Here is a 144,179-nt window from a genome sequence, read left to right as displayed (position 1 = left end):
TTCGATTGAAGATGTTTGATATGAGTCTGGAAGGAGAGTTTGCAGTCTAGCCAGACACCTAGGTACTTATAGATGTCCACATATTCAAGGTCGGAACCATCCAGGGTGGTGATGCTAGTCGGGCATGCGGGTGCAGGCAGCGATCGGTTGAAAAGCATGCATTTGGTTTTACTAGCGTTTAAGAGCAGTTGGAGGCCACGGAAGGAGTGTTGTATGGCATTGAAGCTTGTTTGGAGGTTAGATAGCACAGTGTCCAATGACGGGCCGAAAGTATATAGAATGGTGTCGTCTGCGTAGAGGTGGATCAGGGAATCGCCCGCAGCAAGAGCAACATCATTGATATATACAGAGAAAAGAGTCGGCCCGAGAATTGAACCCTGTGGCACCCCCATAGAGACTGCCAGAGGACCGGACAGCATGCCCTCCGATTTGACACACTGAACTCTGTCTGCAAAGTAATTGGTGAACCAGGCAAGGCAGTCATCCGAAAAACCGAGGCTACTGAGTCTGCCGATAAGAATATGGTGATTGACAGAGTCGAAAGCCTTGGCAAGGTCAATGAAGACGGCTGCACAGTACTGTCTTTTATCGATGGCGGTTATGATGTCGTTTAGTACCTTGAGTGTTGCTGAGGTGCACCCGTGACCGGCTCGGAAACCAGATTGCACAGCGGAGAAGGTACGGTGGGATTCGAGATGGTCAGTGACCTGTTTGTTGACTTGGCTTTCGAAGACCTTAGATAGGCAGGGCAGGATGGATATAGGTCTGTAACAGTTTGGGTCCAGGGTGTCTCCCCCTTTGAAGAGGGGGATGACTGCGGCAGCTTTCAATCCTTGGGGATCTCAGACGATATGAAAGAGAGGTTGAACAGGCTGGTAATAGGGGTTGCGACAATGGCGGCGGAAAGTTTCAGAAATAGGGGTCCAGATTGTCAAGCCCAGCTGATTTGTACGGGTCCAGGTTTTGCAGCTCTTTCAGAACACCTGCTATCTGGATTTGGGTAAAGGAGAACCTGGAGAGGCTTGGGCGAGGAGCTGCCGGGGGGCAGAGCTGTTGGCCGAGGTTGGAGTAGCCAGGCGGAAGGCATGGCCAGCCGTTGAGAAATGCTTATTGAAGTTTTCGATAATCATGGATTTATCGGTGGTGACCGTGTTACCTAGCCTCAGTGCAGTGGGCAGCTGGGAGGAGGTGCTCTTGTTCTCCATGGACTTCACAGTGTCCCAGAACTTTTGGAGTTGGAGCTACAGGATGCAAACTTCTGCCTGAAGAAGCTGGCCTTAGCTTTCCTGACTGACTGCGTGTATTGGTTCCGGACTTCCCTGAACAGTTGCATATCCCGGGGACTATTCGATGCTATTGCAGTCCGCCACAGGATGTTTTTGTGCTGGTCGAGGGCAGTCAGGTCTGGGGTGAACCAAGGACTGTATCTGTTCTTAGTTCTGCATTTTTGAACGGAGCATGCTTATCTAAATTGGTAAGGAAGTTACTTTTAAAGAATGACCAGGCATCCTCAACTGACGGGATGAGGTCAATGTCCTTCCAGGATACCCGGGCCAGGTCGATTAGAAAGGCCTGCTCACAGAAGTGTTTTAGGGAGCGTTTGACAGTGATGAGGGTGGTCGTTTGACTGCGGCTCCGTAGCGGATACAGGCAATGAGGCAGTGATCGCTGAGATCCTGGTTGAAGACAGCGGAGGTGTATTTGGAGGGCCAGTTGGTCAGGATGACGTCTATGAGGGTGCCCTTGTTTACAGAGTTAGGGTTGTACCTAGTGGGTTCCTTGATGATTTGTGTGAGATTGAGGGCATCTAGCTTAGATTGTAGGACTGGCGGGGTGTTAAGCATATCCCAGTTTAGGTCACTTAACAGAACAAACTCTGAGGCTAGATGGGGGGTGATCAATTCACAAATGGTGTCCAGGGCACAGCTGGGAGCTGAGGGGGGTCGGTAGCAGGCGGCAACAGTGAGAGACTTATTTCTGGAGAGTAATTTTCAAAATTAGTAGTTCGAACTGTTTGGGTATGGACCTGGAAAGTATGACATTACTTTGCAGGCTATCTCTGCAGTAGACTGCAACTCCTCCCCCTTTAGCAGTTCTATCTTGACGGAAGATGTTATAGTTGGGTATGGAAATCTCTGAATTTTTGGTGGCCTTCCTGAGCCAGGATTCAGACACAGCAAGGACATCAGGGTTAGCAGAGTGTGCTAGAGCAGTGAGTAAAACAAACTTAGGGAGGAGGCTTCTGATGTTGACACCAAGGCTTTTTCGATCACAGAAGTCAACAAATGAGGGTGCCTGGGGACATGCAGGGCCTGGGTTTACCTCCACATCACCCGCGGAACAGAGAAGGAGTAGTATGAGGGTGCGGCTAAAGGCTATCAAAACTGGTCGCCTAGAGCGCTGGGGACAGAGAATAAGAGGAGCAGGTTTCTGGGCATGGTAGAATATATTCAGGGCATAATGCGCAGACAGGGGTATGGTGGGGTGCGGGTACAGCGGGGGTAAGCCCAGGCACTGGGTGATGATGAGAGAGGTTGTGTCTCTGGACATGCTGGTTGTAATGGGTGAGGTCACCGCATGTGTGGGAGGTGGGACAAAGGAGTTATCAGGGGTATGAAGAGTATAACTAGGGGCTCCATTGTGAACTAGAACAATGATAACTAACCTGAGCAACAGTATACAAGGCATATTGACATTTGAGAGAGACATACAGCGAGGCATACAGTAATCACAGGTGTTGAATTGGGAAAGCTAGCTTAAACAGTAGGTGAGACAACAGCTAGTCAGCTAGCACAACAACAGCAGGTAAAATGGCGTTGACTAGGCAACGGGGCCGACAGATAAAACATAAACAAGCAGAATGGAGTACCGTGATTAATGGACAGTCCAGAGTGCATCAGCTATGTAGCCAAGAGATCAGTGTCCAGGGGGCAGCGGTGGATGGGGCAGGGAAGCTGGACTGGCGAGTGTTATCCAGGTTGAAAAGAAAGTTAACAATGACTAAATAGCTTGTAGCTAGTTAGCTGGTTAGCTTCTGGAGGTTCTTGAGTGTGTTCTAAAATTAAAAATAATAGCGATTCCGTATCACATTGGGTGAGGCAGGTTTCCGGAAAGGTATAAACAGATTAAAAATCAAGAAGAGATAGAAAGTAAATATGGGTCCGGTGAGTGTTTGGGACGCGGCGATTCAGACGGTTAGCAGGCCTGTGCTAACAAGCTAACAGTTCGTAGGCCCGGGCTAGACAAGCTAGCAGTTAGCAGGCCTGTGCTAACAAGTAACAGTTAGGCCCGGGCTAGACAAGCTAGCAGTTAGCAGGCCTGTGCTAACAAGCTAACAGTTCGTAGGCCCGGGCTAAACAAGGTAGCAGTTAGCGGACCGGGGCTAGACAAGCTAGCAGTTAGCAGGCCGAGTTTAGCAAGCAGGGAGATAGCGAGGGCTAGAGAGTTGGCCTTTAGGGGACGTCGCGATGGGGTGAGTCTGTTTATTCCTCTTCATGCGGTGACATCGATAGACCGGTCGTGGGCCCGGGTATTGTAGCCCAGGAGTATGCTACGGTGGTAGTACAGGTGCGCTGGCCGGGCTAGCTTCACGCTAAGTGGGTGGAAGCGCTAGCCAGGAGTAATCATCCGGGGTTGCGGTTTAGCTAGATAGCTAGTTGTGAAGATCCAGCTGAAATGTTCCGTTTGCGGTGGGAATCCAGGGATGAATCCGGGGATGAAAAATAAATAGGTCCGTTATGCTCTGGTTAGAGTCGCGTTGTTCGAGCTGGCGAGAGCTTTCCGAGCTAAAGGTTAGCTTAGCTGATGACCGGTTAGCTGAAGACCGCTAGCATAGCTGGTGGTTAGCCGGCTAGCTTCAGTTGAGGGGTTCCGGTTCCGAAGTAAATATAAATACTTTAGGAAAAATAGCTACATTGGGTGAGGTGGGTTGCAGGAGAGTATTTGGAAGTATTTGGAAGCTTAGGTTTAGCAAAATGTTTTTGAAGAAAAATATGTAAAAAACGAAAAATAGACGATATATACAAGGGACACGACGAGACAGGACGACTTACTGCTACGCCATCTTGGAATTGAATTTGACAAAGGCCTTGTTCTTCCACCAGCTCAGAGGATCTGCAGATCTTTAGAGGAGGGGCTCCTCCAAATAGGATCGGACCTCCATTATGGCTACTGAGGGAGTCGTTCGTGCTGCATCCCAGTTACTCTCTCATCAAACAGCATCCAAACAGCAGACATTTGTGGCACTGCTCCATGTGATCCCTCTTCTTCCAGTTGCCCTGGTGCCTGAGTCACCTGGCTGCTGAGGCTGTCCCTCCCTGCTGCTGAGGTAATTCTTTGAAGAGCCTCATCAATCGCTGAGGCATCACTGAAGGCTTATTAAACCAGTAATCAAGTGCAATGGTTTCTGATAAAACGTGATTATATTCCATTCTCTGGAATTTTCTGTCCATTGATGAACTCAGGATGAATTTGCAGGTGCCTTGGTGGAAGACTGGTGGTAATCCACCTGGCCATGCTGCTGCTCCAGTTTCAACTTCCACCTGACTGTGCTGCTGCTCCAGTTCAACTGTTCTGCCTTATTATTATTCGACCATGCTGGTCATTTATGAACATTTGAACATCTTGGCCATGTTCTGTTATAATCTCCACCCGGCACAGCCAGAAGAGGACTGGCCACCCCACATAGCCTGGTTCCTCTCTAGGTTTCTTCCTAGGTTTTGGCCTTTCTAGGGAGTTTTTCCTAGCCACCGTGCTTCTACACCTGCATTGCTTGCTGTTTGGGGTTTTAGGCTGGGTTTCTGTACAGCACTTTGAGATATCAGCTGATGTACGAAGGGCTATATAAAAAATAAATAAATTTGATTTGAAATTTGATTTGATTTGATTAATATCTCACAGCAAGAACTGGCAAATCTGGTGCAGTCCATGAGGAGGAGATGCACTACAGTACTTAATGCAGCTGGTGGCCACACCAGATACTGACTGTTACTTTTGACCCTCCCTTTGTTCAGGGACACATTATTCAAGTTCTGTTAGTCACATGTCTGTGGATCTTGTTCTTTTTATGTCTCGGTTGTTGAATCTTATGTTCATACAAATATTTACACGTTTAGTTTACTGAAAATAAACACAGTTGACAGTGAGAGGATGTTTCTTTTTTTGCTGAGTTTATATATTTTTTATTTATTTTGTGATGTTGGTGGGAGGGGCACTTGATTCAGCAGCCCTGGTACCATGAAGGCAAAGTGTTCCCATTTTGAACCATTTCATGTTTCTGAAGGTAGTACTCCGTCTACCCGGCAGGGCCAGAGAGCAAATCAAACTCACCTATAGGTCTACCGCTGGCCAATCAGATAGCTCCGATCACCATGTCTGCCATAGACTGTAAAAAGAAGGAACACACAGCAAAGTTGATACTTCAGAGATTTTAAAATGTTTAAAACCTGAAAGAGACTCAACAAACACAGTGAGTTTATGTTTAAGTTGTTATTCAGCACTGTTCAACACATTGTGAAGACGGAAAAAAAGATTTCTGGATCTCCAGGACACAGCAGCCAGAATGTAACAGGGAGTACTGAATGAAGAGGTTCCCCCCTCCCAGGTTCCTGAGCATGTGTAGGGATCTGAATAGAAACTTGAATCTGACTGGAGGAGTACAGTTTTACTTTAAAGTTGGTCAGTTTCCCCCCATCCAGAAGGTGGCGGCATGCACCTTTAGTTGTTTGCGGGCCGCTGTAATACCATAGAAGATGATAGTACCACAGAGAACAACGAGCCAGATATTTCAGCGGATGTTTCAATGGGACGTTTCCACTCACTACGAAATATGCCTAGTGGCCGGCAGTGGGAGAAGATGGTACTACCAAATATGGTAGTGAGAGGAAGCCCGGGGGCCGGCAGTGGGAGCCACTGCCTGTTCACCCCGCTGTCATCCAAAGGCGAGGTCAGTACAGGTGCATCAAAGCTGGGACCGGAGACTGGCTTCTATCTCAAGGCCATCAGACTGTTAAACAGCCACCACTAACATTGAGTGGCTACTGCCAACACACTGTCAATGACACTGACCCGGTCCAGCCACTTTAATCATGGGAATTGATGGGAAATTATGTAAATATATCACTAGCCACTTTAAACAATGCTACCTTATATAATGTTAACCCTACATTGTTCATCTCATATGCAGACGTTGATACTGTACTCTATATCATCGACTGCATCCTTATGTAATACATGTATCACTAGCCACTTTAACTATGCCACTTGGTTTACATACTTATCTCATATGTATATACTGTAGTGATATCATCTACTGTATCTTGCCTATGCTGCTCTGTACCATCACTCATTGGGATAAGATGTACATATTCTTTATCCCCTTACAATAAGGTAGTTTTTTTTTGAGAATTGTTAGTTAGATTACTTGCTCGGTATTACTGCAGTGGGAGCAGATGGTACTACACTCGCATTAACATCTGGTATGTGTATGTGACAAATAAAATTTGATTTGATTTGATTTGATTTGATTTGATTTGGGAGAAGATGGTACTACCAAATATGGTAGTGAGAGGAAGCCCGGTGGCCGGCAGTGGGAGAAGATGGTACTACCAAATATGGTAGTGAGAGGAAGCCCGGTGGCCGGCAGTGGGAGAAGATGGTACTACCAAATATGGTAGTGAGAGGAAGCCCGGTGGCCGGCAGTGGGAGAAGATGGTACTACCAAATATGGTAGTGAGAGGAAGCCCGGTGGCCGGCAGTGGGAGAAGATGGTACTACCAAATATGGTAGTGAGAGGAAGCCCAGTGGCCGGCAGTGGGAGAAGATGGTACTACCAAATATGGTAGTGAGAGGAAGCCCGGTGGCCGGCAGTGGGAGAAGATGGTACTACCAAATATGGTAGTGAGAGGAAGCCCGGTGGCCGGCAGTGGGAGAAGATGGTACTACCAAATATGGTAGTGAGAGGAAGCCAAGTGGCAGGCCGTGGGACAAGATGCCGCGAGATGGATTTTGGCCGACATTCTGCACATTTTCTCATCAATGAAACATTTAACCTCCATACAGTTTTCTGTTTCCAAAACTAGAATCTGTAACTAACAGAGTGGACTGCAAATATGCAAATAAATGCTAGAACGCGTCAATAGGATCTCACTAGTGCTGGGTTCAGCCCACCTCTGTGCTTGTTCTGCCCACTATGATTAATTAGCTCCAGGCTTTGGTCTGTCTTGGGTTAGTTATAAAAAGCTTTGAAAGCACTCATCACGAGTTTTGATTGGTTTACAGTTTAGTACTCGGCGGCATTTGCTTGTCCAGTCAGCGAACATAAAAGTAAGTATATTAAATTGCAAGAATTGACAACAAATGGAAATATGTTCAGAATAACTAAATATACCCAATATGTGAAAACCAGCTCCTCCCATGACATACAGACAAAAGTGTGGACACACCTACTCATTCAAGGGTTTTTCTTCATTCTATTTTCTACATTGTAGTTTTTCTTCATACTATTTTCTACATTGTAGAATAATAATGAAGACATCAAAACAATGAAATAACACAAATGGAATCATGTAGTAACCAAAAAAAGTGTTAAACAAATCTAAATATATTTTAGATTCTTCAAAGTAGCCACCCTTTGCCTTGATGACAGCTTTGCCCACTCTTGGCTTTCTCTCAACCAGCTTCATGAGGAATGCTTTTCCAACAGTCTTGAAGGACTTCCCACCTATGCTGAGCACTTGTTGGCTGCTTTTCCTTCACTCTGCGGTCCAACTCATCCCAAACCATCTGAGGTCGGGTGATTGTGGAGGCCAGGTCATCTGATGCAGCACTCCATCACTCTCCTTCTTGGTCAAATAGCCCTTACACAGCCTGGAGGTGTTTTGGGTCATTTTCCTGTTGATAAACAAATGATAGTCCCACTAAGAGCAAAACAGATGGGATGGCGTATTGCTGCAAAATGCTCTGGTAGCCATGCTTGTTAAGTGTGAATTATAAATAAATTACAGACAGTGTCACCAGCGACGCACCCCCACAACATCACACCTCCACTTCCATGCTTCACGGTGGGAACCACACATACAGAGATACGTTCACCCACTCCGCGGCTCACAAAGACACAGCGGTTGGAAACAAAAATCGAACTTTTGGACTCATCAGACCAAATGACAGATTTCCACCTGTCTAATGTCCATTGCTCATGTTTCTTGGCCCAAGCAAGTCTCTTCTTCTTATTGGTGTCCTTTAGTAGTGGTTTCTTTTACAGCAATTTGACCATGAAGGCCTGATTCAAGCAGTCTCCTCTGAACAGTTGATTATGAGATGTATTGGTTACTTGAACTCTGGAGCATTTATTTGGGCTGCAATCTGAGGCTGGTAACTATAATGAACGTATCCTCTACAGCAGAGTCTTCCTTTCCTGTGGCGGGCTTCATGAGAGCCAGTTTCATCATAGCACATGATGGGTTTTTGCGACTGCACTTAAAGAAACTTTCAAAAATGTTGACATTTTCCGGATTGACTGACCATGTCTTAAAGTAATGATGGACTGTCATTTCTCTTTGCTTATTTGAACTGTTCTTGTCGTAATATGAACTTGGTATTTAACCAAATAGTGCTATCTTCTGTATACCACCTCTATCTTGTCACAACACAACTGATTGTCTCAAATGTATTATGAAGGAAAGGAATTCCACAAATACTTTTAACAAGGCACACCTGTTAATTGAAATGCATTCCAGGTGACTACCTCATTAAACTGGTTGAGAGAATGCCAAGAGTGTACAAAGCTGTAATCAAGGCAGAGGGTGGCTACTTTGAAGAATCTCAAATATAAAATATATAACACTTTTTTTTGGTTTACTATATGATTCCATATGTGTTATTACATAGTTTTATATCTGCACTATTGTTCTACAATGTAGAAAAGAAAAACAATTGAATGAATAGGTGTGTCCAAAATTTTGACTGGTACTGTAGTTCGATCATTTGTGCCCCCGTGTGACGCAGCGGTCTAAGGCACTGCATGTCAGTGCAAGAGGCGTTACTACAGTCCCTGGTTTGAATCCAGGCTGTATCACATCCAGCCGTGATTGGGAGTCCCATAGGGCGGCGCTCAATTGGCCCAGTGTCGTCAGGTTTGGCCGCAGTAAGACGTCAAGACGTAAATAAGAATTTGTCTGACTTACCTAGTTAAGTAAAGGTAAATAAAAAAGCTGGAAAACTAAAGCAGCCCATCACCTATGGGTGCCAATATAGCGAAGACGGTTTCTTTGACATTTTGCTTGTTGTATAGCGTTATTATTAGACATAAAGGCTCATACATGCTTACAACATGTTATGGAGTTTTACCAATTGTCACTGGTATGATGAATTGACAGTGATAACTAAACTGACACATGAGTTTTACTATGACCACCAGGGGGTGCTATGACACAAACCGATTTAATTTATAAGGTACTGAATTGCCATTTGATGAATTCCAGGAAGAAAAGGGACAGAGACCGTTTGACAAAATAGAGATAGTGTATTTAATATCTCTTGTCTGACAACTGGACATAGTGGCATATTTGGCGTATACTGTATTCTCAAGCTTTCTGTTTGGTGTCTCCGGTGGCCCCTTCCTCTTCAGAAGTGCTGTGTGTCTCCCAGCTGAGGCAGGTGTCAGAGTCTGAGTCATCTGAGTCGTCCTCGCCCTGCTCCACCAGGGAGGCTGTCTTGGTCAGCATCACGTCCAAACTCCTGTAGGCCGTCGGGTCAAAGCTGGTCCTCCCAGACCTGATAGAGAGAGAGAGAGAAATAAATGTGTATTTACTGCACAATTTAAAAGCATTACAGAGTATCACTGGCAGGGAGGTGGAATTATTTCAAACAATTCGCACATTTTAATATATGAATGAAACAAACGACGATTATAAATTCAAACACATATTTTCTTCTTATTCTGTACCTCCAGGCCTTGAGATCCTGAGAGATGTTCTTGACCAGGCTCTTCCCTCTCACGGTGCCCATCCTGCGGATGTCAATGCCGGACATCAGGTCCTCTACGTACTGACCCAGGGAGATGGACTCTCTATACTGGGCTGACCAGTCCACTGGCTCCAGGACCTGCTCCAGGTACAAAAATATAAAATACATTGTGGTCCTGTATAGTTGGTAGACCATGGCACTTGCAATGGCTGGGTTGGGAGTTCCAGGGCCCCCCATACGTAAAATGTATATATATATATATATATATAAATGTATACACACATGACTGTAAATGCTTTGGATAGAAGTGTCTGCCAAAAGGCAAATGGGCACTGGACAAAAACTGGTTGAATCAACATTGTTTCCACGTCATTTCAAACCCAAAATTCAATTTGATGACTTTGAATTTATGTGGAAAACTGATTGGATTTGCAAAAAGTAATCTGTAAATAACCCACCCAATCTACCTACCTCATCCCCATATTATTTGTATTTACTTTTTTGCAGACCAGTATTTCTATTTGCACTTCATCATGTAGAAATACTGACTTGCCTAGTTAAATAAAGTTTTTTTTTTTTTTTAATCTGCACATCTATCACTCCAGTGTTAATCTGCTAAATTGTAATTACTATGGCCTATTTATTGCCTTACCTCCTTCCTCCATTTGCACATACTGTATATAGATTTTTCTATTGTGTTATTGACAGTACTTTTGTTTATTCCATGTGTAACTCTGTGTTGTTTGTGTTGCACTGCTTTGCTTTATCTTGGACAGGTCGCAGTTGTAAATGAGAAGGTGTTCTCAACTGGCCTACCTGGTTAAATAAAGGTGAAATAAATAAATACAAAATAAATAAAAAAGAAGCAATAAAACCTGCCTTCTTTAGACTAGTTGAGTATCTGGAGCATCAGCATTTCTGGGTTCGATTACAGGCTCAAAATAGCCAGAAACAAATAACTTTCTTCTGAAACTCATCAGATTATTCTTGTTCTGAGAAATGAAGGCTATTCAATGCGAGAAATTGCCAAGAAACTAAAGATCTCGTACCACGCTGTGTACCACTCCCTTCACAGAACAGCGCACACTGGCTCTAACCAGAATAGAAAGAGGAGTGGGAGGCCCCAGTGCACAACTGAGCAAGAGGACAAGTACATTAGAGTGTCTAGTTGGAGAAACAAACGCCTCACAGGTCCTCAACTGGACGTTGAACTTACATCTGTGGGTTATTTCCAAAGGGGTCTATTGATTAAAAGAACAACAGACTGTTCGACTGAGGCTAAATGAGGATGGTGAAAAGAGCAGAAGATGCCTTACCCTCTCAGCCTCTCTGTGCAGACGCCTCTCCCCCTTCAGGAAGTCAACTGGGCTTTTACTGCCATCTACATGTTTCTTCATCTCAGTGTGGACCTTGAATGAATCAATGCATTTCATTAGATATTGTAGCAGGATATACTTTAGCCAACATATTTTAGTGTTCTGTTGTTATGTGTCTTGTATGTAACACTTCATCAACACACATGAAGTGAATTGAATTTCCAAGAAGGATAAGGTAACAGTGGATGCAATATATTTAATACAGGTTTGATACAATACCAACTGCAACAAGATAATAATAAACAGTTGGGTTAATGTTATTTCAGCCAAATACTTTTTATAACTAACCCAAAATAGACCACAGCCTGTCGTTTCCAATGGGAGCAAATTAATCATAGTGGGCAGAACAAACAAGGAAATGGGGAGAGCCAAGCACGAGCTAGCGAGATCGTATTGGTGCGTTCTATCATGTATTTGCATATTTCTGTTAGGGAACGCCTACTCTGTGAAATGCGCATGTGCAATAACTCAATTCACCGTTGCACTCCTTTTCTACATTATAGAATAATAGTGAATATATCAAAACTAGGAAATAACACATGTGGAATCATATAGTAGCCAAAAAAGTGTTAAACTAATTAAAATATGTTATATTTGAGATTCTTCAAAGTAGCCACCCTTTGCCTTGATGACAGCTTTGCACTCTTGGCATTCTCTCAACCAGATTCATGAGGTAATCATCTGGAATGCATTTGAATTAACAGGTGTGCCTTGTTAAAAGTTAAGTTGTGGAACTTCTTTCCTTCTTATTGCGTTTGAGCCAATCAGTTGTGTTGTGACAAGGTAGGGGTGGTATACAGAAGATAGCCCTATTTGGTAAAAGACCAAGTCCATATAATGGCAAGAACAGTTTAAATAAGCAAAGAGAAACGACAGTCCATCGTTACTTTAAGACATGAAGGTCAGTCAATCCGGGGAATTTCAATAATTTTCAAGAAAGGAATTTCTTCAAGTGCAGTCGCAAAAAACATCAAGCGCTATAATGAAACTGTCTCTAATGAGGACCGCCACAGGAAAGGAAGACCCAGAGTAAACTCTGCTGTAGAGGATACGTTCATTAGAGTTAACTGCACCTCAAATTGCAGCCCAAATAAATGCTCCACAGAGGTAACTCTAACTTAATTAGATGCCAACAGCCGTTAACTCCACCGAAGAAGACTGTGTCAATGTGACTTCTACCTGCTACACAGAGCATGTGGTTTAAAGAGGAGCAGAGGGGGAGAGCATCTTTACTCTATTTTCCCTCAGTGGTACTTGGTACCTGTAGTACTTGGTACCTATAGTACTTGGTATCTGTACTTTACTTCACTACATTTCTAAAGACAATGATGTACTTTTTACTCCATACATTTCCCCTGACACACAAAAGTACTCATTACATTTTGAATGCTTAGCAGGACAGGAAAATGGTCCAATTCACACACTTATCAAGAGGACATCCTTGGTCCGCCCTACTGCCTCTGATCTGGCGGACTCACTAAACACACATGCTTCTTTGTAAATAATGTCTGAGTGTTGGAGTCTGCCCCTGGCTATCTATAAATTTAAAAAAATAAACACATTGTGCTGTCTGGTTTGCTTAATATAAGGAATTTTGAATTATTTTGATACTTAAGTATATTTTTGTTACGGTTTTCTAGTGGTGATGAAGGAGAGTCGGACCAAACTGCAGCGTGTCGATTGAGATTCATGTTTATTCAAATAAAGAAACACGAACACTACACAAAACAATAAACGTAATCAAAACCGAAACAGCCTATCTAGTGCAAACTAACCGAGAGTACACATAGGACACTAAGGACAATCACCCACGACAAACTCAAAGAATATGGCTGCCTAAATATGGTTCCCAATCAGAGACAACGATAAGCACCTGCCTCTGATTGAGAACCATTCCAGACAGCCATAGACTTTGCTAGATAACCCACTAAGCTACATTCCCAATACCACCACCAAAACCCCAAGACAAACACACCACAATTACAAAAACCCCATGCCACACCCTGGCCTGACCAAATACATAAAGATAAACACAAAATACTTTGACCAGGGCGTGACAGAACCCCCCCCCCTAAGGTGCGGACTCCCGAACGCACAACCTAAACCTGTAGGGGAGGGTCTGGGTGGGCATCTGTCCGCGGTGGCGGCTCTGGTGCTGGACATGGACCCCACTCCATAATTGTCTTAGTCCACCTCCTTAGTGTCCCTTGAGTGGCGACCCTCGCCGCTAACCTTGGCCTAGGAAACCTAACAACGGGCCCCACTGGACTGAGGTAGCTCGGGACCGAGGGGAAGCTCGGGACCGAGGGGAAGCTCGGGACCGAGGGGAAGCTCGGGACCGAGGGGAGCTCGGGAGTGAGGGGAAGCCCGGGAGTGAGAGGAAGCTCAGGAGTGAGAGGAAGCTCAGGCAGGTTGATGGATCTACCAGATCCTGGCTGGCTGGTGGTTCCGGCAGATCCTGGCTGACTGGCACTTCTGGCGGATCCTGGCTGACTGGTGGATCCTGGCAGACTGGCGGATCCTGGCTGACTGGCGGATCCTGGCTGACTGGCGGATCCTGGCTGACTGGCCGATCCTGGCTGAATGGCGGATCTAACTGATCCTGGCAGACTGGCGGATCCTGGCTGACTGGCAGATCCTGGCCGACTGGCAGTTCTGGCGGATCCTGGCTGACTGGTGGATCCTGGCAGACTGGCGGATCCTGGCTGAATGGCGGATCTAACTGATCCTGGCAGACTGGCGGATCCTGGCAGACTGGCGGATCCTGGCAGACTGGCAGTTCTGGCGGATCCTGGCTGACTGGCGGATCCTGGCAGACTGGCGGATCCTGGCAGACTGGCAGATCCTGGCAGACTGGCAGTTCTGGCGGATCCTGGCAGTTCTGGCGGATCCTGGCAGACTGGCGGATCCTGGCCGACTGGCAGTTCTGGCAGATCCTGGCCGACTGGCAGTTCTGGCAGATCCTGGCCGACTGGCAGTTCTGGCAGATCCTGGCCGACTGGCGGATCCTGGCCGACTGGCGGATCTTGGTCGACTGGCGGATCCTGGTTGACTGGCAGTTCTGGCAGATCCCGGCTGACTGGCGGATCTGGAAGAGTCTGATTGACTGGCAGATCTGGAAGAGTCTGGTTGACTGGCAGATCTGGAAGAGTCTGGTTGACTGGCAGATCTGGAAGAGTCTGGTTGACTGGCAGATCTGGAAGAGTCTGGTTGACTGGCAGATCTGGAAGAGTCTGGTTGACTGGCAGATCTGGAAGAGTCTGGCTGACTGGCAGATCTGGAAGAGTCTGGCTGACTGGCAGATCTGGAAGAGTCTGGCTGACTGGCAGATCTGGAAGAGTCTGGCTGACTGGCAGATCTGGAAGAGTCTGACTGACTGGCAGATCTGGCGGCGCTGGGCAGACTGGCGACGCTGGGCAGACTGGCGACGCTGGGCAGACTGGCGGCGCTGGGCAGACTGGCGGCGCTGGGCAGACTGGCGGCGCTGGGCAGACTGGCGATGCTGGGCAGACTGGCGATGCTGGGCAGACTGGCGATGCTGGGCAGACTGACAGCTCCTTGCAGACTGACAGCTCCTTGCAGACTGGCTGCTCTATGCAGACTGACATTTCTGGCTGCTCCATGTAAGCTGACAGCTCTGGCGGCTCCGTGCAGACTGGCAGCTCCTTACAGACTGGCAGCTCCTTGCAGACTGGCAGCTCTGGCTGCTCCATGCAGACTGACAGCTCTGGCTGCTCCTTGCAGACTGGCTGCTCCATGCAGACTGACAGCTCTGGCTGCTCCATGCAGACTGACAGCCCTGGCTGCTCCACGCAGACTGACAGCTCTGGCTGCTCCATGCAGACTGACAGCTCTGGCTGCTCCATGTAGACTGACAGCTCTGGCTGCTCCATGCAGACTGACAGCTCTGGCTGCTCCATGTAGACTGGCAGCTCTGGCTGCTCCATGCGGACTGGCAGCTCTGGCTGCGCTGAACAGGCGGGAGACTCCGGCAGCGCAGGAGAGGAGAAAGGCTCTGGCTGCGCTGAACAGGCGGGAGGCTCCGGCAGCGCTGTAGAGGAGAAAGGCTCTGGCTGCGCTAAACAGGCGGGAGACTCCAGCAGCGCAGGAGAGGAGAAAAGCGCTGGCTGCGCTGAACAGGCGAGGCACACTGAAGGCCTGGTGCGTGGTGCTGGAACTGGTGGTACTGGATCGAGGACACGCACAGGAAGCCTGGTGCGGGGAGCTGCTACCGGAGGACTGGAGTGTGGAGGTGGCACAGGATGGGCTAGACCGTGAAGGCGTACTGGAGATCTTGAGAGCAGTGTTGGCACAGGACGTGCAAGGCTAGGGATGTGCACAGGAGGCCTGGTGCGTGAGGCTGGCACCAACTTCACCAGCCGACTAACACGCACCTCAGGACGAGTATGGAGCGCTAACCCAGGTGCCATCAAATCCCCAACACGTTCCGTCGGGCGAATTCCATGCAAAAAGCACCAACACAGCAACTCCCTCATTTCTCTCTCCTCCAATTTCCCCATTAACTCCTTCACAGTCTCTGTTTCGCTCACCTCCAACACCGGCTCTGGTTCTGGTCTCCTCCTTGGCTCCTCACGATAAACAGGGAGAGTTGGCTCAGGTCTGACTCCTGACTCTACCACACTCTCCCTGAGCCCCCCAATAAATTTTGGGGCTGATTCTCAGGCTTCCATCCGCTACGCCGTGCTGCCATACGTCCGGCGCCGACAGAGATGGCCGCCTCGCTTCGCGTTCCTAGGAAACTATGCAGTTTTTTGTTTTTTTACGTGTTATTTCTTACACTAGTACCCCAGGTCATCTTAGGTTTCATTACATACAGCCGAGAAGAACTACTGAATATAAGATCAGCGTCAACTCACCATCAGTACGACCAAGAATATGTTTTTCGCGATGCGGATCCTGTGTTCTGCCTTACAACCAGTGTAACGGAGTGGATCACATGCAGCGACCCAAAAAAACGACTCAGAAAAAGAGGGAAACGAAGCGGTCTTCTGGTCAGACTCCGGAGACGGGCACATCGTGCACCACTCCCTAGCATTCTTCTTGCCAATGTCCAGTCTCTTGACAACAAGGTTGATGAAATCCGAGCAAGGGTGATCCCTGCCTACAGACAGAAACTAAAACAAGAAGCTCCCACGCTGAGGTCTGTCCAACGCTGGTCCGACCAAGCTGACTCCACAATCCAAGACTGCTTCCATCACGTGGACTGGGATATGTTTCGTAAAGCGTCAGACAACAACATTGACGAATACGCTGATACGGTGTGCGAGTTCATTAGAACGTGCGTTGAAGATGTCGTTCCCATAGCAACGATTAAAACATTCCCTAACCAGAAACCGTGGATTGATGGCAGCATTCGTGTGAAACTGAAGGCACGAACCACTGCTTTTAATCAGGGCAAGGTGTCTGGTAACATGACTGAATACAAACAGTGCAGCTATTCCCTCCGCAAGGCTATCAAACAAGCTAAGCGCCAGTACAGAGACAAAGTAGAATCTCAATTCAACGGCTCAGACACAAGAGGCATGTGGCAGGGTCTACAGTCAATCACGGACTACAGGAATAAACTCAGCCCAGTCACGGACCAGGATGTCTTGCTCCCAGGCAGACTAAATAACTTTTTGCCCGCTTTGAGGACAATACAGTGCCACTGACACGGCCTGCAACGGAAACATGCGGTCTCTCCTTCACTGCAGCCGAAGTGAGTAAGACATTTAAACGTGTTAACCCTCGCAAGGCTGCAGGCCCAGACGGCATCCCCAGCCGCGCCCTCAGAGCATGCGCAGACCAGCTGGCCGGTGTGTTTACGGACATATTCAATCAATCCCTATACCAGTCTGCTGTTCCCACATGCTTCAAGAGGGCCACCATTGTTCCTGTTCCCAAGAAAGCTAAGGTAACTGAGCTAAACGACTACCGCCCGTAGCACTCACATCCGTCATCATGAAGTGCTTTGAGAGACTAGTCAAGGACCATATCACCTCCACCCTACCTGACACCCTTGACCCACTCCAATTTGCTTACCGCCCAAATAGGTCCACAGACGATGCAATCTCAACCACACTGCACACTGCCCTAACCCATCTGGACAAGAGGAATACCTATGTGAGAATGCTGTTCATCGACTACAGCTCGGCATTCAACACCATAGTACCCTCCAAGCTCGTCATCAAGCTCGAGACCCTGGGTCTCGACCCCGCCCTGTGCAACTGGGTACTGGACTTCCTGACGGGCCGCCCCCAGGTGGTGAGGGTAGGCAACAACATCTCCTCCCCGCTGATCCTCAACACTGGGGCCCCACAAGGGTGCGTTCTGAGCCCTCTCCTGTACTCCCTGTTCACCCACTGGGTACTGGACTGCGTGGCCATGCACGCCTCCAACTCAATCATCAAGTTTGCCCTCTCCTGTACTCCCTGGACGACACAACAGTGGTAGGCTTGATTACCAACAACGACGAGACGGCCTACAGGGAGGAGGTGAGGGCCCTCGGAGTGTGGTGTCAGGAAAATAACCTCACACTCAACGTCAACAAAACTAAGGAGATGATTGTGGACTTCAGGAAACAGCAGAGGGAACACCCCCATCCACATCGATGGAACAGTAGTGGAGAGGGTAGCAAGTTTTAAGTTCCTCGGCATACACATCACAGACAAACTGAATTGGTCCACTCACACAGACAGCATCGTGAAGAAGGCGCAGCAGCGCCTCTTCAACCTCAGGAGGCTGAAGAAATTCGGCTTGTCACCAAAAGCACTCACAAACTTCTACAGATGCACAATCGAGAGCATCCTGGCGGGCTGTATCACCGCCTGGTATGGCAACTGCACCGCCCTCAACCGTAAGGCTCTCCAGAGGGTAGTGAGGTCTGCACAACGCATCACCGGGGGCAAACTACCTGCCCTCCAGGACACCTACACCACCCGATGCTACAGGAAGGCCATAAAGATCATCAAGGACATCAACCACCCGAGCCACTGCCTGTTCACCCCGCTGTCATCCAGAAGGCGAGGTCAGTACAGGTGCATCAAAGCTGGGACCGAGAGACTGAAAAACAGCTTCTATCTCAAGGCCATCAGACTGTTAAACAGCCACCACTAACATTGAGTGGCTACTGCCAACACACTGTCAATGACACTGACTCTACTCCAGCCACTTTAATCATGGGAATTGATGGGAAATGATGTAAATATATCACTAGCCACTTTAAACAATGCTACCTTATATAATGTTACTTACCCTACATTATTCATCTCATATGCATACGTTGATACTGTACTCTATATCATCGACTGCATCCTTATGTAATACATGTATCACTAGCCACTTTAACTATGCCACTTGGTTTACATACTTATCTCATATGTATATACTGTACTCGATATCATCTACTGTATCTTGCCTATGCTGCTCTGTACCATCACTCATTCATATATCCTTATGTACATATTCTTTATCCCCTTACACTGTGTATAAGACAGTAGTTTTTTTGGAATTGTTAGTTAGATTACTTGTTCGTTATTACTGCATTGTCGGAACTAGAAGCACAAGCATTTCGCTACACTCGCATTAACATCTGCTAACCATGTGTATGTGACAAATAAAATTTGATTTGATTTGATTTGATTTGCCTCCTCATATCTGCGCCTCTCAGCTTTCGCCGCCTCCAGTTCTTCCTTGGGGCGGCGATATTCTCCAGGCTGCGCCCAGGGTCCTTTACCGTCCAGTTCTTCCTCCCATGTCCATTTCTCCAGGTGGTGCAGCCTCTCCCACTGCAGCTGCTGCTGCTGCTCCTGCTGCTGCTGCCTGTTAACACGCTGCTTGGTCCGTTGGTGGTGGGTGATTCTGTTACGGTTTTCTAGTGGTGATGAAGGAGAGTCGGACCAAACTGCAGCGTGTCGATTGAGATTCATGTTTATTCAAATAAAGAAACACGAACACTACACAAAACAATAAACGTAATCAAAACCGAAACAGCCTATCTAGTGCAAACTAACCGAGAGTACACATAGGACACTAAGGACAATCACCCACGACAAACTCAAAGAATATGGCTGCCTAAATATGGTTCCCAATCAGAGACAACGATAAGCACCTGCCTCTGATTGAGAACCATTCCAGACAGCCATAGACTTTGCTAGATAACCCACTAAGCTACATTCCCAATACCACCACCAAAACCCCAAGACAAACACACCACAATTACAAAAACCCCATGCCACACCCTGGCCTGACCAAATACATAAAGATAAACACAAAATACTTTGACCAGGGCGTGACAATTTTAGCAATTTATATACTTTTGATACTTAAGTATATTTAAAACAAAATACTTTTAGACTTTTACTCAAGTAGTCTTTTACTTGTCATTTTCTATTAAGGGATCTTTACTTTTACTCAAGTATAACGATTGGGTACTTTTTCCACCACATCCCCTACTGTACCATATGCATCCATTATGTACAGCTTGGTTCCAGTTTTTACTAAGTGCTCTTAAATCATTGCTAGTGGTTGTACTACATAATTATCCTTTAACATGTTGCTTTTGTTTACATTGTGAACATAGTCAATGTAGCTAACTAGAGTTTTCTGGTAGATAGTAGCTTCTTGACTTCATAACTCTTAGTAAAATAACCAGTGGTGCCTATTGGAGGCCACAGCCAGTGATGTCTATTGGAGGCCACAGCCAGTGGTGCCTATTGGAGGCCACAGCCAGTGGTGCCTATTGGAGGCCACAGCCAGTGGTGCCTATTGGAGGCCACAGCCAGTGGTGTCTATTGGAGGCCACAGCCAGTGGTGCCTATTGGAGTCCACAGCCAGTGGTGCCTATTGGAGGCCACAGCCAGTGGTGCCTATTGGAGGCCACAGCCAGTGATGTCTATTGGAGGCCACAGCCAGTGGTGCCTATTGGAGGCCACAGCCAGTGGTGCCTATTGGAGGCCACAGCCAGTGGTGTCTATTGGAGGCCACAGCCAGTGGTGTCTATTGGAGGCCACAGCCAGTGGTGCCTATTGGAGGCCAAAGCCAGTGGTGCCTATTGGAGTCCACAGCCAGTGGTGCCTATTGGAGGCCAAAGCCAGTGGTGCCTATTGGAGTCCACAGCCAGTGGTGCCTATTGGGGGCCACAGCCAGTGGTGCCTATTGGAGGCCACAGCCAGTGGTGCCTATTGGAGGCCACAGCCAGTGGTGCCTATTGGAGGCCACAGCCAGTGGTGTCGAGGTCATATGCAACCAAAATCAACTTTATTTCTCATTCATTTTAATTCCCAAGATAGAATGAACACGTATGTCAGCTGTCAAATTGAACTTCGGTGATTCTTGAGCTTGGGATGAATTGGAACGCCAACCACATCGACTGCGAGCCAGGCCTAATCACCCAACATCAGTGCCCGACCTCACTAATGCTCTTGTGGCTGAATGGAAGCAAGTCCCCGCAGCAATGTTCCAACATCTAGTGGAAAGCCTTCCCAGAAGAGTGGAGACTGCTATAGCAGGAATGTTCCAACATCTAGTGGAAAGCCTTCCCAGAAGAGTGGAGGCTGTTATAGCAGCAACGTTCCAACATCTAGTGGAAAACCTTCCCAGAAGAGTGGAGGCTGTTATAGCAGCAATGTTCCAACATCTAGTGGAAAGCCTTCCCAGAAGAGTGGAGGCTGTTATAGCAGCAATGTTCCAACATCTAGCGGAAAGCCTTCCCAGAAGAGTGGAGGCTGTTATAGCAGTAGGGGTGACATACTCCATATTAATGCCCATGATTTTGGAATGAGATATTCGACGAGGAGGTATCCACATACGTTTTGTCATGTCGTGTAGATAGATAGTATTAATGTGGAAACATTTCTAAAAACATTGCACATTATGAGGTATTGTGTCAGTGAAGGCCAGTGAACAAAATGTTTCATTTAATACATTTTAAATTCAGACTAACACAACCAAATGTGGAAAAGGTAAATGGGTGTGAATTGATTAAATTAAAAATGTTGTGTCACTGACTTAGACACAATACCCCATAATGTCAACGTGGAATTATGTTTTCAGACATTTTTACAAATTAATTAAAAATTAAAAGGCAATAAGCATTCAACTCCTTTGTTGTTGCGAGGCTAAATAAGTTCAGGAGTAAAATGTGCTTAACAAGTCACATGGACTCACTCTGTGTGCAATAATTGTGTTTAACTTGATTTTTTAATGACTACCTCATCCCTGTACTCCACAAATACAATTATCTGTACGGTCCCTCAATCGAGCAGTGAATTTCAAACCCATATTCAACCTCAAAGACCAGGGAGGTTTTCCAATGCCTCACAAAGAATGGCACCTTTTGGTAGATGGGTAAAAATAAAAATCAGACATTGACTATCCCTTTGAGCAGGGTGAAGTTATTAATTACACTTTGGATGGTGTATCAATACACCAAGGCACTACAAACATACAAGCGTCCTTCCTAACTCAGTTGCCGGAGAGGAAGGAAACTGCTCAGGGATTTCACCATGAAGCCAATGGTGACTTTAAAACAGTTACAGAGTTTAATGGCTGTGACAGGAGAAAACTGAGGATGGATCAACAACATTGTAGTTACTCCATGATACTAAACCAATTACAGAGTAAACAAACATATATGTTGGTTACTACATGATTCCATATGTGTTATTTCATAGTTTTGATGTCTTAAATATTATTTTACAATGTAGACAATAGTAAAAATAAAGAAAAACCCTTGAATGAGTAACTGTTTCCAAACTTTTGACTGGTACTGTACATCCTGTAGGATCCGAATAACTCAAATATCCCTGTAATGAACTTGTTTTTATCCTCACCTTCTGGGGAGCGCTGAGCTCGTCCATGCCATCCTGGAGGCAACGGCACCTCATGGAGCATTCCGTGTGGACCTTCGTGACCATGTGGCTCACCTTCCTCTGGATCTCCCAGATCAGACTGTCCCCCAGCTTCTTCAGGAAAGCCTCAATGTCCTTAGAGGACGAGAGGAGGTCCTGCTTCTGGCAAACCAAACCCTACAGAGAGAGATACAGAGATGGGACAGTTCAACATAGAGAATCTAACCCTAACCCTTAGAGGACGAGAGGAGGTCCTGCTTCTGGCCAACCAAACCCTACAGAGTAACACAGAGAAGACTGTCAGCTAATCTCTGATTTACACTGGGTCTTTTTCATTAGTGCACACCGTAGCAAAATGTTTCGGAACGGAAAATGATTTAATTTTCTTCCACCTGATTTCTACGACCCTGATACGATCCATTTCTGTTTGAAGTAATCTATTAAATCCAATCCAATTTTGTCACGTGCGTCAAATACAACAGGTGTAGACTTTACCGTGAAATGCTTACTAATGAGCCCTTACCCAACAATGCAGAGTTAAAAAGTAAGAACAATTTGCACAAAAAAAGGAAATAGTAACACAATAAAATATACAACTATATACAGGAAGTACCAGGTAGTAATGAGGCTATATACAGGAAGTACCAGGTAGTAATGAGGCTATATACAGGAAGTACCAGGTAGTAATGAGGCTATATACAGGACGGACCAGGTAGTAATGAGGCTATATACAGGAAGTACCAGGTAGTAATGAGGCTATATACAGGAAGTACCAGGTAGTAATGAGGCTATATACAGGACGGACCAGGTAGTAATGAGGCTATATACAGGACGGACCAGGTAGTAATGAGGCTATATACAGGACGTACCAGGTAGTAATGAGGCTATATACAGGACGTACCAGGTAGTAATGAGGCTATATACAGGACGTACCAGGTAGTAATGAGGCTATATACAGGAAGTACCAGGTAGTAATGAGGCTATATACAGGAAGTACCAGGTAGTAATGAGGCTATATACAGGAAGTACCAGGTAGTAATGAGGCTATATACAGGAAGTACCAGTACTGAATCAATGTGCAGGGTACCAGGTAGTAATGAGGCTATATACAGGAAGTACCAGTACTGAATCAATGTGCAGTGTACCAGGTAGTAATGAGGCTATATACAGGAAGTACCAGTACTGAATCAATGTGCAGGATACCAGGTAGTAAAGAGGCTATATACAGGAAGTACCAGTACTGAATCAATGTGCAGGATACCAGGTAGTAAAGAGGCTATATACAGTCGAAGTTGGAAGTTTACATACACTTACTTAGGTTGTCATTAAAACTCCTTTTTCACCCACTCCACAAATTTCTTGTAAACAAACTATAGTTTTGGTAAGTCGTTTAGGACATCTTCTTTGTGCAGACAGAAGTAATTTTTCCAACAATTGTTTACAGACAGATTATTTCACTTATAATTCACTGCATCACTATTCCAGTGGGTCAGAAGTTTACATACACGAAGTTGACTGTGCCTTTAAACAGCTTGGAAAATTCCAGAAAATGATGTCATGGCTTTAGAAGTTTCTAATTTACATAATTTGAGTCAATTGGAGATGTATCTGTGGATGTATTTCAAGGCCTACCTTCAAACTCAGTGCCTCTTTGCTTGACATCATGGGAAAATCAAAAGAAATCAGCCAAGAACTCAGAAAAAGAATTGTAGACCTCCACAAGCCTGGTTCATCCTTGGGAGCAATTTCCAAATGCCTGAAGGTACCACGTTAATCTGTACAAACAATAGTACGCAAGTATAAACACCATGGGACCACGCAGCCGTTATACAGCTCAGGAAGGAGACGCGTTCTGTCTTCTAGAGATGAATGTACTTTGGTGTGAAAGGTGCAAATCCATCCCAGAACAACAGCAAAGGACCTTGTGAAGATGCTGGAGGAAACAGGTACAAAAGTATCTATAGTCACAGTAAAACGAGTCCTGTATCGACATAACCTGAAAGGCTGCTCAACAAGGAAGAAGCCACTGCTCCAAAACCGCCATAAAAAATGCAGACTACGGTTTGCAACGGCACATGGGGACAAATATTGTAATTTTTGGAGAAATGTCCTCTGGTCTGATGAAACAAAAATAGAACTGTTTGGCCATAATGACCATTGTTATGTTTGGAGGAAAAAGGGGATTTGCAAGCAGAAGAACACCATCCCAACCGTGAAGCATGGGGGTGGCAACATCATGTTGTGGGGCTGCTTTGCTGCAGGAGGGACTGGTGCACTTCACAAAATAGATGGCATCATGTGGGAGGGAACTGCATTGTTGGTTAAGGGCTTGTGAGTAAGCACTTCACTGTAAGGTCTACTGTTGTATTCGGCGCATATGACTAATAAAATTTGATTGGATTTTGTTCTAAAAACTTTTGATGGGTAGTGTCCTCTCTTATAGAAACTTCTTAGAAACATACAACTTCCCAATACATTATAAAGAATTCAAATCTATATGCAAAGCAATACCCTCGGGGCTTACTCAATTAATGAAATCTCATTTGTGTTTTGTCCCCTGCTGTATAACAAATGTAATAATGCATTCTTAAGGTAACTTTAACTCAAAGAACAAGATCTCTCCAACATGGAAATTCTTCTGGAATGCAAATATTACTGATACTAAATGGAAGAAAGCTTGGTTGCTCACTCACACATTCTGTATAACTGACATTGAATGGAGAAAGCTTGGTTGCTCCCTCACACATTCTGTATGTCAATTAAAGTACCATCAATTCACTTTAAAATATTGCACAAAATATACCCTTGCAATACCTTGTCTAAATTCATGGAATTGGAGGACATATGCCTTTTCTGTGATAAAGAAGAAACTATTATACACATTTTTTATAAGTGTGACTTTATGAATGTAAAGCTGTTTTGAAGCAAGTTAAGTATCTACATGTTTTATTTAATTAATTAAAAAACATTCAAATGAAAACAATACTACTGAAATAGTAATTAATATCTTCATTCTCTCTGGTAGATTTTCTATACACAAATATTTGAAATCTGTCCCCAAATGCAATATATTTTTACTTGAAATCCAATATTTAATAAAATCTCTAGAATTAATCAATTAAAAAACCCACTGTATTCTTACAACTATCACAGGTTTCCACAGATGATGCCATCTCAGATGCACACTCCACACTGTCCTTTCCCACCAGGACAAAAGGAACACCTATGTGAGAATGTTATTCATTGACTACAGCTCAGCGTTCAACACCATAGTGCCCTCAAAGCTCATCACTAAGCTAAGGACCCTGGGACTAAACACCTCCCTCTGCAACTGGAACCTGGACTTCCTGACGGGCTGCCACCAGGTGTAAAAGGTAGGTAACAATACATCCACCACGCTGATCCTCAACACGGGGCACGACAAAGCCTATTCCCCCTCAGGAGACTGAAAAGGTTTGGCATGGGTCCTAAGATCCTCAAAACGTTCTACAGCTGCACCATCAAGAGCATCCTGACTGCTTGTATCACTGCCTGGTATGGCAACTGCTCGACCTCCGACCGCAAAGCACTTCAGAGGGTAGTGCGTACGGCCCAGTACATCACTGGGGCCAAGCTTCCTGCCATCCTGGACCTCAATACCAGGCGGTGTCAGAGGAAGGTCCTAAAAATGGTCAAAGACTCCAGCCACCCTAGTCAAAGACTGTTCTCTCTGCTACCGCACAGCAAGCAGTACCGTAGCACCAAGTCTAGGTCCAAGAGGCTTCTTAACAGCCTCTACTCCCAAGACGTAAGACTCCTGAACATCTAGTCTAATGGCTCCCCAGATTATTTACTTATCTATTTTTTACTTTAACACTTATTTTTTCTTAAAACTGCATTGTTGGTTAAGGGCCTGTAAGTAAGCATGTCACTGTTGTATACGGCTCATGTGACAAAAAACATTTGATTTGTACATTTTTAAACCCTGATTTTATTTTCTTTTAGGTACTTTATCTTTTGTAATTCAATTGATGTGTAGTGTTTTTATTTTATTTGACTTCAATGTTATGTTCTGTTTCTTCAGAGAAAAGATGTGTATTGATGTCCTATGTTTTATTGTTGTTGTAATTTCAAATGTCATAACAAAATACATCATATGAAATGCAACTGAATGAAACGTAGCATCGTCTATATCCTAATATTTTCACTAGCATAGGATTTTTCTCTCGTTACTGCGTCCTCCTTAGCCACATTAAACAACATATTACCACAGAGAATAACTGCAGTAGAGTCGCTGACATTATGCAAATAGTTCGGAAAAGTGGAGGGGGAAAAAACCCATCGGACTTGGTGTGAATGGTTTACTTTGTCAAAATCGGAGATCTGTATTTATTTTCTGAATTCCTCTCCAATCTGACATTTCTTAATTTGTATACTAGACTAATATTTAGAGGTAATAACGAATAATAATGAAATGCTACTGATAATAATGAAGTATAATAGTATAATATAAAAGTATAAAGTTGCAGGGAAAAGCCAAGTGTTTCTTTGGAGCCCCCCCGGTTAATTACCATAATCTCATATACCAAGATCTTCACAGGTAAACGTGACAAGACAATCAGGATTCTCATATAAAAAAGAGACCTACCTCAATGCATTTTTTGTTTGCTTCATGTTTGTCCAGCAGACTCTTCATCTGTTTGGCGAAGCCCTCCTTTCTCTGCTCGTACACATCAAATAGCTTGGACACTGCATGGGTGCTGTGGTGGCCAAACAGTTTACATCCTGCGCAGATCAACGTGTTATCCTGCAGACATACCTGGAAACAACCAGACAACAAAAGTTTACACTTACATTTGAGTCATTAATCAGCGGCACTCATCCGGAGTGACTTACAGTTAGTAGTGTTTTATATATAAATAGGTAGTGTTTATATGTAGGTATTGTTATATAGAGGTAGTGTTATATATATAGGTTATGTTATTTATATATATATATATATATAGAGGTAGTGTTTTATATAGAGGAGGTGTTATATATATATATATACATATATATATATGTATATATATAGAGAGAGAGAGAGAGAGAGAGAGAGAACGCTACCTGCCTGAATGCATAGTGACAACTGTAAAGTTTGGTGGAGGAGGAATAATGGTCTGGGGCTGTTTTTCATGGTTTGGGCAAGGCCCCTTAGTTCCAGTGAAGGGAAATCTTACCCCTACAGCATACAATGACATTGTAGACGATTCTGTGCTTCCAACTTTGTGGCAACAGTTTGGGGAAGGCCCTTTCCTGTTTCGGCATGACAATGCCCCCATGCACAAAGCAAGGTCCATACAGAAATGGTTTTTCGAGATCGGTGTGGAAGTACTTGACTGGCCTGCACAGAGCCCTGACCTTAACCATATCGAACACCTTTGGGATGAATTGAAATGCCGACTGTGAGCCAGGCCTAATCGCCCAACATCAGTGCCCAACCGCACTAATGCTCTTGTGGCTGAATGGAAGCAGGTCCCCACAGCAGTGTTCCAACATCTAGTGGAAAGCCTTCCCAGAAGAGTGGAGGCTGTTATAGCAGCAAAGGGGGGACCAACTCCATATTAAGGCCATGATTTTGTAATGAGATGTTCAATGAGCAAACTTTTGGCCATGTAGTGTACTGTATATATAGAGGCAGCCTATATGGTCTTGATCAGAGCATTGTGTTCTCATACAATAGAAAATATGGTATAGTCCCAAATGACACTATTCCCTATATGGAGCCCTATGAGCCCTGGTCAGATGTAGTGCATTATATAGGGAATTAGTGTTGACTGAGAACACATTCTCATTTACAGCAATAACCTGGGGAATAGTTACAGGAGAGAAGAGGGGAAATTAATGAGTCAATTATAAGCTGGGGATGATTAGATGGCCATGATGGTATGAGGGCCAGATTGGGAATTTAGCCAGGACACCGGGGTTAACACCCCTACTCTTACGAGACATTTGGATGAATGTGAACACTAAACATACCAGATTCATGATGTCATTATGATCAGGGCACATGAATTCCTTCAGAGCTTGCTGCTTAGCCTCGTTACTCTCTGTCCTTTCTTTCAATATCGCCACAACGTTCTCAACAAACATGTTCCTCTTCAACCCATTGAGTCCCTTGTCAGGTAACATGTTCACCTACAATAGACAGGTTGGTTAGAATCATATCTTACAACACAGTGATTTGATTTGGCCAAATGTGTAGGTTGTCAGATACCGTATCACCAAGGAAAGGGGGTGTTTACAGAGGACACTGGAGTAGGCAACAACAGGCATTATGGCAACACACATTATGGCATTACTTTTTTACCAATATTAGTGCACGATACTGGAACTATGGTACCATTTGGAAGAATAGAGACAGCAGCTTCACGTACCTTTCTACACATGGGGCAGATGAACTTGTCCTGGGGCTTGTTGCAGTTCTGGGCGATGAGGGTCTGGTGAATACACTTCTTGCAGTAGTTATGACTACAACACAACTCTATAACAGGTGGACTGAAGACGTCTAAACACACAGGACAGCTCAGCTCTTTACCTAGTTGGACTTCCATTCTCAACACTGCTAATAGATACCTGTCCAGGCTGAAGCTTCAGGATGATCTGAGGAGAGGACAGGTGCATTCCTAGTAGTATGGTCCCTGAAGGTTCCGGAACACTCCTGTCACTCATTGTGAGCACTTAGCCACATTATGATTATAGAATCCATAGAATTATAGAATTCAATTATTTAGTCATTCTAATTCTATTGAAAGATGAAGATAATGGTTTCCTAGCAACACACCATTATCTAGATATTTTGCCAGGGGTTAGACATTAGACAGCTTCTATCTCAAGGCCATCAGACCGTTAAACAGCCATCACTAACATTGAGTGGCTGCTGCCAACATACTGACTCAAATCTCTAACCACTTTAATAATTAAAAAAATTATGTAATAAATGTATCACTAGTCACTTTAAACAATGTCACTTTATATAATGTTTACATACCCTACATTACTCATCTCATATGTATATACTGTACTCTATACCATCTACTGCATCTTGCCTATGCCGTTCGGCCATCACTCATCCATATATTTATATGTACATATTCTTATTCATTCCTTTACACTTGTGTGTATAAGGTAGTTGTTGTGAAATTGTTAAGATTACTTGTTAGATATTACTGTGCGGTCGGAACTAGAAGCACAAGCATTTCGCTACACTCACATTAACATCTGCTAACCATGTGTATGTGACCAATAACATCTGCTAACCATGGGTATGTGACCAATAACATCTGCTAACCACGTGTATGTGACCAATAACATCTGCTAACCATGTGACCAATAACATCTGCTAACCATGGGTATGTGACCAATAACATCTGCTAACCATGTGTATGTGACCAATAACATCTGCTAACCATGTCTATGTGACCAATAACATCTGCTAACCATGTGTATGTGACCAATAACATCTGCTAACCATGTGTATGTGACCAATAACATCTGCTAACCATGTGTATGTGACCAATAACATCTGCTAACCATGTGTATGTGACCAATAACATCTGCTAACCATGTGACCAATAACATCTGCTAACCACGTGTATGAGACCAATAACATCTGCTAACCATGTGTATGTGACCAATAACATCTGCTAACCATGTGTATGTGACCAATAACATCTGCTAACCATGTGTATGTGACCAATAACATCTGCTAACCATGTGTATGTGACCAATAACATCTGCTAACCATGTGTATGTGACCAATAACATCTGCTAACCATGTGTACGTGACCAATAACATCTGCTAACTATGTGTATGTGACCAATAACATCTGCTAACCACGTGTATGTTGCCAATAACATCTGCTAACCACGTGTATGTGACCAATAACATCTGCTAACCATGTGTATGTGACCAATAACATCTGCTAACCATGTGTATGTGACCAATAACATCTGCTAACCATGTGTATGTGACCAATAACATCTGCTAACCATGTGTATGTGACCAATAACATCTGCTAACCATGTGTATGTGACCAATAACATCTGCTAACCATGTGTATGTGACCAATAACATCTGCTAACCACGTGTATGTGACCAATAACATCTGCTAACCATGTGTATGTGACCAATAACATCTGCTAACCACGTGTATGTGACCAATAACATCTGCTAACCATGTGTATGTGACCAGTAACATCTGCTAACCATGTGTATGTGACCAATAACATCTGCTAACCACGTGTATGTGACCAATAACATCTGCTAACCATGTGACCAATAACATCTGCTAACCATGTGTATGTGACCAATAACATCTGCTAACCATGTCTATGTGACCAATAACATCTGCTAACCATGTGTATGTGACCAATAACATCTGCTAACCATGTATGTGACCAATAACATCTGCTAACCATGTGTATGTGACCAATAACATCTGCTAACCATGTGTATGTGACCAATAACATCTGCTAACCATGTGTATGTGACCAATAACATAACCATGTGACCAATAACATCTGCTAACCACGTGTATGAGACCAATAACATCTGCTAACCATGTGTATGTGACCAATAACATCTGCTAACCATGTGTATGTGACCAATAACATCTGCTAACCATGTGTATGTGACCAATAACATCTGCTAACCATGTGTATGTGACCAATAACATCTGCTAACCATGTGTATGTGACCAATAACATCTGCTAACCATGTGTACGTGACCAATAACATCTGCTAACTATGTGTATGTGACCAATAACATCTGCTAACCACGTGTATGTGACCAATAACATCTGCTAACCACGTGTATGTGACCAATAACATCTGCTAACCATGTGTATGTGACCAATAACATCTGCTAACCATGTGTATGTGACCAATAACATCTGCTAACCATGTGTATGTGACCAATAACATCTGCTAACCATGTGTATGTGACCAATAACATCTGCTAACCACGTGTATGTGACCATTACCATCTGCTAACCATGTGTATGTGACCATTACCATCTGCTAACCATGTGTATGTGACCAATAACATCTGCTAACCATGTGTATGTGACCAATAACATCTGCTAACCACGTGTATGAGACCAATAACATCTGCTAACCATGTGTATGTGACCAATAACATCTGCTAACCATGTGTATGTGACCAATAACATCTGCTAACCATGTGTACGTGACCAATAACATCTGCTAACTATGTGTATGTGACCAATAACATCTGCTAACCACGTGTATGTTACCAATAACATCTGCTAACCATGTGTATGTGACCAATAACATCTGCTAACCATGTGTATGTGACCAATAACATCTGCTAACCATGTGTATGTGACCAATAACATCTGCTAACCATGTGACCAATAACATCTGCTAACTATGTGTATGTGACCAATAACATCTGCTAACCATGTGTATGTGACCAATAACATCTGCTAACCATGTGTATGTGACCAATAACATCAGCTAACCATTTGTATGTGACCAATAACATTTGATTTGATTTTTGACTGTACTTATGTGTCCACCCAATGGAACCCTATTCCCTAAGTAGTGCACTACAATTGGGCCACAAAAAAGCCTATTTTTAATACAATCAGTGTGAAATAATTTGAGTCCACACGCAGCATCACATGTTAAGCACATTTAATGTATTTATAACGAATGTAACAATGAAAGAATTGTGCTTCTTGAACAGTTAAACAGTACAACGTTGCTACAACGTACATCTGAAATCACCATCCCTTTAATGGAGCTGCAGCTCCTGTCCCTTTAATGGAGCTACAGCTCCCGTCCCTTTAATGGAGCTACAGCTCCCGTCCCTTTAATGGAGCTGCAGCTCCCGTCCCTTTAATGGAGCTGCAGCTCCCGTCCCTTTAAACTGGAGTTTACGTCCCTTAGTTAAACTGGAGTTTACGTCCCTTAGTTAAACTGGAGTTTACGTCCCTTAGTTAAACTGGAGTTTACGTCCCTTAGTTAAACTGGAGTTTACGTCCCTTAGTTAAACTGGAGTTTACGTCCCTTAGTTAAACTGGAGGTCTTCTGTCAGTGTTACACGTCTGCAGTGGGCCACCGGCCCATCAAACAGACCTACATTACGTTGACAAAGTGTTGTCATTACGTTGACAAAGTGTTGTCATTACGTTGACAAAGTGTTGTCTTTACATTGTCTCCTGGGCCTGCATCCCAAATGGCACCCTATTCCATATATAGTGCACTACTTTAGACCCAAAGGGAATAGTAGTGCACTATAAAGGGAGTAGGGTGCCATTTGGGACGCCAGTCCAGTAAGTGAGGTCAGAGTAGTCTTAGCGGCTACGGTGTTCAACAATCTACAGTGTTTCCTTTAGAGACAACAGTACAGATCCCCTATCAGGCCATTATAGTAGTTAACTAATAAACACAGTGACAGTACAGATCCCCTATCAGGCCATTATAGTAGTTAACTAATAACCACAGTAACATTATAGATCCCCATATCAGGCCATTATAGTAGTTAACTAATAAACACAGTGACAGTACAGATCCCCTATCAGGCCATTATAGTAGTTAACTAATAACCACAGTGACAGTACAGATCCCCTATCAGGCCATTATAGTAGTTAACTAATAAACACAGTGACAGTACAGATCCCCTATCAGGCCATTATAGTAGTTAACTAATAAACACAGTGACAGTACAGATCCCCTATCAGGCCATTATAGTAGTTAACTAATAAACACAGTGACAGTACAGATCCCCTATCAGGCCATTATAGTAGTTAACTAATAAACACAGTGACAGTACAGATCCCCTATCAGGCCATTATAGTAGTTAACTAATAAACACAGTGACAGTACAGATCCCCTATCAGGCCATTATAGTAGTTAACTAATAAACACAGTGACAGTACAGATCCCCTATCAGGCCATTATAGTAGTTAACTAATAAACACAGTGACAGTACAGATCCCCTATCAGGCCATTATAGTAGTTAACTAATAACCACAGTAACATTATAGATCCCCATATCAGGCCATTATAGTAGTTAACTAATAAACACAGTGACAGTACAGATCCCCTATCAGGCCATTATAGTAGTTAACTAATAACCACAGTGACATTATAGATCCCTATATCAGGCCATTATAGTAGTTAACTAATAAACACAGTGACATTATAGATCCCCATATCAGGCCATTATAGTAGTTAACTAATAAGCACAGTGACATTATAGATCCCCATATCAGGTCATAACTAATAACCACAGTAACATTATAGATCCCCATATCAGGCCATTATAGTAGTTAACTAATAAGCACAGTGACATTATAGATCCCCATATCAGGTCATAACTAATAACCACAGTAACATTATAGATCCCCATATCAGGCCATTATAGTAGTTAACTAATAACCACAGTGACATTATAGATCCCCATATCAGGCCATTATAGTAGTTAACTAATAAGCACAGTGACATTATAGATCCCCATATCAGGTCATTATAGTAGTTAACTAATAACCACAGTAACATTATAGATCCCCATATCAGGTCATTATAGTAGTTAACTAATAAACACAGTGACATTATAGATCCCCATATCAGGCCATTATAGTAGTTAACTAATAAACACAGTGACATTATAGATCCCCTATCAGGCCATTATAGTAGTTAACTAATAAACACAGTGACATTATAGATCCCCATATCAGGCCATTATAGTAGTTAACTAATAAACACAGTGACATTATAGATCCCCATATCAGGCCATTATAGTAGTTAACTAATAAACACAGTGACATTATAGATCCCCATATCAGGCCATTATAGTAGTTAACTAATAAACACAGTGACATTATAGATCCCCTATCAGGCCATTATAGTAGTTAACTAATAAACACAGTGACATTATAGATCCCCTATCAGGCCATTATAGTAGTTAACTAATAAACACAGTGACATTATAGATCCCCATATCAGGCCATTATAGTAGTTAACTAATAAACACAGTGACATTATAGATCCCATATCAGGCCATTATAGTAGTTAACTAATAAGCACAGTAACATTATAGATCCCCTATCAGGCCATTATAGTAGTTAACTAATAAACACAGTGACATTATAGATCCCCTATCAGGCCATTATAGTAGTTGAGGCAGAGAGCGTTTAAATGCAGAGGTGGTTGGAGGCAGGTTTTGATGAAGTCGTCCTAACCCACTGGGAACACACTGGTTGAATCAACGTTGATTACGTCTATGCCCAGTGGGAATGACCTTTTATACAGTACAATGTTTTCTCATGTCTCAGTCAGGTGTTTTTGGTGTATTATTTAAGATGAGGACAAAAATTACAGTATTGCTTTAAAAGGACAATTCCTGTGACCAGCTAGTTTGCATTACTTACGATAGAAAGAGCATTTCCAGTTGCATTTTAATCTAGCCAAGCAATTTACTAATTAACATATCAAGTTCTGCATTTTGTCGGCTTGCATCCCAAATGGCACTCTATTCCCTATATAGTGCACTACTTCTGACTAGAGCCCACAGCACAATATAGGGAATAGGACTCTGGTCTAACGTAGTGCACTATATAGGGAATAGGACTCTGGTCTAACGTAGTGCACTATATAGGGAATAGGACTCTGGTCTAAAGTAGTGCACTATATAGGGAATAGGACTCTGGTCTAACGTAGTGCACTATATAGGGAATAGGACTCTGGTCTAAAGTAGTGCACTATATAGGGAATAGGGGCCTGGTCTAAAGTAGTGCACTATATAGGGAATAGGACCCTGGTCTAAAGTAGTGCACTATATAGGGAATAGGGTCCTGGTCTAAAGTAGTGCACTATATAGGGAATAGGACTCTGGTCTAAAGTAGTGCACTATATAGGGAATAGGGCTCTGGTCTAAAGTAGTGCACTATATAGGGAATAGGGCCCTGGTCTAAAGTAGTGCACTATATAGGCAATAGGGTGCTATTTGGGACATCCTGTTTCATCATGTTTTTCTAATCAAGTGAGAAGTTCAATAAATAAGACATTAGTTTTAGACAGTGAAAATATATTTTGGTTCAAATTAAATCAAGTTTTTATTTTTTTCCTCTTCTTCAGCTGAGCAAAGCAGAAGTTCAATTCTTCACTGAAATAAAATAACATTTACATTCATTTCATCAGGATTCCCTTTCCAGTCAATGCTGACAAAAACCAACGTACCGACCAACACCCTATTCCCTATATAGTGCACTACTTTAGACCAGGACCCTATTCCCTATATAGTGCACTACATACTCTTGACAATGACCCATTGGGCTCTGGTCTAAAGTAGTGCACTATATAGGGAAAAGGGCCCTGGTCTAAAGTAGTGCACTATATAGGGAATAGGGCCCTGGTCTAAAGTAGTGCACTATATAGGCAATAGGGCCCTGGTCTAAAGTAGTGCACTATATAGGGAATAGGGCCCTGGTCTAAAGTAGTGCACTATATAGGGAATAGGGCCCTGGTCTAAAGTAGTGCACTATATATGGAATAGGGCCCTGGTCTAAAGTAGTGCACTATATAGGGAATAGGGCCCTGGTCTAAAGTAGTGCACTATATAGGGAATAGGGTGCTATTTGGGACTACCATCCGTTTCCACAGCAACACCTACAGTAGTAGATGGATGAGATCAGAACACTAAGTCATGTAGCTGAAACATCACCTGGCACATTAACACAGTATGGCAGTTTTACATTTAAAAAAACTAACAGTAAGAAATAGCTAAAAACAAACAAAAACAAACCTTGATGCTGAAATCACATCACGTTGTCATACAACATCATAATTATTTCATCTAAAGCTTGGTAACAGTAGGGAACGCAGCACAGCAGCACTATCGTCCGTTAGCTAGTCAGGACAGAGCTTAATGGAAAACTCCACATAAAAACTATCTTTTGGTATTTGTTTCATTAGTCCAGTGTTGACATAGTCCCAAACGGTTTTGCTTGTCAGCAATCAAGTTTTTAAGTTATGTAACTTTCAAAATGCAGAAATCATCCCCATATAACGCATAATGTGGACTAATGGACTAATGACTAATGAAACAAATACCAAAAGATAGTTTTGGGTGGAGTTTTCCTTTAACGTTGGGCCAGGAGAGAGAAAGAAGGGGAGGAGAGGCGGGAGGAGGTTAGCTGGTCAAAACAGAGCTGGGTTAAACTAGAAGCGAAGAACAGGGGGGGTGGGGGTAGAGAAGAGGTCCAAGGGAACATCAGGAGGAGTGGTTGGTCGACTCCATCTCCTCCTCAGCTCTGTCTCTCAACTGATGCAGGATGGGAGTCAGGGTGGCCATCAGTGTCTGGTGTAGAACATGGTCACTCTCTGAGGAGATCTGGGAGATAAGACATAGAACACGGTCACTCTGAGGAGATCTGGGAGATAAGACATAGAACATGGTCACTCTGAGGAGATCCCAGATCACATGGTCACTCTGAGGAGATCTGGGAGATAAGACATAGAACATGGTCACTCTGAGGAGATCTGGGAGATAAGACATAGAACATGGTCACTCTCTGAGGAGATCTGGGAGATAAGACATAGAACATGGTCACTCTGAGGAGATCTGGGAGATAAGACATAGAACATGGTCACTCTCTGAGGAGATCTGGGAGATACGGGGCGGCAGGGTAGCCTAGTGGTTAGAGTGTTGGACTAGTAACCGGAAGGTTGCAAGCCCCCCAGCTGACAAGGTACAAATCTGTTGTTCTGCCCCTGAACAGGCAGTTAACCCACTGTTCCTAGGCCGTCATTGAAAATAAGAATTTGTTCTTAACTGACTTGCCTAGTAAAATAAAGGTAAAATAAATATATAAAAAAATAAGACATAGAACATGGTCACTCTGAGGAGATCTGAGGGATAAGACATAGAACATGGTCACTCTGAGGAGATCTGAGGGATAAGACATAGAACATGGTCACTCTGAGGAGATCTGAGGGATAAGACATAATGAACATGGTCACTGAGGAGATCTGAGGGATAAGACATAATGAACATGGTCACTCTAGGGGATCTGAGGGATAAGACATAATGAACATGGTCACACTAGGGGATCTGAGGGATAAGACATAGAACATGGTCACTCTGAGGAGATCTGAGGGATAAGACGTAGAACATGGTCACTCTGAGGAGATCTGAGGGATAAGACATAATGAACATGGTCACTCTGAGGAGATCTGAGGGATAAGACATAATGAACATGGTCACTCTAGGGGATCTGAGGGATAAGACATAATGAACATGGTCACTCTAGGGGATCTGAGGGATAAGACATAGAACATGGTCACTCTGAGGAGATCTGAGGGATAAGACATAATGAACATGGTCACTCTGAGGAGATCTGAGGGATAAGACATAATGAACATGGTCACTCTAGGGGATCTGAGGGATAAGACATAATGAACATGGTCACACTAGGGGATCTGAGGGATAAGACATAGAACATGGTCACTCTGAGGAGATCTGAGGGATAAGACATAATGAACATGGTCACTCTAGGGGATCATCACACCAATGCTAGTAATGGATATGTTCCAAACAGCACCCTATTCCCTATTTAGTGTGTACCTTTGACCAGGACCCACAGGGCTCTGGGTGACAGTATGTTAGTATGGGTATTCAGCTCAGGACCCACAGGGCTCTGGGTGACAGTATGTTAGTAGGGGGTATTCAGCTCAGGACCCACAGGGCTCTGGGTGACAGTATGTTAGTATGGGTATTCAGCTCAGGACCCACAGGGCTCTGGGTGACAGTATGTTAGTATGGGTATTCAGCTCAGGACCCACAGGGCTCTGGGTGACAGTATGTTAGTATGGGTATTCAGCTCAGGACCCACAGGGCTCTGGGTGACAGTATGTTAGTATGGGTATTCAGCTCAGGACCCACAGGGCTCTGGGTGACAGTATGTTAGTATGGGTATTCAGCTCAGGACCCACAGGGCTCTGGGTGACAGTATGTTAGTATGGGTATTCAGCTCAGGACCCACAGGGCTCTGGGTGACAGTATGTTAGTATGGGTATTCAGCTCAGGACCCACAGGGCTCTGGGTGACAGTATGTTAGTATTGGTATTCAGCTCAGGACCCACAGGGCTCTGGGTGACAGTATGTTAGTATGGGTATTCAGCTCAGGACCCACAGGGCTCTGGGTGACAGTATGTTAGTATGGGTATTCAGCTCAGGACCCACAGGGCTCTGGGTGACAGTATGTTAGTATGGGTATTCAGCTCAGGACCCACAGGGCTCTGGGTGACAGTATGTTAGTATGGGTATTCAGCTCAGGACCCACAGGGCTCTGGGTGACAGTATGTTAGTATGGGTATTCAGCTCAGGACCCACAGGGCTCTGGGTGACAGTATGTTAGTATGGGTATTCAGCTCAGGACCCACAGGGCTCTGGGTGACAGTATGTTAGTATGGGTATTCAGCTCAGGACCCACAGGGCTCTGGGTGACAGTATGTTAGTATGGGTATTCAGCTCAGGACCCACAGGGCTCTGGGTGACAGTATGTTAGTATGGGTATTCAGCTCAGGACCCACAGGGCTCTGGGTGACAGTATGTTAGTATGGGTATTCAGCTCAGGACCCACAGGGCTCTGGGTGACAGTATGTTAGTATGGGTATTCAGCTCAGGACCCACAGGGCTCTGGGTGACAGTATGTTAGTATGGGTATTCAGCTCAGGACCCACAGGGCTCTGGGTGACAGTATGTTAGTATGGGTATTCAGCTCAGGACCCACAGGGCTCTGGGTGACAGTATGTTAGTATGGGTATTCAGCTCAGGACCCACAGGGCTCTGGGTGACAGTATGTTAGTATGGGTATTCAGCTCAGGACCCACAGGGCTCTGGTCTAAAGTAGTGCACTATGTAGAGAACAGGGTGGCATTTAGAACACGCAAATGGCTTTCTTATTCTGAATAACAGGGATGTCCTTCTGTCCAGTACTGACCTTAGTGAACACCTTGATGGTGTGATTGAGGAAGTCAGCTTCCTCCTTGTCAGGTAAGGCCAGCAGATGAGCAGCACAGTCCAGGATGCAGAGCAGTGTCAGTCTGTGGCCCTGGAGGAGAGGGAACAACAGACATAGAATTAGGGTTCCAAAATTCCTGCTTGGAGGAATCTGGATTTCCTGTTTATTTCCCACCTGGGAAATTCTGAAAAATCAAAGAATTTGGGGAATGTTACTGGAAAATTTAAATTTGATTATATATATATATATCACCTGACCCGGGAAGGAAGGTATAGAGGAACGGTTACCTTAACCACACAATAACCTGTTCCTTTGTAGCTCCGTTGGTAGAGCACTGCGCTTGTCACGCCAGGGTAGTGGGTTCCACTCCAACGACCACCCATACGTAAAATATATGTATCCATTATTAAATCAGTCTGCTAAATGCATAGCATGTATTATTTGTTATTAATTCTACGGTTTACACACTCTATGTGATAAGCCACACCAACCACGCGGCAGCCCATACTAACTACGCGACAACCCATATTAACCACGCTGTAGCCCATATCAACCACGCTGTAACCCATATCAACCACGCTGTAGCCCATATCAACCACGCTGTAACCCATATCAACCACGCTGTAACCCATATCAACCACGCTGTAGCCCATATTAACCTCTCTGTAACCCATATCAACCACGCTGTAACCCATATCAACCACGCTGTAGCCCATATCAACCACGCTGTAGCCCATATCAACCACGCTGTAACCCATATCAACCACGCTGTAACCCATATCAACCACGCTGTAGCCCATATCAACCACGCTGTAGCCCATATCAACCACGCTGTAACCCATATCAACCACGCTGTAACCCATATCACCACCATCAACCACGCTGTAGCCCATATCAACACGCTGTAACCCATATTAACCACTCTGTAACCCATATCAACCACGCTGTAGCCCATATCAACCACGCTGTAACCCATATCAACCACGCTGTACCCCATACTCAACCACGCTGTACCCCATATTAACCACGCTGTAACCCCATATTAACCACGCTGTACCCCATATTAACCACGCTGTAACCCCATATTAACCACGCTGTACCCCATATCAACCACACTGTAACCCCATATTAACCACGCTCTACCCCATATTAACCACGCTGTAGCCCATATTAAACTCTCTGTACCCCATATTAACCACGCTGTAGCCCCCCATATTAACCACGCTGTACCCCATATTAACCACGCTGTACCCCATATTAACCACACTGTACCCCATATTAACCACGCTGTAGCCCATATTAACCACGCTGTAACCCATACATAACCACGCTGTAACCCATATCAACCACGCTGTACCCCATATTAACCACGCTCTAGCCCATATTAACCACGCTGTACCCCATACTAACCACGCTGTACCCCATATTAACCACGCTGTACCCCATATTAACCACGCTGTAACCCATACTAACCACGCTGTACCCCATATTAACCACGCTGTAACCCATATTAACCACGCTGTACCCCATATTAACCACACTGTACCCCATATTAACCACGCTGTACCCCATACTAACCACGCTGTAGCCCATATTAACCACGCTGTAGCCCATATCAACCACGCTGTACCCCATACTGAAAGAGCTGCAAGATCTGGACCCCTACAAATCAGCCGGGCTAGACAATCTGGACCCTTTCTTTCTAAAATGATCTGCCGAAATTGTTGCCACCCCTATTACTAGCCTGTTCAACCTCTCTTTCGTGTCGTCTGAGATTCCCAAAGATTGGAAAGCAGCTGCGGTCATCCCCCTCTTCAAAGGGGGGGACACTCTTGACCCAAACTGCTACAGACCTATATCCATCCTGCCCTGCCTTTCTAAGGTCTTAGAAAGCCAAGTCAACAAACAGATTACCGACCATTTCGAATCCCACCATACCTTCTCTGCTATGCAATCTGGTTTCAGAGCTGGTCATGGGTGCACCTCAGCCACGCTCAAGGTCCTAAACGATATCTTAACCGCCATCGATAAGAAACATTACTGTGCAGCCGTATTCATTGATCTGGCCAAGGCTTTCGACTCTGTCAATCACCACATCCTCATCGGCAGACTCGACAGCCTTGGTTTCTCAAATGATTGCCTCGCCTGGTTCACCAACTACTTCTCTGATAGAGTTCAGTGTGTCAAATCGGAGGGTCTGCTGTCCGGACCTCTGGCAGTCTCTATGGGGGTGCCACAGGGTTCAATTCTTGGACCGACTCTCTTCTCTGTATACATCAATGAGGTCGCTCTTGCTGCTGGTGAGTCTCTGATCCACCTCTACGCAGACGACACCATTCTGTATACTTCCGGCCCTTCTTTGGACACTGTGTTAACAACCCTCCAGGCAAGCTTCAATGCCATACAACTCTCCTTCCGTGGCCTCCAATTGCTCTTAAATACAAGTAAAACTAAATGCATGCTCTTCAACCGATCGCTACCTGCACCTACCCGCCTGTCCAACATCACTACTCTGGACGGCTCTGACTTAGAATACGTGGACAACTACAAATACTTAGGTGTCTGGTTAGACTGTAAACTCTCCTTCCAGACCCATATCAAACATCTCCAATCTAAAGTTAAATCTAGAATTGGCTTCCTATTTCGCAACAAAGCATCCTTCACTCATGCTGCCAAACATACCCTTGTAAAACTGACCATCCTACCAATCCTCGACTTTGGCGATGTCATTTACAAAATAGCCTCCAATACCCTACTCAACAAATTGGATGCAGTCTATCACAGTGCAATCCGTTTTGTCACCAAAGCCCCATATACTACCCACCATTGCGACCTGTACGCTCTCGTTGGCTGGCCCTCGCTGGCTGGCCCTCGCTTCATACTCGTCGCCAAACCCACTGGCTCCATGTCATCTACAAGACCCTGCTAGGTAAAGTCCCCCTTATCTCAGCTCACTGGTCACCATAGCATCTCCCACCTGTAGCACACGCTCCAGCAGGTATATCTCTCTAGTCACCCCCAAAACCAATTCTTTCTTTAGCCGCCTCTCCTTCCAGTTCTCTGCTGCCAATGACTGGAACGAACTACAAAAATCTCTGAAACTGGAAACACTTATCTACCTCACTAGCTTTAAGCACCAACTGTCAGAGCAGCTCACAGATTACTGCACCTGTACATAGCCCACCTATAATTTAGCCCAAACAACTACCTCTTTCCCAACTGTATTTAATTAATTTATTTATTTTGCTCCTTTGCACCCCATTATTTTTATTTCTACTTTGCACATTCTTCCATTACAAAACTACCATTCCAGTGTTTTACTTGCTATATTGTATTTACTTTGCCACCATGGCCTTTTTTGCCTTTACCTCCCTTCTCACCTCATTTGCTCACATTGTATATAGACTTGTTTATACTGTATTATTGACTGTATGTTTGTTTTACTCCATGTGTAACTCTGTGTCGTTGTACCTGTCGAACTGCTTTGCTTTATCTTCGCCAGGTCGCAATTGTAAATGAGAACTTGTTCTCAACTTGCCTACCTGGTTAAATAAAGGTAAAATAAAGTAAATAAAAAATATCAACCACGCTGTACCCATATCAACCACGCTGTAGCCCATATCAACCACGCTGTAACCCATATCAACCACGCTGTAACCCATATCAACCACGCTGTAGCCCATATCAACCACGCTGTAGCCCATATCAACCACGCTGTAACCCATATCAACCACGCTGTAACCCATATCAACCACGCTGTAACCCATATCAACCACGCTGTAACCCATATCAACCACGCTGTAGCCCATATCAACCACGCTGTAACCCATATCAACCACGCTGTAGCCCATATCAACCACGCTGTAGCCCATATTAACCACGCTGTAGCCCATATCAACCACGCTGTAGCCCATATTAACCACGCTGTAACCCATATCAACCACGCTGTAGCCCATATCAACCACGCTGTAACCCATATCAACCACGCTGTAACCCATATCAACCACGCTGTAGCCCATATCAACCACGCTGTAGCCCATATCAACCACGCTGTAGCCCATATCAACCACGCTGTAGCCCATATCAACCACGCTGTAGCCCATATCAACCACGCTGTAGCCCATATCAACCACGCTGTAACCCATATCAACCACGCTGTAGCCCATATCAACCACGCTGTAACCCATATCAACCACGCTGTAGCCCATATCAACCACACTGTAGCCCATATCAACCACGCTGTAGCCCATATTAACCACGCTGTAGCCCATATTAACCACGCTGTAGCCCTTACTAACCACGCTGTAGCCCATATCAACCACGCTGTAGCCCATATCAACCACGCTGTAACCCATTAACCACGCTGTAACCCATACTAACCACGCTGTACCCCATATTAACCACGCTGTACCCCATATTAACCACGCTGTACCCCATATTAACCACGCTGTACCCCATATTAACCACGCTGTACCCCATATTAACCACGCTGTACCCCATATCAACCACGCTGTACCCCATATTAACCACGCTGTAGCCCATATCAACCACGCTGTACCCCATATTAACCACGCTGTACCCCATATTAACCACGCTGTACCCCATATTAACCACACTGTAGCCCATATCAACCACGCTGTACCCCATATCAACCACACTGTACCCCATATTAACCACGCTGTAGCCCATATTAACCACACTGTAGCCCATATTAACCACACTGTAGCCCATATTAACTATGCTGTAACCCATATCAACCACACTGTAGCCCATATCAACCACACTATAGCCCATATCAACCACGCTGTACCCCATATTAACCACGCTGTAGCCCATATTAACTATGCTGTAACCCATATCAACCACACTGTAGCCCATATCAACCACACTATAGCCCATATCAACCACGCTGTACCCCATATTAACCACGCTGTACCCCATATTAACCACGCTGTACCCCATATTAACCACGCTGTACCCCATATTAACCACGCTGTACCCCATATTAACCACGCTGTAGCCCATATTAACCACGCTGTACCCCATATATCTACAAGTCCATGCTAGGTAAAGCTCCGCCTTATCTCAGTTCACTGGTCACGATGGCAACACCCATCCGTAGCACGCGCTCCAGCAGGTGTATCTCACTGATCATCCCTAAAGCCAACACCTCATTTGGCGCCTTTCGTTCCAGTACTCTGCTGCCTGTGACTGGAACGAATTGCAAAAATCGCTGAAGTTGGAGACTTTTATCTCCCTCACCAACTTCAAACATCAGCTATCTGAGCAGCTAACCGATCGCTTCAGCTGTACATAGTCTATTGGTAAATAGCCCACCCATTTTCACCTACCTCATCCCCATACTGTTTTTATTTATTTACTTTTCTGCTCTTTTGCACACCAATATCTCTACCTGTACATGACCATCTGATCATTTATCACTCCAGTGTTAATCTGCAAAATTGTAACTATTCGTCTACCTCCTCATGCCTTTTGCACACATTGTACATTGTATATAGACTCCCCCTTTGTTTTCTACTGTGTTATTGACTTGTTAATTTGTTTATTCCATGTGTAACTCTGTGTTGTCTGCTCACACTGCTATGCTTTATCTTGGCCAGGTCGCAGTTGTAAATGAGAACTTGTTCTCAACTAGCCTACCTGGTTAAATAAAGGTGAAATAAAATAAAAAAATAAAAATAAATATTAACCACGCTGTAGCCCATATTAACCACGCTGTAGCCCATATTAACCACGCTGTAACCTATATTAACCAAGCGATAACCCATGTGAAATAAGTGATAACCCATGTCAACCACGTGATAACCCCCATGATAACCCATATTAAGTGATAACCCACATCGACCACGTGACAACCCATATCAACCACGTGACAACCCATATCAACCACGTGACAACCCATATCAACCACGTGACAACCCATATCAACCACATAACCCATATTAACCACATGACAACCCATATCAACCACGTGATAACCCATATCAACCATGCGATAACCTATATCAACCACGTAATAACCCATATTAAATGAGTGATAACCCACATTAACCATGCAACAGCCCATATTAAATACGCAACAACCCATATTAAAAGAGTGATACCCCACATTAACCATGCAACAGCCCATATTAAATACGCAACAACCCATATTAAATGAGTGATAACCCACATTAACCATGCAACAGCCCATATTAAATACGCAACAGCCCATATTAAATGAGTGATAACCCACATTAACCATGCAACAGCCCATATTAAATATATATTAAACCTGTTTTCACTATCATTATTGGATATTGTGTGCAGATTTTTATTTATTTAATCCATTTTAGAATAAGGCTGTAACGTAACAAAATGTGGAAAAAGCCATGGTCTGAATACTTTCCGAAGGCACTGTATATGACATCATCATACCTTCTCCAGAGAACTGAGTGCATGCTGAGAGTTGTAGTTTTTCTGGCCCAGGGCCTGGACATCCTGAGAGGAGATGATTGGCTCTTTGAGCTGCTCCAGCCAGGACCACATGAGACCAGCTAGCACCATAGGGTCTCTCTCTAGACTCAGCCTCTCCCAGGCTCCTTCTCTGGAGTTCAGCTCTGTCTGCAGGACCACACACACTATCGTATTAGTAGTCAACATCACACCTGGGTTCAAATACTTCATCTGTGTTTCATTGAGCTGCCTATTGCAATGGAAGCAATAGAACAATTCAAATGGTGCCAACCTGGCACGCCAACCTGGCACGTCAGCCTGGCACGCCAACCCTGCACGTCAGCCTGGCACGCCAACCTGGCACGCCAACCTGGCACGTCAGCCTGGCACACCAACCTGGCACTCCAGGCAGGCTAAAGCAAACGCTGAAAGTATTTCAAATAGTATCTGTCAAACTGTCATGTCTTACCTGCCACGTCAGTCAAACTGTCATGTCTTACCTGCCACACTGAGACCTTGTAGTGGAGATCTTCATCATTCAGGCCCAAAGCCAGAGCTCTGGCCACCAGCAGACGTCTGGCTTCCAGGGACAGCTCAGCATACAGGGTGATGACAGGGACCTCTGTCAGCCTCTCCCTGTCCTCTCTGTCCTTCCGTTCCTCTCTGTCCTCTCTTTCTCCAGCCTTCCCCCTCACTCTTTCCTCTCTGTCTCCAGCCCTGTCTACCCCACACACAGACTCCTCTCCTCCTGTAAGGCTCATCACAGGCATATCTCCTCTCCACGGCCTCCCCTCTGACAGCTCTTCTCCTGAGGGCTTGGACAGACTACCCCCAAACCCAAAGGACAGACTTCGCTGGCCCTCGCAGAGCTGCTTCCGTCTCTGGAAGAGAGGAGACATGTTCTTCTGGGTGTGGTGATCACTCTCCTTAGAACTCCTTTCCTGTCCTCCTCGCCTCTCCTCCCTTGTCTGCTCTCCCATGGAGAAGGGGTGGTGCTGTGGAGGGAGGCTAGGGGATGTGGGAGGCTCCCAGGCTGTGGCTAGCTGGTGCTGGGTCAGAGGATTGCCGCAAGGGATGCTCCAGATGTGGTTCTGGTTCTGCTCCTGGTCTGGGTCTCGTCTGGGGTCTAGCTTATACAAGGCTGAGTCACTGTAACTCAGCAAGCGTTTCCCCGGATGCAGAGGCTTCAGGAGGGAGGCTGCCACCCCATTCTGCCGCTGCCACAGAGGGTCCAGCTCCTGGTCACTGGACAGAACCGGGTCGTGGGCCAGGGCTGGGCTGAGAGGGGGCTCTAAGAGTAACGATGGTTCCTGGAGTAGTGCGAGGTTTGGAGTGAGAGGTCGTTCCATGTGTAGTGTGTGGGTTAGGGCTGTCTCAGGGCGGGGACAAGGCTGGATTAGGGCTGTCTCAGGGCGGGGACAAGGCTGGGTTAGGGCTGTCTCAGGGTGGGGACAAGGCTGGGTTAGGGCTGTCTCAGGGCGGGGACAAGGCTGGATTAGGGCTGTCTCAGGGCGGGGACAAGGCTGGATTAGGGCTGTCTCAGGGTGGGGACAAGGCTGGGTTAGGGCTGTCTCAGGGTGGGGACAAGGCTGGGTTAGGGCTGTCTCAGGGTGGGGACAAGGCTGGGTTAGGGCTGTCTCAGGGTGGGGACAAGGCTGGGTTAGGGCTGTCTCAGGGCGGGGACAAGGCTGGGTTAGGGCTGTCTCAGGGCGGGGACAAGGCTGGGTTAGGGCTGTCTCAGGGTGGGGACAAGGCTGGGTTAGGGCTGTCTCAGGGCGGGGACAAGGCTGGGTTAGGTCTGTCTCAGGGCGGGGACAAGGCTGGGTTAGGGCTGTCTCAGGGTGGGGACAAGGCTGGGTTAGGGCCGTCTCAGGGCGGGGACAAGGCAGGCGGGGTGAAGGCACAGGGATGCCCTTCCCTCTCATCTCCTTCCCCAGCAGCTGGATGGCCTGCTGGGACACTGTCTTCTCCACCTCCGCCGTCAGGTCTGGAACCTCCAACACCGCCTCCTCTACCACCACCTTCAATCACATCATCATCATCAACAGTCAGGTCTGGAACCTCCACCACCACCTCCTCATCCACCACCTTCAATTACAACAATATCATCATCATAATCAGGTGTGCAAACATTTAAACGAAATTGAGATCCTTAACATTAAGAAAAATCCCTAAACAAAATGCAGTATTTTTTTAAATGTATGTAGATGCAGAAAGTAAACAGCATAGTGGGTCAATTCCCTCAACAACTAAGAGCATTGAATCGCATGTCTCAACTTCTCTGCTGTTTTGGTGCCCTGCCTACCACGCTGTGAACAGCGTGAAGCCAACCTGTGCACATGCGCAGATACTGTGTGTGAATGTGTGAGAGCGGAGCGTTGCATCTCGCTCAGCTCAATATCCTAGCCTATTAATGATGATAGGCCCTGCTTTACTGAAGATGTGAAACATTGCAAGCCAAGAAATTGCAAGATATAGCTTCTGATTGATGATAGATAGGCATAGTACACAGTTCTGACTAGGTCTGCCTGGTGGCCAACCTACCTATACTGATAGATAGGCATAGTACACAGTTCTGACTCGGTCTGCCTGGTGCTCAACCTGGCTACTGTGCCCCTCCCCTCACTAGCTTGCTATGCCAGGACAACAACCTCTCCCTCAACGTCAGCAATTCAAAGGAGCTGATTGTGGACTACAGGAAAAGGAGGGCCGAGCACACACCCATCCACATTGATTGGGCAGTAGCAGAGTGGGTCAAGAGCTTCAAGTTTCTCGGCGTAGATATCACAAAGGAATTAACATGGTCCACACACACCCACACAGTTGTGAAGAGGGCTCGACAGCGCCTCTTCCCCCTCAGGAGGTTGAAAAGTTTTAGCATAGGTCCTCAGATCCTCAAAAAGTTATACAGCTGCACCACTGAGAGCATGTTGACTGGCTCCACCACCGCTTAGTAAGGCAATTGCAAGGCACCTGAGGAACTACAGAGGATGGTGAGTACGGCCCTGTACATCACTGAGGCCAAGCTCCCTGCCATCCAGGACATCTATACCAGGCGGTGTCAGAAGAAGGCCCAGTACATCACTGAGGCCAAGCTCCCTGCCATCCAGGACATCTATACCAGGCGGTGTCAGAAGAAGGCCCTAAGAACTGTCGAAGACTTAAGCCACCAAAGCCATAGACGATTATTTAATGCTTACCCATCTGAAAGGGACGCAATGTGAATTCACATGGTATTTTATGGATTTTTATATCATTTGAACGAAAAAACGGAAAAAAAAACCATTTTAAACATGAAGATACAATTTCAATTTGTCGTATCACTATAATCCCCATCAACAGTCAGGTCTGGAACCTCCACCTTCAACCACAAAATCAACAGTCAGGTCTGGAACCTCCACCTTCAACCACAAAATCAACAGTCAGGTCTGGAACCTCCACCTTCAACCACAAAATCAACAGTCAGGTCTGGAACCTCCACCTTCAACCACAAAATCAACAGTCAGGTCTGGAACCTCCACCTTCAACCACAAAATCAACAGTCAGGTCTGGAACCTCCACCTTCATCAACAAATCAACAGTCAGGTCTGGAACCTCCACCTTCATCAACAAATCAACAGTCAGGTCTGGAACCTCCACCTTCATCAACAAATCAACAGTCAGGTCTGGAACCTCCACCTTCATCAACAAATCAACAGTCAGGTCTGGAACCTCCACCTTCATCAACAAATCAACAGTCAGGTCTGGAACCTCCACCTTCAACCACAAAATCAACAGTCAGGTCTGGAACCTCCACCTTCAACCACAAAATCAACAGTCAGGTCTGGAACCTCCACCTTCAACCACAAAATCAACAGTCAGGTCTGGAACCACCACCTTCAACCACAAAATCAACAGTCAGGTCTGGAACCTCCACCTTCATCAACAAAATCAACAGTCAGGTCTGGAACCTCCACCTTCATCAACAAAATCAACAGTCAGGTCTGGAACCTCCACCTTCATCAACAAAATCAACAGTCAGGTCTGGAACCTCCACCTTCATCAACAAAATCAACAGTCAGGTCTGGAACCTCCACCTTCATCAACAAAATCAACAGTCAGGTCTGGAACCTCTACTTTCAACAACAAAATCAACAGTCTGCCTATAATACCATAATAATGTATTACCTGTCTATTATACCATAATAATGTATTACCTGCCTATAATACCATAATAATGTATTACCTGTCTATTATACCATAATAATGTATTACCTGTCTATTATACCATAATAATGTATTACCTGTCTATTATACCATAATAATGTATTACCTGTCTATAATACCATAATAATGTATTACCTGTCTATAATACCATAATAATGTATTACCTGTCTATTATACCATAATAATGTATTACCTGCCTATAATACCATAATAATGTATTACCTGTCTATTATACCATAATAATGTATTACCTGTCTATTATACCATAATAATGTATTACCTGTCTATTATACCATAATAATGTATTACCTGTCTATTATACCATAATAATGTATTACCTGTCTATTATACCATAATAATGTATTACCTGTCTATTATACCATAATAATGTATTACCTGTCTATAATACCATAATAATGTATTACCTGTCTATACCATAATAATGTATTACCTGCCTATAATACCATAATAATGTATTACCTGCCTATAATACCATAATAATGTATTACCTGCCTATAATACCATAATAATGTATTACCTGTCTATTATACCATAATAATGTATTACCTGCCTATAATACCATAATAATGTATTACCTGTCTATAATACCATAATAATGTATTACCTGTCTATAATACCATAATAATGTATTACCTGTCTATACCATAATAATGTATTACCTGTCTATTATACCATAATAATGTATTACCTGTCTATTATACCATAATAATGTATTACCTGTCTATTATACCATAATAATGTATTACCTGTCTATTATACCATAATAATGTATTACCTGCCTATAATACCATAATAATGTATTACCTGTCTATTATACCATAATAATGTATTACCTGTCTATTATACCATACTAATGTATTACCTGTCTATAATACCATAATAATGTATTACCTGTCTATTATACCATAATAATGTATTACCTGTCTATTATACCATAATAATGTATTACCTGTCTATTATACCATAATAATGTATTACCTGTCTATTATACCATAATAATGTATTACCTGTCTATAATACCATAATAATGTATTACCTGTCTATACCATAATAATGTATTACCTGTCTATTATACCATAATAATGTATTACCTGTCTATTATACCATAATAATGTATTACCTGTCCAAGCATTTCGCTACACTCGCATTAACATCTGCTAACCATGTGTATGTGACAAATAAAATTAGATTTGATTTGATTTGATTTATACCATAATAATCTATTACCTGTCTATTGGCAGCGATGTCCAGGAGGACCTTGCAGACCAGCTGGACGATCTTTGGCACGTTCTTCATCTGCCGCGCCTCGTACCCGTGCAGCAGGTGGCGTTGGCGAGTCAAGTACTGGGACAGCGTAACAGCGTGGGCCCGGGGTTCTGCGCAGGAGAACACGTTCCTCAACGGAACCAGGAACTGGGCGAACTCCCGGACACACAGCAGCTGGCCTCGGGTCTGGATGGAGTTGGGCCGCTTGGCTCTGACAAACAGGATGGCCTGGTCCGCACTCATACGAGAGGTGAACACCAGATAACACGCCAGTAATACACCTGGTAAATAGAGTAACACACCAGTAACACACCTGGTAAACCCAGAAACACACCTGGTAAACACAGTAACAGGTAAACACAGTAATACACCTGGTAAACCCAGAAACACACCTGGTAAACACAGTATCAGGTAAACACAGTAACACACCTGGTAAACCCAGAAACACACCTGGTAAACACAGTAACAGGTAAACACAGTAACACACCTGGTAAACCCAGAAACACACCTGGTAAACACAGTAACAGGTAAACACAGTAACACACCTGGTAAACACAGTAACACACCTGGTAAACACAGTAACACACCACGTAAACCCAGTAACACACCTGGTAAACCCAGAAACGCACCACGTAAACACAGTAACACACCTGGTAAACCCAGAAATGCACCACATAAACACAGTAACAGGTGAACACAGTAACACACCACGTAAACACACCTGTTAAACACAGCAAAACTCCCGGTAAACACACCAGTAACACACCTGGTAAACAACCAGTGACATCCTAGTAGCCACTGGGCGGCAGAGAGCCTAGCGGTAAAGAGCTAGTTTCTCGAGGCAAATAACACTGAAACATACATGATAGCACCAGCTGTTCCGGGAGACTGTGTGATCAGGCTCTTCGCAGCCGATATGAGTAAGACCTTTAAACATGTCAACATTCACAAGGCCGCAGGGCCAGATGGATTATCAGGACGTGTACTTAGAGCATGCGCTGACCAACTGGCAAGTGTCATCACTGACATTTTAAACCTCTCCCTGTCCGAGTCTGTAATACCAACATGTTTCAAGCAGACCACCAAATTGTTATTGGGCACAGGCACTCCTGCCTAAATGACTACCGACCCGTAGCACTCACATCTGTAGCCATGAAGTGCTTTGAAAGGCTGGTCATGACTCACAATCAACACCATCATCCCAGAAACCCTAGACTCACTCCAATTTGCATACCGCCCCAACAGATCCACAGATGATGCAATCTCTATTGCACTCCACACTGCCCTTTCCCACCTGGACAAAAGGAACACCTATGTGAGAATGCTGTTCATTGACGACAGCTTAGCATTCAACACCATAGTGCCCTCAAAGCTCATCACTAAGCTAAGGACCCTGGGACTAAACACCTCCCTCTGCAACTAGTTAAATAAAGGTACCTGTCCTGTACCTGTCCAGGACCTGTCCTCCCCATCCCATTATAATGTACCTGTCCTGTACCTGTTGTGTACCTGCCCTCCCCATCGCATCATAACGTACCTGTCCCCCCAAGCCCATTATACTTACCTGTCCTCCCCATCCCATTATAATGTACCTGTCCTGTACCTGTCCTGTACCTGCCCTCCCCATCGCATCATAATGTACCTGTCCCCCAAGCCCATTATACGTACCTGTCCTCCCCATCCCATTATAATGTACCTGCCCTCCCCATCGCATCATAACGTACCTGTCCCCCAAGCCCATTATACGTACCTGTCCCCCAGCCCATTATAATGTACCTGTCCTGTACCTGTCCTCCCCATCCCATTATAATGTACCTGTCCTGTACCTATCCAGTACCTGTCCTCCCCAGCCCACTGTAATGTACCTGTCCTGTACCTGTCCCCCAAGCCCATTATACGTACCTATCCTCCCCATCCCATTATAATGTACCTGTCCAGTACCTGTCCTGTACCTGCCCTCCCCATCGCATCATAACGTACCTGTCCCCCAGCCCATTATACGTACCTATCCTCCCCATCCCATTATAACGTACCTGTCCTGTACCTGTCCTGTACCTGCCCTCCCCATCGCATCATAACGTACCTGTCCACCCAGCCCATTATACGTACCTGTCCTCCCCAGCCCATTATAATGTACAGTGCCTTGCGAAAGTATTCGGCCCCCTTGAACTTTGCGACCTTGCCACATTTCAGGCTTCAAACATAAAGATATAAAACTGTATTTTTTTGTGAAGAATCAACAACAGTGGAACGACATTTATTGGATATTTCAAACTTTTTTAACAAATCAAAAACTGAAAAATTGGGCGTGCAAAATTATTCAGCCCCCTTAAGTTAATACTTTGTAGCGCCACCTTTTGCTGCGATTACAGCTGTAAGTCGCTTGGGGTATGTCTCTATCAGTTTTGCACATCGAGAGACTGAAATTTTTTCCCATTCCTCCTTGCAAAACAGCTCGAGCTCAGTGAGGTTGGATGGAGAGCATTTTTGAACAGCAGTTTTCAGTTCTTTCCACAGATTCTCGATTGGATTCAGGTCTGGACTTTGACTTGGCCATTCTAACACCTGGATATGTTTATTTTTGAACCATTCCATTGTAGATTTTGCTTTATGTTTTGGATCATTGTCTTGTTGGAAGACAAATCTCCGTCCCAGTCTCAGGTCTTTTGCAGACTCCATCAGGTTTTCTTCCAGAATGGTCCTGTATTTGGCTCCATCCATCTTCCCATCAATTTTAACCATCTTCCCTGTCCCTGCTGAAGAAAAGCAGGCCCAAACCATGATGCTGCCACCACCATGTTTGACAGTGGAGATGGTGTGTTCAGGGTGATGAGCTGTGTTGCTTTTACGCCAAACATAACGTTTTGCATTGTTGCCAAAAAGTTCAAATTTGGTTTCATCTGACCAGAGCACCTTCTTCCACATGTTTGGTGTGTCTCCCAGGTGGCTTGTGGCAAACTTTAAACAACACTTTTTATGGATATCTTTAAGAAATGGCTTTCTTCTTGCCATTCTTCCATAAAGGCCAGATTTGTGCAATATACGACTGATTGTTGTCCTATGGACAGAGTCTCCCACCTCAGCTGTAGATCTCTGCAGTTCATCCAGAGTGATCATGGGCCTCTTGGCTGCATCTCTGATCAGTCTTCTCCTTGTATGAGCTGAAAGTTTAGAGGGACGGCCAGGTCTTGGTAGATTTGCAGTGGTCTGATACTCCTTCCATTTCAATATTATCGCTTGCACAGTGCTCCTTGGGATGTTTAAAGCTTGGGAAATCTTTTTGTATCCAAATCCGGCTTTAAACTTCTTCACAACAGTATCTCGGACCTGCCTGGTGTGTTCCTTGTTCTTCATGATGCTCTCTGCGCTTTTAACGGACCTCTGAGACAATCACAGTGCAGGTGCATTTATACGGAGACTTGATTACACACAGGTGGATAGTATTTATCATCATTAGTCATTTAAATCAAATCAAATCAAATTTTATTTGTCACATCATGGTTAGCAGATGTCGAGTGTAGCGAAATTTAGGGTCAACATTGGATCATTCAGAGATCCTCACTGAACTTCTGGAGAGAGTTTGGTGCACTGAAAGTAAAAGGGGCTGAATAATTTTGCACGCCCAATTTTTCAGTTTTTGATTTGTTAAAAAAGTTTGAAATATCCAATAAATGTCGTTCCACTTAATGATTGTGTCCCACTTGTTGTTGATTCTTCACAAAAAAATACAGTTTTATATCTTTAAAGCCTGAAATGTGGCAAAAGGTCGCAAAGTTCAAGGGGGCCGAATACTTTCGCAAGGCACTGTACCTGTCATGTACCTGTCCTGTACCTGTCCTCCCCAGCCCATTATAATGTACCTGTCCTGTACCTGTACAGTACCTGTCCTCCCCAGCCCACTGTAATGTACCTGCCCTCCCCATTGCATCATAACGAACCTGTCCCTGTCCTCCACAGTCCATTATAACATACCTGTCCTTTACCTGTCCCCCTCCCAACCAATTTTAACATCCCTGACCTCCCCATCCCATTATAACATATCTGTCCTGTTCTGCCCAGCCATGTGACTTTATAGGTTGAGTGATGCTATGATTGGGTAGATTTGATGTACCTGTCCTCCCTAGACCGGCGTGACAGTGCACGGCCATCTTTCCCTCCTGGATGGCGAACGACATCACCTTGACCATGTCCAGTATAGTAGTCAGGGACGCCACGCCGTAGTCCTTCCAGCCAAAATTATAGAAATAAACTGGAAACAGAGGAAAGAAAACATGACTTCTCACAGGCTGAACATGACGGGCATCCCAAAAGACACACTATTCCCTATATAATGAAACTATATAATGAAACTACTGACCAAAGCGATGCACTATATAGAGAATAGGGTGCCAATTGAGACGCAGTAAGAACATAAACTACAATCTACCCCAATGATGTGTTATACATTGTTACAAAGAAGGAAACATAGAGGTGGATCAGAGAATCACCAGCAGCAAACTACATTGTTACAAAGAAGGTCCAGAAGTAAGAATGGTGTCGTCTGCATAGAGGTGGCACATTGTTATATACAGAAGAGAATAGAGAATCACCAGCAGCAAGAGTGGTGATGTGATATACATTGTTACAAAGAAGGTCCAGAAGTATACAGAAGTCTAAGAACATGAACTACAATCTACCCCAATGATGATGTTATACATTGTTACAAAGAAGGTCCAGAAGTATACAGAATGGTGTCGTCTGCATAGAGGTGGATCAGAGAATCACCAGCAGCAAGAGTGGTGATGTGTTATACATTGTTACAAAGAAGGTCCAGAAGTATACAGAATGGTGTCATCTGCATAGAGTGGTGATGTGTTATACATTGTTACAAAGACCTGATTCAACCTGAAGAATGATGTTCACAGTGTTCTGAAAGTCAAGGGAGCATCTGAGCAGTCTACACTACTGCAGACTCGCAGCACCACAGACTCCGTGAATCATTTATTTGGGCTGCAGTCTGAGGTGCAGTTAACTCTAATCAATCTACACACAATCTACACACAACACCCCATAACAACAAAGCAAATACAGGCTTTTTTGAAATTTGTAAAATAAAAAAAATAAAAAAAGAAATACCTGATTTCCATAAGTATTCAGACCCTTTGCTATGAGACTCAAAATTGAGCTCAGGTGCATCCTGTTTCCATTGATCATCCTTGAGATGTTTCTGCAACTTGATTGGAGTCCACCTCTGGTCAATTCAATTGATTGGACATGATTTGGAAAGGCACACACCTGTCTGTATAAGGTCCCATAGTTGACAGGGCATGTCAGAGCAAAAACCAAGCCGTGAGGTCAAAGGAATTGTCCGTAGAGCTCCGAGACAGGATTGTGTCGAGGCACAGATCTGGGGAAGGGTACCAAAAATGTATGCAGCATTGAAGGTCCCCAAGAACACAGTGGCCTCCATCATTCTTAAATGGAAGAAGTTTGGAACCAACAAGACTCTTCCTAGAGCTGTCCGCCCGGCCAAACTGAGCAATCACTGGAGAAGGGTCTTGGTCAGGAAGGTGACCAAAAACTCAATGGTCACTCTGACAGAGCTCTAGAGTTCCTCTGTGTAGATGGGAGAGCCTTCCAGAAGGACAGACATCTCTGCAGTACTCCACCAATCAGGTCTTTATGGTAGAGTGGCCAGATGGAAGCCACTCCTCAGTAAAAGGCACATGACAGCCCGCTTGGAGTTTACCAAAAGGACTCTCAGACCATGAGAAACATGGTCTAATGAAACCAAGATTGAACTCTTTGTCCTGAATGTCAAGCGTCACGTCTGGAGGAAACCTGGCACCATGAACAGAGCAAAGTACAGAGAGATCCTTGATGAAAACCTGCTCCAGAGCGCTCAGGACCTCAGACTGGGGTGAAGGTTCACCTTCCAACAGGACAACAACCCTAAGCACACAGCCAAGACAACGCAAGAGTGGCTTCGGGACAAGTCTCAACGTCCTTGAGTGGCCCAGGCAGAGCCCGGACTTGAACCCGATCAAACATCTCTGGAGAGACCTGAAAATAGCCTTGCAGCAACACTCCCCAACCAACCCGAGAGGATCTGCAGAGAAGAATGTGATAAACTCAGGTGTGCCAAGCTTGCAGCTTCATAACCAAGAAGAGTTGAGGCTGTAATCGCTGCCAAAGGTGCTTCAACAAAGTACTGAGTACAGGGAATGAATACTTACATAAATGTGGTATTTCAGTTTTTTCTATATAAATTAGCAAAAAATGTCTAAAAACCTGTTTTTGGTTTGTCATCACGGGGTATTGTGTGTCGATTTAATCCATTTTAGAATAAGGCTGTAATCTAACAAAATGTGGAAAAAGTCAAGGGGTCTGAATACTTTCCAAAAGCGCTGTATAGACATATGGAATGGAATGTTTACTGTTCATTTTTCATTGTTTATTTCAATGTAGTATCTATTTCACTTGCTTTGGCTATGTAAACATATGTTTCCCATTTATTTATTTATTTTTATTTATTTCACCTTTATTTAACCAGGTAGGCTAGTTGAGAACAAGTTCTCATTTGCAACTGCGACCTGGCCAAGATAAAGCATAGCAGTGTGAACAGACAACACAGAGTTACACATGAAGTAAACAATTAACAAGTCAATAACACAGTAGAAAAAAAAAGAGAGTCTATATACATTGTGTGCAAAAGGCATGAGGAGGTAGGCGAATGATTACAATTTTGCAGATTAACACTGGAGTGATAAATGATCAGATGGTCATTGTTACGGATACAAGTATCCTGTGTGTGTATCCTGTGTGTGTATCTTTTCTCTCCTTCTCCCCTCACAGGTGAACATCATCACTCCCCAATCAGTCAACAATCAATCATCAATCAGAAGACACACCTCCTCCTATTTCCTACCCTATCACAGTTCCTTTCCCTTGGTTTAAAAACCCCATCAGTTGTTTGCTCTAGAGCTCAATCTCTCTGTAAATGCCATGTATGTAGATCTCTGTGTTTCACTCTCTCTTTGTGTCTTAACCTCTCTTTTGTTTGAGCACCTCCAAATCACTTTGTCATCTCCTGTGAGTATTGTTTTTGGTTATGGTGTTTGTTTGATTGCTGGTGGGAAAAGGGGAAACCAAGACAAGTCGCCCATGGGCATACACTACCCGTAGGTGAACTTTGTTAAATACACTAGTTAGAACTGGGGGGACCACCCACTGTATTTTTGGTTAGTTAGTTAGCTGTTAAATTAGGCTAGTCTAGCTTAGGGGTGTTTTGGATGCTTATTGTTTCTTTCCTTGGGTCCAGCTCAGCCCCTTTTCCTGCTCCCCCCATTACCGTGTGTTTTACAATAAACCCTGAGTTTGACGGTATAATTTCAGTTGTCGTGGTTATTTCGTTCACACTTTTACTTTGTCACAATTATAATTTGCATGAGTTATGTTACGGGTCTCATTACCATCCCCCCCTAGACTGCCGGGCCAAAAGGGATTCGTAACAGTCATGTAGAGATACTGGTGTGCAAAAGAGCAGAAAAGTAAATAAATAAAAACAGTATGGGGATGAGGTAGGTAAAAATGGGTGGGCTATTTACCGATAGACTATGTACAGCTGCAGCGATCGGTTAGCTGCTCAGATGCCAAGAAAGCCCTTTGAATTTAATTGATTCAGAGGCAGAGATACTCACTGCCAGCCTCCATGAACACCTCAGGTCTGTAGGTGAATCCAGAGTCATGTTCCAGAGGGTTGCCACAGCTGGCGTGTTCCCCGGGACGCTGCAGGTTGATCACCGTACGAAGGCCACACCTGGAGGGAACATGTTGCCAGTTATCAACACTACCAATAGGCCTACACATCACACCTGAAAACACCAGGAGAACACTAGCTGTCACTAGCTATTATTATAGCTAGTGGTCTCCTGGTGGTGCTAGTGGTCTCCTGGTGGTCTCAGGTGTGTAGGCCTATTGGTGGTGCTAATAACTATTGACAGCTAGTGTTTTGTCTTCTAAAATACCAAATACCTTGTAAACTGCTCTATGATATTGTATTTCTCGAGGATTTCAGTAGAAGGCCTTGCCATCGCCAGCAAGTTGTCAGTTATCCTGCAGAGAAAGAGACACAGAGCGAGAGAGAGATAGCGGAATTACATGGTGATCACACATCAGGACAGTTCACACACCGTTAATGAATCACATGCAGTACATGTAATATGAATTATTTGAACAGAGCAGCCCAGAAAACAAGTGGATGAATGATACTACCATTTAAGCTGTTGAGCGTTAGTTACTGGCCATGTGTGGCAGTGGAGGAGAGTAGAAAAGGGTGAGGAGCGTGTACTGATTACTTTGTGTTTACTTATTGATCAGATATCTGTTTACAATAGGACACCACCCAGCTGGCTGCCTCAGACATGGGAGGAGCAGTGTAGCACAGGACTTACAGGAAAAGTACAGAATATATAGGATACCCAGAGAATACACAATACACAGAGAATATAGAATACACAATACACAGAGAATATAGAATACACAATACACAGAGAATATAGAATACACAGAGAATATAGAATACACAATACACAGAGAATATAGAATACACAATACACAGAGAATATAGAATACACAATACACAGAGAATATAGAATACACAGAGAATATAGAATACACAATACACAGAGAATATAGAATACACAATACACAGAGAATATAGAATACACAATACACAGAGAATATAGAATACACAATACACAGAGAATATAGAATACACAATACACAGAGAATACACAATACACAGAGAATATAGAATACACAATACACAGAGAATATAGAATACACAATACACAGAGAATATAGAATACACAATACACAGAGAATACACAATACACAGAGAATATAGAATACACAATACACAGAGAATACACAATACACAGAGAATATAGAATACACAATACACAGAGAATATAGAATACACAATACACAGAGAATATAGAATACACAATACACAGAGAATATAGAATACACAATACACAGAGAATACACAATACACAGAGAATATAGAATACACAATACACAGGGAATATAGAATACACAATACACAGAGAATATAGAATACACAATACACAGAGAATATAGAATACACAATACACAGAGAATACACAATACACAGAGAATATAGAATACACAATACACAGAGAATATAGAATACACAATACACAGCGAATATAGAATACAGAGAATACACAATACACAGAGAATATAGAATACACAATACACAGAGAATATAGAATACACAATACACAGAGAATATAGAATACACAATACACAGAGAATATAGAATACAGAGAATACACAATACACAGAGAATATAGAATACACAATACACAGAGAATATAGAATACAGAGAATACACAATACACAGAGAATATAGAATACACAATACACAGCGAATATAGAATACAGAGAATACACAATACACAGAGAATATAGAATACACAATACACAGAGAATATAGAATACACAATACACAGAGAATATAGAATACAGAGAATACACAATACACAGAGAATATAGAATACACAATACACAGAGAATATAGAATACAGAGAATACACAGAGAATATAGAATACAGAGAATACACACAGAATATAGAATACACAATACACAGAGAATATAGAATACAGAGAATACACAATACACAGGGAATATAGAACACAGAATACACAGCGAATATAGAATACAGAGAATATAAAACACAGAGAATATAGAATACACATATAAATGTAGAATACACAGATAATATAGAACAGCGGTAGGCCTGATCACTGACAACGATGAGACCGCCTATAGGTAGGTCAGAGACCTGACCTTGTGGGGCAAGGACAAAAACATCTCCCTCAAATCAAATCAAATTTATTTATATAGCCCTTCGTACATCAGCTGATATCTCAAAGTGCTGTACAGAAACCCAGCCTAAAACCCCAAACAGCAAGCAATGCAGGTGTAGAAGCACGGTGGCTAGGAAAAACTCCCTAGAAAGGCCAAAACCTAGGAAGAAACCTAGAGAGGAACCAGGCTATGTGGGGTGGCCAGTCCTCTTCTGGCTGTGCCGGGTGGAGATTATAACAGAACATGGCCAAGATGTTCATAAATGACCAGCATGGTCGTATAATAATAAGGCAGAACAGTTGAAACTGGAGCAGCAGCACGGTCAGGTGGACTGGGGACAGCAAGGAGTCATCATGTCAGGTAGTCCTGGGGCATGGTCCTAGGGCTCAGGTCCTCCGAGAGAGAGAAAGAGAGAATTAGAGAACGTACACTTAGATTCACACAGGACACCGAATAGGACAGGAGAGGGACTCCAGATATAACAAACTGACCCTAGCCCCCCGACACATTAACTACTGCAGCATAAATATTGGAAGCTGAGACAGGAGGGGTCAGGAGACACTGTGGCCCCATCCGAGGACACCCCCAGACAGGGCCAAACAGGCAGGATATAACCCCCAAGCACAGCCCCCACACCACTAGAGGGATATCTTCAACCATCAACTTACCATCCTGAGACAAGGCCGAGTATAGCCCACAAAGATCTCCGCCACCGCACAACCCAAGGTGGGGTGCCAACCCAGACAGGAAGACCACATCAGTGACTCAACCCACTCAAGTGACGCACCCCTCCTTATGACGGCATGGAAGAGCATGCTGGTCATTTATGAACATTTGAACATCTAGGCCATGTTCTGTTATAATCTACCCAGCACAGCCAGAAGAGGACTGGCCACCCCTCATAGCCGTGTTCCTCTCTAGGTTTTTTCCTAGGTTTTGGCCTTTCTAGGGAGTTTTTCCTAGCCACCGTGCTTCTACACCTGCATTGCTTGTCCCCATGTGCAGTTGCAAACCGTAGTCTGGCTTTTTTTGGCGGGTTATGAGCAGTGGCTTCTTCCTTGTTGAGTGGCCTTTCAGGTTATGTTGATACAGGACTCGTTTTACTGTGGATATAGATAGTTTTGTACCTGTTTCCTCCAGCATCTTCACAAGGTCCTTTGCTGTTGTTCTGGGATTGATTTGCACTTTTCGCACCAAAGTATGTTCATCTCTAGGAGACAGAACGCGTCTCCTTCCTGAGCGGTATGACGGCTGCGTGGTCCCATGGTGTTTATACTTGTATACTATTATTTGTACAGATGAACATGGTACCTTCAGGCATTTGGAAATTGCTCCCAAGGATGAACCAGACCTGTGGAGGCTGATTTCTTTTGATTTTCCCATGATGTCAAGCAAAGAGGCACTGAGTTTGAAGGTAGGCCTTGAAATGCATCCACGGGTACACCTCCAATTGACTCAAATGATGTCAATTAGCCTATCAGAAGCTTCTAAAGCATGACATAATTTTCTGGAATTTTCCAAGCTGTTTAAAGGCAAAGTTAAATTAGTGTATGTAAACTTCTGACCCACTGGAATTGTGATACAGTGAATTATAAGTGAAAAAAATCTGTCTGTAAACAATTGTTGGAAAAATGACTTGTGTCATGCACAAAGTAGACCGACTTGCCAAAACTATAGTTTGTTAACAAGAAATTTGTGGAGTGGTTGAAAAACTAGTTTTAATGACTCCAACCTAAGTGTATGTAAACTAGTTTTAATGACTCCAACCTAAGTGGATGTAAACTAGTTTTAATGACTCCAACCTAAGTGTATGTAAACTTCCAACTTCAACTTTATAATACAGAATACACAATAGTTATAGAATACACATACAATATAGAATACAGTATACACAGAGAATATAGAATGTAGTATACACAGAGGATATAGAATACACCAGTGGTGTAAAGTACTTAAGTAACAAAACTTTCAAGTACTACTTAAGTACTTTTGGGGGGGTATCTGTACTTTACTATTTATATTTTTGACAACTTTTAATTTTACTGTTAGTACTTTTTACTGTACTTTTTACTCCATACACTCAAAACTACAAAAGTTACATTTTGAATAGAAAATGGTCCAATTCACAAACTGATCAATAGAACATCCCTGGTCGTCCCTACTGCCTCTGATCTGGAGGACTAACTAAACAGAGAACATCCCTGGTCATCCCTACTGCCTCTGATCTGGAGGACTCACTAAACAGAGAACATCCCTGGTCATCCCTACTGCCTCTGATCTGGAGGACTCACTAAACAGAGAACATCCCTGGTCATCCCTACTGCCTCTGATCTGGAGGACTCACTAAACAGAGAACATCCCTGCCCATCCCTACTGCCTCTGATCTGGAGGACTCACTAAACAGAGAACATCCCTGGTCATCCCTACTGCCTCTGATCTGGAGGACTCACTAAACAGAGAACATCCCTGGTCATCCCTACTGCCTCTGATCTGGAGGACTAACTAAACAGAGAGCATCCCTGGTCATCCCTACTGCCTCTGATCTGGAGGACTCACTAAACAGAGAACATCCCTGGTCATCCCTACTGCCTCTGATCTGGAGGACTCACTAAACAGAGAACATCCCTGGTCATCCCTACTGCCTCTGATCTGGAGGACTCACTAAACAGAGAACATCCCTGGTCATCCCTACTGCCTCTGATCTGGAGGACTCACTAAACAGAGAACATCCCTGGTCATCCCTACTGCCTCTGATCTGGAGGACTCACTAAACAGAGAACATCCCTGGTCATCCCTACTGCCTCTGATCTGGAGGACTCACTAAACAGAGAACATCCCTGGTCATCCCTACTGCCTCTGATCTGGAGGACTCACTAAACAGAGAACATCCCTGGTCATCCCTACTGCCTCTGATCTGGAGGACTCACTAAACAGAGAACATCCCTGGTCATCCCTACTGCCTCTGATCTGGAGGACTCACTAAACAGAGAACATCCCTGGTCATCCCTACTGCCTCTGATCTGGAGGACTAACTAAACAGAGAGCATCCCTGGTCATCCCTACTGCCTCTGATCTGGAGGACTCACTAAACAGAGAACATCCCTGGTCATCCCTACTGCCTCTGATCTGGAGGACTCACTAAACAGAGAACATCCCTGGTCATCCCTACTGCCTCTGCCTCTGATCTGGGGGCCTCTGATGTCTGGAGGACTCATCTAAAATGATGAACATCCCTGGCTATCTGTAAATGATCCCTGAGTGTGCCCCTGGCTATCTGTAAATGATGTCTGGAGTGGACTCATCTGTAAATGATGTCAGTCCCTGAGTCATCCCCTGGCTATCTGTAAATGATGTCTGGTGGACTGGCATCTGTAAATGATGTCAGTCCCTGAGTGTCCCCTGGCTATCTGTAAATGATCTGAGGACTATCTGTAAATGATGTCTGAGTGTCAGTGTCCCTGGCTATCTGTAAATGCCTCTGATCTGGAGGACTGGCTATCTGTAAATGATGTCTGAGTGAACATCCCTGGCTATCTGTAAATGATGTCTGAGTGTCTGAGGACTCATCTGTAAATGATGTCATCCCTGGCTATCTGTAAATGATGTCTGAGTGAACTGGTGCCCTGGCTATCTGTAAATGATGTCTGAGTGTCATCCCTGGCTATCTGTAAATGATGTCTGAGTGTCTGAGTGTGGCTATCTGTAAATGATGTCTGAGTGTCATGCCCCTGGTCTGTAAATGATCCCTACTGCCTCTGATCTGATGAGGACTCATCTGTAAATGATGTCTGAGTGTCATGCCCCTGGCTATCTGTAAATGATGTCCCTACTGCCTCTGCTATCTGTAAATGATGTCTGAGTGTCTGGGGACTGGCTATCTGTAAATGATGTCTAATGCTGGCTTCTGTAAATGATGTCTGAGTGTCTGAGTGTGCCCCTGGCTATCTGTAAATGATGTCTGAGTGTGCCCCTGGCTATCTGTAAATGATGTCTGAGTGTGCCCCTGGCTATCTGTAAATGATGTCTGAGTGTGCCCCTGGCTATCTGTAAATGATGTCTGAGTGTGCCCCTGGCTATCTGTAAATGATGTCTGAGTGTGCCCCTGGCTATCTGTAAATGATGTCTGAGTGTCTGAGTGTGCCCCTGGCTATTTTTTTTTACATTGTGCTGTCTGGTTCACAAAATATAAAGGCATTTTAAATGATTTATACTTAATTAGGTATATTTTATTGATTACATTTACTTTTTTTTTTATACATTATATTTACTTTTGATACTTACCCGTCATAAGTTTGGACACAGGTTTTTCCTTTATTTTTACTATTTTCTATAATGTAGAATAAAAACTATGAAAACTATGAAATAACACATATGGAATCATGTAGTAACCAAACAAATCTAAATGTATCTCAGATTTGAGATTCTTTAAAGAATCCCTTTGCCACTGTTCTTTGTTGTTCTTATACATTTAGCATATTTATTTATCTGTATTACTATTATTTCTTAGGGTATCAGCGTTAATATGCGGACAGATTATCGTTCAATAAATGCCATTGTCTGGATAATTTCCAATCCCCTTATATTTTGGGGGTAAATATATATATTTATATACATATCCACATATATTTAAGCAATAAGGCTTGGGTGTGGTATATTGCCAATATACCACAGCTAAGGGCTGTTCTTGGCATGACGCAAAGCAGAGTGCCTGGATACAGCCCTTAGCCGTGGTATATTGACCATATACCAAAGCCCAGAGGTGTCTTATTGCTGTTATAAACTGGTTACCAACCTATTTAAAGCAGTAAAAATAAATGCTTTGTCATACCCGTGGTATACGGTCTGATATACCAGGGCTGTCAGCCAATCAGAATTCAAGGCTCGAACCACCCAGTTTATAAATATATATATATATATAAATAAACATGCATACATATACATACAAATACGCATACATAAATACACTTTTTATTTTGCTACTCTTGGCATTCTCTCAACCAGCTTCACCTGGATTGCTTTTCCAACCATCTTGAAGGAGTTCCCACATATGCTGAGCACCTTGGCTGCTTTTCCTTCACTCTGCGGTCTAACTCATCCCAAACCATCTCAATTGGGTTGAGGTCGGGTGATTGTGGAGGCCAAGTCATCTGATGCAGCACTCCATCACTCTCCTTCTTGGTCAAATAGCCCTTACACAGCCTGGAGGTGTGTTGGGTCATTTTATTGTTGAAAAAGTGAAAATAAAAAAATGATTGGTGCGTGCATATGTATTCACCCCCTTTGCTATGAAGCCCCTAAATAAGATCTGATGCATACAATTACCTTCAGAAGTCACATAATTAGTTAAATAAAGTTCACCTGTGTGCAATCTAAGAGTCACATGATCTCAGTATATATACACCTGTTCTGAAAGGCCCCAGAGTCTGCAACACCACTCAGCAAGGGGCAACACCAAGCAAGCGGCACCATAAAGACCAAGGAGCTCTCCAAACAGGTCAGGGACAAAGTTGTGGAGAAGTACAGATCAGGGTTGGATGATAAAAAAATATCTGAAACTTAGAACATCCCACAGAGCACCATTAAATCCATTATTTAAAAAAAATGGAAATAATATGGCACCACAAGGTGTTGGTAAAGCCCCACCTTATCTCAGCTCACTGGTCACCATAGCAGCACGCGCTCCAGCAGGTATATCTCACTGGTCACCCCCAAAGCCAATTCTTTCTTTGGTCGCCTCTCCTTCCAGTTCTCTGCTGCCAATGACTGGAACGAACTGCAAAAATCTCTGAAGCTGGAGACTCTTACCTCCCTCACTAGCTTTAAGCACCAGCTGTCAGAGCAGCTCACAGATCACTGCACCTGTACATAGCTCATATGTAAATAGCCCATCCAATCTACTTCATCCCCATACTGTATTTATTTATTCATCTTGCTCCTTTGCACCTCAGTATCTCTACTTGCACATTCATCTTCTACACACCCTACCATTCCAGTGTTTATTTGCTATATTGTAATTACTTCACCACCATGGCCTATTTATTGCCTAACCTCTCTTATCCTACCTCATTTGCACATGCTGAATATAGATTTTTGTACTGTATTATTGATTGTATGTTTGTTTATTCCATGTGTAACTTTGTTGTTGTATGTGTCGAACTGCTTTGCTTTATCTTGGCCAGGTCGCAGTTGCAAATGAGAACTAGCCTATCTGGTTAAATAAAGGTGAAAAACAACAAACCTGCGAAGAGAGGGCCGCCCACCAAAACTCATGGACCAGGCAAGTAGGGCATTAATCAGAGAGGCAACAAAGAAACCAAAGATAACCCTGAAGGAGCTGCAAAGCTCCACAGCGGAGATTGGAGTATCTGTACATAGGACCACTTTAAGCTGTACACTCCACATAGCTGGGCTTTATGGAAGAGTGGCCAGAAAAAAGCCATTGCTTAAAGAAAGAAATAAGCAAACACATTTGTGGTTCGCCAAAAGGCATGTTGGAGACTCCCAAAACAAATGGAAGAAGGTAATCTGGTCAGATGAGACTCAAATGTTGCTTTTTGGCCATCAAGGAAAACACTATGTCTGGCGCAAACCAAACACCTACCATCACCCCGAGAACACCATCCCCATGGTGGTGGCAGCATCATGCTGTGGGGATGTTTTTCATCGGCAGTGACTGGACAACTGGTCAGAATTTAAGGAATGATGGATGGCGCTAAATACAGGAAAATTCTTGAGGGAAACCGGTTTGTCTTCCAGAGATGAGAGACTTGGACGGAGGTTCCCCTTCCAGCAGGACAATGACCCTAAGCATACTGCTAAAGTAACACTCGAGTGGTTTAAGGGGAATCATTTAAATGTCTTGGAATGGCCTCGTCAAAGCCCAGACCTCAATCCAATTGAGAATCTGTAGTATGACTTAAATATTGCTGTACACCAGCGGACTCTATCCAACTTGAAGGAGCTAGAGCAGTTTTGCCTTGAAGAATGGGCAAAAATCCCAGTGGCTAGATGTGACAAGCTTATAGAGACATACCCCAAGAGACTTGCAGCTGTAATTGCTGTAAAAGGTGGCTCTACAAAGTATTGACTTTGGGGGTGGTGAATAGTTATGCACGCTCAAGTTCTGTTTGTCTTATTTCTTATGTTTTACAATAAAAATGCATATTCAAAGTGGTAGGCATGTTGTGTAGATCAAATGACACAACACCCCCCCAAGAGACTAATAGTTTATACTTGTAATGTGAAGAAAGAGACTAATAGTTTATACTTGTAATGTGAAGAGAGAGACTAATAGTTTATACTTATGTGAAGAGAGAGACTAATAGTTTATACTTGAAGCTAAACGTTCTGATCTGTTGCATCAGCCTCATTGAGTAAAACATTTTTTTTTAATGCTAGTGGTTGTATTAATTTGGGATCTATCGCAAACCACAACTGTCCCAGACTATGTTTGGAATATTTATTTATTACACAGAATAGGTAAACTGTTGTACTATTGAAGATAGCAGACTGACATAGGCTAGTACTTTTGATGTTTGTTAGGCCTAGTCATCTTGTTGGCTGACGAAAAGTAAATGTGGACCGTTATCTTCAATGTGCATGTCGGAATTGGATAAGGATGCATGCAGTTGCATCCCCAATGTGTCGGTCTTCACTTGTAGCCTGTGAGAAAGACCAGATCAGGTGATGGAGAGCCGTGTGAGTGAAGTGCGTCGGAGCAGGCAGAAGGGCTGCAGGCAGCAGGGAGAAGGGCAGCAGGGAGAAGGACTGCAGGCAGCAGGCAGCAGGGAGAAGGGCTGCAGGGAGAAGGGCTGCAGGCAGCAGGGGCAGGCAACAGGGAGAAGGGCTGCAGGCAGCAGGGAGAAGGGTAGCAGGCAGCAGGGAGAAGGGCTGCAGGCAGCAGGGAGAAGGGCTGCAGGCAGAAGGGCTGCAGGCAGCAGGCAGCAGGGCTGCAAAAGGCATGGATTTGTTAAAGGGTGCATTATGGCCACACAAAGGGGATGCCACCAGGAAATTTGAGGCATTATTAGAAATGTGTTTGATTTGAAATATGAACCCTGGTAATATGATCAAATATTTTTTTATTTTATTTAACTAGGCAAAAACTAGGCAAATACTTATTTACATTGACAGCCGACCCTGGCCAAACCCGGACGACGCTAGGCCAATATTGTGCCGCCCTATGGGACTCCCAATTATGCCCAGATGTGATGAAGCCTGGATTCAAACCAGGGACTGCAGTGACGCCTCTTGTACTGAGATGTCTTAGACCGCTGCGCCACCTGGGAGGCCTGAACACTGGTAATATGATAAAAAGTAGAACAGTAAGTTATGTTAGATGTGAACACAGGTGATATTGATTGATTTAGGAATCAACCATTCTGTTTTAAACAGGGTGCCTGTGAGAATCATGTGGGTTGTTTTTACTGGTGGGGATTGCGGTAGTAGTGGTCACCTGGGATGGGGTTAGCGGGTGCTGCAACATTGCCCACTCCTGATTCTGCAGCTGCGAGCTGGTCCTACAGGTGATGCCCATTCTGAGGAAGAGGCTGGTCCTACAGGTGATGCCCATTCTGAGGAAGAGGCTGGTCCTACAGGTGATGCCCATTCTGAGGAAGAGGCTGGTCCTACAGGTGATGCCCATTCTGAGGAAGAGGCTGGTCCTACAGTTGATGCCCATTCTGAGGAAGAGGCTGGTCCTACAGGTGATGCCCATTCTGAGGAAGAGGCTGGTCCTACAGGTGATGCCCATTCTGAGGAAGAGGCTGGTCCTACAGGTGATGCCCATTCTGAGGAAGAGGCTGGTCCTACAGGTGATGCCCATTCTGAGGAAGAGGCTGGTCCTACAGGTGATGCCCATTCTGAGGAAGAGGCTGGTCCTACAGTTGATGCCCATTCTGCCGCAGAGGCTGGTCCTACAGGTGATGCCCATTCTGCCGCAGAGGCTGGTCCTACAGGTGATGCCCATTCTGAGGAAGAGGCTGGTCCTACAGGTGATGCCCATTCTGAGGAAGAGGCTGGTCCTACAGGTGATGACCATTCTGAGGAAGAGGCTGGCCCTACAGGTGATGCCCATTCTGAGGAAGAGGCTGGTCCTACAGGTGATGCCCATTCTGAGGAAGAGGCTGGTCCTACAGGTGATGCCCATTCTGAGGAAGAGGCTGGTCCTACAGGTGATGCCCATTCTGAGGAAGAGGCTGGTCCTACAGGTGATGCCCATTCTGAGGAAGAGGCTGGTCCTACAGGTGATGCCCATTCTGAGGAAGAGGCTGGTCCTACAGGTGATGCCCATTCTGAGGAAGAGGCTGGTCCTACAGGTGATGCCCATTCTGAGGAAGAGGCTGGTCCTACAGGTGATGCCCATTCTGAGGAAGAGGCTGGTCCTACAGGTGATGCCCATTCTGAGGAAGAGGCTGGTCCTACAGTTGATGCCCATTCTGAGGAAGAGGCTGGTCCTACAGTTGATGCCCATTCTGAGGAAGAGGCTGGTCCTACAGTTGATGCCCATTCTGAGGAAGAGGCTGGTCCTACAGGTGATGCCCATTCTGAGGAAGAGGCTGGTCCTACAGGTGATGCCCATTCTGAGGAAGAGGCTGGTCCTACAGGTGATGCCCATTCTGAGGAAGAGGCTGGTCCTACAGGTGATGCCCATTCTGAGGAAGAGGCTGGTCCTACAGGTGATGCCCATTCTGAGGAAGAGGCTGGTCCTACAGGTGATGCCCATTCTGAGGAAGAGGCTGGTCCTACAGTTGATGCCCATTCTGAGGAAGAGGCTGGTCCTACAGGTGATCCCCATTCTGCCGCAGAGGCTGGTCCTACAGGTGATGCCCATTCTGAGGACGAGGCTGGTCCTACAGGTGATGCCCATTCTGAGGAAGAGGCTGGTCCTACAGGTGATGACCATTCTGAGGAAGAGGCTGGCCCTACAGGTGATGCCCATTCTGAGGAAGAGGCTGGTCCTACAGGTGATGCCCATTCTGAGGAAGAGGCTGGTCCTACAGGTGATGCCCATTCTGAGGAAGAGGCTGGTCCTACAGTTGATGCCCATTCTGAGGAAGAGGCTGGTCCTACAGGTGATCCCCATTCTGCCGCAGAGGCTGGTCCAGGTTTCCATCATCATCCTCAGGCTCTACAAAGTCCTGGTTGCTGAGGCAGACATGCAGCATTCAACCACCTCAGACACAAAGCTAGGCTTCACCTCCAGGCCTTCATGATGGAGCTTCCACCACATTCATTGTATTTTGTACTACAATTGTATTGTACTACAATTTGCATTGTAGGTGGCCTCCACTACACCCATCACTGGCTGCCTGTAGGGTCATTATACAGATGGGCTCGGCCAGGCAGAGTCCATCCCTTAGGATGGAGGGTAAAGGACTGTTACAGGACCCTGGCGTCGTGCACAGACCCGGGGAAGGCAATGTAGATGAACCTGTACCTGTGGTCACAGATGGCCTGTAGCTGATATGAATAAAACTCTTCATGATCCCACCACTGACCCTATGGATGACATGGAGCACTGTGGTCCGGTGGACATCAAATGCCTCGGACACAACACGATACGAAGTGGCACTGGCCAGCCATTAGAGAAACAGGAGGCTTCCAAGGTCTGGCCCCAGCCATGGTCCTGGTCTTCATGCTGCAAGGCCTCTACCAGCCTGTCAAAAGAGGGTCATTCAGAAGTGGGGCTTGAGGTCAAGGTCGTCTAGGATGGGTACATTGGGATTTAGCAGTAGGGTCCTCTGCCACCAGTCTGTGATGAGAAAAGGCAACTTTACCAAATTGAAACAAAATAAAAAGCTTTCACATGATTTGATATGTAGGCCTATTCTGCCATGTGTGTATATTATTGAATGTAGCCTATAGGCTACACTAAACGACATGTTCTAATATTATAATCCAAGTACATGTATCAAATTGACAATGAACTTGGCTACATACAGACCAGTACAGTGTAATAATTGACTTAGAATGTGGCCTACCTACATTTGCATTTTGGTCAAGGAGAATACAGCGCCTCAACAGCGCCCTCCTTTGACCAGATGCCTGTCGTCTCCTCCTCCTTCCAGCCTCGGTCTTCTGAACAGCCAACGGCAGTTCATCATTATAGCCAGGACAACAAATACAGCTGCCATGAAAGCTAAATATATGTCTAACAACGACAGATAGACAGCAAGGACTATGAGATGTGGTGAGTTGCCACTGCAGGTAACGTTAAAGTGTGTGGTATGTCTCATACAGTGAACGGTGTGCCGAGTGGAGTCACAGAGGGTTTAACATACTATAACAATGGACACAAATGGACACTTCCAATACAGACGGAGGAAAACAGACACAAACAACGACACATCCAATACAGACGGAGGAAAACATTGATTGACTTGATTATTCACGTCATTCTCAGCTAAGCGGTATAGTCGTTGTGTGTTCTCAATGGACATTGTTAATGAAGTTGTAAGATGTCTAGCTAGTCATTTGTTATGCTAACACGCTAGCATCAACCTCCAATAGACAGGCGAAGTGCTAGTACACTTGACTGAAAGGACACCGTGCGTTTACAGTATACTAAAAATGAACTAATAGTATATACTCATGAAGTATGTAGTATACAGTATGTTAGCATGGGAACACAGGTCTTTGTTTGTCCTTGGCTGTCCCTTCGATGCCCCCTCAACTGAACCTACACTGCCTTTACAGACTAACTTGCCTCAACTTGATCCCAAACCGACCGACATGCTTTCAATCTCCGTCATTTACATATTTGTTTGTTGTCTTACTTTTGATGCGCTTTGAGATTCTTTGAAAAGTTAAAGAATGTATTAATTATTATATCTGTAACTCAAGCAGGCCTAGTAGGTATACTGTGTTTGTTAATGCTTAGAGACATTTATTTAAGAGAACCACAATGGAAATACCGTTTCAAACTTTGTGTCATCCTCAACGATTTAAAATGGCTTTATCCACATGAGGTTTTATTGTGTTTTAAATGATCAAATAGATCTAACTACATATCTATCAATCATACTACGTATATATCTATCTATCTTACTACCTATATCTAACTACCTACCTATCTATCTTACTACCTACCTACCTACCTTACTACCCATCTATCTATCTAACTACCTACATATCTATCTATATATCTATCTATCTTACTACCTAAATCTATCTATCTATCTTACTACCTACCTACCTACCTTACTACCCATCTATCTATCTAACTACCTATCATATCTATCTATCTTACTACCTAAATCTATCTATCTATCTTACTACCTACATATCTATCCATCTATCTTACTACCTACATATCTAACCATCTATCTTACTACCTACATATCTATCTTACTACCCATCTATCTATCTATCTATCTTACTACCCATCTATCTATCTATCTATCTATCTTACTACCTACATATCTATCCATCTATCTTACTACCCATCTATCTATCTATCTATCTATCTTACTACCTACATATCTATCCATCTATCTTACTACCTACATATCTATCCATCTATCTTACTACCCATCTATCTATCTATCTATCTATCTTACTACCTACATATCTATCCATCTATCTTACTACCTACATATCTATCCATCTATCTTACTACCCATCTATCTATCTATCTTACTACCCATCTATCTATCTATCTTACTACCCATCTATCTATCTATATATCTATCTACTACCCCCATCTATCTATCTATCTATCTATCTATCTATCTATCTATCTTACTACCTACATATCTATCCATCTATCTTACTACCCATCTATCTATCTATCTATCTTACTACCTAAATCTATCTATCTATCTTACTACCCATCTATCTATCTATCTTACTCATCTATCTATCTATATATCTATCTTACTACCCATCTATCTATCTATCTATCTATCTATCTATCTATCTATCTATCTATCTATCTATCTATCTATCTATCTATCTATCTATCTATCTATCTATCTATCTATCTATCTATCTTACTACCTACATATCTATCCATCTATCTTACTACCCATCTATCTATCTATCTATCTTACTACCTAAATCTATCTATCTATCTTACTACCCATCTATCTATCTTACTACCTACATATCTATCCATCTATCTTACTACCTACATATCTATCCATCTATCTTACTACCTACATATCTATCCATCTATCTTACTACCCATCTATCTATCTATATATCTATCTATATATCTATCTATCTTACTACCTAAATCTATCTATCTATCTTACTACCTACATATCTATCCATCTATCTTACTACCTATCATATCTATCCATCTATCTTACTACCTACATATCTATCCATCTATCTTACTACCTACATATCTATCCATCTATCTTACTACCTACATATCTATCCATCTATCTTACTACCTACATATCTATCCATCTATCTTACTACCCATCTATCTATCTATCTATCTATCTATCTATCTATCTATCTATCTATCTATCTATCTATCTATCTATCTATCTATCTATCTATCTATCTTACTACCTACATATCTATCCATCTATCTTACTACCTACATATCTATCCATCTATCTTACTACCCATCTATCTATCTATCTATCTATCTTACTACCCATCTATCTATCTATATATCTATCTATCTTACTACCTAAATCTATCTATCTATCTTACTACCTACATATCTATCCATCTATCTTACTACCTACATATCTATCCATCTATCTTACTACCTACATATCTTCCCATCTATCTTACTACCTACATATCTATCCATCTATCTTACTACCTACATATCTATCCATCTATCTATCTATCTATCTATCTTACTACCCATCTATCTTACTACCCATCTATCTTATACCCATCTATCTTACTACCCATCTATCTTACTACCCATCTATCTTACTACCCATCTATCTATCTATCTATCTATCTATCTATCTATCTATCTATCTATCTATCTATCTATCTATCTATCTATCTATCTATCTATCTATCTTACTACCTACATATCTATCCATCTATCTTACTACCTACATATCTATCCATCTATCTTACTACCCATCTATCTATCTAACTACCTACATATCTATCTATATATCTATCTATCTTACTACCTAAATCTATCTATCTATCTTACTACCTACATATCTATCCATCTATCTTACTACCTACATATCTATCCATCTATCTTACTACCTACATATCTATCCATCTATCTTACTACCTACATATCTATCCATCTATCTTACTACCCATCTATCTATCTATCTATCTTACTACCCATCTATCTATCTATCTATCTATCTACATATCTATCCATCTATCTTACTACCTACATATCTATCCATCTATCTTACTACCCATCTATCTATCTTACTACCCATCTATCTATCTATATATCTATCTATCTTACTACCTAAATCTATCTTACTACCTACATATCTATCCATCTATCTTACTACCTACATATCTATCCATCTATCTTACTACCTACATATCTATCCATCTATCTTACTACCTACATATCTATCCATCTATCTTACTACCTACATATCTATCCATCTATCTTACTACCTACATATCTATCCATCTATCTTACTACCTACATATCTATCCATCTATCTTACTACCCATCTATCTATCTATCTATCTTATCTACCCATCTATCTACCCATCTACCCATCTATCTATCTATCTTACTACCTACATATCTATCCATCTATCTTACTACCTACATATCTATCCATCTATCTTACTACCCATCTATCTATCTATCTATCTTACCACCCATCTATCTATCGATCTATCTATCTTACTACCCATCTATCTATCTAACTACCCATATATCCATCTATCTTACTACCCATCTATCTACCCATCTATGTACCCATCTATCTACCCATCTATCTATCTTACTACCCATCTATCTATCTATCTATCTATCTATCTATCTATCTATCTATCTATCTATCTATCTATCTATCTATCTATCTATCTATCTATCTATCTATCTATCTATCTATCTATCTACCCATCTAAATATCTATCCAACAACATATCTATCTATATTACAACCCACCTACCTACCTACCTACCTACCTACCTACCTACCTACCTACAGATCTACCTACCAACCTATCTATCTACAGATCTATCTAGCTATCTATCTATCTTACTACCCATCTATCTATTCAATTCAAGGGGCTTTATTGGCATGGGAAACATGTGTTAACATTGCCAAAGCAAGTGAGGTAGATAATATACAAAAGTGAAATAAACAATAAAAATTAACAGTAAACATTACTCATACAGAAGTTTTAAAATAATAAAGACATTACAAATGTCATATTATACACACATATATATATACATATATATATACTGCTCAAAAAATAAAGGCAACACTTATACAACACAGTGTAACTCCAAGTCAATCACACTTCTGTGAAATCAAACTGTCCACTTAGGAAGCAACACTGATTGACAATACATTTCACATGCTGTTGTGCAAATGGAATAGACAACATGTGGAAATTATAGGCAATTAGCAAGACAACCCCAATAAAGGAGTGGTTCTGCAGGTGGTGACCACAGACCACTTCTCAGTTCCTATGCTTCCTGGCTGATGTTTTGGTCACTTTTGACTGCTGGCGGTGTTTTCACTTTAGTGGTAGCATGAGACGGAGTCTACAACCCACACAAGTGGCTCAGGTAGTGCAGCTCATCCAGGATGGCACATCAATGCGAGCTGTGGCAAGAAGGTTTGCTGTGTCTGTCAGCATAGTGTCCAGAGCATGGAGGTGCTACCAGAGGACAGGCCAGTACATCAGGAGACGTGGAGGAGGCCCTAGGACAATTTTGTTTCTGGTGTCCTTTGACAGCTCTTTGGTCTTGGCCATAGTGGAGTTTGGACTGTGACTGTTTGAGGTTGTGGACAGGTGTCTTTTATACTGATAACAAGTTCAAACAGGTGCCATTAATACAGGTAACGATTGGAGGACAGAGGAGCCTCTTAAAGAAGAAGTTACAGGTCTATAAGAGCCAGAAATCTTGCTTGTTTGTAGGTGACCAAATACTTATTTTCCACCATAATTTGCAAATAAACTCATTATCAAAATGTGATTTTCTGGATTTTTTTTCTCATTTTATCTGTCATAGTTGAAGTGTACCTATGATGAAAATTACAGGCCTCTCTCATCTTTTTAACTTGCACAATTGGTGGCTGACTAAATACTTTTTTGCCCCACTGTATGTATAGTTTTTTGTGTGCTCTAGGGCAACAGTGTCTAGATGGAATTTGTATTTGTGGTCGTGGCGACTGGACCTTTTTTGGAACACCATTATTTTTGGTCTTACTGAGATTTACTGTCAGGGCCCAGGTCTGACAGAATCTGTGCAGAATATCTAGGTGCTGCTGTAGGCCCTCCTTGGTTGGTGACAGAAGCACCAGATCATCAGCAAACAGTAGACATTTGACGTCAGATTCTAGTAGGGTGAGGCCGGGTGCTGCAGACTGATCTAGTGCCCTCGCCAATTCGTCGATATATATGTTGAAGAGGGTGGGGCTTAAGCTGCATCCATGTCTCACCCCACAGCCCTGTGTGTTTTTTGCCAATTTTAACCGCACACTTGTTGTTTGTGTACATGGATTTTATAATGTTGTATGTTTTTCCCTCAACACCACTTTCTATCAATTTGTATAGCAGACCCTCATGCCAAATTGAGTCAAAGGCTTCTTTGAAATCAACAAAGCATGAGAAGACTTTGCCTTTGTTTTGTTTGTTGGTGTGCAGGGTGAACACGTACATATGGTAATTTGGTCAAAAAAATTTACATTTGCTCAGTACATTGTTTTCATTGAGGAAATGTAGGTTGGAGGGTTTTTATTTTGTCCTGTAGCTCATTCAAGGTAATTGGAGAATCCAATGGGTTCTGGTAGTCTTTAATAGTTGATTGATGAAGATTTGTATTTGATCATGTATATGTTTTTGCTCTTTATACTTTGTTATAGAGCCAAAAAGATTGGAGAAGTGGTTTACCCATACATCTCCATTTTGGATAGATAATTCTTCGTGTTGTTGTTTGTTTAGTGTTTTCCAATTTTCCCAGAGGTGGTTAGAGTCTATGGATTCTTCAATTACATTGAGCTGATTTCTAACTTGCTGTTCCTTCTTTTTCCGTAGTGTATTTCTGTATGGTTTTAGTGATTCACCATAGTGAAGGCGTAGACTCAGGTTTTCCGGATCTCTATGTTTTTGGTTGGACAGGTTTCTCAATTTCTTTCTTAGATTGTTGCATTCTTCATCAAACCATTTGTCATTGTTGTTAATTTTCTTCGTTTTTCTATTTGAGATTTTTAGATTTGATAGGGAAGCTGAGAGGTCAAATATACTGTTAAAATTTTCTACTGACAAGTTTACACCTTCACTATTACAGTGGAACGTTTTACCCAGAAAATTGTCTAAAAGGGATTGAATTTGTTGTTGCCTAATTGTTTTTTGGTAGGTTTCCAAACTGCATTCCTTCCATCTATAGCATTTCTTAATGTTACTCAGTTCCTTTGGCTTTGATGCCTCATGGTTGAGTATTGCTCTGTTCAAGTAGACTGTGATTTTGCTGTGGTCTGATAGGGGTGTCAGTGGGCTGACTGTGAACGCTCTGAGAGACTCTGGGTTGAGGTCAGTGATAAAGTAGTCTATAGTACTACTGCCAAGAGATGAGCTACAGGTGTACCTACCATAGGAGTCCCCTCGAAGCCTACCATTAACTATGTACATACCCAGCGTGCGACAGAGCTGCAGGAGTTGTGACCCGTTTTTGTTGGTTATGTTGTCATAGTTGTGCCTAGGGGGGCATATGTGGGAGGGAATGCTGTCACCTGCAGGCAGGTATTTGTCCCCCTGTGTGCTGAGGGTGTCAGGTTCTTGTCTGGTTCTGACATTTAGGTCGCCACAGACTCGTACATGTCCCTGAGCCTGGAAATGATTCATTTCCCCCTCCAGGATGGAGAAGCTGTCTTCATTAAAGTATGGGGATTCGAGTGGGGGGGATATAGGTAGCACACAGGAGGACATTTTTCTCTGTTAAGATCATTTCCTTTTGAATTTCTAGCCAAATGTAAAATGTTCCTGTTTTGATTAATTTAATGGAGTGAGTTAGGTCTGCTCTATACCAAATTAGCATACCCCCTGAGTCCCTTCCCTGTTTCACACCTGGTAGTTTGGTGGATCGGACTACCAGCTCTCTGTGACCTAGAGGACAACTAGTGGGTCTGTCTCCTCTATACCAGGTTTCTTGCAGGATGACAATGTCTGTATTACCGATTTCTTTGGTGAAGTCCAGGTTCCTGCTCTTTAGGCCAAAGGCAGATTACCTCAGGTCTTGGATATTCCAGGATGATATAGTGAAGGCTTTGTGTTCCATAAAGTGTCCAATGTTGTTGGTCGTGTGGTTTGGCCCCAGGTCAGTAAGTGTGAGCAGAGCCTGCTGAGCATCTGGTACATGCCATTGGCTTGGGCTAGTGTAAGAGTGGAGGTTATCTATATGTCTATCTTACTATCTAACTATCTACCTACCTTACTATCTATCTATCTACCTTACTATCTATATCTATATCTATATCTATATGTCTATCTTACTACCTAACTATCTATCTACCTTACTATCTATCTACCTACTACTATCTATCTACCTTACTATCTATCTATCTACCTTACTATCTATCTATCTATCCATCTACTATCTATATCTACCTTATATCTATCTATCTATATATCTATCTTATCTATATGTCTATCTAACTATCTATCTATCTACCTTACTATCTATCTATCTACCTTACTATCTATCTATCTACCTTACTATCTATCTATCTATCTATCTTACTACCTATCTATCTATCTACCTTACTATCTATCTATCTACCTACTATCTATCTATCTACCTTACTATCTATCTATCTACCTAACTATCTACCTACCTTACTATCTATCTATCTACCTTACTATCTATCTATCTACCTTACTATCTATCTATCTACCTTACTATCTATCTATCTACCTTACTATCTATCTATCTACCTTACTATCTATATCTATATATATCTATATCTTACTATCTATCCATCTATCTAACTACCTACCTCACTACATGTCTATATCTAACTACCTGTCTATCGATCTAACTATCTTACTACCTATCTATCTCACTACCTATCTATCTTAGTACCTATCTATCTATCTATCTATCTATCTACCTATCCAGAGCTGTATGATCTATCTATCTATCTATCTATCTATCTATCTATCTATCTATCTATCTATCTATCTATCTATCTATCTATCTATCTATCTATCTATCTATCTATCTACCTATCAGAGCTGTATGATCCTATCTATCTATCTATCTATCTATCTATCTATCTATCTATCTATCTATCTATCTATCTATCTATCTATCTATCTATCTATCTATCTATCCAAAGCTGTATGATCCTATCTATCTTACTACCTATCCATCTCAGTACCTATCCATCTAACTACCTATCCATCTAACTACCTATCCATCTAACTACCTATCCAAAGCTGTATGATCCTATCTAACTACCTATCCATCTACCTATCCAAAGCTGTATGATCCTATCTATCTATCTATCCATCTACCTATCCAAAGCTGTATGATCCTATCTATCTTACTACCTATCCATCTCAGTACCTATCCATCTAACTACCTATCCATCTAACTACCTATCCAAAGCTGTATGATCCTATCTATCTACCTATCCAAAGCTGTATGATCCTATCTATCTATCCATCTAACGACCTATCCATCTAACGACCTATCCATCTAACTACCTATCCATCTAACTACCTATCCATCTAACTACCTATCCATCTAACTACCTATCCATCTAACTACCTATCCAGAGCTGTATGATCCTATCTATCTATCTATCTAACTACCTATCCATCTAACTACCTATCCATCTAACTACCTATCCAGAGCTGTCTGATACTATCTATCTATCTATCTATCTATCTATCTATCTATCTATCTATCTATCTATCTATCTATCTATCTATCTATCTATCTATCTATCTATCTATCCATCTAACTACCTATCCATCTAACTACCTATCCATCTAACTACCTATCCAGAGCTGTCTGATACTATCTATCTATCTATCTATCTATGAGCCCAGAAGAGAGACAGGACAGACACGGGATGTTAGACAGAGACTCACCATGAGGAGTACAGTCCCTTAACGGCCTGCTCCTTGTCACTCCAGCGGGCCGGGTTCTCGTATTTACAGGCCCTCCCTCCACACGCCATGGAGCACTGCATGTGACCTGGGATCACATGTCTCAAAGTCTCCCCCACCTTGGTGTACTTGGCTGTGGGGACCCGAGTACTGACTGCAGAGCGAGAGAGAGAAAAGAGGAGAGATCAACAAGCACATCCCACTAGACTACATACTAGCTGCATTCTGTGTGACTAGGCTACATCATCCCCATTCTGTGTGACTAGGCTACATCATCCCCATTCTGTGTGACTAGGCTACATCATCCCCATTCTGTGTGACTAGGCTACATCATCCCCATTCTGTGTGACTAGGCTACATCATCCCCATTCTGTGTGACTAGGCTACATCATCCCCATTCTGTGTGACTAGGCTACATCATCCCCATTCTGTGTGACTAGGCTACATCATCCCCATTCTGTGTGACTAGACTACATCATACCCATTCTGTGTGACTAGACTACATCATCCCCATTCTGTGTGACTAGACTACATCATCCCCATTCTGTGTGACTAGACTACATCATCCCCATTCTGTGTGACAAGGCTACATCATCCCCATTCTGTGTGACTAGACTACATCATACCCATTCTGTGTGACTAGACTACATCATCCCCATTCTGTGTGACAAGGCTACATCATCCCCATTCTGTGTGACTAGACTACATCATACCCATTCTGTGTGACTAGGCTACATCATACCCATTCTGTGTGACTAGGCTACATCATCCCCATTCTGTGTGACTAGACTACATCATCCCCATTCTGTGTGACTAGGCTACATCATCCCCATTCTGTGTGACTAGACTACATCATCCCCATTCTGTGTGACTAGACTACATCATCCCCATTCTGTGTGACTAGACTACATCATACCCATTCTGTGTGACTAGGCTACATCATCCCCATTCTGTGTGACTAGGCTACATCATCCCCATTCTGTGTGACTAGACTACATCATCCCCATTCTGTGTGACTAGGCTACATCATCCCCATTCTGTGTGACTAGGCTACATCATCCCCATTCTGTGTGACTAGGCTACATCATCCCCATTCTGTGTGACTAGGCTACATCATCCCCATTCTGTGTGACTAGGCTACATCATCCCCATTCTGTGTGACTAGGCTACATCATCCCCATTCTGTGTGACTAGACTACATCATCCCCATTCTGTGTGACTAGGCTACATCATCCCCATTCTGTGTGACTAGACTACATCATCCCCATTCTGTGTGACTAGGCTACATCATCCCCATTCTGTGTGACTAGGCTACATCATCCCCATTCTGTGTGACTAGGCTACATCATCCCCATTCTGTGTGACTAGGCTACATCATCCCCATTCTGTGTGACTAGACTACATCATCCCCATTCTGTGTGACTAGACTACATCATCCCCATTCTGTGTGACTAGACTACATCATCCCCATTCTGTGTGACTAGGCTACATCATCCCCATTCTGTGTGACTAGACTACATCATCCCCATTCTGTGTGACTAGGCTACATCATCCCCATTCTGTGTGACTAGACTACATCATCCCCATTCTGTGTGACTAGGCTACATCATCCCCATTCTGTGTGACTAGGCTACATCATCCCCATTCTGTGTGACTAGGCTACATCATCCCCATTCTGTGTGACTAGACTACATCATCCCCATTCTGTGTGACTAGGCTACATCATCCCCATTCTGTGTGACTAGACTACATCATCCCCATTCTGTGTGACTAGGCTACATCATCCCCATTCTGTGTGACTAGGCTACATCATACCCATTCTGTGTGACTAGGCTACATCATCCCCATTCTGTGTGACTAGACTACATCATCCCCATTCTGTGTGACTAGACTACATCATCCCCATTCTGTGTGACTAGGCTACATCATCCCCATTCTGTGTGACTAGACTACATCATCCCCATTCTGTGTGACTAGGCTACATCATCCCCATTCTGTGTGACTAGGCTACATCATCCCCATTCTGTGTGACTAGACTACATCATCCCCATTCTGTGTGACTAGACTACATCAGACCCATTCTGTGTGACTAAACACATCATCCCCATTCTGTGTGACTAGCCTACATCATCCCCATTCTGTGTGACTAGCATCTCAGCATCATACCCATTCTGTGTGACAAGACTACATCATCCCCATTCTGTGTGACTAGGCTACATCATACCCATTCTGTGTGACTAGACTACATCATCCCCATTCTGTGTGACTAGACTACATCATCCCCATTCTGTGTGACTAGACTACATCATACCCATTCTGTGTGACTAGACTACATCATCCCCATTCTGTGTGACTAGACTAAATATTCTCCTGCTGTATTTCATGTTGGCTTTTCTCTCCAACAACAGACACCTCTTTGAAAACACACATTCACAGACAAAACATTTCCCTAGCAACTGAACCAGCCAGGTTCCCCTCAGAGAGATGTTAGCATCTCAGCATCTGAACCAGCCAGGTAAATGTTAAACAAGACAGAGAGATGTTCTGAAGGATCGTTAGCCCAGGTTAACAGAGATGTTCAGACCAGATCTGAACCAGCCCTTCAGGTGTTCAGACAGATCTGACCAGCCAGGTTAACAGAGAGATGTTCAGACAGCTCCTCTGACCAGCCAGGTTCAACAGAGAGATGTTCAGAAGATCTGAACCAGCCAGGTTAACAGAGAGATGTTCAGACAGATCTGAACCAGCCAGGTTAACAGAGAGATGTTCAGACAGATCTGAACCAGCCAGGTTAACAGAGAGATGTTCAGACAGATCTGAACCAGCCAGGTTAACAGAGAGATGTTCTGAAAGATCTGAACCAGCCAGGTTAACAGAGAGATGTTCAGACAGATCTGAACCAGCCAGGTTAACAGAGAGATGTTCAGACAGATCTGAACCAGCCAGGTTAACAGAGAGATGTTCAGACAGATCTGAACCAGCCAGGTTAACAGAGAGATGTTCTGAAAGATCTGAACCAGCCAGGTTAACAGAGAGATGTTCTGAAAGATCTGAACCAGCTCGGCCAGCAGTGGATCTATACAAAGCAAGAGAAGCCTTGATTGTGATCTAGCAGTGTCATTACATTGGCGTGGTCCCGTGGCGGTGCCTGTGTTGCCATCGGAGGGCTCCTCAGCCATATCTGTCCCTGTCTCTGTGTTTAACCCTCTGTGAGGCACCCAGCGTCTAGCTTAGCGTCTCAACCTGTGACAGGTTCAACAACCCCGTCTCTCCCTCACGGAGACATCATTGATAGTCCCTATGTGTCCTGCTGCATGCAGACCCACCCGACTGTCTGCCTCTCTCTGTCCTCAAGGTCCCCCTGCGTGTCCGCTGTCCTCAAGGTCCCCCTGTCCTCAAGGTCCCCCTGCGTGTCCGCTGTCCTCAAGGTTCCCCTGTCCTCATGGTCCCCCTGCGGCTCCGCTGTCCTCAAGGTCCCCCTGCGGCTCCGCTGTCCTCAAGGTCCCCCTGCGGCTCCGCTGTCCTCAAGGTCCTTTTGTCCTCAAGGTCCCCCTGCGGCTCCGCTGTCCTCAAGGTCCCCCTGTGGCTCCGCTGTCCTCAAGGTCCCCCTGTTCTCAAGGTCCCCCTGCGGCTTCGCTGTCCTCAAGGTCCCCCCGTCCTCAAGGTCCCCCTGCGGCTCCGCTGTCCTCAAGGTCCCCCTGCGGCTCCGCTGTCCTCGAGGTCCCTTTGTCCTCAAGGTCCCCCTGCGGCTCCGCTGTCCTCAAGGTCCCCCTGTGGCTCCGCTGTCCTCAAGGTCCCCCTGTCCTCAAGGTCCCCCTGCGTCTCCGCTGTCCTCAAGGTCCCCCTGCGGCTCCGCTGTCCTCAAGGTCCCCCTGCGGCTCCGCTGTCCTCAAGGTCCCCCTGCGGCTCCGCTGTCCTCAAGGTCCCCGCGTGTCCGCTGTCCTCAAGGTCCCCCTGTTCTCAAGGTCCCTCTGTCCTCAAGGTCCCCCTGCGGCTCCGCTGTCCTCAAGGTCCCCGCGTGTCCGCTGTCCTCAAGGTCCCCCTGTCCTCAAGGTCCCCCTGCGTGTCCGCTGTCCTCAAGGTCCCCCTGTCCTCAAGGTCCCCCTGCGTGTCCGCTGTCCTCAAGGTCCCCTGCGTCTCCGCTGTCCTCAAGGTCCCCCTGCGTCTCCGCTGTCCTCAAGGTCCCCCTGCGTCTCCGCTGTCCTCAAGGTCCCCCTGCGTCTCCGCTGTCCTCAAGGTCCCCCTGCGTGTCCGCTGTCCTCAAGGTCCCCCCTGTCCTCATGGTCCCCCTGCGTGTCCGCTGTCCTCAAGGTCCCCCTGTCCTCAAGGTCCCCCGTGTCCGCTGTGTCCCCCTGCTGTCCTCAAGGTCCCCCTGCGTGTCCGTCCCTGTCCTCAAGGTCCCCCTGCGTGTCCGCTGTCCTCAAGGTCCCCTGCGTGTCCGCTGTCCTCAAGGTCCCTCCGTGTCTCCTCGGTCCTCAAGGTCCCCCTGCGTGTCCGCTGTCCTCAAGGTCCCCCTGTCCTCAAGGTCCCCCTGCGTGTCCGCTGTCCTCAAGGTCCCCCTGCGTCTCCGCTGTCCTCAAGGTCCCCCTGCGTGTCCGCTGTCCTCAAGGTCCCCCTGTCCTCATGGTCCCCCTGCGTGTCCGCTGTCCTCAAGGTCCCCCTGTCCTCAAGGTCCCCTGCGTGTCCGCTGTCCTCAAGGTCCCCCTGCGTGTCCGCTGTCCTCAAGGTCCCCCCTGTCCTCAAGGTCCCCCTCGTGTCCCCCTGTCCTCAAGGTCCCCCTGCGTGTCCGCTGTCCTCAAGGTTCCCCTGTCCTCAAGGTCCCCTGCGTGTCCCCTGTCCTCAAGGTCCCCCTGCATCTCCGCTGTCCTCAAGGTCCCCCTGCATCTCCGCTGTCCTCAAGGTCCCCTGTTTCTCCGCTGTCCTCAAGGTCCCCCTGTTTCTCCGCTGTACTCAAGGTCCCCCTGTCCTCAAGGTCCCCCTGCGTCTCCGCTGTACTCAAGGTCCCCTTGTCCTCAAGGTCCCCCTGCGTCTCCGCTGTACTCAAGGTCCCCCTGTCCTCAAGGTCCCCCTTCGTGTCCCCTGTCCTCAAGGTCCCCCTTCGTGTCCCCTGTCCTCAAGGTCCCCCAGTGTCTCCGCTGTCCTCAAGGTCCCCTGTCCTCAAGGTCCCCCTTTGTTTCCGCTGTCCTCAAGGTCCCCGTGCATCTCCGCTGTCCTCAAGGTCCCCCTGTTGCTCCGCTGTCCTCAAGGTCCCCCTGTCCTCCCACTATCTAGAGGAAGTAAAAGTCGTAACAAGGTTTCCGTAGGTGAACCTGCGGAAGGATCATCTCCGCTGTCCTCAAGGTCCCCCTGTGTCTCCGCTGTCCTCAAGGTCCCTCAGACTCCTTGTCTAACTGACACTGTGCTCCTAGCTGCCTCAGTCTAATCCTGTGCCATGGACTTAGTACAGCCGGCCTCTCCCTGCCCTGTCTAACCAGCCCCTCTCTCTCCCCCTGCCCTGTCTAACCAGCCCCTCTCTCTCCCTGCCCTGTCTAACCAGCCCCCTCTCTCTCCCCCTGCCCTGTCTAACCAGCCCCCTCTCTCTCCCCCTGCCCTGTCTAACCAGCCCCTCTCTCTCCCCTGCCCTGTCTAACCAGCCCCTTTCTCTCTCCCCTGCCCTGTCTAACCAGCCCCTTTCTCTCTCCCTGCCCTGTCTAACCAGCCCCCTTCCCTCTCTCTCCCTCTCCCCCCTGTCTAACCAGCCCCCTCTCTCTCCCTCTCCCTGTCTAACCAGCCCCCTCTCTCTCCCTCTCCCTGTCTAACCAGCCCCCTCTCTCCCTCTCCCTGTCTAACCAGCCCCCTCTCTCTCCCTGCCCTGTCTAACCAGCCCCTCTCTCTCCCTGCCCTGTCTAACCAGCCCCTCTCTCTCCCTGCCCTGTCTAACCAGCCCCTCTCTCTCCCTGCCCTGTCTAACCAGCCCCTCTCTCTCCCTGCCCTGTCTAACCAGCCCCTCTTCTCTCCCTGCCCTGTCTAACCAGCCCCCTTCTCTCCCTGCCCTGTCTAACCAGCCCCTCTTCTCTCCCTGCCCTGTCTAACCAGCCCCTCTCTCTCCCTGCCCTGTCTAACCAGCCCCTCTCTCCCTGCCCTGTCTAACCAGCCCCCTCTCTCCCTGCCCTGTCTAACCAGCCCCCTTCTCTCCCTGCCCTGTCTAACCAGCCCCTCTTCTCTCCCTGCCCTGTCTAACCAGCCCCTCCCTCTCCCTGTCCTGTCTAACCAGCCCCTCTCTCTCCCTGCCCTGTCTAACCAGCCCCTCCTCTCTCCCTGTCCTGTCTAACCAGCCCCCTCTCTCCCTGTCCTGTCTAACCAGCCCCTCCCTCTCCCTGTCCTGTCTAACCAGCCCCCCTCTCTCTCCCTGCCCTGTCTAACCAGCCCCTCCCTCTCCCTGCCCTGTCTAACCAGCCCCCCCTCTCTCTCCCTGCCCTGTCTAACCAGCCCCTCTCTCTCCCTGCCCTGTCTAACCAGCCCCCCCTCTCCCTGCCCTGTCTAACCAGCCCCCTTCTCTCCCTGCCCTGTCTAACCAGCCCCCTTCTCTCCCTGTCCTGTCTAACCAGCCCCTCCCTCTCCCTGTCCTGTCCCTGTCCTAACCAGCCCCTCCCTCTCCCTGTCCTGTCTAACCAGCCCCTCTCTCTCCCTGCCCTGTCTAACCAGCCCCTCCCTCTCCCTGTCCTGTCTAACCAGCCCCTCTTCTCTCCCTGTCCTGTCTAACCAGCCCCCCCTCTCTCTCCCTGCCCTGTCTAACCAGCCCTCTTCTCTCCCTGTCCTGTCTAACCAGCCCCTCTTCTCTCCCTGTCCTGTCTAACCAGCCCCCTCTTCTCTCCCTGTCCTGTCTAACCAGCCCCTCTTCTCTCCCTGTCCTGTCTCTCCTGTCCTGTAACCAGCCCCCCCTCTTCTAACCAGCCCCCCTCTCCCTGCCCTGTCTAACCAGCCCCTCCCTCTCCCTGTCCTGTCTAACCAGCCCCTCCCTCTCCCTGTCCTGTCTAACCAGCCCCTCTTCTCTCCCTGTCCTGTCTAACCAGCCCCTCTCTCTCCCTGTCCTGTCTAACCAGCCCCTCTTCTCTCCCTGTCCTGTCTAACCAGCCCCTCTTCTCTCCCTGTCCTGTCTAACCAGCCCCCTTCTCTCCCTGTCCTGTCTAACCAGCCCCTCTTCTCTCCCTGTCCTGTCTAACCAGCCCCTCTTCTCTCCCTGCCCTGTCTAACCAGCCCCTCTTCTCTCCCTGTCCTGTCTAACCAGCCCCTCTTCTCTCCCTGTCCTGTCTAACCAGCCCCTCTCTCTCCCTGTCCTGTCTAACCAGCCCCTCCTCTCTCCCTGTCCTGTCTAACCAGCCCCTCTTCTCTCCCTGTCCTGTCTAACCAGCCCCTCTTCTCTCCCTGTCCTGTCTAACCAGCCCCTCTTCTCTCCCTGCCCTGTCTAACCAGCCCCCCTCCTGCCCTTCTCTCCCTGCCCTGTCTAACCAGCCCCTCTTCTCTCCCTGTCCTGTCTAACCAGCCCCCTCTCTCTCCCTGTCCTGTCTAACCAGCCCCTCTTCTCTCCCTGCCCTGTCTAACCAGCCCCCTTCTCTCCCTGCCCTGTCTAACCAGCCCCTCTTCTCTCCCTGTCCTGTCTAACCAGCCCTCTCTCTCCCTGTCCTGTCTAACCAGCCCCTCCCTCTCCCTGTCCTGTCTAACCAGCCCCCCTTCTCTCCCTGTCCTGTCTAACCAGCCCCCTCTTCTCTCCCTGTCCTGTCTAACCAGCCCCTCCCTCTCCCTGTCCTGTCTAACCAGCCCCTCCCTCTCCCTGTCCTGTCTAACCAGCCCCTCCCTCTCTCCCTGTCCTGTCTAACCAGCCCCCTCCCTGTCCTGTCTAACCAGCCCCTCTCCCTGTCCTGTCTAACCAGCCCCTCCCTCTCCCTGTCCTGTCTAACCAGCCCCTCCCTCTCCCTGTCCTGTCTAACCAGCCCCTCCCTCTCCCTGTCCTGTCTAACCAGCCCCCCTCTCTCCCTGTCCTGTCTAACCAGCCCCTCCCTCTCCCTGTCCTGTCTAACCAGCCCCCCCCTCTCCCTGTCCTGTCTAACCAGCCCCTCCCTCTCCCTGTCCTGTCTAACCAGCCCCTCCCTCTCCCTGTCCTGTCTAACCAGCCCCTCCCTCTCCCTGTCCTGTCTAACCCTCCCTCTCCCTGTCCTGTCTAACCAGCCCCTCCCTCTCCCTGTCCTGTCTAACCAGCCCCCTCTCTCCCTGTCCTGTCTAACCAGCCCCTCCTCTCCCTGTCCTGTCTAACCAGCCCCTCCCTCTCCCTGTCCTGTCTAACCAGCCCCTCTCTCTCTCCTGTCCTGTCTAACCAGCCCCTCCCTCTCCCTGTCCTGTCTAACCAGCCCCTCCCTCCCCCTGTCCTGTCTAACCAGCCCTCTCTCTCCCCTGTCCTGTCTAACCAGCCCCTCCCTCTCCCTGTCCTGTCTAACCAGCCCCTCTCTCTCCCCTGTCTAACCAGTCCTGTCTAACCAGCCCCTCCCTCTCCCTGCCCTGTCTAACCAGCCCCTCCCTCTCCCTGTCCTGTCTAACCAGCCCCTCTCTCTCCCTGTCCTGTCTAACCAGCCCCTCTCTCTCCCTGTCCTGTCTAACCAGCTGTCCCCTCTCTCCCTGTCCTGTCTAACCAGCCCCTCTCTCTCCCTGTCCTGTCTAACCAGCCCCTCTCTCTCCCTGTCCTGTCTAACCAGCCCCTCTCTCTCCCTGTCCTGTCTAACCAGCCCCTCTCTCTCCCTGTCCTGTCTAACCAGCCCCTCTCTCTCCCTGTCCTGTCTAACCAGCCCCTCTCTCTCCCTGTCCTGTCTAACCAGCCCCTCTCTCTCCCTGTCCTGTCTAACCAGCCCCTCTCTCTCCCTGTCCTGTCTAACCAGCCCTCCTCTCCCTGTCCTGTCTAACCAGCCCCTCCCTCTCCCTGTCCTGTCTAACCAGCCCCTCCCTCTCCCTGTCCTGTCTAACCAGCCCCTCTCTCTCCCTGCCCTGTCTAACCAGCCCCTCTCTCTCCCTGCCCTGTCTAACCAGCCCCTCTCTCTCCCTGCCCTGTCTAACCTGTGTATTGACAGTCAGTGAGGCTGCATGCTGGCTAAACGGAGGGATCCAGTGACTCATCGCAGTACAGTAGCCCGCTGGCACAAAGAGAGGCCAATACAATCCATCATTACTTTCATCACACAGTCACTGTCCCCATGACAACCAACTCACTCCTAAATCCTCAGTGGGTGGGAGCCGGTATGCCGGTGTGTCTGTATGTTGCTGTGTTCATTATGGAGTGACAGTGGTGATGGGGTACTCCCATCACAGGGATCTGGTCTAAAGTAGTGCACTACATAGGGAATAGGTCCCATTTGGGGTCAAAAGTAGTGCACTACATAGGGAATAGGTCTCATTTGGGGCCGCCTTCAGCGACTAAACACAATGGGTTTGGAATGAAGCTGTTATTCTAGTGTTTACATCTCAACAACAATAAGAGTGGTTTATGTAACAGAAGAACACAAAGAGATGTTGTTCTGATAGAGAGAGAGGCTGCTGTTCAAACCTCCAGAGATCAGAGAGTTATAACGAGAGAGAGAGAGAGAGAGGGGCTGCTGTTCAAACATCCAGAGATCAGAGAGTTATAACGAGGGAGAGAGAGAGGCTGCAGTTCAAACCTCCAGAGATCAGAGAGAGAGACAGACCTGTTGCCACAAGAAAAGGGCAACCAGTGAAGAACAAACACCATTGTAAATACAACCCATATTTATGCTCATTTATTTTCCCTTGTGTACTTTAACCATTTGTACATTGTTACAACACTACATATACATATATATATATATATATATATATATATATAAATATTTTGACATTTGTAATGTCTTTATTGCTTTGAAACTTCTGTATGAATAATGTTTACTGTTAATTTTTGTTTGTTTCACTTTTGTATATTATCTACCTCACTTGCATTGGCAATGTTAACACATGTTTCCCATGCCAATAAAGCCCCTTGAATTGAATTGAATTCAGAGAGACAGAAACAGCATCATGCTGTGGGGATGTTTTTCAGTGGCAAGGATTGGTCAGGTTTAGGAAAAGATGAACAGAGCAAAGTACAGAGAGATCCTTTGATGAAAACCTGCTCCAGAGCGCTTAGGACCTCAGACTGGGGTGAAGGTTCACCTTCCAACAGGACAATGACCCTAAGCACACAGCCAAGACAATGCAGGAGTGGCTTCGGGACAAGTCTCTGAATGTCCTTGAGTGGCCCAGCCAGAGCCCGGACATAGAGAGAAGAACAGGATTAACTACTCAAATGCAGATGTTTTATTTCACCTTTATTTAACCAGGTCGGCCAGTTGAGAACAAGTTCTCATTTACAACTGCGACATGGCCAAGATAAAGCAAAGCAGTGCAACAAACAACAACACAGAGTTACACATGGAATAAACAAGCGTACAGTCAATAACACAATAGGGAAAAAAAGTCTATATACAGTGTGTGTAAATAGTGTGAGGTGGTAACGCAATAAATAGGCCATAGTAGGGAAGTAATTACAATTTAGCAGATTAACACTGGAGTGATAAATGAGCAGATGATGATGTGCAACTAGAGATACTGGTGTGAAAAAGAGCAGAAAAGTAAATAAAATAAAAACAGTATGGGGATGAGGTAGGTAAAATTGGGTGGGCGATTTACAGATGGACTATGTACAGCTGCAGCGATCGGTTAACTGCTCAGATAGCAGATGTTTAAAGTTGGTGAGAGAAATATAAGTCTCCAACTTCAGCGATTTTTGCAATTTGTTCCAGTCACTGGCAGCAGAGAACTGGAAGGAAAGGCAGCCAAATGAGATGTTGGCTTTAGGGATGATCAGTGAGATATACCTGCTGGAGCGCGTGCTATGGGTGGGTGTTGCTATGGTGACCAGTGAACTGAGATAAGGCGGGACTTTACCTAGCAGAGACTTATAGATGACCTGGAGCCACTGGGTCAGGTGACGAATATGTAGCGAGGGCCAGCCAACGAGAGCATACAGGTCACAGTGGTGGGTGGTATATGGGGCTTTGGTGACAAAACGGATGGCACTGTGATAGACTGCATCCAGTTTGCTGAGTAGAGTATTGGAGGCTATTTTGTAAATGACATTGCCGAAATTAAGTATCAGTAGGATGGTCAGTTTTACGAGGGTATGTTTGGCAGCATGAGTGAAGGAGGCTTTGTTGCGGAATAGAAAGCCGATTCTAGATTTAATTTTGGATTGGAGATGTTTAATATGAGTCTGGAAGGAGAGTTTACAGTCTAACCAGACACCTAGGTATTTATAGTTGTCCACATATTCTAGGCCAGAGTAGTGATGCTAGGTAGTGTGCCGAGCTTGTAGTGTCACACCCAAGAAGCCTCGAGGCTGTAATCGCTGCCAAAGGTTCTTCAACAAAGTACAGAGTAAAGGATCTGAATACTTATGTAAATGTAATATTGCAGTTTTTTTTATACATTTGCAAAAATGTCTAGAGAACTGTTTTTGCTTTGTCATTATGGGGTATTGTGATGTCATTATGGGGTATTGTGTGTAGATTGATGAGGGTAAAAAATAATTTAATACATTTTAGAGTAAGGCTGTAACGTAACAAAATGTGGAAAACAGTAAGGGGTCTGAATACTTTCCAAATGTACTACAAATACTGAGGACTTTTGATTGATATGGATTTGACCTTTAAAAAAACATATATACTGAAGAAAAATCTAACGCAACAATTTCAAAGATTTTGCTGAGTTACAGTTCATATAAGGAAATCAGTCAATTGAAATAAATTAATTAGGCCCTAATCCATGGATTTCACATGACTGGGATGGCCTGGGAGGGCATAGGCTGGGGAGCCAGGCTCAGCCAATCAGACTGAGTTTTTCCCCACAATAGGGAAATACTCCTGTTTAATCAGCTTCTTGATATACCACACATGTCAGGTAGATGGATTATCTTGACAAAGGATTAAATACTAGCAGGGATGTAAATGTTTTGGTTAAAGGTGTCTTTTTCTACAGAAACAGATTGTGCCTGTTTCTCAACAATATGAAGCAGATTATTCAGTCAACCTTTCACCTGTTCTTTATAATGGGGATATTATTAATCAAAATGCAGCTGCTACTGTACCACTCTTAAACCTTTGGATGCCATCTACCATAGTGCCCTTCGTTTTGTTACAGGTGACAGTTTTTATACTCATCACTGCATGCTGTATCTATAGGTTGGCTGGACTTCACTAAAGACCCGTAGATCTCTACATTCATAAACGTCCATCTTTTCTAACTTTGATGTTGAATTGCCTAACCTGTTCACAGAATTGGTTAACCCTTGAGATTCCTAGGGTTTCCTCTCCACCCAGGTAAATATGTTTTTCGTTTTTAATGCACCGTATTGCTGGAGCAAAAGTCAAAAATACACCACCGGTCATAACTTTTAGAACAACTACTCATTCCAGGGTTTTTCTTCATATTTTAATATTGAAGACATCAAAACTATGAAATAACACATGGAGTAACAACAAAAAGTGTACACGATAGACACATTACTACTGTAGAATAGTAACACCTACCTGTGTTCATGCTGTTGCCTGTGTTGAGGTCCCCAGAGGAAGAGTAGGGCACATCAGTCAGCAGGCTAACACCAGCCGCCATGGCACACTCTGGAAGGACAGAGGTAACATGCTGTAACAGAGACAGGTAACACTAACGAACAGAAACACACACAGGTGAGGCTGAGGCTGAGACAGAGACGGGTAACACTAACGAACAGAAACACACACAGGTGAGGCTGAGACAGAGAGACAGGTAACACTAACGAACAGAAACACACACAGGTGAGGCTAAGACAGAGAGACAGAGCCTGAGGCAGAGAGACAGCGAGTGAGACAGACAGGCACACAAATGCCCAGGTTGTGAAAACAGGCCCAACTCCAAAACCCAACCAATCCCCATCCATCAACCGTTGTGTTGAAATGCGCGTACAATGTTTATTAACAGTGAGAATTACAGAATGGTGAACTTAACTAAACGACTGAGAGTTTGACTGTGTGAAATTAGATTGCTTCTTGTGTAAATATTTTCTGTCTGAATTTTAATGATTTTTTGCATAACGTTGCACAGTATAACGAAACATATTTTTTTATTTTTTTTATTTACGGTTTGATACTAGAATTTTTGGTACTTCATTCAAATGTGTCTCAGGTGATCGAGAGGATCAACTCTGTATCAGCCCCTTTATAGCACGAAGAGCAAAGAGCCTGATCCACTTCCTGATTCATTACTAGAGCCGTCTGTCCACTTCCTGATTCATTACTAGAGCCGTCTGTCCACTTCCTGATTCATTACTAGAGCTGTCTGTCCACTTCCTGATTCATTACTAGAGCTGTCTGTCCACTTCCTGATTCATTACTAGAGCCGTCTGTCCACTTCCTGATTCATTACTAGAGCCGTCTGTCCACTTCCTGATTCATTACTAGAGCCGTCTGTCCACTTCCTGATTCATTACTAGAGACGTCTGTCCACTTCCTGATTCATTACTAGAGACGTCTGTCCACTTCCTGATTCATTACTAGAGCCGTCAGTCCACTTCCTGATTCATTACCTGAGCCGTCTGTCCACTTCCTGATTCATTACTAGAGCCGTCTCTGTCCACTTCCTGATTCATTACTAGAGCAGCTGTCCACTTCTGATTCATTACTAGAGCCATCTGTCCACTTCTGATTCATTACTAGAGCTGTCTGGCTGTCTGTCCACTTCCTGATTCATTACTAGAGCTGTCTGGCTGTGTTGTTAGCTAGAGCCCTGCTCATCATGTTGAACACAGCTCCACTTCCTGATTCCTTACTAGAGCTGTCTGTCCACTTCCTGATTCATTACTAGAGCCGTCTGTCCACTTCCTGATTCATTACTAGAGCCGTCTGTCCACTTCCTGATTCATTACTAGAGCCATCTGTCCACTTCTGATTCATTACTAGAGCCGTCTGTCCACTTCCTGATTCATTACTAGAGCTGTCTGGCTGTGTTGTTAGCTCCCTGCTCATCATGTTGAACACAGCTCCACTTCCTGATTCCTTACTAGAGCTGTCTGTCCACTTCCTGATTCATTACTAGAGCGTCTATCCACTTCCTGATTCATTACTAGAGCAGTCTGTCCACTTCCTGATTCATTACTAGAGCAGTTTGTCCACTTCCTGATTCATTACAAGAGCCGTCTGTCCACTTCCTGATTCATTACTAGAGCCATCTGTCCACTTCCTGATTCATTACTAGAGCCGTCTGTCCACTTCCTGATTCATTACTAGAGCTGTCTGGCTGTGTTGTCAGCTCCCTACTCATCATGTCACACAGCTCCACTTCCTGATTCATTACTAGAGCCGTCTGTCCACTTCCTGATTCATTACTAGCGCAGTCTGTCCACTTCCTGATTCATTACTAGAGCCGTCTGTCCACTTCCTGATTCATTACTAGAGCCGTCTGTCCACTTCCTGATTCATTACTAGAGCCGTCTGTCCACTTCCTGATTCATTACTAGAGCCGTCTGTCCAATTCCTGATTCATTACTAGAGACGTCTGTCCACTTCTGATTCCTTACTAGAGCCGTCTGTCCACTTCCTGATTCATTACTAGAGCCGTCTGGCTGTGTTGTTAGCTCCCTGCTCATCATGTTGAACACAGCTCCACTTCCTGATTCATTACTAGAGCCGTCTGTCCACTTCCTGATTCATTACTAGAGCTGTCTGTCCACTTCCTGATTCATTACTAGAGCTGTCTGGCTGTGTTGTTAAATCCCTGCTCATCATGTTGAACACAGCTCCACTTCCTGATTCCTTACTAGAGCTGTCTGTCCACTTCCTGATTCATTACTAGAGCGGTCTGTCCACTTCCTGATTCATTACTAGAGCAGTCTGTCCACTTCCTGATTCATTACTAGAGCAGTCTGTCCACTTCCTGATTCATTACTAGAGCGGTCTGTCCATTTCCTGATTCTTTACTAGAGCCGTCTGTCCACTTCCTGATTCATTACTAGAGCCGTCTGTCCACTTCTGATTCATTACTAGAGCCGTCTGTCCACTTCCTGATTCATTACAAGAGCCGTCTGTCAACTTCCTGATTCATTACTAGAACAGTCTGTCCACTTCCTGATTCATTACTAGAACAGTCTGTCCACTTCCTGATTCATTACTAGAGCAGTCTGTCCACTTCCTGATTCATTACTTGAGCCGTCTGTCCACTTCCTGATTCATTACTAGAGCAGTCTGTCACTTCCTGATTCATTACTAGAGCCGTCTGTCCACTTCCTGATTCATTACTAGAGCCGTCTGTAAACTTCCTGATTCATTACTAGAGCCGTCTGTCCACTTCCTGATTCATTACTAGAGCAGTCTGTCCACTTCCTGATTCATTACTAGAGCAGTCTGGCTGTGTTGTTAGCTCCCTGCTCATCATGTTGAACACAGCTCCACTTCCTGATTCATTACTAGAGCTGTCTGTCCACTTCCTGATTCATTACTAGAGCAGTCTGGCTGTGTTGTTAGCTCCCTGCTCATCATGTTGAACACAGCTCCACTTCCTGATTCATTACTAGAGCCGTCTGTCCACTTCCTGATTCATTACTAGAGCAGTCTGGCTGTGTTGTTAGCTCCCTGCTCATCATGTTGCACACAGCTCCACTTCCTGATTCATTACTAGAGCCGTCTGTCCACTTCCTGATTCATTACTAGAGCAGTCTGTCCACTTCTGATTCATTACTAGAGCCGTCTGTCCACTTCCTGATTCATTACTAGAGCCGTCTGTCCACTTCCTGATTCATTACTAGAGCCGTCTGTCCACTTCCTGATTCATTACTAGAGCCGTCTGTCCACTTCCTGATTCATTACTAGAGCCGTCTGTCCACTTCCTGATTCATTACTAGAGCCATCTGTCCACTTCTGATTCATTACTAGAGCAGTCTGTCCACTTCCTGATTCATTACTAGAGCCGTCTGTCCACTTCTGATTCATTACTAGAGCAGTCTGTCCACTTCCTGATTCATTACTAGAGCCGTCTGTCCACTTCCTGATTCATTACTAGAGCCATCTGTCCACTTCTGATTCATTACTAGAGCAGTCTGTCCACTTCCTGATTCATTACTAGAGCCGTCTGTCACATTCCTGATTCATTACTAGAGCAGTTTGTCCACTTCCTGATTCATTACTAGAGCCGTCTGTCCACTTCCTGATTCATTACTAGAGCCATCTGTCCACTTCCTGATTCATTACTCATTCTGGCTGTGTTGTTAGCTCCCTGCTCATCATGTTGAACACAGTTCCACTTCCTGATTCATTACTAGAGCTGTCTGGCTGTGTTGTTAGCTCCCTGCTCATCATGTTGAACACAGTTCCACTTCCTGATTCCTTACTAGAGCTGTCTGTCCACTTCCTGATTCATTACTAGATCCGTCTGTCCACTTCCTGATTCATTACTAGAGCAGTCTGTCCACTTCCTGATTCATTACTAGAGCAGTCTGTCCACTTCCTGATTCATTACTAGAGCAGTCTGTCCACTTCCTGATTCATTACTAGAGCGGTCTGTCCATTTCCTGATTCTTTACTAGAGCCGTCTGTCCACTTCCTGATTCATTACTAGAGCCGTCTGTCCACTTCCTGATTCATTACTAGAGCTGTCTGTCAACTTCCTGATTCATTACTAGAACAGTCTGTCCACTTCCTGATTCATTACTAGAACAGTCTGTCCACTTCCTGATTCATTACTAGAGCAGTCTGTCCACTTCCTGATTCATTACTAGAGCCGTCTGTCCACTTCCTGATTCATTACTAGAGCTGTCTGTCCACTTCCTGATTCATTACTAGAGCCGTCTGTCCACTTCCTGATTCATTACTAGAGCCGTCTGTAAACTTCCTGATTCATTACTAGAGCCGTCTGTCCACTTCCTGATTCATTACTAGAGCCGTCTGTCCACTTCCTGATTCATTACTAGAAAAGTCTGTCCACTTCCTGATTCATTACTAGAAAAGTCTGTCCACTTCCTGATTCATTACTAGAGCAGTCTGTCCACTTCCTGATTCATTACTAGAGCCGTCTGTCCACTTCCTGATTCATTACTAGAGCAGTCTGTCACTTCCTGATTCATTACTAGAGCCGTCTGTCCACTTCCTGATTCATTACTAGAGCCGTCTGTAAACTTCCTGATTCATTACTAGAGCCGTCTGTCCACTTCCTGATTCATTACTAGAGCAGTCTGTCCACTTCCTGATTCATTACTAGAGCAGTCTGTCCACTTCCTGATTCATTACTAGAGCAGTCTGTCCACTTCCTGATTCATTACTAGAGCTGTCTGGCTGTGTTGTTAGCTCCCTGCTCATCATGTTGAACACAGCTCCACTTCCTGATTCCTTACTAGAGCTGTCTGTCCACTTCCTGCTTCATTACTAGAGCCGTCTGTCCACTTCCTGATTCATTACTAGAGCAGTCTGTCCACTTCCTGATTCATTACTAGAGCAGTCTGTCCACTTCCTGATTCATTACTAGAGCCGTCTGTCCATTTCCTGATTCATTACTAGAGCCGTCTGTCCACTTCCTGATTCATTACTAGAGCCGTCTGTCCACTTCCTGATTCATTACTAGAGCCGTCTGTCCAATTCCTGATTCATTACTAGAGCAGTCTGTCCACTTCCTGATTCATTACTAGAGCAGTCTGGCTGTGTTGTTAGCTCCTGCTCATCATGTTGAACACAGCTCCACTTCCTGATTCATTACTAGAGCTGTCTGTCCACTTCCTGATTCATTACTAGAGCCGTCTGGCTGTGTTGTTAGCTCCCTGCTCATCATGTTGAACACAGCTCCACTTCCTGATTCATTACTAGAGCCGTCTGTCCACTTCCTGATTCATTACTAGAGCTGTCTGGCTGTGTTGTTAGCTCCCTACTCATCATGTCACACAGCTCCACTTCCTTATTCATTACTAGAGCCGTCTGTCCACTTCCTGATTCATTACTAGAGCCGTCTGTCCACTTCCTGATTCATTACTAGAGCCGTCTGTCCACTTCCTGATTCATTACTAGAGCCGTCTGTCCACTTCCTGATTCATTACTAGAGCCGTCTGTCCACTTCCTGATTCATTACTAGAGCCGTCTGTCCACTTCCTGATTCATTACTAGAGCCGTCTGTCCACTTCCTGATTCATTACTAGAGCCATCTGTCCACTTCTGATTCATTACTAGAGCAGTCTGTCCACTTCCTGATTCATTACTAGAGCCGTCTGTCCACTTCCTGATTCATTACTAGAGCAGTCTGTCCACTTCCTGATTCATTACTAGAGCCGTCTGTCCACTTCCTGATTCATTACTAGAGCCATCTGTCCACTTCTGATTCATTACTAGAGCAGTCTGTCCACTTCCTGATTCATTACTAGAGCCGTCTGTCACCTTCCTGATTCATTACTAGAGCCGTCTGTCCACTTCCTGATTCATTACTAGAGCCGTCTGTCCACTTCCTGATTCATTACTAGAGCCGTCTGTCCACTTCCTGATTCATTACTAGAGCCGTCTGGCTGTGTTGTTAGCTCCCTGCTCATCATGTTGAACACAGTTCCACTTCCTGATTCATTACTAGAGCTGTCTGGCTGTGTTGTTAGCTCCCTGCTCATCATGTTGAACACAGTTCCACTTCCTGATTCCTTACTAGAGCTGTCTGTCCACTTCCTGATTCATTACTAGATCCGTCTGTCCACTTCCTGATTCATTACTAGAGCAGTCTGTCCACTTCCTGATTCATTACTAGAGCAGTCTGTCCACTTCCTGATTCATTACTAGAGCAGTCTGTCCACTTCCTGATTCATTACTAGAGCGGTCTGTCCATTTCCTGATTCTTTACTAGAGCCGTCTGTCCACTTCCTGATTCATTACTAGAGCCGTCTGTCCACTTCCTGATTCATTACTAGAACAGTCTGTCAACTTCCTGATTCATTACTAGAACAGTCTGTCCACTTCCTGATTCATTACTAGAACAGTCTGTCCACTTCCTGATTCATTACTAGAGCAGTCTGTCCACTTCCTGATTCATTACTAGAGCCGTCTGTCCACTTCCTGATTCATTACTAGAGCCGTCTGTCCACTTCCTGATTCATTACTAGAGCCGTCTGTCCACTTCCTGATTCATTACTAGAGCCGTCTGTAAACTTCCTGATTCATTACTAGAGCCGTCTGTCCACTTCCTGATTCATTACTAGAGCCGTCTGTCCACTTCCTGATTCATTACTAGAAAAGTCTGTCCACTTCCTGATTCATTACTAGAAAAGTCTGTCCACTTCCTGATTCATTACTAGAGCAGTCTGTCCACTTCCTGATTCATTACTAGAGCAGTCTGTCCACTTCCTGATTCATTACTAGAGCAGTCTGTCACTTCCTGATTCATTACTAGAGCCGTCTGTCCACTTCCTGATTCATTACTAGAGCGTCTGTAAACTTCCTGATTCATTACTAGAGCCGTCTGTCCACTTCCTGATTCATTACTAGAGCAGTCTGTCCACTTCCTGATTCATTACTAGAGCAGTCTGTCCACTTCCTGATTCATTACTAGAGCAGTCTGTCCACTTCCTGATTCATTACTAGAGCCGTCTGGCTGTGTTGTTAGCTCCCTGCTCATCATGTTGAACACAGCTCCACTTCCTGATTCATTACTAGAGCTGTCTGTCCACTTCCTGCTTCATTACTAGAGCCGTCTGTCCACTTCCTGATTCATTACTAGAGCAGTCTGTCCACTTCCTGATTCATTACTAGAGCAGTCTGTCCACTTCCTGATTCATTACTAGAGCTGTCCATTTCCTGATTCATTACTAGAGCCGTCTGTCCACTTCCTGATTCATTACTAGAGCGGTCTGTCCACTTCCTGATTCATTACTAGAGCAGTCTGTCCAATTCCTGATTCATTAATAGAGCGTCTGTCCACTTCTGATTCATTACTAGAGCCGTCTGTCCACTTCCTGATTCATTACTAGAGCCGTCTGGCTGTGTTGTTGATTCCCTGCTCATCATGTTGAACACAGCTCCACTTCCTGATTCATTACTAGAGCCGTCTGTCCACTTCCTGATTCATTACTAGAGCTGTCTGTCCACTTCCTGATTCATTACTAGAGCTGTCTGGCTGTGTTGTTAAATCCCTGCTCATCATGTTGAACACAGCTCCACTTCCTGATTCCTTACTAGAGCTGTCTGTCCACTTCCTGATTCATTACTAGAGCGGTCTGTCCACTTCCTGATTCATTACTAGAGCAGTCTGTCCACTTCCTGATTCATTACTAGAGCAGTCTGTCCACTTCCTGATTCATTACTAGAGCCGTCTGTCCATTTCCTGATTCTTTACTAGAGCCGTCTGTCCACTTCCTGATTCATTACTAGAGCCGTCTGTCCACTTCTGATTCATTACTAGAGCCGTCTGTCCACTTCCTGATTCATTACAAGAACAGTCTGTCCACTTCCTGATTCATTACTAGAACAGTCTGTCCACTTCCTGATTCATTACTAGAGCAGTCTGTCCACTTCCTGATTCATTACTAGAGCCGTCTGTCCACTTCCTGATTCATTACTAGAGCAGTCTGTCACTTCCTGATTCATTACTAGAGCCGTCTGTCCACTTCCTGATTCATTACTAGAGCCGTCTGTAAACTTCCTGATTCATTACTAGAGCCGTCTGTCCACTTCCTGATTCATTACTAGAGCAGTCTGTCCACTTCCTGATTCATTACTAGAGCAGTCTGGCTGTGTTGTTAGCTCCCTACTCATCATGTCACACAGCTCCACTTCCTGATTCATTACTAGAGCCGTCTGTCCACTTCCTGATTCATTACTAGCGCCGTCTGTCCACTTCCTGATTCATTACTAGCGCCGTCTGTCCACTTCCTGATTCATTACTAGAGCCGTCTGTCCACTTCCTGATTCATTACTAGAGCCGTCTGTCCACTTCCTGATTCATTACTAGAGCCGTCTGTCCACTTCCTGATTCATTACTAGAGCCGTCTGTCCACTTCCTGATTCATTACTAGAGCCGTCTGTCCACTTCCTGATTCATTACTAGAGCCGTCTGTCCACTTCCTGATTCATTACTAGAGCCGTCTGTCCACTTCCTGATTCATTACTAGAGCCGTCTGTCCACTTCCTGATTCATTACTAGAGCCGTCTGTCCACTTCCTGATTCATTACTAGACCTGTCTGGCTGTGTTGTTAAATCCCTGCTCATCATGTTGAACACAGCTCCACTTCCTGATTCCTTACTAGAGCTGTATGTCCACTTCCTGATTCATTACTAGAGCCGTCTGTCCACTTCCTGATTCATTACTAGAGCAGTCTGTCCACTTCCTGATTCATTACTAGAGCCGTCTGTCCATTTCCTGATTCTTTACTAGAGCCGTCTGTCCACTTCCTGATTCATTACTAGAGCCGGCTGTCCACTTCTGATTCATTACTAGAGCCGTCTGTCCACTTCCTGATTCATTACTAGAGCGTCTGTCCACTTCCTGATTCATTACTAGAGCAGTCTGTCCACTTCCTGATTCATTACTAGAGCACTTTGTCCACTTCCTGATTCATTACTAGAGCCTGGCTGTCTGTCCACTTCCTGATTCATTACTAGAGCCGTCTGTCCACTTCCTGATTCATTACTAGAGCTGTCGTCTGTCCACTTCCTGATTTCATTACTAGAGCCAGGGATCTGTCCACTTCCTGATTCATTACTAGAGCTCTGGTCTAGGTAAACTTCCTGATTCATTACTAGAGCCGTCTGTCCACTTCCTGATTCATTACTAGAGCAGTCTTGCTGTGTTGAGGGCTCCCTATCTCATCATTTAACACAGCTCCCTTCCTGATTCATTACTAGAGAGGGTCTGTCCACCTGATTTTACTAGAGCTCTGGCTGTGCAGTTAGCTCCCGAGGAGGGCTCATCAGTTGAACACAGCTCACTTCCTAGGCAGATTCCTCCATAGAGCTGTCTGTCCACTTCCTGATTTATTACTAGAGCTCTGTCCACTAGGCAGATTCATTACTAGAGGGTCTGTCAGCACTTCCTGATTCATTACTACAGCTCTGTCCCTAGGCAGATTCATTTCTAGAGCCGTCTGGCTGTGGATCTAGCTCCCAGCTCATCATTTGAACACAGCTCCACTTCCTGATTCATTCCTGAGAGGGTCTGTCCACCCATTTCATTACTACAGCTGTCTGGTCCTAGGCAGACTATTCTCCACAGCTCCAGGGATCTATCAGCACCCATTTAACACAGCTCTGGTCCTAGGCAGACTTCCTCCATGAGGAGGGATCTATCAGCACCCATTTAACACAGCTCTGCTCCTAGGCAGACTTCTCCATGAGGAGGGATCTATCAGCACCCATTTAACACAGCTCTGGTCCTAGGCAGACTTCCTCCACGAGGAGGGATCTATCAGCACCCATTTAACACAGCTCTGCTCCTAGGCAGACTTCCTCCATGAGGAGGGATCTATCAGCACCCATTTAACACAGCTCTGCTCCTAGGCAGACTTCCTCCATGAGGAGGGATCTATCAGCACCCATTTAACGCAGACTTCCTCCATGAGGAGGGATCTATCAGCACCCATTTAACACAGCTCTGCTCCTAGGAAGACTTTCTCCATGAGGAGGGATCTAAGATTCCTATGAAACAAAACAAGAAACACTTTGAAAAAAGCTGAATGATTCTAAGCCTAACTCATACTTCACTTATTACTATTTTTATCCTCCAATGTAATGTCCTACAAAAAAAAAAAAATTATTTCACCTTTATTTAACCAGGTAGGCTAGTTGAGAACAAGTTCTCATTTACAACTGCGACCTGGCCAAGATAAAGCATAGCAGTGTGAACAGACAACAACACAGAGTTACACATGGAGTAAACAATAAACAAGGCAATAACACAATAAACAAAAGAAATGAGGTAGGCAATAAATAGACCATAGGAGCGAATCATTACAATTTAGCAGATTAACACTGGAGTGATAAAAGAGCAGATGATGATGTGCAGGTAGAGATACTGGTGTACAAAAGAACAGAAAAGTAAATAAAATAAAAAATAGTATGGGGATGAGGTAGGTAGATTGAGTGGGCTATTTACAGATGGACTACGTACAGCTGCAGCGATCGGTTAGCTGCTCAGATAGCTGATGTTTAAAGTTGGTGAGGGAAAATTGACCATCCGCCAATGTGGCGGGTGAAATATACATTCTTACACGCCAATACCTACATCTACCTGCATTGGGCAGGGAGGGAGGATAGAACCAGCTGGGTTAGACTCAGCCTGAATCCACTAGGCAGGGAGGGAGGATAGAACCAGCTGGGTTAGACTCAGCCTGAATCCACTAGGCAGGGAGGGAGGATAGAACCAGCTGGGTTAGACTCAGCCTGAATCCACTAGGCAGGGAGGGAGGATAGAACCAGCTGGGTTAGACTCAGCCTGAATCCACTAGGCAGGGAGGGAGTAAACATAAGCTATAATTACATTTTCAAATATTAAAATGGGGTCATGGGACAAAAAAGGCTAGCATGTTATTTCTGTGTGTGAGTCCATTGTGGGGGAAGCTAGCATGTTCTTTCTGTGTGCTAGTCCATTGTGGGGGAAGCTAGCATGTTATTTCTGTGTGCTAGTCCATTGTGGGGGAAGCTAGCATGTTCTTTCTGTGTGCTAGTCCATTGTGGGGGAAGCTAGCATGTTCTTTCTGTGTGCTAGTCCTTTCTGCATGTTCTTTCTGTGTGCGAGTCCATTGTGGAGGGAAGCTAGCATGTTCTTGCTGTGTGCTAGTCCATTGTGGAGGGAAGCTAGCATGTTCTTTGCTGTGTGCTAGTCCATTGTGGAGGGAGAAGCTAGCATGTTCTTGCTGTGTGCTAGTCCATTGTGGAGGGAAGCTAGCATGTTCTTTCTGTGTGCTAGTCCATTGTGGAGGGAAGCTAGCATGTTCTTTCTGTGTGCTAGTCCATTGTGGAGGGAAGCTAGCATGTTCTTTCTGTGTGCTAGTCCATTGTGGAGGGAAGCTAGCATGTTCTTTCTGTGTGCTAGTCCATTGTGGAGGGAAGCTAGCATGTTCTTTCTGTGTGCTAGTCCATTGTGGAGGGAAGCTAGCATGTTCTTTCTGTGTGCTAGTCCATTGTGGAGGGAAGCTAGCATGTTCTTTCTGTGTGCTAGTCCATTGTGGAGGGAAGCTAGCATGTTCTTTCTGTGTGCTAGTCCATTGTGGAGGGAAGCTAGCATGTTCTTGCTGTGTTAAGAGGGATTTTAGGCCTATTTTCTTGCCAAACCTCTGTTTTACTGGTAATATAGACATTGAATTGTTCAGACGTCCTCTTCACTTGGACCTTGACCTTTTCTGTTGGAATATTTATTTTGCATCTGGATTCCGTTGGAGTTTCCTTTTTGTTGGCTTTTTTCGGCCTTATTTCTTTGGATAACTTTGGACTTGGAATTTCATACCAGGACTGAAAGGTTCAACCAGAGGTGCTGGTAGGACTTAGCTTTCTAACAGTGATGTTGACTCATTTGTTGTTGATCATTGAATTATTATTTTGTTGTTTTTATGCTGAGCCCCATTTGTTTTTTCCTGTCAATACACCATTGCACTGAACACATTTCCTAATCTTTATTTCTGACAAGGTTGTGTGGTTTAGTCAGGTTTGTTACAGAAAATGACACCCCAGATGGGTCAATCCGGCTGCAAGACTGACTTCAATGTGGTCCACAGGAAGGGATAGCCCAACACTGTACATGATGCCTTGTCCTGCTCTCTCTCACCACCTGACTCAATAGCTGCTGCCTGTATAAGGAGTGAGACTATCCAACCTTCCAGCTGATTGGTCAGAGACTGCAGATGCTCAAGCCACTGACAAGGAGATGCAAGTTGTCATAGACGAGGTCAAGAAGGGAAGTCAAGACCAGGCCGAAACCCCTGCATCCTGGAAAATGACGACCTGTTCAGACAGATACCAGGACAGAGCTTTGGTTACCTGTCCTAGAGACCTCCTGTTCAGACAGATACCAGGACAGAGCTTTGGTTACCTGTCCTAGAGACCTCCTGTTCAGACAGATACCAGGACAGAGCTTTGGTTACCTGTCCTAGAGACCTCCTGTTCAGACAGATACCAGGACAGAGCTTTGGTTACCTGTCCTAGAGACCTCCTGGTCAGACAGATACCAGGACAGAGCTTTGGTTACCTGTCCTAGAGACCTCCTGTTCAGACAGATACCAGGACAGAGCTTTGGTTACCTGTCCTAGAGACCTCCTGTTCAGACAGATACCAGGACAGAGCTTTGGTTACCTCCTGTTCAGACAGATACCAGGACAGAGCTTTGGTTACCTGTCCTAGAGACCTCCTGTTCAGACAGATACCAGGACAGAGCTTTGCTTACCGGTCCTAGAGACCTCCTGTTCAGACAGATACCAGGACAGAGCTTTGGTTACCTGTCCTAGAGACCTCCTGTTCACGGGACGGCTGAAAAGACTGTTGAGGCTGGATGTAGCTTACTGGCCACAAGTCAGAAACGAGGTATACAGCAGAAACATTCAATCCCCTCCAGGATCAAGATCTCTGTTGCCTAAACGGTTGTGTGAGTCATAAAACAAACAATTACCGGAAGTGTGTTTTCCCCCAGGTATGGTACAGAAATGGTATAAACATCTGGATACGGGTCGTAGTCACCTGACGGACCAACCCCGGGCCGTAGTCACCTGACGGACCAACCCCGGGCCGTGGTCACCTGACGGACCAACCCCGGGCCGTGGTCACCTGACGGACCAACCCCGGGCCGTGGTCACCTGACGGACCAACCCCGGGCCGTGGTCACCTGACGGACCAACCCCGGGCCGTGGTCACCTGACGGACCAACCCCGGGCCGTGGTCACCTGACGGACCAACCCCGGGCCGTGGTCACCTGACGGACCAACCCCGGGCCGTGGTCACCTGACGGACCAACCCAGGGCCGTGGTCACCTGACGGACCAACCCCGGGCCGTAGTCACCTGACGGACCAACCCCGGGCCGTAGTCACCTGACGGACCAACCCCGGGCCGTAGTCACCTGACGGACCAACTCCGGGCCGTAGTCACCTGACGGACCAACTCCGGGCCGTAGTCACCTGACGGACCAATAGAAACTCTTGTTTTAGTAAAAGAAAACATCAAACCGGTGCAGGCCAAAGGGTTGAATAGGTTCAGTTAGTATTGTTTCAACATTCATCTGATAGCATCTGGTTAATTCATGTTGGGAACACAGACCGGTGTGTGGGTGTAGACTAGCGTTTTCTCCACTAATTTACATTCATTGTAATGTACACTGACTGACAGATCCAGCAGAGACATAGTGAGACAGCAGCTCAACCCAGCCAACTAGGCCACTTCAACAATTCCATAGGCAGCACCCCAAATGGCACCCTATCCCCCGTAGTGCACTACATAGGGAATAGGGCCCTGGTCTGAAGTAGTGTACTATATAGGGAATAGGGTCAGGGTCTAAAGTAGTGCACTATATAGGGATTAGGGCCCTGGTCTAATGTAGTGCACTATATAGGGAATAGGGTCCTGGTCTAAAGTAGTGCACTATATAGGGAATATAGAAATTCAATCAGCTGCTGACGTCAGGCTGATGTCACATTGGAATCTGACGCTGGTACAATCACCACCCTGTTCTCTACAGGCCTATACACATTCTCCTCCCTCCCACTCACCTGCACAATGCTGCCAACAGCACAGAGAGAGAGAGGAGAGAAAAACTGTCCTTCAGTTCATACATTACCTGATGTTAAGACTGAGAGGTGAGGTACAATTACACTCACTGGATGTAGCATCCCAAGACGAGAGAGAGACAGAGAGAAGACAGACAGAGAGAGAGAGTCAGAGAGAGAAAGACAGAGAGAGACAGAGGAGAGAGAGACAGAGAGGATGACTCTCTCAGTGCGTAGGATATTGTGCAGTGAGTGGTACTAGTCATCACCCACTGGGCTTGTTAATAAATAAGCATGCTCTGTCTGAGCTCGGTCTCTCCCACACGTCTGTTGGGGTCTCTAAAGGATTGGTGAGATTCAATTCAAGCGCTCTACAGTGCCACCATTTTACTTGCGTAAGCGCCTAAATATTTTGTGTGCGACCGGGATTTTTAATTTAGGAGCACCAGTGTGCCAAGAAAAACATCACCCAGATGGTAATTGAATGATTACTTCCCTGTACAGCAGCCCCTGAGTTTTAATTTTACCTTTATTTAACCAGGCAAGTCAGTTAAGAACAAATTCTTATTTTCAATGACGGCCTAGGAACAGTGGGTTAACTGCCTGTTCAGGGGCAGAACGACAGATTAGTACCTTGTCAGCTCAGGGGTTTGAACTTGCAACCTTCTGGTTCCTAATCCAACTCTCTAACCACTAGGCTACCCTGCCGCCCCAGGGAGAATACACTGAGCGTCGTTTCATGACCTTCATCCTTGCACCATTACAACAAATGAAATGGATTTCTATCTCATTTTTCATTGTGCTCCTAAAATTGTTCTACTTAAGCGCACACATGCTCCTTGTAAAAAAAAAAAAAAGGTCAGAGTAGAATCTTGAATACAGTTATTGTGCCAGCTAAGTAGGTCTGGTATGACTGTCAAAACTGGTCTTGTAAAATAAAATAGCCCACTGGTGGATCCCTTGACTGCATTGAGCATCAACAGCCTTTGAGCTGATAGCCCTTAGTGACTGTGCCAGTCTATGCCACTACCTATGGCAATACAGTCAATCAATGGTATTGTTTCAATACAATGCTTTGAAGTAGGTAGAATCTGTTCATGATTGGCTAGCTACTATTCATATGAAATAGTCACAGCCTACTGGTCTGGTTCATGAAAAGATCAACTGACATTCAAAAGGCAGAAAACAGCTAGCCATCTGCTTCCATACTCTGTTCATCCACTGTTAGACATGATTGCTTTTGTTCTGGGGAGGATAGGCTTCATGCTATTAACTAGCTAGCTGGACACGACAAAACAAACGAGTAACCGTCTGGGATCTGCTAGCTAGCTAATATTTGTTTGATTGATTGATCATAGGTAACTTTAGCTACCCACCGTTTTTTTTAATCAGAGTTAGCTAGCTAGTTACATCCTCAAACGCTAACAGCTAATGTTTTAGCATTTAACTATCTAACGGCTAACAAGGAACTGCAAATACCTTAGTCTTGTCTTTTGATTGTGCTGCTTTCGATGACTTTTGACTGAAGCGAACTCAGCTAAAAGCAAGACAATCGTTCACGTTGCAACACCATATCTTCTTAACCGCTGTTAAATAACCTGTATCTATTTATTTCTGTCCATTGTGAATTAATTTATCCTGCAGGCTAGCTAACTAGATAGCAACCTGACATGTTGTCAAATGAAAAGTGCTGTGCTCATTGGCTGTTCCAGTATCATATGACCACGCCCCGCTTCAGTAGTAGGATGCGTTCCAGGATGACTGCATTTCGGCGCTGCGCTAAAAGTGATTTCAAACTAGACGGATCGAATTCTTTACTCTTCCTGGCAATGTTTTTGCAATTGACTTGTTCACTTGAAAATATAGAGAGTGGTACTCAGATATGTGTTGTATTGGATTTCCCCCAAACCTAACACCTGCCCCATTGACCTTATCCCTGGAATAATCCAAAATGCACCTCAAACAGGTATAGAATGGAAAAAATTAAACAAACTTGGAAATAGTAGGGTATCTCGTCAATTAAACTAACAATAATTATTGCCATTACAATAAATACTTTTATATAATTTAATTATCAATGGACAATACATGTCACATTCCGTAATATCAGGACATAACAAATAAAATAATTTGGAAAATATAACCAACACCAAAATGGAACAGACAGACCTAATTCATATCATAGAAAATAAAATGTATTTGCCACATGCACCGAATACAACAGGTGTAGACTTGCAATGCAGTGAAATGCTGAATACAACAGGTGTAGACTTGCAATGCAGTGAAATGCTGAATACAACAGGTGTAGACTTGCACTGCAGTGAAATGCTGAATACAACAGGTGTAGACTTGCACTGCAGTGAAATGCTGAATACAACAGGTGTAGACTTGCAATGCAGTGAAATGCTGAATACAACAGGTGTAGACTTGCAATGCAGTGAAATGCTGAATACAACAGGTGTAGACTTGCACTGCAGTGAAATGCTGAATACAACAGGTGTAGACTTGCACTGCAGTGAAATGCTGAATACAACAGGTGTAGACTTGCACTGCAGTGAAATGCTGAATACAACAGGTGTAGACTTGCACTGCAGTGAAATGCTGAATACAACAGGTGTAGACTTGCACTGCAGTGAAATGCTGAATACAACAGGTGTAGACTTGCACTGCAGTGCAATGCTGAATACAACAGGTGTAGACTTGCACTGCAGTGCAATGCTGAATACAACAGGTGTAGACTTGCACTGCAGTGAAATGCTGAATACAACAGGTGTAGACTTGCACTGCAGTGAAATGCTGAATACAACAGGTGTAGACTTGCACTGCAGTGAAATGCTGAATACAACAGGTGTAGACTTGCACTGCAGTGAAATGCTTAATACAACAGGTGTAGACTTGCACTGCAGTGAAATGCTTACTTACTAGTCGTTTCCCAACAATGCAGAATTTAAAAAGTAAGACATCTGCTAATGAAAAAAGGACATAAGACAATAAAATAGCAATAACAAAGGCCATTGTAGAGATTTTCATACCCCTTGACTTCAATGCCCCTTGATTTTGTTATTACAGTCTGAATTCAAAATGGATTAAATGTAGATTTTTTCTCACCCATCTACACATAATACCCCAACATGACTACGTGAAAACATATATATATATATATATATATATATATATATATATTATTTTTTATTTTTTTTTACAAGTTTATTAAAATTTAAATACAGAAATATCACATTTACATAATTATTCACACCCCTGAGTCAATACTTTGTAGAAGCAGCTTTGGCAGCGATTACAGCTGTGAGTCTTTCTGGGTAAGTCTCTATGAGTGATTACAGCTGTGAGTATTTCTGGGTAAGTCTCTAAGAGTGATTACAGCTGTGAGTCTTTCTGGGTAAGTCTCTATGAGTGATTACAGCTGTGAGTCTTTCTGGGTAAGTCTCTAAGAGTGATTACAGCTGGGAGTCTTTCTGGGTAAGTCTCTAAGAGTGATTACAGCTGGGAGGGTTTCTGGGTAAGTCTCTAAGAGTGATTACAGCTGTGAGTCTTTCTGGGTAAGTCTCTAAGAGCTTTCCACCCCTGGATTGCGCAACATTTGCTCATTATTATTTTCAAAATTCTTCAAGCTCTGTCAAATTGGTTGTTGATCATTGCTAGACAACCATTTTCAGGTCTTGCCATGGATTTTGAAGTAGATTTAAGTCAAATCTGTAACTCAGCCACTCAGGAACATTCACTGTCTTCTTGGTGAGCAACTCCAGTGTAGATTTGGCCTTAAGTTATTGTCCTGCTGAGAGGTGAATTAATCTCCTAGTGTCTGGTGTAAAGCAAACTGAACCTGGTTTTCCTCTAGGATTTTGCCTGTGCTTAGCTCCATCCCATAAACATAACACTTTCTATTCAGGACAATACGTGAATTGCTTTGCCTCATTTTTGATGTGTTGCAAACAGTATGCATGTATTGGAATAGTTTTATTCTGAACAGGCTTCCTTCTTTTCACTCTGTCAATTAGGTTAGTATTGTGGAGTAAGACAATGTTGTTGATCCATCCTCAGTTTTCTCCTATAAGAGCCATTAAACTCTGTAACTGTTTTAAAGTCACCATTAGCTTCCTTTCCAACTGAGTTAAGAAGGATGCGTGTATCTTTGTAGTGACTGGGTGTATTGATAAAGGACAACAACCCTAAGCACACAGACAAGACAAAGCAGGAGTGGCTTCAGGACAAGTCTTTGAATGCCCTTGAGTGGCCCAGCCAGAGCCCGATTGAACATCTCTGGAGAGACCTGAAAATAGCTGTGCAGCAACGCTCCTCATCCAACCTGATAGAGTTTGAGAGGATCTGCAAAGAAGAATGGGAGAAACTCCGCAAATACAGGTGTGCCAAGCTTGTAGCGTCATATACAAGAAGACTCAGGCTGTCATACCCAAGAAATGTGATATTTCAGTAAAAAAATATATATATATACATTTGCAAACATTTCTAAAAATCTGTTTGTGCTTCATCATTATGGGGTATTGTGTGTAGATTGATGAGGGGGAAAAACATTGTAATCCATTTTAGAATAAGGCTGTAACATTACAAAATGTGGAAAAAGTAAAGAGGTCTGAATACTTACCGAATGCACCGTAAATCACAGCCACTGACAAAGCACATGCCTACTATCGTTACATCGTAGCTCAGCAACAAAGAGTGGTTTCATCACAGTAACACATTCAGAGATCGATTTATAGCCATTATTCTAAAATAATTCATAGATTTTAAACAATCCATTTCTGTTCCTCATAGACAGGCAATATTCAGTTGAGATGAAAGGCGAGTTCCTAACGACTTCAGAAAGCCAAGCTAGAGCTCTGTGAGAAGTCCACAGCAATGGAGGTAGACATTTTCTAATATGTATTTTTCCGTTATAAGGACAGTGAAATCTTATACTTAGTCGTTTTATAATTTGATTATGCAATATTTAGAAAGCTTATTAGTCATTTCAAGCCTTATTCATAAAGTGTATTTTTAATTTGTTACATCTTATAAAAAAATGTCACACTTGTATCGTATTCGTACTGCGTACTTGAGCTTGTTTCGTCAGAAGTGACTAGACCTCAGCAATGTGTAACTATTTTCACCCGAAAAGTGAGGTTTGAACCTTTCATGGATTATGCAGCATTACTAGTTATTGTTTATGGCCCTCGTGATAAATAATAACTTTTGGGGATTATGTAAATTACATTTTCGATTACATTTAGTGAATGCTACCATGATTACGAATAATCATTGAATTAATCATGAATAACGAGTGAGAAAGTTACAGAGAAAGTTACCCCAAGATATGCTAACCCCCCTGTATTTGTATTGGTGAGGTGTTAGCATATCTTGGGGGAATGATATTTGTGCATCTGTAACTTTCTCACTCATCATTATTCAATATTCATTCAGGATTATACGTAATCATGGTAGCATCCACATTAATGTAGAAAGGTTTAGAAATATATTCGACTCTTATTTACCATAAAAGTGACTCCAAAATGACACAATACATTGTTTATCATGAATTTCTATTGGTCACGACATAATCTGAAACACAACCAAAACAAACAGCAAATGCATCCACCATGTTTGCGTGCTATGAACATGGCACCAAATACAACCTTCTGTCTACTTTAATACACATATAAGTGAATGTGTCCCGAATAGTTTTGGTCCCCAAAATGGGGGGATTATGTACAAAAAGAGCTGTAATTTCTAAACGGTTCACCTGATATGGATGAAAATACCCTCAAATTAAAGTAGTCTGCACTTTAACCTCATAGTCATTGTATAATTTAAAATCCAAAGTGCTGGAAAACAGAGGCAAAACAACAACAAATGGGTCACCGCCCCAATACTTTTGTAGCTCATTGTAAATACAGTACATATATGTATGTATGTATGTATGTATGTATGTATGTATGTATGTATGTATGTATGTATGTATGTATGTATGTATGTATGTATGTATGTATGTATGTATGTATGTATGTATGTATGTATGTATGTATAAGTGAGGGAGTGTTAGAGTGAGGTAGTGTTAGAGTGAGGCAGTGGTAGAGTGGTATAGTGAGGTAGTGGTATAGTGTGGTAGTGGTAGAGTGAGGTAGTGGTATAGAGTGGTAGTGGTAGAGTGAGGTAGTGGTAGAGTGAGGTAGTGGTATAGTGAGGTAGTGGTGAATGAGGCAGTGGTAGAGTGAGGCAGTGGTAGAGTGAGGCAGTGGTAGAATGAGGTAGTGGTAGAGTGAGGTAATGGTAGAGTGAGGTAGTGGTAGAGTGGTATAGTGTGGTAGTGGTAGAGTGAGGTAGTGGTATAGTGAGGTAGTGGTATAGTGAGGTAGTGGTGAATGAGGCAGTGGTATAGTGTGGTAGTGGTATAGTGTGGAAGTGGTAGAGTGAGGTAATGGTAGAGTGAGGTAGTGGTAGAGTGGTATAGTGTGGTAGTGGTAGAGTGTGGTAGTGGTAGAGTGAGGTAGTGGTATAGTGAGGTAGTGGTGAATGAGGCAGTGGTATAGTGTGGTAGTGGTATAGTGTGGAAGTGGTAGAGTGAGGTAGTGGTAGAGTGAGGTAGTGGTAGAGTGGTATAGTGTGGTAGTGGTAGAGTGAGGTAGTGGTAGAGTGAGGCAGTGGTAGAGTGAGGCAGTGGTATAGTGAGGTAGTGGTAGAGTGAGATAGTGGTAGAGTGAGGTAGTGGTAGAGTGAGATAGTGGTAGAGTGAGGTAGTGGTAGAGTGAGGTAGTGGTAGAGTGAGGTAGTGGTAGAGTGGTATAATGTGGTAGTGGTATCGTGTGGTAGTGGTATAGTGTGGTAGTGGTAGAGTGAGGTAGTGGTATAGTGTGGTAGTGGTAGAGTGAGGTAGTGGTAGAGTGAGGTAGTGGTAGAGTGAGGTAGTGGTAGAGTGAGGTAGTGGTAGAGTGGTATAGTGTGGTAGTGGTAGAGTGAGGTAGTGGTATAGTGTGGTAGTGGTAGAGTGAGGTAGTGGTAGAGTGAGGTAGTGGTAGAGTGAGGTAGTGGTAGAGTGAGGTAGTGGTAGAGTGAGGTAGTGGTAGAGTGAGGTGGTGGTAGAGTGAGGCAGTGGTAGAGTGAGGTAGTGGTATAGTGTGGTAGTGGTAGAGTGAGGTAGTGGTAGAGTGGTATAGTGTGGTAGTGGTATAGTGTGGTAGTGGTAGAGTGAGGTAGTGGTAGAGTGAGGTAGTGGTAGAGTGAGGTAGTGGTAGAGTGGTATACTATGGTAGTGGTAGAGTGAGGCAGTGGTAGAGTGAGGTAGTGGTAGAGTGAGGTAGTGGGTCAGTTTGTTATATCTGGAGTACTTCTCCTGTCCTATCCGGTGTCCTGTGTGAATTTAAGTGTGCTCTCTAATTCTCTCTTTCTCTCTTTCTTTCTCTCCCTCGGAGGACCTGAGTCCTAGGACCATGCCTCAGGACTACCTGAAATGATGATTCCTTGCTGTCCCCAGTCCACCTGGCCGTGCTGCTGCTCCAGTTCCAACTGTTCTGCCTGTGATTATTATTATTTGACCATGCTGGTCATTTATGAACATTTGAACATCTTGGCCATGTTCTGTTATAATCTCCACCCGGCACAGCCAGAAGAGGACTGGCCACCCCACATAGCCTGGTTCCTCTCTAGGTTTCTTCCTAGGTTTTGGCCTTTCTAGGGAGTTTTTCCTAGCCACCGTGCTTCTACACCTGCATTGCTTGCTGTTTGGGGTTTTAGGCTGGGTTTCTGTACAGCACTTTGAGATATCAGCTGATGTACGAAGGGCTATATAAATGGCTATATAAATACATTTGATTTGATTTGGTAGAGTGGTATAGTGTGGTAGTGGTAGAGTGAGGTAGTGGTAGAGTGAGGTAGTAGTCAAGTGGTATAGTGTGGTAGTGGTATAGTGTGGTAGAGTGAGGTAGTGGTAGAGTGAGGTAGAGGTAGAGTGAGGTAGAGGTAGAGTGAGGTAGTGGTAGAGTGAGGTAGTGGTAGATTGAGGTAGTGGTAGAGTGGTATAGTGTGGTAGTGGTATAGTGTGGTAGAGTGAGGTAGTGGTAGAGTGAGGTAGAGGTAGAGTGAGGTAGTGGTAGAGTCAGGTAGTGGTAGATTGAGGTAGTGGTAGAGTGGTATAGTGTGGTAGTGGTAGAGTGAGGCAGTGGTAGAGTGAGGCAGTGGTAGAGTGAGTGGTAGAGTGGTAGTGGTAGAGTGAGGTAGTGGTAGAGTGGTATAGTGTGGTAGTGGTAGAGTGAGACAGTGGTAGAGTGGTAGAGTGAGGTAGTGGTAGAGTGAGGTAGTGGTAGAGTGAGGGATTCATCTTATTGAACCACACAAAGAGATTGATGCTCCTCTGGCCATCAGTGCATATTTCGACACACTTTTGCATGACCTGATTTTTTGATGTATTTGGGTGTGTGACTGAATTGCATGTCTATAAATAGATTCCAAAATATATATTTTTATATTTATTTGATCAAAATGTTTACTTTCTACCCCTAAAAAATTGAACATTCATTGTAAATGCATTTCAAAGACGTATATACGCCATGGGCCCTTCAAATGGACGAGCATTCCTTTCCTTCAACATTGTGCACAATAAATCCTTCTCTCGCTCTCTTTCTTCCTCAGAGTAGGGAGGTAGGCTAATTTGGCCTAACCAAATTTCGTAATTTGTTTAAAGAATTATTTTAGCATGCAAATTCATGTTAATCGATGTTTCCTTCCTCTGGGTCTGAGAGACTGGCTGGTCTGAAGAGAGGAGGGGCATAGAGAGCGTACTCTTATAAACCTTCAACTGCATATCTTCCTCAATCCATAAACACCGTGATGCTAGTCTACTGGTGTAAACAGGGGTACGCTTCATTAGGCTTCTCGATATTGGCCGGAAATTAAACGTGTTGATGAAACGTTTTGGACGTTTGGTTCCATACTGAATTCGAAAGCAAAATTGGGATTCAGCAGCAAAGAAAAGTTTGGAGAAGTTTACGTCTAAGGCGAATAGAAGAAGAGGACGCATCGGATTCTGCAACAGCAAAGGACTGTTATTTACTTCAGTGTCCATTTCAGGATGTTATTAACTTCCTTCATCAGAGTGTCTTCTTCTCTCCCGGTGTTCTAGAATAAGGAAGGACGTATTGTTAATGTGAATGCCTGTCTCTACGGTAGAGAGAGACTAAACCCAAGGAGGAAGAAACAGTGAAGCTTTTATTGCGCTCCGCCTTTCCCGCGTGCTGAACTGAACCATGCAGCATCCCTTGGACTTGGGGGCTCACTATTATCCCCCGGAGGTTCACCCCGACCACCGCTCCCACTCACACCGCTACCGAAGCTTTATGATCGAAGAGATTCTCACCGACCACCCGGACCATAAGGTGTCTACCCCGGCAGGGGAGCTGCTCAAGTTCGGAGTACAAGCTCTGCTCTCGGCGCGGCCATACCACAATCACCTGGGTAAACTGCGATGCTTTTGGTACTAGCTTGTTTTTAGAGGGGAGATGTAGCCTACTCAACTTTGTATTCAAAATGACTCAAATTATTATATTGTATTTTCTATTAGTCTTTGTTAGTCTTCTCTTGGGGACTGCTTATGGTTTTCCACTCAAAACAACTCGTTCTGTCATAAACCTAATTGTCCTAAATGGCGAGCGTAAAACATTGATTTAAAACATATTTGCATATGATTTACATTCGTTTCCTTCGTATTATTTTCTTATACAAAGTGCACAATCTAGATTATTTTAAAAAAATGTATGTCGAAACCTAGGCAATAGGGCAGGCTTGCCAACGGGTTCCTTTTATGCTTCCCAAAATAAGTAATCGACAAAAGTGCGTTGTAGTGCGTGATATAGCTCAATATTCAACATACTTTTTGGGGAAAAACAAGATTCCAATTCCTTTGGACTTTCAACAAGGGTTCTATATATTGTCATATAAACTGTAGTCTATCGAAATGTATAGACAAGTCTGAGTCATTTGTGAATATTTCCACTCATGGAGCGAATGGTCACACTGGGTCACCAAACTTCAGAAAAGACGATGCGGGCCTTCTTCTTCTTGACGCAGCCAGGTCTCTACAGGGTATTGGGCTCATGTCTATGTACAATTACCATAGTATTAGCATTTTGTTAAAGCTGTTTACATTGATTGGCCATACAATTTGTAAAACGAGGCCTTGTTTATCGAATACCACTATGTTTTGCATATCAGCAGTCATGGGCCATATGAATTTGGCTCAGGGAAATTGTATTGGTGGAGGGAAAAACAGACCAATTCAAACATTTCATGAAGTATATGCATAATAGGTTTGCTTATCAATATTTCAAACAAGTTATTACATTTCTACATTTCCTGACATTGACTGAATTTAGCATTTAATTGTTATTAATTCCAATATAATAAACTATTATAAGCATGATAATAATCAAATAATTACAATTACATTCAACAATTACATAATGATTATTTGTAGTAGGTCTATGTCTCGTCTAATAGACCTAATAAAAACGACAATACATATGTATAACTACTAGTACTATACTACTACTTAAATACTATCATAATAACTCATAAAATAATAATTGTTCTTATAATTATAGAATAAAATGTTACTGTATTTATTTTAACCTATATTTTACTAGAAAATATGTAATCATCACGTAGAACCAATTAAGAAAATAGCCAAGTGTGTAGCCTATAGGCGTTGTTAAATGTATTATTTTCGTGTAGGAGTTCAATGGGGAATAATCACATTTATACGTGAAATTGTTTGATTTACAGTTTTGAAGGCAGACCAATCGGGTATCCTGAAGTTCCCGATGTCGCCACTCTCCTGCTCACTGGGATCACCGTTAGGCTCCGCTCTCCTATCCGGGGCTCCGGGGCTCCACGGCGGCTCAGCTTCCCACCACCTCCCGTTGGACCTCCACCTCCGGAGCAAGCTGGAGCACGGCGGAGACGGCAACAGCAAGACCAAGAAAGGCCGCCGGAGCAGGACGGTCTTCACTGAGCTACAGCTAATGGGCTTGGAGAAAAGATTTGAGAAACAGAAGTACCTTTCAACACCAGACAGGTATTTAAATAAATTAAACCATTCAATTAACCTTATTTATCCCCAGGGGGCTATTATTGCTGTGGGTAAAAGTGACTCGCAAATTAGTCAGATATACAACACAACACAATAACATAGGCCTACAATCAGTCAATTCTCTCTCTAAGACGGATGACACGAATGCAAGATATTGACACCAATGTAATATATATCTTAACATTTTAGATATTGACTCAAATGTTGTTTAGTGCAAGATGTGAAATTGGATTGAAATGAAAGAAAATCTCTGTAATCGCCACTTGTCCCCATACAGAATAGATCTGGCTGAGTCTCTGGATCTGAGTCAACTACAAGTCAAGACCTGGTACCAGAACAGACGAATGAAATGGAAGAAAATAGTAAGTTCTTATTTCTTATTATGAACAATATGACAAGGAGGCGAGTGGTTTTGATAAATAATTATATTAGTTTACTTGTCCATTAACATGGTTTTATGGTAGGCCTAAACAGTTTAATTGTAGATTATGTTTGTCGTTTTAAAACTTGAATTGTTTCTACTGTACAGGTCCTACAAGGAGGAGGATTGGAATCTCCAACCAAACCCAAAGGCCGTCCTAAGAAGAATTCCATCCCGTCGAGCGAGCAGCTTTCGGAGCAGGAGAGGTCTGGAGACGTCGACCGTCAGTCGGACGGTTCCACCTCGTCACATTCAGACACTAACCAAGAGGAATAATAATGTTGGTGCTCCGACTAACTGACAACTCTCTGAAGACGTTCACCAGACGTTCATACAGCCTCTGGGATGCGTAATGGTGGTCGACGGTTGAATCGAAGTGCCTTGCCCTTGACTTCGATATTTTTGGCACTTACATAGAGAGACTGATGTTGGCCTCCCGTAGGAGAGGCGGAACTCTATTTTTATTACTAGTATCGTCCTCCAGACACTTCCTCCTTGGGACGAGGTTACTTTTTGTATGCTATTGTCACATCTTCTTTCGTAATCAATGTGTTGTCAATACCTATGCTTCCATCCGCGTCACGCCGAACTAACCGTTATGGAGCGGTTGCGGAGGGAGGGAGGGAGGGACACACATCGAGCAGTAGGTGCACTCTTTCATTGCCTCCATTCAAATGACCCACTTTACACATACGTCTTCTGTTCTGCTTTTATTTAGCATATTTACATGTTTTATTAGGCTATGTTTTTATTATAAGGACATTGTTGGATGTAATTAAATATTTTTTCACTTACACTTAATCGTTCTTTTATTTTTTTATATTGAAAGGAAATTAGACCAAATTTGCTATTTCCTGCAATCACATGAGAATGTTGATGTTGTTGGCAGCTGGGAGGTAATTTTACCCCCAAAGCATTTCCATTCACCGACACATATAGTTTATATTCCAGCGCTGTGATGTAAATCGTTTACTTGTAACATTTTACCAGTGCTACAATTTATTGGTAGGTAGTCCTAACATTACGCACAATTCTGCATGATATGGAGCTCTGGGTTGAGTTGAACGAAAACTAAATATGACGACCAAAACGAAAGAGGAACGTTCAATAATATTACTTTACGGTAATTTGACACAAGTATAGTCTAACGCCATTACATCAGAGGCAACTTCTCGGTTCTTCAATGTGAAGACTCAGAACTGCGATTCTCGGCCTAGAGGCAAATCCAATAGTCTAGCAATTAGTGTCGCCACTCCAATTGCACATGATACTGTCCCGTTGCAAATATTGCAAACATAACTATCTAATCACACCTGTTTAATTAGGAAACAAATAACCCTTCTGGTTAAATTACATCTCAACTAAATGCTGGCCTTTAGACTCGGAGTGCATTGTAATTCTCTTTCAACAATGGTGTTACCATAGTGCAGGGTATGCGTGAAGAACGCTCTACGACATATGTCGTTTTTCAATACAACCGAATAGTATCCTCTCTCTCATATTCCCAATGGGCCCGATTCAGACTTAGGAAATGTATGCCTTTCCTACCCATTTCTCAGTAGTTGGTATTCAAACATACCTTATGAAGGTGTGTAATTGGCTTTGCAGGCGTGGTTCTCTTGCTCACACTGAATACATTTAATTCAACCGCTGAAAACCATGCCACTTGCTGGCCTATATATTTTCTTGTGGAGTTTTCATTCCATAGGGTTTTCAGGACATTTATGAAAATCCATCCCTTTAAATTTGGTGTACCTTTAATTTGCTCTACAGACTCACTAGAATATATGGAGTGAACGTTCAGAATATTAGGGATCAATGAAAGATAGCCATGTAAATTCTTCTCCATTCCAGCTCCGGTTTGTAGATTTAAATATACCCTGATCTTGTATATGATGGGGGGTTAGGAAAGTATCTATGAATAATAATAAAAGCTAGTTTGGAGATCCTTAATGTAAGAAATATATTGATGAATCAAAAAATTCCATGGTTTGATTAATCCTAAAAGTTGCCATATTTAATTGTTCAATCCATGAAATATTGGAAGGTGAGAAAAGTGTAGAATAAGGGGTTGACCAGTAGTCCTGTACATCTACCCTGATAATCCTCACTAGTCATGGAACTGTGATGCCAATAGTGCAGTCTTTGGGAACCGTGCTCCAGGCTCCAGGTTTAAACTGCTACATATGGTCTGCTGTACCATAATGATTCCAATAGGCCACATGTACCAAATTATTGCAGAAGTTGTAATACGTTAGCCTAATATGATCCACTATTGAATTATTGTTGCCAGCGATTTATAACGTGCAATAGATCTAAAATGTTTATAATTTATATTTACAATTCCCTTCTCCAAACAGATTACTCTGTTTGGTAGCTCTTATCAATAACTCTCAAGTTGTAAATTACAGTGCGTGGAGAATGGTGTTATTTACAGTGCATGGAGAATGGTGTTATTTGCAGTGCATGGAGAATGGTGTTATTTTCAGTGCATGGAGAATGGTGTTATTTACAGTGCATGGAGAATGGTGTTATTTTCAGTGCATGGAGAATGGTGTTATTTTCAGTGCATGGAGAATGGTGTTATTTACAGTGCATGGAGAATGGTGTTGTTTTCAGTGCATGGAGAATGATGTTATTTACAGTGTGTGGAGAATGGTGTTATTTACAGTGCATGGAGAATGGTGTTATTTATAGTGCATGGAGAATGGTGTTATTTTCATGGGTAAAAAAATAAGTAGATGCTTTTCCCGCTTGGAACCCACAGGTTGCTCAACATTATTCATGTTTCTCCTCGCATGTAAATGTGGTGGAATTATGAGGTAATTAAATCAAGGTAAGAATACGGCGTCTCTGTAGACACATCTCCGCCACACCTTAATTTATTCGATTCCCACCCCAAACGAATAGCGGGTGAATAGCATGCTATTCGCATGCTTAAAATAGTCAGAATATGTGTAGAGAGAAAAGTGCATAAAAGGGGAATTATGTTCTACTTATGCACGCCTAACTAGGGTCGGAATTCCCCCCAATAAGAATAATAATCGATGTGCCTCAGCAGAGATCCAGTGTTCCGGGGCAGGTTCCTGACCAGGTTCCTGACCAGGTTGCTGACCATATACAGTAAGTCTAGTGTCCTACTCCTATCGTCCATTGTAGCTAAGGACAGTTCCACATTTTGTCCGGGTCCCGCAACCAAACAAGTATGTCCCGAATCTTATCAACAAATTCAAACGCCACTAATTTACAAAAAAAAGTAGTTTTGTCTCTTTCAGTCAGACATTATAACCTGTAGCTGTTCAAATCAAATCAAATCATATTCTATTGGTCACATACACATGGTTAGCAGATGTTAATGCGAGTGTAGTGAAAGGCCTGTGTTTCTAGTTCCGACAGTGCAGTAATATCTAACAAGTAATCTAACAATTCCACAACAACTACCTAATACACACAAATCTAAAGGGGTGAATGAGAATATGTACATATAAATATATGGATGAGTGATGGCCGAGCAGCATAGACAAGGTGCAGTAGATGGTATAGAGTACAGTATATGCATGTGATATGTGCAATGTAAGATATGTAAACATTAATAAAGTGGCATTATTTACAGTGGCATTGTATGAAGTGACAAGTGATCCATTTAGTAAAGTGGCCAGTGATTTGGACTCAATGTTGGCAGCAGCCCCTCGGCGTTAGTGGTGGCTGTTTAGCAGTCTGATGGCCTTGAGATAGAAGCTGTTTTTCAGCCTCTCGGTCCCAGCTTTTGCAGTAGAGAGGAAGAGGCAAAGCTAGAGGTTTCACTCTCGCCAAAATATGTCAAAAATAAGCCCAATGCGTTTCTATCGGCTTATTTTGGATCTAAACTTCTCGCTTGCCTTCATGCCTTTGGGACAGACTCGCATAGTTATGGCGGAGACATGAGCATCTCGTCATATGCATATCTTTGTTTGCAGTCACGTTGCCCGTTTGACAAAAAAATATATATATATCATAATGATGTTTTACTGGTGACGTTAAACATTTCTTCCAATCATTGGTGAGATCTGATATTCTGTGTAGCGCAAGGCGAGGCTTCATAGGCCAATGTAATATCGATGACATATGAAATCCTTTCGTTCTAAATTCGAGCTAAAGTTAGAGTACAATTAACTACTTACAAAAAAAGCATGCTCCTGACGAAGAGCTCTAAAAGTAAGTAAATGGCCGTTTTACACAGAATAGATATATGGTGATGAGACTGAAAAGATAGTAGCTGATTTCGTCAACCTTGTGATGCTCTCCATGCTAGTTAGTGCCCATTCAACATATTTGCTGCTTCTTCACTCAATTTGGTATTTAAAGTCTCCCTTCCTGTTTTACATTCCCTGAGACCAACCAGAAAGTATTCCCTTGGCCAAGTATTCCCAGCTTTTTATAAAACCGTCACACATTTGGTATCTCGTTTCTGCATGACCACATTTTGCACGAGGACAAAAACTATAGGCAAGCTTCAACGATCTCCATCCGTGCAGCGGGACGTATACTTGTCCCAAATGTCCGGCTAAATCATCCCTTTGTCCTGCATTTGGGTATTTTAAACGTGGTCCCCCTAATTGTAGCTGTAACAATCTTTGATAAGAAAGGACTGTCTGATGCATTCGTTTGTATCAAAGTATTGGATCAATACTCACAATTAAACCTAAACGTTTTGCAAATGTAACAATATAGTGAAAATGAAGATTATTTAGGTTACACTGTATCCACATATCAGATTGCAACAGTCTCTGAAAGATTATCAAACACGATGTAACAGGAGCATCAACTATTTAGCATCTAACAAATATCGCGGTAGCATTTTTATGTTTTTAGTCGCAGTGACATTATTGACATTTTCCTCCTTTCAAAGTGATATATATTTATAGGTCTACAAACAGTGTAACCTCTATCTAGCGCTGGTGACGCTCTTCAAATAAAGCAGTTTGGTTGAACCACATCACAGGACGATGGCTTTTTAAATGTTCCATTTCAGGACGAAGTGTTTAGCAATAAAGTTGGTTGCGGGAGATCTTCAGTTTTCATTAAACCCTCCGTTCTGTGAGGGAGTGTTTACACTGCCTGGTAAATATGTGGTAACGCAAGAATAGTTTCAGAGATTCGAAGTTATTTATTCTTACAGAAATATTTACAGAAGTCTTCACATCAAAGGATTTGACTTAAATGAACTTCTGTTGATTTGAATATAGGCTAATTAGTGTAGATTCCAAGGCAACGGACGGATTGGTTAAATAACCTTGGTCGACATTTCTTCATAATGGCCTTCTCCAGAATCACTGGGTTGAAAAACTCTCAATGATGTTTATTGTCTTACTTGAGGATTATTGTTTTTACATCGTCCTTTAACACGTCCTCTCTGTCTCCATTAACCTGGGTTTTGACTAAGTGGAATACAGCTACGAACAGAAGTGACTTTTTCGTAGCAGGTTAGGAGAACTAATGTTGCAGGTCAGGAGAATTTACGCAGCTAGTTAGGATAATTAATGTAGCAGGTTAGGATAATTAATGTAACGGGTTAGGGTAATTAATGTAGCAGGTTAGGGTAATTAATGTAACATGTTAGGGTAATTAATGTAGCAGGTTAGGAGAACTTACGCAGCAGGTTAGGATAATTAATGTAGAAGGTTATGGTAATTAATGTAGCAGGTTGGGACAATTAATGTAGCAGGGTAGGATAATTAATGTAGCAGGTTAGGATAATTAATGTAGCATGTTAGGATAATTAATGTAGCAGGTTAGGAGAATTAGGTTACTGTAGATGTAATCCATCTAGTCACAACCATTTATGCCACGTTCAAATGCTACTCAGAACTAGGAAACTCGGAAATGTCTGACTTGCTTTCGATGAACGCGGCACTTATATAACTACAGCCAGTAGCAAGGCTGAAATCTCAAGAGTTCCGACAAGCACTTGAACGTGGAATAACCTGACGTGCCGCGCACTTTTATGCACAGTTATGCTGTCTCTCCCGTGGCAGGTGTAATGGTGCTTTCAAGACAACTGGGAACTCGGAAAAAAGTCAAATAATGACAACATGATCAGTGATCATGTGATCTTCAGGTCGTAAATTCGGAGTTTTAGAAAGATGTCCGAGTTGGATGACCGTTCAAAACGATTTTCCCAGTTGGAGCTTGTTTTTTAAAAAAGTTCTCAGTTGTTTTTAACCCGGCATAAGATCATTGAAGCTCACCTATCAGTCATTTTGCAGAAAGACTAGACCCTCCAATCACAGAGATGCGATCCTGGCCCGTTTTCTACACTAGCAGGCAGCAGATTCATGCTGCATTAAAAAAAACTGGGAACTCGGATCTCAGAACTTGGAAATATCCGACTTCCGACTTCAGTGGTTTCAAAACAACTGGGTACTCGGAAAAAAACGAACTCCGACTGGGAAAAATCATTTTGAACGGTCACCTAACTCGGAATTCCAAGTCGGGAATTCGGGCCTCTTTCTTGCGCACCGACTTTCCGACCTGAAAACCATTGACGTCATGATTTGACTTTTTATTTTATGTTTTTACCTAGGTCCCATTTGTCTTGAAAGCACAAAATAGCCGCTTGAAACACGTTGGCCCGTGACAATATGACATAGACTATAGTTGATTTGTGTTTACGTGAAATGAAAGTGTCTCATATTCAATCTACTTCTACGGTCCGACTAAGTAGCTATATAACATGCACTTTTCGGGGAACGATGTTGGATGCATACTAGCCTAATAAAATAGGCATGAATAGGCCCAAAACCAAACAATTCCAGAATACTATTGGAATTCCCAATTTTTACCCTAATGTTCCTGGTCAATAGGCCTATAACATTAATGAATTATGCTACAATTAAATACAATTCCTAATTTAGGCCATAGCAAAATATTAAAGTTCAATTTAATCGCTTTTTGATAGCCTATACTTGTTTTATTTTTTAACATCGACATATTGTATCATATCACACCAAAAACGTCGACATATTGTATCATATCACACCAAAAAAACGTCGACATATTGTATCATATCACACAAAAAACGTCAACATATTGTATCATATCACACAAAAAACCGTAAGCTTAGCCTATTAACTAGAACTGAACTTCTAGGCTAGGCTCTAGCCTACACTTAAATAAATATTATATTCTATAGGCTACTAATGTCAGTGTAAAAAAACAACAAATAGGGCGGTAAATAAAGGAAAGGCTCTTGTCAAATACAAAACCTTAATGATCCATGTTTTACATAGCCTGCAGATACAGTATGTGTCTATAACAGTACTGATAGGAAGTACAAGGACAATAGCAATTCAACATCTCACAGACAAATAGGCCTAATCAGCCGACTACTATTACCGCCACGGTATAGTGTAGCGCTTTGTAGCCTACAGTGCTTTCGCTTAAGAAACTAAATCTTACAATATAAACTAAACTTTTTGATGACACCTAACCAAGAAAAACGAAAGGCCTAAATGGATTGTAAATACAAAACAACACGTCAATGCCACATGAATAAAACAATACATCGACATGCCGTAAACCTATTTTTATATCGCGCTTTTTGTTTATTTTTCTAGATTTTTCCGCACTACTAATGGGTTCCCTAATTTCAGCAAAACTTCATCCACGAAGAACTGTTGAAACCTATGAGTCCCCTTTCCAAAACGTGATACAATTTAAAAAGCACTTTACGTGGCATTCAACAGGCCTAATTACATGACTGTTTGGATGTAAGGTAACCTACCGGCCCAGGGACCCGTATCACTTTACCAAGATGGCTAGCCCTTATGGAAAAGTAGATTTATAATCTGTAGATGAATATCCAAAGAACCTCAAAATATAAACACCTGCAGGTTTTACCCTTCTGGAGACTCTGGTCCATTCACTGGTGTAGTGGGGATTGAAACAAAAAAATTAATAAAATAAATAGCATCATTTATTCATATGGAATTGTTAAAAATGTCATTAATTTGTTTTGAACAAAATGCCAATATTTCGGTTAAATGACTATTGATGTTTGGCCTTGTACGTGGTCTGGAAGCAATAAGAATGCTGCAGATTGATCAGCAGGCTTGATTTGATTTAAATCATGTTTATACTAACCCAACACTATTATTATTGAACTAGTTCCCATGGCTACAGTGTCAAATACTGTGTTTACTTGAATTATAGTTGCCACTTAAATGTATAATCCTGTATCACTAATCCAAGGGTAAAGGCCTACTCATCTAACAGGCTATAGGAATCCAAGGGTAAAGGCCTACTCATCTAACAGGCTATAGGAATCCAAGGGTAAAGGCCTACTCATCTAACAGGCTATAGGAATCCAAGGGTAAAGGTCTACTCATCTAACAGGCTATAGGAATCCAAGGGTAAAGGCCTACTCATCTACTGTCAAATCCAAGATGGCGTAGCAGTCAGACGTCTTGTCCTGTCGTGTCCCTTGTATATATAGTTTTTTTTACATATTTTTCTTCGCATATCTTTTAAAACATTTTGCTAAACCTCAACATCTAAATAATCTCCTGCAACCCGCCTCACCCAATGTAGCGTGGATCTGCTTTTTTTTCTAAAGTATTTATATTTACTTCGGATCCGGAACCCCTCAACTGAATGCAGCCAGCTAACTACCAGCTATCAGTCAGCAAACCATTGCTAGCGGTCATCAGCTAACCTTTAGCTCGGAAAGCTCTCACCAGTTCGAACACGCGACTCTAACCAGAGCATAACGGACCTATTATTTTTATCCCCGGATTCCCACCGCAAACGGAACATTTTCATCTGGATCTTCACAACTAGCTAACCGCAACCCCGGATGACTACTCCTGGCTAGCGTTTCCATCCACTTAGCTTGAAGCTAGCCCGGCCAGAGCTCCTGTGCTACCACCGAAGCATACTCCTGGGCTACAATATCCGGACCCACGACCGGTCTATCGATGTCACCGCATGAAGAGGCATAAACAGACTTAACCCCATCGCGACGTCCCTCAAAGGCTAACATTCTAGCCCTTGCTATCTGCTTGCTTGCTAATTTGGCCTGCTAACTGCTAGCCTGCCCCGGTCTACTAACTGCTAGCTTGTTTAGCCCCGGCCTACTAACTGTTAGCTTGTTAGCACAGGCCTGCTAACTGTCTGAATCGCCGCGTCCCCAGCCAGCCCAACCACTCACTGGACCCATATTTATCTTCAATCTCTTTTCGATTTTTAATTCGATTATACCTTCCGGTAACCTACCTCACCTAATGTGATACGGAATCGCTATTATTTTTTATTTTTACAACACATTCAAGAACCTCCAGAAGCTAACCAGCTAACTAGCTACAAGCTATTTAGTCATTGTTAGCCACTGCTAGCGGCTTTTACCTTCTGCACAGCCAGCCAGTTTTTTTTAGCCTGGATAATACTCGCCAGTCTAGCTTCCCTGTCCCATCTACCGCTGCCCCCTGGACACTGTGATCACTTGGCTACATAGCTGATGCCTGCTGGACACTGTGATCACTTGGCTACATAGCTGATGCCTGCTGGACTGTCCATTAATCACGGTACTCCATTCTGTTTGTTTATGTTTTTATCTGTCGGCCCCAGCCGCACTCAGGCTCTGTGTGTAGTTAATCCGACCCTCTCTGCCTAGTCAACGCCATTTTACCTGCTGTTGTTGTGCTAGCTGATTAGCTGTTGTTGTCTCACCTACTGTTTTAGCTAGCTCTCCCAATCAACACCTGCGATTACTGTAAGCCTCGCTGTATGTCTCTCTCAAATGTCAATATGCCTTGTATACTGTTGTTCAGGTTAGTTATCATTGTTTTAGTTTACAATGGAGCCCCTAGTTCCACTCTTCATACCCCTGATACCTCCTTTGTCCCACCTCCCACACATGCGGTGACGTCACCCATTACAACCAGCATGTCCAGAGATTCAACCTCTCTTATCATCACCCAGTGCCTGGGCTTACCTCCGCTGTACCTGCACCCCACCATACCTCTGTCTGCGCATTATGCCCTGAATATATTCTACCATGCCCAGAAATCTGCTCCTTTTATTCTTTGTCCCCAACGCTCTAGGCGACCAGTTTTGATAGTCTTTAGCCATACCCTCATACTACTCCTCCTCTGTTCCGCGGTTGATGTGGAGGTAAACCCAGGCCCTGCATGTCCCCAGGCACCCTCATTTGTTGACTTCTGTGATTGAAAAAGCCTTGGTTTCATGCATGTCAACATCAGAAGCCTCCTCCCTAAGTTTGTTTTACTCACTGCTTTAGCACACTCTGCTAACCCAGATGTCCTTGCTGTGTCTGAATCTTGGCTCAGGAAGGCCACCAAAAATTCTGAGATTTCCATACCCAACTATAACATTTTCCGTCAAGATAGAACTGCCAAAGGGGGAGGAGTTGCAGTCTACTGCAGAGATAGCCTGCAGAGTTCTGTCATACTTTCCAGATCTATACCCAAACAGTTCGAACTACTAATTTTAAAAATGACTCTCTCCAGAAGTAAGTCTCTCATTGTTGCCGCCTGCTACCGACCCCCCTCAGCTCCCAGCTGTGCCCTGGACACCATTTGTGAATTGATCGCCCCCCATCTAGCTTCAGAGTTTGTTCTGTTAGGTGACCTAAACTGGGATATGCTTAACACCCCGGCAGTCCTACAATCTAAGCTAGATGCCCTCAATCTCACACAAATCATCAAGGAACCCACCAGGCACAACCCTAAATCTGTAAACAAGGGCACCCTCATAGACGTCATCCTGACCAACTAGCCCTCCAAATACACCTCCGCTGTCTTCAACCAGGATCTCAGCGATCACTCATTGCCTGTATCCGCTACGGAACCGCAGTCAAACGACCACCCCTCATCACTGTCAAACGCTCCCTAAAACACTTCTGTGAGCAGGCCTTTCTAATCGACCTGGTCCGGGTATCCTGGAAGGATATTGACCTCATCCCGTCAGTTGAGGATGCCTGGTCATTCTTTAAAAGTAACTTCCTCACCATTTTAGATAAGCATGCTCCGTTCAAAAAATGCAGAACTAAGAACAGATATAGCCCTTGGTTCACTCCAGACCTGACTGCCCTCAACCAGCACAAAAACATCCTGTGGCGGACTGCAATAGCATCAAATAGTCCCCGCGATATGCAACTGTTCAGGGAAGTCAGGAACCAATACACGCAGTCAGTCAGGAAAGCAAAGGCCAGCTTCTTCAGGCAGAAATTTGCATCCTGTAGCTCTAACTCCAAAAAGTTCTGGGACACTGTAAAGTCCATGGAGAACAAGAGCACCTCCTCCCAGCTGCCCACTGCACTGAGGCTAGGTAACACGGTCACCACCGATAAATCCATGATTATCAAAAACTTCAACAAGCATTTCTCAACGGCTGGCCATGCCTTCCTCCTGGCTACTCCAACCTCGGCCAACAGCTCCGCCCCCCCCACGCAGCTACTCGCCCAAGCCTCTCCAGGTTCTCCTTTACCCAAATGCAGATAGCAGATGTTCTGAAAGAGCTGCAAAACCTGGAACCGTACAAATCAGCTGGGCTTGACAATCTGGACCCTCTATTTCTGAAACTATCCGCCGCCAATGTCGCAACCCCTATTACCAGCCTGTTCAACCTCTCTTTAATATCGTCTGAGATCCCCAAGGATTGGAAAGCTGCCGCAGTCATCCCCCTCTTCAAAGGCGGAGACACGCAAACTGTTAGACTTATATCCATCCTGCCCTGCCTATCTAAGGTCTTCGAAAGCCAAGTCAACAAACAGGTCACTGACCATCTCGAATCCCACCGTACCTTCTCCGCTGTGCAATCTGGTTTCCGAGCCGGTCACGGGTGCACCTCAGCCACGCTCAAGGTACTAAACGACATCATAACCGCCATCGATAAAAGACAGTACTGTGTAGCCGTCTTCATCGACCTTGCCAAGGCTTTCGACTCTGTCAATCACCATATTCTTATCGGCAGACTCAGTAGCCTCGGTTTTTCTAATGACTGCCTTGCCTGGTTCACCAACTACTTTGCAGACAGAGTTGTGTGTAAAATTGGAGGGCATGTCCGGTCCTCTGGCAGTCTCTGTGGGGGTGCCACAGGGTTCAATTCTCGGGCCGACTCTTTTCTCTGTATATATCAATGATGTTGCTCTTGCTGAGGGCAATTCCCTGATCCACCTCTACGCAGACGACACCATTCTGTATACGTCCGGCCCGTCCTTGGACACTGTGCTATCTAACCTCCAAACGAGCTTCAATGCCATACAACACTCCTTCTGTGGCCTCCAACTGCTCTTAAACGCTAGTAAAACCAAATGCATGCTTTTCAACAGTTCGCTGCCTGCACCCGCACGCCCGACTAGCATCACCATCCTGGATGGTTCCAACCTAGAATATGTGGACATCTATAAGTACCTAGGTGTCTGGCTAGACTGTAAACTCTCCTTCCAGACTCATATCAAACATCTCCAATCTAAAATCAAATCTAGAGTCGGCTTTCTACTCCGCAACAAAGCCTCCTTCACTCACGCCGCCAAACTTACCCTAGTAAAACTGACTATCCTACCGATCCTCGACTTCGGGAATGTCATCTACAAAATAGCTTCCAATACTCTACTCAGCAAACTGGATGCAGTTTATCACAGTGCCATCCGTTTTGTTACTAAAGCACCTTATACCACCCACCACTGCAACCTGTATGCTCTAGTCGGCTGGCCCTCGTTACATATTCGTCGCCAGACCCACTGGCTCCAGGTTATCTACAAGTCCATGCTAGGTAAAGCTCCGCCTTATCTCAGTTCACTGGTCACGATGGCAACACCCACCGTAGCACGTGCTCCAGCAGGTGTATCTCACTGATCATCCCTAAAGCCAACACCTCATTTGGCCGCCTTTCGTTCCAGTTCTCTGCTGCCTGTGACTGGAACGAATTGCAAAAATCGCTGAAGTTGGAGACTTTTATCTCCCTCACCAACTTCAAACATCTGCTATCTGAGCAGCTAACCGATCGCTGCAGCTGTACATAGTCTATCGGTAAATAGCCCACCAAATTTTGCCTACCTCATCCCCATACTGTTTATATTTATTTACTTTTCTGCTCTTTTGCACACCAATATCTCTACCTATACATGACCATCTGATCATTTATCACTCCAGTGTTAATCTGCAAAATTGTAATTATTCGCCTACCTCCTCATGCCTTTTGCACACAATGTATATAGACTCTTTTTTTCTACTGTGTTATTGACTTGTTTACTTCATGTGTAACTCTGTGTTGTTGTCTGTTCACACTGCTATGCTTTATCTTGGCCAGGTCGCAGTTGCAAATGAGAACCTGTTCTCAACTAGTCTACCTGGTTAAATAAAGGTGAAAAAAAATATAAAAAATATAAAAAAATAACAGGTTATAGGAATCCAAGGGCAAAGGCCTACTCATCTAACAGGCTGTAGGAATCCAAGGGTAAAGGCCTACTCATCTAACAGGCTATAGGAATCCAAGGGTAAAGGCCTACTCATCTAACAGGCTATAGGAATCCAAGGGTAAAGGCCTACTCATCTAACAGGCTATAGGAATCCAAGGGTAAAGGCCTACTCATCTAACAGGCTATAGGCAATTATGAATTATACTAATAATTCTGATAACTATGACATTTCTGATCTGAATAAATTATCTCTCTCTAAAGTGTTGGTTAGCCTCAGGGCCAGGCATAGGCGAAATAAATGGCTGCTTAGGGCCCCGGAGCTCAGTCAGGCAGGGTATTAACCGATAGCATATAAGAATATCAAAATACACCAGGTGCAATATCGAAATTTGGTTGTGCATCAGCAGTTTTTCAAATAACAACGAGTAGGCCACTGACAGCTGTCAGGGTTGCTAGCTAGCTAGCATGCTAACCTTATCTAGCTAATTCATGTTATCTGTTGTTACTACACCATATCCAAGAGATTAGCCAACTGGCTAGGCTATGGCTGGTTCTTGAACTGGATTTGTCATGAGCATGTGGAGAAAACTTCACCACAGGTGGAAACCAGATGGACAGGAGAAACCAGATGGACAGGAGAAACCAGATGGACAGGGGATACCAGATGGATAGGAGAACCAGATGGACAGGAGAAACCAGATGGCTAGAGGAAACCAGATGGACAGGGGAAATCAGATGGACAGGGGAAACCAGATGTATAGGGGAAACCAGATGGACAGGAGAAACCAGATGTATAGGGGAAACCAGATGGACAGGAGAAACCAGATGGCTAGAGGAAACCAGATGGACAGGGGAAACAAGATGGACAGGGGAAATCAGATGGACAGGGGAAACCAGATGGACAGGGGATACCAGATGGATAGGAGAACCAGATGGATAGGGGGAACCAGTATATTTGACTTCATCATCTATTGTTATCTCCAAAGTTGTGCATCTTCCATAAATTGAGGCTGTGAATCTCCCATAGAAATGGAATGACTAAGACAATAATAAGAAAAGATAATTAGGTGTGTGCTCATATTTGTCCAATTTTCAGACCACAGTGTGACAACATTATAACTGACTCCATATCCCACTCCCCCTGAGACACCCTCGCAGAGTGGGGTCAGAGCCAGGGATCAGCCATTATTGACGGCGACCCTGGAGCAATTAGGGTTAAGTGCCTTGCTCAAGGGCACAACAACACATTTTTCACCTAGGAAATGAACTTTAAAACTGAAATGTTTCTCTCCGCCATCAGGAGAGGGACCACTAAAATGTTTTGCCGTGAGGTAGGGGGCCCCACAACCAAATCTCTCTTAGGGCCAACAAAAGGCTAGAGCCGGCCCTGGTTAACCAACAACAATACCACTACGGCAGAAAGACCATGGCGACAGAAATAACACTCGTTTTATGAGTATAGTAACAAGGGACTTACAGGCCGTTTAAATAGGCTAGCTAGCCTGTGAGGTGGATATTTCATCCTAAGTGTGCCAGCCTAACGGTAACGGTGGAATTCCATCCATGTTGCTCTCTATCCCCTTCTAATAAAACAAGTGATGCATCGTGAAATGTGTTGTCGTTTTTTGGCATCTGACCACTTTCAACAGGAGCCAGGAGATGCCAACGCCTAACATGCAAATAAATACCTCCTGTATTTCATAATAATAATGTGTTGTTAATGTTTCGTTATAAAATGCGCATGTAAGGAACAAGGAGTTTAATACAAATTTAACAGACACAAACCACTGGGCAAAAACGGGTTGAATCAACGTTGGTTCCACAAATTTCTACTTTGTGTTATATCTGTGATGACATTGAATCAACATAAAAAACTGATTGGATTTTTTTTTAAAGTCATCAACTAAGATAATTTTGTATTTTCTTCACCCTACTTTTAACCTAAATCCAATGTCATGGTGAAATGTTTTGTTGATTTCATGTTGAATTCAGGTTACCAAATGTAAATCAAAACTAGACGTTGAACTGACGTCTGTGCCCAATGGGAAGCGTTTATTATATGCAAGCAAACGTCCATATGCGCCAAACCACTATCATTATTAGCCTACATGTCATCTATATCATTACTGTAAAAATGTTTTTAAAAAAGGCAGAACATGCTTTTACATTCTTGTGGAATTTTTAAGGAATTAATAAAAATCATGTATTCTGTTTATAGCTGGCAATGCTATTAGTTTGAATGTAGACACAACGTCGTACTTCTAGACACCCCAGAGGTAGAATAATATTAGCCTGTAACTGTGAGCAGTACATGATCATGAAAAGGTCATTAGTATGTTGTGGTACAGTAATTAGGCTAAGCTATGCCTCAGGTAACGTATAGCGCCACCATTGAGGCTCGCTACCAACAGAAGCCTCTCTCATTATGCAGTATTTAATCAATCATTTATGAGTAATCAATCCTTTGAACTGGGTCACCTTTTCCTTCAACTCATTCTCTCAGTTGATGACTTGTGGTAACGCTCATTTACCCACCCGACCTTGACTCTCCAACGCGCACCTCCTTCAAGCGCAGCACAGCTTGCTCCCTCCACACAGCGTAATTACGCATAATCACTTCCTGATGTTAATCGATAGTTGGCCAGATACTCAGAGGAAAATAGAAATTACATCGAAGTAGTTTAATGTGTTTTGTTATTGTGTTAATTTCCCAAGAAGTCAGGATGCTGGCTAGGGACGTCAAACGTTCAGCCTGCTGCACAGACCGTATGGTCGCTCTAGACTAGAGCTCCTGGTTTAGTTGGGCTTAGAAATATATGTTAAAGTCGTGAATTTTCTTAATTTACTATAATTCTATGTTAAGATATTGAATTATTTTGCAATACCTAATTAAATTATGTTATGCTACTTTACATGATGTGGACAGTATGTTTTACTACATTAGCTCACACAAGCTGAAGTTTTGGCCAGATCAAGTTGGGGGGGAATTACACAACCTTTTTACCTCCGATTGGTGATGTTAGTATATACGTTTATAGTCAACAGATGACACAAGATCACTTGTTTAAAACAGATCAATGTCGTTGGTTTTGTACTGTTGATTTTGTCACCCATGATACAGGTCAGTCAGTATTCGGTTGGGAGATGACGTGGAAACCGGTCACTAGGGGCAACAGTGAGCGCTGTTCAAATCAATCAAGCTTTATTTCTGCAGCACATTTCAGACATGGAATGCAACCCAATGTGCTTCACAGGGAAAACCTAATAAAAACGATGTAAATAAAAAAACTTTAATATTTACTACACAACAAAAATTAGAGGATAAAAAAACCCACAAGAATAACAATAAAAACTGAACGACTAAAAAGAACCCTAAGGAAAAGCACAACTAAAAATATATATTTTATATACAGTACCAGTCAAATGTTTGGACATATCTATTCATTCAAGGGTTGTTCTTAATATTTACTATTTTCTACATTGTAGAATAATAGAGAGGACATCAACACTATGAAATAACACTTATGGAATCATGTAGTAACCAAAAAAGTGTTAAACAAATCAAAATATATTGTATATTTAACATTCTTCAAAGTAGCCACCTTTTGCCTTGATGACAGCTTTGCACACCCTTAGCATTCTCTCAACCAGCTTCACCTGGAATGCTTTTCCAACAGTCATGAAGGAGTATCCACATTTCCTTTACATAAAACCATTTGAAGAGCTAATACTCCATTGATTTAAGAAGTGGAGAAGCCCTATGCACAATACAACAGTCCACTCCTGTAGTAACTCCCTGTCAGAGACTGACTAGAGGGTTCAAATCAAAATCAAATCAAATCAAATCAAATTTTATTTGTCACATACACATGGTTAGCAGATGTTAATGCGAGTGTAGCGAAATGCTTGTGCTTCTAGTTCCGACAATGCAGTAATAACCAACAAGTAATCTAACTAACAATTCCAAAACTACTGTCTTATACCCAGTGTAAGGGGATAAAGAATATGTACATAAGGATATATGAATGAGTGATGGTACAGAGCAGCATAGGCAAGATACAGTAGATGGTATCGAGTACAGTATATACATATGAGATGAGTATGTAAACAAAGTGGCATAGTTAAAGTGGCTAGTGATACATGTATTACATAAGGATACAGTCGATGATATAGAGTACAGTATATACGTATTCATATGAGATGAATAATGTAGGGTAAGTAACATTATATAAGGTAGCCCAGGGCCTCCTGGGTTAGGCAGGAGGCCCTGGGCCAGTGGAGACTGACTAGAGGGTTAGGCAGGAGGCCCTGGGCCAGTGGAGACTGACTAGAGGGTTAGGCAGGAGGCCCTGGGCCAATGGAGACTGACTAGAGTGTTAGGCAGGAGGCCCTGGGCCAATGGAGACTGACTAGAGGGTTAGGCAGGAGGCCCTGGGCCAGTGGAGACTGACTAGAGGGTTAGGCAGGAGGCCCTAATAATAGAGCAGTAAGCTCTTTGTTACACAGAAATAACAAAACATGCTGAAAAGCTGCTGTGTTGTTCAATATACATGTAGCCAGGTCAAAAATCCGGACCTACGGTTCACAGTGCTCCCAGGTATGGAAATAGAGCCTGCGAGAAGAGCCCTGTGGCTTCAGGCTATTCGGTGTGGGAGAGTGGGAAAGGTTGTGGCGTGGTGTCCAAGTACACGTACAGTGCCTTGCGAAAGTATCCGCCCCCCTTGAACTTTGCGACCTTTTGCCACATTTCAGGCTTCAAACATAAAGATATAAAACTGTATTTTTTTGTGAAGAATCAACAACAAGTGGGACACAATCATGAAGTGGAACGACATTTATTGGATATTTCAAACTTTTTTAACAAATCAAAAACTGAAAAATTGGGTGTGCAAAATTATTCAGCCCCCTTAAGTTAATACTTTGTAGCGCCACCTTTTGCTTCGATTACAGCTGTAAGTCGCTTGGGGTATGTCTCTATCAGTTTTGCACATCGAGAGACTGAAATTTTTTCCCATTCCCCCTTGCAAAACAGCTCGAGCTCAGTGAGGTTGGATGGAGAGCATTTGTGAACAGCAGTTTTCAGTTCTTTCCACAGATTCTCGATTGGATTCAGGTCTGGACTTTGACTTGGCCATTCTAACACCTGGATATGTTTATTTTTGAACCATTCCATTGTAGATTTTGCTTTATGTTTTGGATCATTGTCTTGTTGGAAGACAAATCTCCGTCCCAGTCTCAGGTCTTTTGCAGACTCCATCAGGTTTTCTTCCAGAATGGTCCTGTATTTGGCTCCATCCATCTTCCCATCAATTTTAACCATCTTCCCTGTCCCTGCTGAAGAAAAGCAGGCCCAAACCATGATGCTGCCACCACCATGTTTGACAGTGGGGATGGTATGTTCAGGGTGATGAGCTGTGTTGCTTTTACACCAAACATAACGTTTTGCATTGTTGCCAAAAAATTCAATTTTGGTTTCATCTGACCAGAGCACCTTCTTCCACATGTTTGGTGTGTCTCCCAGGTGGCTTGTGGCAAACTTTAAACAACACTTTTTATGGATATCTTTAAGAAATGGCTTTCTTCTTGCCACTCTTCCATAAAGGCCAGATTTGTGCAATATACGACTGATTGTTGTCCTATGGACAGAGTCTCCCACCTCAGCTGTAGATCTCTGCAGTTCATCCAGAGTGATCATGGGCCTCTTGGCTGCATCTCTGATCAGTCTTCTCCTTGTATGAGCTGAAAGTTTAGAGGGACGGCCAGGTCTTGGTAGATTTGCAGTGGTCTGATACTCCTTCCATTTCAATATTATCGCTTGCACAGTGCTCCTTGGGATGTTTAAAGCTTGGGAAATCTTTTTGTATCCAAATCAGGCTTTAAACTTCTTCACAACAGTATCTCGGACCTGCCTGGTGTGTTCCTTGTTCTTCATGATGCTCTCTGCGCTTTTAACGGACCTCTGAGACTATCACAGTGCAGGTGCATTTATACGGAGACTTGATTACACACAGGTGGATTGTATTTATCATCATTAGTCATTTAGGTCAACATTGGATCATTCAGAGATCCTCACTGAACTTCTGGAGAGAGTTTGCTGCACTGAAAGTAAAGGGGCTGAATAATTTTGCACGCCCAATTTTTCAGTTTTTGATTTGTTTAAAAAGTTTGAAATATCCAATAAATGTCATTCCACTTCATGATTGTGTCCCACTTGTTGTTGATTCTTCACAAAAAAATACAGTTTTATATCTTTATGTTTGAAGCCTGAAATGTGGCAAAAGCTCGCAAAGTTCAAGGGGGCCGAATACTTTCGCAAGGCACTGTAGGTAGTTATGTGTGTGGAAAACATCACCTCTACGTTAATATGACAAAACATTTGCTAGTTAACTAACCAAAAACGGTAACAAGGTATTTGAGAGAGAAGTGCTCATTGTGCAACTTTATTTAGGTTTTCAATAACTTTGGACATTAAATATTGTTCACATGATATCAACAATCCAAGCCGACCACGACTGTTTTGACCAATGCTTGCTCACGTGTCGGTTTTGTTACTAAACAACCCAACCCGTCTATAAAAGTTGCTGGCCACACACCAAACCACGGATTTGACAGTCAAACTATCACTGAAGTAGCAACCACCCGTTGTCCCTGTTGATATCCTATGCCACTTCGTGATTGGTGAAGTTATTAACTAACAGAACAAGTGGATTGTTCCCTGTTCTGTGATGGCAGCCGGCCGAAATCAACATCTGACATCCCAAAATATACACAGAAGCCTTCTACAAATTCTTATCTAACCAATCATGTATATCAAATCAAATGTATTTATATAGCCCTTCGTACATCAGCTGATATCTCAAAGTGCTGTACAGAAACCCAGCCTAAAACCCCAAACAGCAAGCAATGCAGGTGTAGAAGCACGGTGGCTAGGAAAAACTCCCTAGAAAGGCCAAAACCTAGGAAGAAACCTAGAGAGGAACCAGGCTATGTGGGGTGGCCAGTCCTCTTCTGGCTGTGCCGGGGGGAGATTATAACAGAACATGGCCAAGATGTTCAAATGTTTTTTTCTAAGTTTCACTGTGGCCTTTGAATAGTGTTAGGTTAAACAGCACTACACCCCAAACATTTGCCCCCCTGTTCTATTGTTTTCTGAGTCAATGGAAGTGATTAACAAAAAAAGTGTTGCTTTACACTTCCCGTGTTGGTGACTCACTTTAATCAAAATGAAACATGTAAAAATGTAGCTAGCTGTCTTCTAAGAATTGTCCTCTAACCAGTGATGTACATATTATTCACAGATTCTGTGTGGTTTTTGAGCTGTTATTTTATCAGGACTTGCAACCTCATCCCCCTCTTCCACACTTGATTTCAACACGATATCGATATGACTGATTGACAAAACAGTGTTGCGTTTCTTTTTCTGTTTTGGTGACCCTCGTATAAAAAGGCAACATTCCAACATGTATCTGACTGTGTTCTGCAGATTGTCTTCTAACCGATGTAAAAATATCTCCAGTTTCCATGTGGTTTTTGAGTTGTGGTAGTTTCAACAACACATCTCACTGGGCAAAAACTGGTTCAATCAACATTGTCATTTCAACACAAATAAATCAATGTGATGACATTGAATCAACGTGGAAAACTAATTGAATTTGCAAGAAGACATCAATCTAAGGGCATTTTGTATTTTTTTCCACCCAACCTTTAATCCAATGACATGGTGATTTTTTGTTGTTGATTTCACGTTGAATTCACTTTAGTTGACAACTCAACCAAATTTAAATCAAAACTAGACGTTGAACTGATGTCGGTGCCCAGTGGGATATTCTCCTATTTTCAACATTTCAATCAGAAAGAAGTAAAATATTATTTTGATCTGACCCGAAGATGAAAGTGGAAAACGGAAGTTTATCGGATTTAATTATCAAAGGAAGAGATATCACACCTTGTCACAGTGTTATCCACAACTTTAGCAAAACAATCTGTATCTGTTCACTGGAAAGCAGTCTGAACCAGGTTTTCCTCTAGGATTTTGCCTGTACTTAGCTCCATTCTGTTTATTTTTTATCCTGAAAAACTCCCCAGTTCTTAACGATTACAAGCATACCCATAACATGATGCAGCCACCACTATGCTTGAAAATATGAAGAGTGGTACTCAGTAATGTGTTATATTGGATTTGCCTCAAACATAACAGTTTGTATTTAGGACAAAACATCTACTGCTTTGGCACATTTTTTTCAGTACTACTCCAGTGCCTTGTTTCAAACAGGAAGCATGTTTCAGAATGTTTTTATTCTGTACAGACTTCCTTCTATTCCCTCCGTTATTTATATTATTATTGTGGAGTAACTACAATGATGTTGATCCATCCTCAGTTTTTATCCTATCACAGCCATTAAACTCTGTGACTGTTTTAAAGTCACACCATTGGCTTCATGGTGAAATCTCTGAGCAGTTTCCTTCCTCTCCGGCAACTGAGTTAGGAAGGACGCCTGTATCTTTGTAGTGACTGGGTGTAATTGATACACCATCCAAAGTGTAATTAATAACTTCGCCATGCTCAAAGGGATATTCAATGTCTGCTTAAAAAAAAAAAATCTACCAATAGGTGATCTTCTTTGCGATTCATTGGAAAACCTCCCTGGTCTTTGTGGTTGAATCTGTTTGAAATTCACTGCTCGAATGAGGGACCTTACAATTGTATGTCTGGGTTACAGAGATGAGGTAGTCATTCAAAAATCATGTTAAACAGTATTATTGCACACAGAGTGAGTCCATGCAACTTATTATGTGACTTGTTAAACACATTTTTACCCGTAAACTTATTTAGGCTTGCCATAACAAAGGGGTTGTATACTTAAAAATAGTTTTTTTTTGTAAAAACGTCAAATAAAAATAATTCCACTTTGACATTATGGGGGTATTGTGTGTTGGCCAGTGACACAAAATCTCATTTTAATCCATTTTAAATTCAGGCTGTAACACAACAACATGTGGAGAAGGTCCAGGGGTCTGAATACTTCCTGAAAGCACTGTAACTATTAAATACTTCAGGAGTTAAGAATGAGCATCATTATTTTGTCTAGTATGAGATAATAGTTCAGAAAACTTTAAAAAAAAGCTTTGTCTCGAGTCTCGACCACAATGAAAAGTCATATTATACATTTGTTCTGTGTAGTTTTATGTGGGATACTGCCAAGTTTAATTTAATGCTCAAGTCAATCATACCCAGAACATTCATTTTCATAGATGTTATTTCCGACTGGTTAAAACAAGAATGGAATTCCCTATTTGAACCGTTTCCAGTTGGAATGTTGTACACAGTAAAGACCGTTCTAGAATCCTCTCAATTATCTGGGATTGGAATCATTGGATGCTTGGAATTCCTCCTAATCATCCAAGAAGGGCTCCATTTTGCCAAATGCACCTTTCCTAAGCCTGGTGGTCCATCCACGCTCGGCAACATGATCAGTTTCACTTAAAGAGCTCTCTGTGACTTGTACATCTGCTGTACCCCCCCTCCCTCCCCTCCCTCCCTCCCTCCCTCCCCCTCCCTCCCTCCCTCCCTCCCTCCCTCCCTCCCTCCCTCCCTCCCTCCCTCCCTCCCTCCCTCCCTCCCTCCCTCCCTCCCTCCCTCCCTCCCTCCCTCCCTCCCTCCCTTCTTCTGAGGCACACAGCTAATCAGCCCCCTCCCCCAGCATGTCAGGCTAATGTCAGGGACTAATCATATGCAGATTAATGACAGGTCAGTGTAAACAGCAGCCTGGTGTGGTCATATGGCCGTGAGCCCTCACATTACATACAGAAGAAGAAAAACACCCCCATTCATAACTTCAATTGGCTTTTTCTTTCTCAAAGGCACTTATAGTTAGTCCGAGATTGTATGATGCAGACGGAGCAGTACTGATGATGGTTATGTCCCAATTATCTATCCTCTCTCATGTAGTGTGCACTTGTTCACTTCCCTTCATCGATTTGTAAGGACGTATTTTGGAGCCCATGCCAGCACAATCCAATGTTTTTTTAATATTGTGGGGAGTAGTGAACACTTCAGGAGGAAAGGAAAGATTATTGGGGCGCAAACCTATATGATGCTATAGGAAGGATCCACATGCCGGGGTCCTCTCTGGGGTATTTGGAACAGGCAGAGTGTTGGACAGCTAAGACTTATGACATAAATTACAATCAGTGGGAAGAGAAAAGTCAGCCGCCAGGAATCTGCTGCCCTGGAACACTCATGTTGGAACCAATTCAACCATTAAAGTGGAAGGGGACACTTGTGGTGGTGGTGGCATGATAGGAGAGGAGGTGTATGAGAAGGAGGATGGGTAGGAGGAGGGGGAGGAGGAGGGAGGAGGAGGGGAGAGAGGAGGGGGAGGAGGAGGAGGGGAGAGGGGAGGAGGAGAGGTGAGGGAAGGAGGAGAGGTGAGGGAAGGAGAGGGGAGAGGGGAGAGGAGAGAAGTAGAGGAGAGGGGAGGAGAGGTAGAGGAGGAGAGGTAGAGGAGAAGGAAGGAGAGGTAGAGGAGACAGGAGAAGGAGAGGGGAGGAGTAGAGGAGGAGAGAGGAGAGGAGAGGGGAGGAGGAGGAGGGGAGGAGAGGGGAGGAGGAGAGGTGAGGGAAGGAGAGGGGGAGAGGAGAGAAGTAGAGGAGAGGGGAGGAGAGGAAGAGGAGAGGACAGGTAGAGGAGAAGGAAGGAGAGGTAGGGGAGAAGGAAGGAGAGGTAGAGGAGAAGGAAGGAGAGGTAGAGGACACAGGAGAAGGAAAGGGGAGGAGTAGAGAGGAGAGGAGAGGGGAGGGGAGGGGAGGAGGGAAGGGGAGGAGAGAAGAGGAGACGTAGAGGAGAGGAGAGGTAGAGGAGATAAGGAGAGCAGAGGAGAGGAGAGGGGAGAAGAGAGAGGAGGGGAGAGGAGAGAAGGAGAGGAGAAGAGAGAGGGGAGAGAAGGAGAAAGATTAAGAGAAAGAGGAGGAGAGGCTAACCCTAAGTCAAAACGTGAGTCTTAAACAAAACAGTGGACTGGAGGCCTGTGGTAGAATGAACACACACACACACACACACACACACACACACACACACACACACACACACACACACACACACACACACACACACACACACACACACACACACACACACACACACACACAGTTAATTTCTCCACGATTAGAGCCTTGCTGATTAATCTAGCGTATGTGCCAGAAGTGCGTATGATCCTCA

At 44.0% G+C, this 144,179-nt stretch overlaps 2 protein-coding genes across 4 annotated transcripts; one reads left to right on the top strand and one right to left on the bottom strand.

The window, feature by feature from the left end:
• Positions 1-35,723: 35,723 nt before the first annotated feature.
• ptpdc1a (protein tyrosine phosphatase domain containing 1a) lies at positions 35,724-109,712 on the bottom strand. 3 transcript variants are annotated; one of them, XM_042324974.1, is made up of 11 exons: positions 109,511-109,712; positions 93,895-93,984; positions 81,275-81,446; positions 59,165-59,245; positions 58,831-58,949; positions 55,263-55,400; positions 51,113-51,432; positions 46,159-47,679; positions 45,641-45,826; positions 39,182-39,292; positions 35,724-36,570 (listed from the first exon to the last, which is right to left on the bottom strand). In XM_042324974.1, the coding sequence occupies exons 2-11, from the start codon at positions 93,974-93,976 to the stop codon at positions 36,451-36,453; spliced, it is 2,850 nt and encodes a 949-aa protein (XP_042180908.1). In that variant the 5' UTR covers positions 93,977-93,984; positions 109,511-109,712; the 3' UTR covers positions 35,724-36,450. The 3 variants fall into 3 exon arrangements, with proteins under 3 accessions (XP_042180908.1, XP_042180910.1, XP_042180909.1); XM_042324975.1 differs by lacking the exon at positions 35,724-36,570 and adding an exon at positions 36,772-36,843; XM_042324976.1 differs by lacking the exons at positions 81,275-81,446; positions 93,895-93,984; positions 109,511-109,712 and adding an exon at positions 69,484-69,540.
• Positions 109,713-116,289: 6,577 nt separating this feature from the next.
• barx1 (BARX homeobox 1) lies at positions 116,290-120,340 on the top strand. The gene is made up of 4 exons (XM_024408098.2): positions 116,290-117,490; positions 118,817-119,108; positions 119,401-119,485; positions 119,653-120,340. Exons 1-4 carry the CDS (start codon positions 117,283-117,285, stop codon positions 119,818-119,820), a joined length of 753 nt encoding a protein of 250 aa, XP_024263866.1. The 5' UTR covers positions 116,290-117,282; the 3' UTR covers positions 119,821-120,340.
• The last annotated feature ends 23,839 nt before the right edge of the window (positions 120,341-144,179 follow it).

The sequence above is a fragment of the Oncorhynchus tshawytscha genome, linkage group LG07 (assembly GCF_018296145.1).
Source record: "Oncorhynchus tshawytscha isolate Ot180627B linkage group LG07, Otsh_v2.0, whole genome shotgun sequence".
In the NCBI taxonomy this organism is placed as follows: Eukaryota; Metazoa; Chordata; class Actinopteri; order Salmoniformes; family Salmonidae; genus Oncorhynchus; species Oncorhynchus tshawytscha.
The sequence above is the reverse complement of the archived record's forward strand: the minus strand, read 5'-3'. Positions and strand labels throughout refer to the sequence as shown.

Coding starts and splice junctions, on each gene's coding strand:
- ptpdc1a (XM_042324974.1), bottom strand. CDS start 93,976: ATGGCGGCTGGTGTTAGCCTGCTGACTGATGTGCCCTACTCTTCCTCT. Junction 51,433..55,262: donor CGCCGGTCTAGGGAGGACAG/GTACATCAAATC, acceptor TCTATTTACCAG/GTGTATTACTGGCGTGTTAT. Junction 36,571..39,181: donor CCATCAAGGTGTTCACTAAG/GTCAGTACTGGA, acceptor CTTATCTCCCAG/ATCTCCTCAGAGAGTGACCA.
- barx1 (XM_024408098.2), top strand. CDS start 117,283: ATGCAGCATCCCTTGGACTTGGGGGCTCACTATTATCCCCCGGAGGTT. Junction 117,491..118,816: donor GCCATACCACAATCACCTGG/GTAAACTGCGAT, acceptor TTTGATTTACAG/TTTTGAAGGCAGACCAATCG. Junction 119,486..119,652: donor GAATGAAATGGAAGAAAATA/GTAAGTTCTTAT, acceptor TCTACTGTACAG/GTCCTACAAGGAGGAGGATT.